The sequence below is a fragment of the Gopherus evgoodei genome, chromosome 3 (genome assembly GCF_007399415.2).
Source record: "Gopherus evgoodei ecotype Sinaloan lineage chromosome 3, rGopEvg1_v1.p, whole genome shotgun sequence".
NCBI classification, from domain to species: domain Eukaryota; kingdom Metazoa; phylum Chordata; order Testudines; family Testudinidae; genus Gopherus; species Gopherus evgoodei.
The window spans coordinates 146,392,140-146,519,742 of NC_044324.1; the positions used below are offsets into that span (position 1 = coordinate 146,392,140).

At 40.6% G+C, this 127,603-nt stretch overlaps 2 protein-coding genes across 9 annotated transcripts; one reads left to right on the forward strand and one right to left on the reverse strand.

Moving 5' to 3' along the window:
- The first annotated feature begins 11,462 nt into the window (after positions 1–11,462).
- Positions 11,463–46,937, forward strand: LGALS8 (galectin 8). Of its 2 annotated transcripts, XM_030556952.1 has the most exons (10): positions 11,463–11,619; positions 14,198–14,338; positions 18,870–18,958; positions 20,266–20,476; positions 21,700–21,819; positions 23,375–23,431; positions 23,513–23,539; positions 25,412–25,500; positions 44,501–44,666; positions 45,162–46,937. In XM_030556952.1, the coding sequence occupies exons 2-10, from the start codon at positions 14,300–14,302 to the stop codon at positions 45,309–45,311; spliced, it is 948 nt and encodes a 315-aa protein (XP_030412812.1). In that variant the 5' UTR covers positions 11,463–11,619; positions 14,198–14,299; the 3' UTR covers positions 45,312–46,937. The 2 variants fall into 2 exon arrangements, with proteins under 2 accessions (XP_030412812.1, XP_030412813.1); XM_030556953.1 differs by lacking the exon at positions 23,375–23,431 and having other exon boundaries at positions 11,466–11,619.
- Positions 46,938–49,244: 2,307 nt separating this feature from the next.
- HEATR1 (HEAT repeat containing 1) lies at positions 49,245–107,928 on the reverse strand. 7 transcript variants are annotated; one of them, XM_030556957.1, is made up of 46 exons: positions 107,623–107,922; positions 106,842–106,994; positions 105,057–105,273; positions 103,930–104,071; positions 103,131–103,232; positions 101,724–101,864; positions 100,507–100,718; positions 98,006–98,139; positions 97,516–97,572; positions 97,238–97,346; positions 96,712–96,822; positions 90,950–91,067; positions 89,543–89,650; positions 89,051–89,146; positions 87,954–88,042; positions 87,409–87,620; positions 86,626–86,747; positions 85,772–85,969; positions 83,857–84,040; positions 82,896–83,044; positions 80,854–81,046; positions 80,089–80,261; positions 78,111–78,278; positions 75,599–75,841; positions 74,691–74,822; positions 74,049–74,155; positions 70,572–70,715; positions 69,464–69,582; positions 69,182–69,303; positions 67,018–67,146; positions 65,290–65,520; positions 63,362–63,488; positions 61,618–61,799; positions 60,486–60,532; positions 59,485–59,608; positions 58,152–58,292; positions 57,620–57,912; positions 56,781–56,931; positions 55,913–56,071; positions 55,113–55,247; positions 54,704–54,808; positions 54,440–54,608; positions 53,281–53,435; positions 52,251–52,409; positions 50,165–50,273; positions 49,245–49,536 (listed from the first exon to the last, which is right to left on the reverse strand). In XM_030556957.1, exons 2-46 carry the CDS (start codon positions 106,981–106,983, stop codon positions 49,448–49,450), a joined length of 6,549 nt encoding a protein of 2,182 aa, XP_030412817.1. In that variant the 5' UTR covers positions 106,984–106,994; positions 107,623–107,922; the 3' UTR covers positions 49,245–49,447. The 7 variants fall into 7 exon arrangements, with proteins under 7 accessions (XP_030412817.1, XP_030412816.1, XP_030412815.1 ...); XM_030556956.1 differs by having other exon boundaries at positions 106,842–107,007; positions 107,532–107,922; XM_030556955.1 differs by having other exon boundaries at positions 107,505–107,922.
- Between the last annotated feature and the right edge of the window lie 19,675 nt (positions 107,929–127,603).

Consider the following 127,603-nt stretch of genomic DNA (forward strand, 5'->3'; position numbering starts at 1 on the left):
TCAGTCAGTGAAAAGGAATGCTACGCCATTGTGTACGCCCTGGAAAAGCTACGCCCATATGTTTGGGGACGGCGGTTCCAACTACAAACTGACCATGCTGCGCTAAAGTGGCTTCATACTGCCAAGGGAAACAACAAAAAACTGCTTCAATAAAGTTTAGCTCTCCAAGATTTTGATTTTGAAATTCAACACATTTCAGGAGCTTCTAACAAAGTAGCTGATGCACTCTCTCGTGAAAGTTTCCCAGAATCCACTGGTTAAAATAGGTTCTTCAAATGTAAAAAGTCTTGCAGTTTACATACTTAGTAGTATATGTAAAGGTGCATGTGTTATATTAATCTGTTTATTCTAAAGTTCTAGGAAAAAATCACCGCCAATGAGGTTCCCCACTGTCTGCGATTTGGGGGGCGTGTCATAAACAGATAGTTAAGGGTTAGTGTCTCTTTTACCTGTAAAGGGTTAACAAACAGGGAACCAAACACATGACCAGGGGACCAATCAGGAGACAAGATACTTTCAAATCTGGGTGGAGGGAAGCCTTTGTTTGTGTTTTTTGGGTTTTGCTTTGTTCTCTCTGGGTCCTGGAAGGGACTAGACAGGCAACCAGTTTTCTTGCCAATCTCCCTGCTACAGTCTTTTATAGTGAGTAATTTAGTAAGAAAGGCAGTTATAGTCTTTTGATTGTTTCTGTATTTGCAAATGTGTAGTTTGCTGGAAGTATTTTAAATTGTATTTCTGTTGGAGGGGGCTTTTTCTCCAGTCTCTAGAAGCTGACAGACCCTGTAATATTCCTTCTTGAATTTACAGTGATTTTCTTTATTCTTTTTTTTCTTTTATTAAAAGTTTTGCTTTTAAGACCTGTCTGATTTTTCCCCTTGTTGAGGCTCAAGGGAATTGAGTCTGTACTTAACAGGGAAGGAGAAGGGAGGAGGAGAGAAATGGGGGGGAACCCACCTGATTTCTCTGTGTTGTGATTTAAGAAGTTTGAATCATGGTGATCTCCTAGTATACCGAGGGCGGGAAAGATCTGGGAGGAAGGAAGGAGAAGGGGGAATCCCTTTGTTTAGATTCACGGAGCTTGAATCTGTATATTTCTCCAGGAGCCCAGGGAGGGAACACCTGGAGGGGAAGGCTGGGAAAAGCAACGGTGAGGAAAGGGCTTTACTTTCCTTGTGTTAAGATCCAGGGTGTCTGGGTCTTGGGGGTCCCCAGGGAAGGTTTTGGGGGGACCAGAGTGTATCAGGCATGGGAATTCCTGATTGGTGGCAGCTTATCAGATCTAAGCTGGTAATTAAGCTTAGGGGAATTCATGCTAGTACCCATATTTTGGACGCTAAGGTTCAGAATTGGGAATTATATTATGACACTGTCATTGAGTAAAATATATCACTACTTCTTCTTGCCTACCTTCAGATGGTGCAAAAGACTAGTTGGTGGAGATTTGTCAAATGGGTTTGGGGAAGGGTGGATAAAAATCAATGATTTTTTTTAAATATAAAAAAATTGGATTTTTAACATTTAAATCCAATTCTTTTGATAAAATGCTTTTTGAGGAAAAAACCTATCTAAAGATAGTTTTAATTAAGGTACATTATAGCTCAAAGATGTCTCATACTATAGAATTAGAATTTATAATCCCTATTCCCTGATGAGATAATATATTCATTTAATGTTTAAGAAAAATTTTGTAAATGAGTTTCAATAGTTCATGGATTAGGAACCCCATCTTATGGGGTTCCAGAGGCTTCTGTATAGATTATTTAGGTTAATCTTTCTATTGACCCAGTGGGGCTCAGTCTAGAAGATACCATCAGAGATGCCTAGTTTTGTAGTTCTCAAACTGTGGATTTGTGTCCCCAGAGATAACATGCAAAAATGTTTTTAAATAAATAAATAAATAATATATAGAGGTGAGAAATAACAGACCTCAACCCTATTGTCTCTCTGCAAATTTGTGTACACAGAGTCAATCACTTACCTCTCTCTAAAAATGAAAAGTTTCAAAAAGTTCAATGAACAGAAGATTGTTGGGGACAGACTAGATCTGGACAAGGGGAAGAAGTCTGGAGATAAATGTGAGAAGGGAGGGACAGGCAGTAGAAACAAAAGTGTAACTGTTTGAGCAGCAAAAACAACAAGGCTGCCCCTCTGCCTAGGAGCCGGAGGGACATGCCGGCCGCTTCCCAGGAGTTTTGTGGATCTGGTCATGGAGCCTGCGTGCACTGCTGCGACAGCAACCAGACTTTTAACAGTCTGGTCAGCAGTACTGACTGGAGCTACCAGGGTCCCTTTTTGACTGAGTGTTCTGGTTGAAAACTGGACACCTAGCTTCAAGATGCAATGTTCAGCTCAGGTAGACACACATGCACTTGCTCTAATTATGAAAACAGCAACCCTGTCTGAGATTCTAGTTACAAGCCTGAGCCGCTGCCCATGCTGCCGTGGCCACAATGGTAATTTAGTGCACTATCTTGTGCAGAGCTAGCACATGATGTATATCTACCCAAACTGGAAATTACACCTACCACCGGCAGTGCAGAAAGACCCACGGTGGCCATGGCAATGCAGTGGAAACAGACCATCAATTCCAGTCATCAGTTGCAGACCCAGGCTGCAGAAGGGAGTAGAGTCGCAGGTTAACAGCAGATTCTGAGAGCAGGCAGAGACAATCTGGAACAGGATGGGGTGATCCTGCTGCATTACTCGCACAATGTAGTAGATGTCTGAAACTTGAGTCTGTCTGGCTTTCCATGGCTAATCTGCAAGTGGGAAATGGGGGAAACTCCACCTTGTGCCAGGAGCTGCGAGCCCTGACCAGGCTTCCCATAGGGTCAGGTTTTCTCTCTGAGACTCAGCGTTTTCACTTGTCTCCATGTATATTAAAAGGAGTACTAGGGAGGAAACTAAGCACCAACCAGCACCCCGTAATCGTACAGTAGTGTGTAAGTGTTGTTATGCCTCTGAAATGGTGCCAACAGTATGCAGGTGTGTAGGCAATCATCATAGGCATGGCTAGCTGGAGAGACAAGTGTGAAAGAAGTTTCCAAAAGGGTACCAGCTGCATGGTGGCACCCAACAAACCCCAATTCTACATATATAAACCAATCACAAAGATAAGCAGGCACTTGGAGTGTATGTAGTGGGGCAAGGAAGTAAGGAGAACAAGAACAATAATGAAAAAGCTAGGGCAACTTAAGGAAAAAAGCTGTCATATGCTGTTTGCTTTGTGAGGCTGTGCTGGGACTTGGGAGGGGATTGGATGCCTGGGTTACCAGGATGCGGTTTGTGATAGAGAGGAACCTAGAGGGTAGAGAGTCTAGGCTCTAGGGCCAATACTGGGGCCTCTTTACCTTGTCCTGCTGAAACTGAGGCCTCCTCATTCTCCAGCTGAAGAGAGGTCACCTGGCTGCCTGTGCAGCAGACTCCATGGGGGTCCCATGTGATATGGGGGAGCATCTGCAGACAATTGTCTGTTACCTGTAAACAGTTCAGTGGTGTCAGGGACTCTAACCCCGACGGCAAAGTTCGTTGTCTGACCGCGAGAGAGACAGGCAACACCAGCAAGGTCCGATCAAAAGCTCTTTATTGACAAGTGCACGCATCAATAGAGAGCAGCTCGTCTCCAGAGAGAACCAGCCCCCTCTTACATCTTAGTATAAGCCTATATAGACAGTTTCATTGCGTCATAAATTATTCACTGGAGCAACCCACCCCCTTCTTTTAACAACTAGAAACTAGACACCTTTAGTATACATGCATGCCTAAAGTTAGAAATGTAGGGGAGTTAAAAACAAACAAAGAACAAAACCAGGGAGTGAAAACAAGGAGGCTGGGAAACTAGGGCTCTTATCACTTCTTCGAAGGAGCTGCCCGAACACAGCACATCTGGTACTATGCCAGGAATGCAGCTTCTCTTTTATCTCACTTTTTCCCAGCGCTTGTGAGACATGCTGCTGCTTTTCAGTGTTTTCCACTCAGGGATTACCCACAAAACTCTGTTAGCCTGACTTTGGTCAGGTTGGCATACCTGGTTTTGTCTGCTATATCTTTATTCAGGCCTAACAATCCCCCCTTTGTCCCTAGAGGACCATAATGGGACTCTTGGGACACATATTTATTTAACAATTGTACGCGGGAGGCTAGTAAACCATGACCCAAGGTCTGAGTGGAGGTCCTTAAAACTAAAAGTGTGATCAAGAGATATAGCATGGAAAACAACAGAACATTCTTAATAGCTTGTAAATCCTTGTTAATTAAGCCAGAGTGATTAACAGAAAAGCAACATTTTTCCCCGATGCGAGCACAAGCTTCTTCCTAATTTAGCATTTATGGCATTTAGCACACATTTATTTTGCAAAGTTACTTTTGCTACTTTATTAGTCTTTTGTTGCAACTTTTGGAAAGCGTCTATTAATGCATTAGCTGTTTTTTTTTTTAAGCTCTGCAGAAATATTTACAACTGCTCTCTTGAGCTTAGCCACCCACAATCCAGGAATGAGTGCACGGACAAAAGAGTGGAATTCTGTTTGTCTGACAACTAAGGGATTGGGGCACTGACTATAAATCAGTTAGGTATACCAAGTGGTCTAATTTTCCAGATGTTTCGGTGAATAATCCAGTTTCATGTGCATCCTCCCCATGGACCAGTCAGGATTCGGTATGTGGAAGCCCACACCCCCCGGTCCAAATGCTTGGAAGGAGCACTGTAAATGTTTACACTTTCACCCAGAAAGTCTTTAGTATATCTTCATGACCACAGATTAGATGGTACTTCTGATGTTTCTGTAAGGGCAGTGGGCCAAGTCTGGTACTCAAGATCACTCCGAATGGCCATTAGCTGGTCATTCAGGAAATTCGGAATCTCCAAACATACTAGATCCCACTGCAATGCCTTTCCAGCCTCAGTGATATTTAATACCATCTTTCCTTGGTGTAGTACTATATTACATTTGTTATTTAACTATTTTAGGTACTTTTAAAAGGCATTGACATTAATAGCATAGGAGGGGGTTACATTATTAGTCACTGGAATGGTTTTAATACAGGTAAAATTTCCAGTGGCAGAACAAACTCTTCGGGTACTTGTTATTTAAAATCCAATACATGCTGAAGAATTTATCCAGAACACAGGGCACAGCCTGTAGAATAAACCCCAAAATCCAATTAATACCACATTCCCAAGCATGGGTCCCACAAATTTTTTCTGCCAGTGTACAATTTTTTGTTTCTTCACCAGGGTCAGTTTTTAATGTTTTTTCTAGTCAGGAATTCCTGGACTTTGGCAATTTCAGTGGAGTGAGTGTTTCTTCTTTTTTCCCAAAACAGTCGTGGTGCAGCATCATATAGGGCAGAGGTTACTAGCACATAACCCTGTAATGGCTTTGCTTTTTGTAGAAAAATTCAAAGGCACAATAGATCTGTCGGTGGACAAGGGAGAGGTTACTAGCACGTTACTTTGTACTTTTTCCCTACTGTCCAGAAGACACAGTGGAGCTAGAAGGAGAAATAGGCTAATCATCAGTAGGAGAATTTTCCCGAGTTGGAGGGGTCTTTTTGCAGTGAGAATTATGAGTCCAAACAGTCAGTCTTTGGCACTTCACAGCGGTGTTGGTAGTCATTAGGACTTAAGGGCCTTTCCAGCATGGAGCCAAGGCAGTCTTTTGTTGGTGGACCTTTACATCAATCTCGTCTCCTGGTTGTAAGGAGTGGCAGGGCTGCTAGGGTCTTTGGGTAGCGCTTCCTTACCTGTGAGAAAAGAAACTTAACACATTTCATTAGTGCCTGGCAGTGTTTTTCAGATTTCATAGCTGCATGGGCAAATTTAAGCTCTCCTTTTCCTGGTTGTTAACCAAGTCTTAACTGTGAGCAGTGTCCTTGAATGGAGTCAGTGTGTTATCTATAGCCTGAGCTTGCTATTTTATTTTATTTTATTTTTTCAGTTAATTTATTTTGTTCTTTGTTCTTCTTTTCTTCTTGGCTTCTTTTAACCTGCAAAGGAAACTTTTACTTTTTACTTATACACATTTTTCCAACAATGAATACCTACACACTGTCATTATACAGTACATTAGTCTTATTATTTAATGTATGCCACATATACCCTTTTACTAAAATAACTTTATTACAGAACTTTGGAGCAACAGGCCAGGACAAGCACACCCACTTTGAGGAGTTCACTTAATACAACCTGTAGTCCAATAGCTTTCCACCATCCCCAGCCCTCTGGCTAGAAATCTGAGGTAGCCAGAAGGATTCCATGTACAATATGGGGAGTGGGTTAACTTTTCATGTCTTTGCTTTCAAAGACTGTTGGTATGCAAATTTTAACAACAATTTTTGCAATTAACAATTTGGCCAATGAAGTTTCTTTTTTTTACTTAAGGAAATGCATTAGACTTTAATATATTACATTGTCCTGATTTATTTAAACACTTTGTATTCCAAGTTGAACAAAACAAGTATGTGCATTTTAATTTAACCTTTTTTGCCTGATTTCAAACCAGACCATCCCATGAAAACACTAAACACAACAATTTCGGCCACAAGACAAACACCACAAGACAGAACATAGAACACAAAACATAATTCCTATTGTGCCAGTAAATGCATGGTACGTTGAATGCTGTTTAGCTGGCATCAGTTTTCTCTGATTATCTGAAAGACAAAAAAAACAGAGGTCTACCCCTTCTGGGCAGTCAATCATTGCTTAAAATAGATAAATACCCTTGTTGATTTCAGGAAAAACAGAGGATTTATCCCATATTTTATGTGTTTCATAGGCAGCCCAGGTTTCAGTGGCTCCTACCTTATCAGTTAGATAATTTGCATTAATACAGATGCTTTCTGGCTTGCTTTTTACTTTTAACTGTTGCTTTCAAACACTGAAAGAAAACATCACTACTTATAGTGCCCTTACAGCCTAATAAAATTTCAATTACATAGCACTATATACATTCTTCAGCTAATTTAACTAAATTCTAAATGATTGCAATTAACAATTTCTTTGCCTCAATTTATTTACAAACATTTCAAAGACACCAAGAACTTTCCTCTTTAGCATTTTTACAAAGTTCAACTGCTGTTTTCTTCAGCAACTACAGAGTTAACTTCTCACTCTCCCTTAAATCACTTGCTTGTCTCCCAACAGCCACTTTTATCAACTCAAATCACCATTCCAAGTAAGTCCTGGGTATTTGAAATCCCCATGCTTACACTTACTTACTCCTTCCTTCCACTACACCCTTAACATTTTCCAACCTGTTTTCCAATCTCTCTGTCTGTTGCCTGCCCGCCTGGGCCCAATCCTGCTTTTCTCACTGAATCGTCCCTTCCATAGGCACCAACTTGTTCCACTACCAGTTTAGCTAGGAGGGTGGGCTTCTCAACTAGCCCCCACCCCTCCTGGTCTCTTCCCTTAAACTTTCTCACTCACAAGACTACCCGAGTTCTCCTTCATGAGGCTTGCCACCTAGACGAAGACACATGGCCCTTGGGCAAAGGCCATTTACTTAACATATAAGTTAAAGGACTATTCTTAGAGGGTTTACCCAGAGACTCATTCATCTGTTTGACTCTTAAACAGCAAAGAGAATTACACAGAGAGCAGAGGGAATTACAGTCTAAGCCAGACTTTCCCACTTCTATACACTGACCGCTACAGGGGACGGGACAGAAGGATCTCAGTTCCACCTCAGAGCTCTCTCGCACACATGGCTTCCACTCCGAGGAATTATGAACGAGAGGTTCAGTTCCGCCCACACTCCTAACACCCAAATGAACAGAGCAAAAAAACCCAACAGTAACTGGTTAAATAGAACAGAACCAGAACCAGATAGTGTTTCCTTATCCTATTAGGACTCACTTTTACTCATGCAGTTCTCAGCATATAACACTAACGGTACCAAGCAAAACAAACACAAAATAACAAGGGTAAAACAAATAGATGGTGTAAATTCTGCAGGGCTCCCCTCTTCTTAATTGCTCACCAAACTGTGACAAATTTCTGTTACCAATCTATCCCTCGTGTCAGGTGATCAGGCTGACACTACAGGATCGTTGGGGGAAGATAAAGAAAACACACCATATAACTGAATTTTAAAGCTTCATTAATAAAATAATAAAACAACAACGGAGAGTGTTGGGAACGCTCCCACATCACTCAGGAAAATATTAATGCCCCAAGCCCGAAGCTCCTTTCATACTTACACACGTACGTTCAGACTGGCCACTTCTGTGTATAATGTTCAGAGGAGGGGGAGAGGTGGAAGGGAGATTATCCTGTTTACAGCTCGTCCAGAATTTCCAATATGCTTCTTCTCTTGGGAGGGCTGTTCTCTTACACCCTGGAATCTCCTGTGGCGTCTCTTTCAGAGATTCCAGTCCAGGTCGGCTGCCTGTGGCTTCTTTGGTGTCACCAAGCCACACCGACTCCAGGGTCACAAAGGCACACTGTTGGATCTTACTGGACAGTTAAGCTTTGCAAATGTAATTTTAGTTCTGTAACTTGTATTTCCTTTGCTTCGCCTCTGTCTATATTTTTTCCTTCACAGCCAGCTGGGGCCGAAAGCAGCCTCTCCCTTCACCAAGCACAGTCCGTGCCGATTCCTGACCCTGAACGCAGAGCAACCCCCTCCTTCCATCCCGGGACCAAGATGATTTTTAAATTAACCCGTTTCTTATGTCTTTTTTTTTTCTTTTTCTCTTTCCCATTAAACATTCTAGTAGCAATGCTAACTACTTTAGACAAACTTTTTCCTTGCGTACCATCTGGATGCTCTCTAAATCTCTTTGCAATATCCTTTGCACATTGTGACATGAAAACCATTTTAACCATCTCCTTTCCATGATTAGTTTCAGGATTTAAATTCCCATGCTTTTTAACTTCACAAATTAGTCGAGCACAAAAGTCAGAGAGGTGCTTATCTGGATGCTGAACACAAGCAGTCACCTTGCTCCAATTTGGAGTAACCTCCCCTGCATCTCTAATACCATTCAAAACAGCTTTTAAAAATTCATCCAACTTTGTCTTTTGAGCTGGATTATTGGGATTCCAGTTAGGGTCAGTAATTAGCCAAGGTGCATTCAAATGCGCTGCAGATTTTTCTTTTACTTTTTGTCTTTCATCTTTTTTCATGAGAGTATCTAATAACTGATTTACATTTGCCCAAGTGGGCACATGAGTGAAAAAGATTGTGCAGAACATTCTTTCCACTGCCTCAGGATTGTCTCATAAGTGAGGCATAGTGCACTGCCAGTTAAACAAATTTGAAGTTGCAAACAGGATATGGGTAAAACCATCTCATGTTCCCCAGCAACCAGTAGAACCAGATAAGTTCTCAACGAGGCTTATCATATCAGGGGTGTCTCAGAAACATTCTCCCTTATGGAGTTAAGTAACCTAGTGGGGGTCCACAAGGGCAAGGACGAGGGCTGCTGTAATATTGGGGGTGTTTGAAAAGCAGTCCCTGACCAAGTTTGCAAAAGGCTGGCTGGAGGCTGCACAGAGGGGGTGAGGCTGCCTGATTCTTCTGAAGATGAGGGACCATCATTCTGAGCTCCCCCTTGATTCTCCTCTGTCCCTGAACTGTCCCTAACCTGCTTTTGAATCTTTGCACTCCATTAGGTGGGGAAAAACAGGAACAAAATTGTCCTCCTTCCGGTGCAGCTCTGGGGCATATGGTGGGGGATTTTTTTTACAAGAGCTCTCCATACAAACAGCTTCAAAAGCTATCCATCCCTCCATGGGTTCATAATTATACCATACAAACAAGTAATCCATTTGTCCCGGCCTAAGATCAACCAAAATATTCCTTAAGGAGTTCATCCTATCTGTGGAAAAGGTTTCACCCTCCGGCCAGTCTCTAGTCGGGGACAAATGAAAGGTAAATGATGGCCATTGGATCCAACACAGATTTCTCATCTTAAATTTAATTAGGCCAGCTGTCTCAGAAATCTCTTTCCAATCTCTAAGTATCAGAGACAACGGGGCATCCCCCGGGCACTTATTGCCAACTTGTCCCATTTTAATGAAGGGACTCTAACCCCTCTTTCCCAGGTCGAGGTAAAGGGACTCTAACCCCCACCTCCCCGCGTCGAGCGCTCGCTTACCTCTCCAGGGACTTGAACACCTGGACTGGGACTCAAACCCAGACAACTTGGATCCTGCGCAAACCTGGACTGGGACTCTAACCCAGACCTAAGTAGTCAGGGACTCTAACCCCGACAACCTGGACCCTACTCAATGGGTAGGTGGACATTGCTGGATTTCTACGAGCTTCAGCTGGTTCACAGAACACGCCTTATCGCCAACGCAGAGATCAGATCACCAGGCAAGGCTCCTCTAAACTGGAGGATGCGCGCTGCGTTGCCTCAGGGTCCGATCCCCCGCCGGAGAGTCAGACGGGTCCCGGCGGAGTCGCCAAAGATGTCAGGGACTCTAACCCCGACGGCAAAGTTCGTTGTCTGACCGCGAGAGAGACAGGCAACACCAGCAAGGTCCGATCAAAAGCTCTTTATTGACAAGTGCACGCATCAATAGAGAGCAGCTCGTCTCCAGAGAGAACCAGCCCCCTCTTACATCTTAGTATAAGCCTATATAGACAGTTTCATTGCGTCATAAATTATTCACTGGAGCAACCCACCCCCTTCTTTTAACAACTAGAAACTAGACACCTTTAGTATACATGCATGCCTAAAGTTAGAAATGTAGGGGAGTTAAAAACAAACAAAGAACAAAACCAGGGAGTGAAAACAAGGAGGCTGGGAAACTAGGGCTCTTATCACTTCTTCGAAGGAGCTGCCCGAACACAGCACATCTGGTACTATGCCAGGAATGCAGCTTCTCTTTTATCTCACTTTTTCCCAGCGCTTGTGAGACATGCTGCTGCTTTTCAGTGTTTTCCACTCAGGGATTACCCACAAACCTCTGTTAGCCTGACTTTGGTCAGGTTGGCATACCTGGTTTTGTCTGTTATATCTTTATTCAGGCCTAACAGTGGTGAGCTGGAAAGACAAGACTGCTAGTGTCATGCAAAATCTGTGTCCTCCTGATATGCCTCCTGATAATTTTTTGGAAGCAATGGCGCAGAAGACAGTTGTGAAGCTGATTTTAAGTTCCCCCACCCTATACCAACCAGCTGCCGTGGTCGGGCACCATGATGCTAGCACTGAGAGTTAGTATCCAGCTTAAGGAAGAATTTCATTCTCTAGGGCAGCATCTTTTACCATGATGAAATTCAAACAACTATTTTAAAGTGCATGAAAAGAAAATGATGTATAAAAAGAATAAAGAAATTTGTTTCAAAAAGACAGTTTTAAACAGTAATCCACATGTGGTGGAAACAGAACAGCCAAAAACAAAGCTACGTTATCAGCAAGCGACCTGTGACACACACTGGCTCTTTAAGGAATGCCTGGGGAGGAGGCTTTCAGAGCAGAGTACATGTGGTGATGTCATGGTGTTGGTGCATGGGAACCAGGAAGTAGGAGTGGAGGAACCATTTGTACTGTGCAAGCAGAGTAACCAACTAAATGAATTCACAGCTGATCGTAATGGAAACATATATTTGATTTACAGTCTGATTTCGGTTTGTAGCTCTGAAGAGGTTATTCGTTACAAAGGTAAGCGTAAATTAAATATGATTTAAACAGATTGACAGTATCCCTTCAGGAAAAAAACTGTTGAAATCTAAGAAACGCAGATGTTTGAATACAGAAAAAAGGGTTGACTCCATTGAAGGGAGCATACAAAAGAAATAAGAACTAGACAATTAAAAGGACCCTGCAGAGTTAAAATCATATTTTAAAAATATTCCTTCGTGTTATTAAAAACTTCTGATTATTCAAATTTAAACCTTTAAAAACTAATTTATTTTACACTGGTCTTATTTTGTTTACTTTTTAGGTTTTTCTTAAATGAGTCAATTTCACTTTATACAGTCTGTCTTTAGTTCTGATGTACTAGCACAATCTTGGAAAGTTTGGGGAACAGACATTATAGGGGGGACCTTTATATCCAAAATAACAAATTAATTTTACTGCACTGATTTCTTTTAAAAAAGGGGATGTTTCTCTTACTATTGTTTTTATATAAAACTTTAAAAAACAAAAACACCCCCCCCCCCACAATATCTGTGGTTTGGGTTTAAATTGACCTGGCCACATCTCTTAAAGTAATTCTTATAGCTCATGGAGAATGATAATTTGACTGACTATAGTGAATGGCAGGATTATCTGCCTGTTTGGTGTTTATTATCAGGAATATTTTGGAGTTAGTGAGATATTATTACATCAAAGTGACATTTAAAGGTATTACAATTTTTTTTTTCATTTTGGAGCAGAAAAACTGCCTGTGTTTACCAGTTTTAGAAAACCTTAACTTCAGTCCTGCTCCATGTTTAGAAATAAAAATAATGCAGCTCACCAGTTTCAGTATTGTCTGGAGACTTGAGCTTAATGAATATTGCAAGTAATTTTCTCTCTGTTGAAAACTTGGGCATCTGCTGTGCATTTCTATCACTGAATCCCTGCCCACAAGTAAAGCCCAGCAATTGTATACCATTCCCTCATTCCAAAAATACAGAAATATTCCAAGTTTCTCTCCATGTTATTCCCCACTTTCATGGTATGAAATTGCCACACCATCCGAGGCATCCCGCAACACTGCCAAGATTTCAAATGCACCACAGGCTTTTACACTTAATATCTTTTAGCTATGCCAGTTTGTACATGTGCCACAGAATTTTCAAGTTTGTTCATTTTCTGTAGTCCCAGAGTCCTCTTTTTTTTAATGAAGTCTAGTTTGCTGTCGCAGGTCATAGGAAGGAGCAGCATGGTCCAGTGAATAGGCTACCAACTTAAGAGTCATAAGATCTGGTTCAATTTCTGGCTCTTCTACTAGCTTTCTCTGTACTGGGAATATCATCTCTCTTCTGTGCCTGTTTCCCCATCTCTAAGATGAGGCTGATGATATTTGACTTTGTAAATTGCTTTGGTGGGTGAACAACCCTATAGAAGAATTAAGGATTTTGTTGCCACATAATAAAATATAGAAAAAATTCAAATATAATAAAGTTACAGTAGGCCACACCTCTACTGAGAGACTGAAGTAAATAAATCATGATGCAGGAGTACAATAGTTAACTTTGTTCTGATTGCTTAAATATATTGTAACAAATATCAGGCAGTAACACAGCAAACATGGGCCCCACTAAGTCTGCTTAAATGAAATATTCTATTATGCAAACAAAGGCTAGTATAAATAATATTATTGTTTGTAGGTTTACATTTGGGTATTACATTCTGGTCACTGTGGGATGTCCTTCTGAAGAAGGGAGGGTTGCTGAGTACGGGATACACTAAGGAGCTGTAGTTTCATTGCTGTTCATTGCTATCTGTTCAGTGACTCTGTCAGTACTGTCCTTGAGCTATTCATTGATATCTGGGATTGTATATGCTGAAGGGCATAGAAAACAGAAACTTGGCATCTCAGTTGTGGTATTTGCTAGTCTTTTCACCACATTACCAAAGGTAAGAGAACCCATGGCCTTTTGATTGGTCAGGAGAAAGCAAAGATCAGCCTACAGACTCTCCCTCAGGAGAGTTAGGAATTAGCAAAAGAAGAAAATAAAATTGCTCTCTTGCTTTTTTCAGACCAAATTTTGCTTGGCTCTTGTGTAGGAAGTAGGAATGTACAAAGAGCCTTCCCCACTTGCACCCACATAATGATCAGGAACAACTGCAGTCCCTGAGTGCAGGGACCACTCCTTCTCAGCTTTTCTGTGGGACTGTGACTTCGTTCTTCTCTCACAATTTCCACGCTAACATGAAGATCTAGGCAGCTGTGTAGACAGGAGAATGGTGAACCATACTTAAGGGCTGTGCATTGTCCACACTTCCTAGGCACCGTGGGAAGTTGTGGGAGAGATTTTATCTATTGAGAACCAATTATTCCCAAAGCTCTCAAGCAAAATTTGTAGCTATGTCCACACTGCCGTATGGTAAGGGGTATGTCTTACTGAGACAACTAAGCACTTAATTTTCATATCTTGTAGAAACTGTAACATTAAGCCAGCAAATTCCTGTTAAAACATTTTCATTAGTGTGTCAAAAAGCATGAAGAAGATTTAATATTGTGAAGGCTGAATAAGGATTACTTCATTCAGGTTTTTAATTAAAACTTAATTTTGGTTTTCCAAAGGGATCCTTTCTTCAGTGCCAACAAAACTGAGAAATTTAACTATATTCAAAATCCATCGCGGGTCACACACAGCCGACAGACTTGGCTGAAGGAGGGAAGACGATGCCGTTGGACCAACTGCAGAAGATAATCCATAACCCGGTAATTCCCCATCATGTAAACAGCTTCTCCCTGAAAACACTGGGCAGCTTTATCCCAAGGGACTTTGCTCTTACATGTCAACTAGTCAGAACTGTGTGCTGTTTGTGTGGTGATAGGAATATTGAGAAATCTCCAAACGTCTCATGCACATGAGAGTAACACCTGCTGCTTTCAGTACAGTTCCTGTTAATAGGGGGTAAGGGACTTGGAGCTGTGTGTATCTTCAAAGTTAAAGTACAGTATTTCCAAAAAGGAGAGAGCAATCATAAATTTGGAGTATCACAAGTCTTACCATCATGCTGTGTCAGCATTTCCCCATCTCAATGGAAATGTGAGACTTAATCAGGTGGAGCACTTAGCCATACCTTTTGGACAGGAGACAGAGTTGGGCTTTTTGGCATGCAGAACAACTACATACATCTTCCCCATTCTTCTTCATAATTTCCATATTCTTTTTTGGGGCTGAACCCAGCATTGTGTTATTCTTTATTATTTTGTAGTTCTAGGTTTGTGTGGGTTTCATGACCTTGTTCTTGCAGAAGCTATATTAGTGTATTGGTTTGATTTTGGTTATGTAAAGAAGGAAGTTGAATGGGAAGCTATTTTTAAACTTAACTATGAAGGGAATAGCACCCTCCAATAAAAATACATACGAGTCTATATTACAGGCGAAGCTGATAGCACTGCCTATTATGAAGGTTGCCTGACACTTCTCAGTAGAAGACACTGTCTTCGGTTGAAACAACAAGGAGTCCTTGTGGCACCTTAGAGACTAACACATTTATTTGTGCATAAGCTTTTGTGGGCTAAAACACACAAAAGCTTATGCTCAAATAAATGTGTTAGTCTCTAAGGTGCCACAAGGACTCCTCATTGTTTTTGCTGATACAGACTAACACATATACCACTCTGAAACCTGTCTTCAGTTGCTTATAGCTTTGTCATACATTGACTGGGGTAAAATTTTCCTTGCTAAGTGTCTAACTCAGCTTGAAGTTTTCTAGAAAATTTCAGCCAAAATGGTTCAGTTGTTTCCATGAATGAGGCTAGTGAAAAGGTGTTATTTTGCCCATGTTAAAAGATTCTGGTGACCTTTTCTCTCAGGCAGGCAATTCATCCGCTTTTAAGCCAGACAGTCCTGATTTTGGAAAAGTTTGTCCCTGTCCTGTACCGGACATATTTTTGTCCAGTATCATCATGCATGCAAGGGCATACAGGCAGAAGCAGGCCCATGCTGTTGCAGAAGTACTGGAATGTTTGGTATTCGAGGATGTGTCAGTGGCTGTTCTGTTTTCTTTGGAAGTCCATGCTTTGGAGCACGAACTTGAAATTTGGCGGGGAGTGGAGGGATAGCTTTTGTGTAATGGATGTGCCTTTTGCCTTCCCCATGAAAATTTGCTCAATTTTGGCCAAGTTATGAGTCTTTGAAAAATCTCAGATTGAACGTGCTCAATAGCCTTCTTACATATTAACAGCTACATTTCCAGAAATTTCTGCCCATACGGTGCATGCTCCAGTCCAGGGCTGAGCTGGACTTCACTTGCAGTTGTGGCTATGGGCTATGAAAGGATGGGTACAGGAACTGAGAGCAAGAAGCCTGTCTCTCCTGTGCTCTCAATGATCCCCCTGCTGGCCCCAGGCAGAACAGAGGAGGAAGCTGCATAATTCAAGACAAGGACAAGATCTGGACCTGTGGAGGGGCAGGGAGAATAGACTGAGACAAGAAACCAGAAGGAGTCAGGACAGAAATTGGGACTGGAAGTTGATGAAGAGGAGCAGAAAACTGGGAATGGGGGGGGGAGAGGGGTGACCTGGGACTGTTTGAGTAGAGATAATGGGACTTGGGAGGGGACTGGGAGCCAGTAGGTATGGGAGGGGGAGACTCAGATCAGATAAGAAGCTGGGGTAGGAACTGGAAGTGGGAATCATTGGGAAGCAGGGAAAGATGCAGAGGAGGGACAGATCTGATGAAGCGACAATGTGGTGGAGAATTGGGATAGTTTACACAAGATTGGGACAGGGAGCCGTGTGTGTGACTCTGAGATGTACTTGTGCCTGGCCAACCAAGCGATCCAGATAGCTGTATATCTGTGACTTGTCCTCTTTGTTATTACCACTTCTCCAATTAATGTCATCTACCAACTTTATCAGTGATTCTATGTTTTCTTCCAGATCATTGATAAAAATGTTAAATAGCAAAGGGCCAAGAACCAATTCTTTCGGAACCCCACTAGAAACACACCCACTTGATAATTCCCCATTTACAGCTACATTTTGAATCCTGTCTCTTAGCCAATTTTTAATTTTTAGTGTATACCATATTAATTGTATATTGTTCTATTTTTTTTAATCATGTCATGCAATACCAAGTCAAATGGTATTACAGAAGTCTAATTATATTACATCAACACTATTACCTTTTATCAACCAAACTTGTAATCCAATAATAAAAAATAAATAAATTAGTTGACAGGATCTACTTTCCATAAACCCATGTTTGTCATTAATTATATAACCTTCCTTTAATTCCATATTAACTGCCCCTTTATCATGCCCAGGATCGATGTCAGGCTGAGAGGCCTATAATTATCTGCGTTATCCTGTTTACCCTTTTAAAAAATTGGCACAGCATTAGCTTTTTATCCAATCTTCTGGAACTTTCATAGTGTGCTAAGACTAGCAGTCCAGTGAGCTCCTCATCTGGCTCTTTTAAAATTCTTGTGTCAAATTATCTGGACCTGCTGTTTTAAAAATGTCTGACTTTTAGTAAAAAGAACAGGAGTACTTGTGGCACCTTAGAGACTAACAATTTTATTTGAGCATAAGCTTTCGTGGGCTACAGCCCACTTCTTCGGATGCATGGAATGGAACATATATTGAGGAGTTATATATACATGAACAGAGAGCATGAAAAGGTGGGAGTTGCCCTACCAACTCTAAGAGGCCAATTAAGTAAGGGGGGGGTGAAAAAAACTTTTGAAGTGATAATCAAGATAGTCCAGTACAGACAGTTTGATAGGAAGTGTGAGAATACTTACAAGGCGAGATAGATTCAATGTTTGTAATGGCTCAGCCATTCCCAGTCCCTATTTAAACCTAAGGTGATTGTATCTAGTTTGCATATCAATTCCAGCTCAGCAGTTTCTCCTTGGAGTCTGTTTTTGAAGTTTTTCTGTTGCAAAATTGCCACCTGCAGGTCTGTCATTGAATGACCAGAAAGGTTAAAGTGTTCTCCTACTGGTTTTTGAGTGTTATGATTCCTGATGTCAGACTTGTGTCCATTAATTCATTTGCATACAGACTGTCCGGTTTGCTCAAATAAATTTGTTAGTCTCTAAGGTGCCACAAGTACTCCTGGTCTTTTTGCTGATACAGACTAACACGGCTGCTACTCTGAAACCTGACTTTTAGTAGCTACTATTTAACATCCTCCTGAGATACTAATAGAATGGAAAGTGTTAGCATATGAGATGACTACATCATAAAAATGGCCCTACTGAATCAGTTCAAAGGTCCATGTAGCCCAGTATCCTGTCTTCTGACAGTGGCCAATGCCAGGTGCCCCAGAGGGAATGAACAGAACAGGTAATCATCAAGTGATCTATTCCCATCGCTCATTTCCAGCTTCTGGCAAACAGAGGCTAGGGACACCATTCCTGCCCATCCTGGCTAATAGCCATTGATGGACCTATCCTCCATAAATGTATCTAGTTCTTTTTTGAACCCTGTTATGGTCTTGGCCTTCACCACATCCTCTGACAAGGAGTTCCACAGGTTGACTATGTGCTGCATGAAGAAATACTTCCTTTTATTTGTTTTAAACCTGCTGCCTATTAATTTCATTTGGTGACTGCTAGTTCTTGTTATGAGTAGTAGACAACACTTCCTCATCTACTTTCTCTACACCAGTCCTGATTTTATAGACCTCAATCATATCTCCCCTTAGCCGTCTCTTTTCCAAGCTGAAAAATCCCAGTCTTTTTAATCTCTCTTCATTCGGAAGCTGTTCCATACCCCTAATCATTTTTGTTGCATCATTTTTTTTCCCAAATACAGAACAAAAATGTTTATTTAACCCTTCTTCCATTTTTGCATTATTATTGATAATTCTACCATTTAGTAATGGACTAATACGATCATCATAATTCTTTTTGTTCTTAATGTACTTAAAAAAACCTTTTTTTAAAAAATTGTCCTTAACTCTGCAGGCCATATATTTTTTCGTGTCTCTTTGCTTCCCGTATCAATTTCTAGATCGTTTTATATCCATTACTATCAACTTTCCCTTTCTTACATTTCTTACTTTTTTATTGTATTTTTTATAGTTGCCTTCACTCCCCCTTTAAACCACAGTGTTTTTTTAGCCAGTTTGGCCATCTTTATTGTTATGTTATTTAGAAAATCTTGCTCTCCAAATCATTAGATAAAACTAGAAATTTTGCTATATTGGTTTTGTTTTCTTTGTTCTTTTTTACCTAAACATCCCCAAATGTTGTTTTGAATATATTATATTTTCCCCTCCTTCTCGTAGGTTATTCCATACACTGGGACAATCCTTAGTGGTCTTCTTCCTGGAGAACTAGTTGTAATACAGGGAAGTGTTCCCGATGATTCCGACAGGTAATGTCTAAAGCCATCTGACCTTTAAGAGGTTATATTGTGAATGAGCCTTTGAGGAGGCAAGCTGATCAAAACCAAACTAAATGGCTTTTCATAGCTTGCGGGATACACATCCATTGGAAATGTTTTAATTTTTCTATCATAAACTTGGGACATTATAAACCTGATCCTGCTTCTGTCAGTGGAGAGGCTCATTACTGTAATGGACATTGGATCAGATCCCAAGTTGTGTGACTAAAAATGACTGAAATCTTTGAAAACAAACCCACAGCCTCAGTAACAAACATTTTTCAGTTTTGAAAAAGTAATTAATATGATATTTCAAAGTGACAATACTTAAATCTTTACTTTTATATTTAAAAACTGAGAACTGCCACCATAGACTAGGGTGACCAGACAGCACACATGAAAAACTGGGTTGGGGTGGGGGTTAATAGGAGCCTATATAAGAAAAAGACCCCAAAATCGGGACATCTGGTCACCCTACCATAGATACTTATAAAATATGTTGATTTATAAAATGCTCTGAATATGTACAGTAGTGTCACACAATGCTGAATTTGTGTGTGTTAATAGGAAGCTAAGGAGTAGCTTCCTACTCTGCCCACTTTTTTTGTCTTGCCGGTTGGCTCCCTTTGTTTCCTCTTCCTTTTGATCATATTCAGCTTCTTATTATCCAGAAACCTTTTTTCTCTAAGGGCAGTATCTGAAATAATAAAAGTGTTGTCACTTGGAAAAATCAGACTTCAAATAGGGGTAGGATGCATGATCTAGTGGCTAAGGTGTAGGATAGGGAATTGAGATCTAGGTTCTATTACCTGTTCTTCCACAAGTTTCCGATGTGAATTTGGTCATTTAACTTATTTTCCCATCTTTAAAATGGAAGTGGGGATTATTTAGGGGGGTAATGAGGATTAATTTATTAAAGTGTATGAAGTGTTCAGATGTTATGGTGATTAGCACCTGACAAATGCTTATAAATTGTTCTAGTTCTCAGTAATAGATTAAGGGGAAGATTTTTGAGAACACATGAGAGTAAGGCACCCATCTCCTGTTGATTTTCAGTGGGAGCTAGGAGCATAACCGCCCATTGTGCCTTTAAAAATCTTCCCAATTTTGGTTAGTCATAAATTAGTATTATGTATGTGTCACTTCAGTTTTTTACTTCTGGTTGTTTTGTAATCACCATAACTGGGTTTAATGCAAAGTTTTTGTATTAACAACCAAAATGTAATTAGATATTTGAAACTGTAGAGAGAATACTTGTGGATGAGCTGAACTGAATGTGTGTTTTAATTTGTGGCCAGGTTCCAGGTAGACTTCCAATGTGGCAGTAGCACAAAACCTCGTGCTGATGTGGCCTTTCACTTCAATCCCCGCTTCAAAAGATCAGGCTCCATAATCTGTAACACTCTGGAAAAAGAAAGATGGGGTTGGGAGGAGATCACTTATCAGATGCCTTTTCAAAAAGGGAAGCCATTTAAGATTGTCTTTATGGTTTTGAAGGATAAATTCCAGGTGAGTTCCTAAAGAAGGTGAATATTTAGCCACTTGTCATGCCATAAATGCAAACTAATTTGGAAGCTTCAGTGTCAGTATTGCTTACTGCTATGTAAACTTTGCTTACAAACAGAAAATATAGGCTTTCCCTGAAAGAGGGGCACTGTTGAGTAATGCAGGCCTTTACTTTTTTATATACTTGTACCTGGAAAGCTGTGTGTTAAGGGAGCAAATATCTTCCTGATTATACTAGCTGTTACACAACCCCTCCCTTTCCCATGTGTAAAAGGGCTTCTCCTGAACACAGCAGCCTTCCTTCACACAGAAGAGTGCTGGACAATGCTCTCTGGATCAGAGGAAGCATTAAAGAGAAACAAATATTTGTTCAGCTCTGTCCGATTGAGATAAGATGGGTGTGGCTCTAAATAAATTTATAGTCCATATGGCATCAAATGGTGATGTGCTGAGAGAATCAAAATATGATGAGAGGTTTTGATATTGCATCTAAGTACAAATGTGCAGTAAATCTATCTTTATAGAATGCCATTAAATATTCCACACTATTGTAAAGAAACACAACTAGGCAAGTATTTCTGTTTCTCTACCAAACCCCATGAACCATGATGTACTTTAACCTTGTTCTGGAGGAGGAAGAAAACAATCTCTCTGTCTCTAGCTGTTTAATTCCTGGTTAGTCCATCTAGTCTTCTCTTGGATTATATCTCCAGGGCTTTTCAGAGTGGCTGGAGTACAGCTCTCTCCACAGTACTCGAGGACTGTGTTGTAGTTCTTGAGTTAAGGAAACAGATGACCATATTCATTTCAAGTAACACTAGTGAGGTTGTGTGGTAGGGTCATTTTGGTGTGGAGCTAATGGAAAAGGGGAAGCGTTTGTATGTGGGTGGGGAGAAGGGACTTAAACATAACATATTAAGAAAAAGAAATGAACTCAAGGTAAACCAACAAAATCAACCCCCAAAACAGTCAATAGACTTCATGCAAGTTAACCATGATTATCATATTACCCACAATGTTCACTATTTGAATTTCAAAATGTGAAAGAAAAGAAAATGAATTTAAATCTAAATTCTTTGTCAAAGGCATGTTCCAAAGCAAGAAGCTAAAACAAAACACGACTGAGTAAAATTGAGAGGAAACATAAAGGTTTAGTAGTGATCTTATGTTGAGTATATAAATACTATAAGATATCAGTACATTTCTGCCTTTTTCTGCCTCTCCAGGTGTCTGTAAATGAAAAACATTTGCTGCTGTACAACCACAGAATTAAGCTGGAAAGAATAGATACACTCGGGATATATGGGAAAATACAGATTCAGACTATACAGTTTATTTCTAATAATGTAAGTGGCTGAATTGGATAGCTAATTGTGGATTGCTTTTCCTTATGTCTTTCTACTTCACATTATGCTGTACTGAAGTAAGATATCAACAGTGAAAATGAAGTAACACAGAAGTAAAATCTATATGAACTTCAATATAGATGTGCAGTAATGTCTCTTGACATATCCAGTATAATAATTTCTTCCCCTATTCATCCCCCCAAAATATTATCTGAATGTCTTGTTCCTTAAATGTCCGATAACCAGGGTTATACTGTACAACTCTGAGTCTTAACTAGAGCTACAGCTAGTCATTCCTCTGCTCAGTGTCAGAATGTCTATTTTTCTATTTTGGATTTGAACGTTCTGTGTTGGGGAGGGAAGCCCAGCCTACACACTTACATCACAGTTAATATGAAAACCAGATTGTATTAGGGTGATCAGATGTCCCGATTTTATAGGAACAGTCCTGATACTTGGGACTTTACCTTTATATAGTTGCCTATTACCTTCCACCCCCCTGTCCTGATTTTTCACACTTGCTGTCTGGTCATTCTAGATTGTATGCAGCAATAGGCATGTGTAATTTACCCCTCTTAGAGATTAAGACCAGAACTTTCAGCTGCTTGTACTTCAGAATGATCCCTGGAGCATCTTTCCCAAAATAATCCAAACACTTGCACTAAGACAGAGCTAGAACTCTTTACAGAGTGTTTACTTACATATGTGACCTTACTTTATCGACCAAAACAACTCTAACTTGGCTGATTAGATAGTGAATGTACCTTTTTGAGTTTTGAGTCACCCTTTGGCTAGGCTGCAATGCTTTGAGATAATATGGAGCAGCACAGTGCTTTCTCCTAATTGATTCAGACAAACTGCCAAATCTGTTGAAGGTGAACCAATGGGAGGGAAAAGCTCAGTCTGTCTCTCTCCTGCACAACCCAGTATAGAAGACAAGATCTGTGTTTTACACAGGGGAGACATGCAAAGCCCCACAGACTCTCCAGATACGAAGGGGCAGGTGAGGGTCTCCCCGTCCCTCCCTTGCTATTCTGGAGGTGAAGCTCAGCCCCACCTTGCTCCCTGTCCCCTTGCCACGCACCCTGGCGCACCAGTGGCTGGCGGTGGTATAGCCGCGCTGCCCAGAGCGCCAGGAAAGGCAGCCGCGCCGCCTGGCTGGAGCCTGCTATGCCACCGCGCAGCACCGGGACAGGCAGGGCTCTGCAGCTGTGCTGCCCCAGGAACGCACTGCCCCAGGAACTCGCAGCCCCGCTGCCCAGAGCATTGCGCTGGTGGCGGAGTGAGCTGAGGCTGCGGGGGAGGGGGAACTGCAGGGGAGGGGCCGGGGGCCAGCCTCCTGGCAGGAGCTCAGAGGCCAGGTAGGAAGGTCCCACGGGCCATAATTTGCCCACCTCTGCACTAGACAGTCTTTTGAATAACTTTTAACCATAGTCACGGGATTTCCATAGTAGTCTAAAGCCACACATTTTTGTGTACAGTTCTAACAAATTTAGTTTAGAATCAGAATTCTAGTATATGAGAGCAATGATCTCTAAATATCTTTTCTCTGCAGTCTTTACAAGGCTCTCAGCCATCATCTTTAGGAATAACAAAGATAAAGTCCGAAAATGTACGTATGCATATACTGTGGTTATGTGATCTTCCCATTCTTTGATGTTCTAGTTAACTTAATTTTTTTTTTTTTTGGTAGGGAGAAATGCCTGATGGTTCACAACTTGTAAGTATTGCTTTGTATATGTAAATTGCAAATATTAAAACATCTGAATTGGTTTAGCTTCAACTTCCAGCCATTTGAATCATGTTACATCTTTCTCTACTAGATTGAAGGTCCATCATTCAATATTGTTCCTCATGTAGGTGCTTATAGTTTGTAATCAAGTCCTGACCTGAAACTATTTGCAAATTTGATACATAGTTCTGGCCATTTTATGAATGGCCAGAGGAGTAGGTGTCTCCCATTCCCCCCTTTTTAACATTTAGCCCAGTGGATAAGGGCACTCACCTGGGATGGGGTAGACCCAGGTTTAAACCCCTGCTGTGGAACAGATCCAGAATGGACTTTTTCAAATCACTGAAAATTCTGAAAAATTTGGTTTGACCCAAACTAACTGACTGTTTTTTATTGAACTGCCACTGAACCAAAAAATTCAGTTTTGGTGGCATAAGTGGCAGTGTGCACAGCGCTATGTTGGCAGGAGAGCTTCCCCCACTGACATAGCTACTGCCATTCGCAGAGGTGATTTTAATATGTCGATGGGAGAGTTCTCTCTGTCAGCATAGAGTGGCTACATGAGCGATCTTAATGTGGCACAGCTGTATCGGTACAGCTGTGCTGCTGGAAGCTCGCTAGTGTGGGCATGGCCTGAATTAATGAGTGACATTTTAATCCTGTGCACAAAAATTTATCTAAAAGGCAGATAAGCTTGCTCAAGTGCAGATTCCCACCACAGCTCCAGCCCTTAAAAGCAAGGAAATATGATTTAAAGGGAATACCCTGCTACGCACTCCTGAAATCAATCATTGTCAATGGGCTGGTGCCCATCCCAGAGAAGTACCTTCTACTGAAAGAACTGTACACACTACACTTTGTACATTCATCTTAGTTGCACAAATCCTTAATTCTGATATCAGCAACAATGGCCTGTGCCTGGAACATGTCCAGAGCCCAGACTGCTGGAGGAATAATAGTATATTAAGGAGTTTCTGTACGTCACGAGGGCTGTAGGCCTAAGGGCTCTGCATGGATAGGAGTTGCAAGATTCTCACCTAATCACGTGCTTCCAGAAGCTGGGGTTTTAATAGTCATGTAAAATATCATGAGACTCGTGATAAAATCATGAGAGTTGGCAACACTGCTGGCATTAAAGTCTCTTTCAGTTGAGCCAGAGAAGCCTTTGAAACACTGATTGCAGCTTAGACAAGTTTTTAGCCTGTGAATTTAATACCACTCCTTTGACATGCACACCCTGTACCTGCAGGCTCATCATCTCAGGCAGATGATGATGCCCATGTGAAGCCTCAGGGCAGGGGGCTGATTGGAGAATCAGAGGCCTATTGGTACATTTTTCACAACTCCAGGGCTGTAATGTTAACAATAGGCTTGTTCCAGCTCAGTAAACAGCATAAGTCAGTTCCAGGAAGGGAAACACCCAGTTGCTGCTGCAGGCAGGACATATTTCTGAGCTCAGGAAAATGAAACTTACTCTGTTGCACTGTCCAGTGGTACTCATGACTGCAGAAAACCCCAGGGAAAGTCTCCTGGATGAAGCTGCGTGTACCATCTGTCTGGAGTATTTTAAAGACCCATTTGTTATCCAAAAGATTTTAAAAATTAAGTATAAATACTAAATAAAAGATCATGGAATGAACATGCCTATTTGCCTTCCCCCCATAACTAGATCATCCCAGTGATGGGTGAAGATAATTTATTAAAAGACATGAAAAATTTGAAGAAGACACAAGTAGACATGTTCAGATTACTTAAAAAATACAAAAGCAGAGACTGTCAGCAGGGAGGTGTCTGATGGGGGTCATCAGAATGTATGTTTAAAGCCACAGGCTAGAACTCTGAGCATGTTTGCCTTCTCAGGTGGTTCCTTACATTGCCAGACTTAATTCTGCACTTCGTCCTGGACGGACAGTTGCCATCAAAGGAGAAGTGAATAAAAACTCAAACAGGTCAGTAAACTGCAGTGCTCTTACATCCTAGTAGCAGATCAAATTGTAACATGTAATATTGTCATTCATTACTATTGTTTTTAATATCTGAGTTACTCTCTCATAAAGGCTGATTCTTCCCTACTTGCTGCACCTGCCCAGAGGACACAGATCCTCAATCCTACCTCAGGCTGACCATCTGAAGAGATCTGGATGTAGTTGTCTCAAGAGTCTATCAGCACTGCTCCTGAGTCAGCTTAAAGTTCTACTCTGACAAGTGACTGTTTTTAAAAAAAAATTTTTTTTTACTTAGGAGATCTGCACCCTGTGTCTATTCAGGGCCATAGCTGTTCAGTTTAAAACATATGTTGTGTAACATGTTGACAAAACTTATCAACCAACCAAATACAAATGATGGAAAGTACAGTCTTCATGCAGCCCTATTCGACACATGTTCATGATGCTTCAGTTGTGAAAACCTCACCTTCCATGGCAGATTACTTCAGACAGATCCAGGAGCTGATGAAATGCATCACTGATTCAGTGCATCCAATCACCTTAGAAGAGGTCCAGGATTCCCATAATAAATTCCTGGACATTTTCCATACTTATTCCACATGTGTAGCCCTTCTGATCAATGAAGCTTTATTGTATCCTTCTAAGACCATCTGGCAGACTCCATTGACAGCACCACCCACTTGTAAAGCATGCTTATTTAAAAAAACAAAAACAAAAACCCTACATCCCAGCCAGAGATTGAGTTTCTATTCTCTCATCGTTCACCAAACTTGGATAGTGGAAGCAGTTAATAAGTGTGATAGCCAACACTAAGCTAAATCTGTTTACAGTAAGGACCAGAAGAAGCTCGACCTCTTCGGTTGTAAGAATTGCTCCTCAGCAAACAATCAGGCACTTATGTCAAGCTATGACTATTTGAACTACAATAAATTTAACACCTTTACTGAATATCTATGAGAGGCGCATTGTGAGCAATTCAAGACCATCAGCCAGGAAAATCGGCTCTTAGTGAGAACATCATTGCAAGCCTCTGTAGATGGAGGCTTGCAATGATGTTGCATTTCCACTGTGATCATGATGCAGCGAGCAACATAGCTCCAGTTGTCAGGCTTCCCTATGGAGGTACTGTAGATAATACTCTTGAGGACCTTCTTTTGGATCAGTGTTTCTCAAACTGGGGTCGCTGCTTGTGTAGGGAAAGCCCCTGGTGAGCTGGGCCGGTTTGTTTACCTGCCTTGTCCACAGGTCCAGCCGATTGCGGCTCCTGCTGGCCACTGCTTTGGATGGTCACATTGTTTTTTTGGAGTCTACCAACTACTTCCTTCACACCTTGAAAGACTTGAAGTCTACTCTTAGAACCACTGGAATCTATACGCCTGCAAACAAAAAGTTTAGCTAGTCTCAGACATCAGAGATCTCACCCAGCTCATTTTTCTAGCTTCTGTAATTCACCTAAACTCTCGGCCAAGAGCCCTGGATACTCAAAAAAGACGACTGCTGCTGCCATAGCTACTTCATTCCAGCTACCCTGTCATCCAAGCATCAGTTTTGATGGCTTGGTCAAGAGTCTGAACCACTCACTCCACATAGATTTACTGCAGCATTATTCCATCCTTCTCGCCCCTTTTGGATACCACCTCTCCCAATTTCAATCTGCATGGGAGAACATAACATCTGACGTATGAGTTCTGGAGGTCTTAACGTTGAGGTTATTCCATCAGTGTCATGTCCATCCCTCCCTCCCGCCCTCCTTCCCCATCCCTCTTCAGGGACTCATGTCATGATCAGTTCCTGAGTCAAGTAGTTGCTGCTTTCCTATGCATAGAAGCCATAGAACCAGTTCCACTTCAGCACAGGGGGGAAAGGGTTTTATTTCAAGTACTTTATTGTCCCCAAAAAGAATGGGGGATGAAGGCCAGTATTAGCAGAAAAAGATGGTTACTCACCTTTGTAACTGTTGTTCTTCGAGATGTGTTGCTCACATCCATTCCAGTTAGGTGTGCGCGCCGTGCGTGCACGCTCGTCGGAAACTTTTTACCCTAGCAACTCCAGTGGGCCGTCAGGTCGCCCCCTAGAGTGGCGCCGCCATGGCGCTTGATATATACCCCTGCCGACCCACCCGCTCCTCAGTTCCTTCTTGCCGGCTACTCCGACATTGGGGAAGGAGGGCGGGTGTGGAATGGATATGAGCAACACATCTCGAAGAACAACAGTTACAAAGGTGAGTAACCATCTTTTCTTCTTCAAGTGATTGCTGATATCCATTCCAGTTAGGTGAATCCCAAGCCTTACCTAGGCGGTGGGGTCGGAGTGAGAAGTTGTGGCATGGAGCACTGCAGATCCAAAGGCTGCGTCCTCACTGGACTGCTGGACCAGGGCGTAATGGGAAGCAAAGGTGTGGACCGATGACCAGGTCGCTGCCCGACAGATCTGCTGGATGGGCACACGGGCGAGGAAAGCCAGTGACGACGCCTGCGCCCTGGTAGAGTGCGCAGTCACACGGCCCGTAGGGACGTGGGCCAATTCATAACAGGTCCTGATACAGGACGTTACCCACGAGGATAACCTCTGCGAGGAAATGGGAAGCCCCTTCATGCGGTCCGCTACTGCCACAAAAAGCTGGGGGGATTTGCGGAATGGTTTGGTTCTGTCCACATAAAACGCGAGAGCCTGACGGACGTCAAGCGAGTGGAGTTGTTGCTCCCTGCGTGAGGAATGAGGCTTTGGGAAAAAACAGGGAGGAAGATCTCCTGATTGACGTGAAAGGCTGAGACCACTTTGGGGAGAAAGGCAGGGTGCGGTCTCAGCTGTACCTTATCTTTATGGAAGACCGTATACAGGGGGTCTACCGTGAGGGCCCGGAGTTCCGACACCTGTCTAGCTGAGGTGATGGCTACTAAAAAGGCAGTCTTCCAAGAAAGATAGAGCAGGGAGCAAGTCGCTAATGGCTCAAAGGGGGGCCCCATCAGCCGAGCCAGAACCAGGTTGAGATCCCAGGCAGGGGCAGGGGGTCGAACCTGGGGGTAGAGACGTTCTAGTCCCTTCAGGAATCTAGTCACCGTTGGGTGAGAGAAAACCGGGCGGCCATCCCCACCCGGGTGAAAGGTGGAGATAGCCGCCAGGTGAACCCGAAGGGACGATATCGCCAGGCCCTGTTGCTTGAGGGACCAAATGTAGTCCAAAATATTGGCGACCGAAACTTCCATAGGGAGGAAACCCCTCTCCATGCACCAACCGGAGAAATGCTTCCACTTGGCCGAGTACGTTGCTCTGGTAGAAGGCTTCCTGCTGCTCAGGAGCACCTCCCGTACCGGGGTAGAGCAGCGTAATTCGGATCTGGTCAGCCACGCAGGAGCCACGCCGTGAGGTGCAGCGACTGGAGGTCCAGGTGACAGAGACTGCCATGGTCCTGGGTGATCAGGTCCGGGTGAAGGGGCAGGGGGACTGGGTTGGCTATGGCTAGATCCAGTAACATGGGGTACCAATGTTGCCTGGGCCACGCTGGAGCTATCATAATCACGCGGGCCCTGTCCCTGCACACCTTCAGAAGGACCTTGTGGACCAGAGGGAACGCGTAGAACAAATGGGTCGTCCACAGAATAAGGAAGGCGTCCGCTATAGACCCGGGTTCCCGGCCCTGAAAGTAGCAGAACGGCTGGCATTTCCTGTTCCCCCTGGACGCGAAGAGGTCCACACGGGGACAACCCCACCTCTGGAAGATCGAGAGGGCGACGTCCGGGCGAAGGGACCACTCGTGCGAGAGGAAGGATCTGCTCAGGCGGTCCGCCAGCGTGTTCCGTACTCCGGGGAGGAAGGAAGCCCTGAGGTGAATGGAGTGGGCTATACAAAAGTCCCAGAGTCGCATCGCCTCGTGACATAGGGGAAAGGATCTGGTGCCGCCCTGCTTGTTGATAATAGTACATGGTCGTCATGTTGTCGGTGAATACCGCGACACAACGACCTCTAAGCTGATGACAGAACGTTTGACAAGCAAGGCGGACCGCTCTCAACTCCCGCATGTTGATGTGTAAATCCACCTCCTGCGGGGACCACAGGCCCTGTGTCCTCAGGGCTCCCAGGTGGGCCCCCCAGCCGAGATCTGAGGCATCCGTTGTTAGGGACACCGAGGGTTGGGGTGGGTGAAATGGGAGCCCCGCACACACGACGGACTGGTCTAGCCACCAGCTGAGGGAATCCAACACCCCCTGGGGGATTGTGACCAGCATGTCTAGCGACTGTCTGGCCGGCCGGTATTGCGCGATGAGCCAAGATTGGAGGGGCCTCATGCGGAGCCGTGCATAACCTGTTACAAATGTGCAGGCTGCCATGTGGCCTAACAGGGTTAGGCATGTCCTTATAGAGGTCAGAGGGGCTGCCAGCAAGCGCTGAATGATGGCCGACAGCGACTGGAACCTGGGCAATGGCAGAAGGGCCCTGGCCAAGGTGGAGTCCAGGACGGCCCCAATGAACTCTACCCTCTGCGAGGGGAGCAGAATGGACTTGTCCACGTTGATCATGAGGCCCAAGGTAGTAAAAAGGCCGGTGATCCTGCGGACGTGGCTGTGGACCTGCAGCTCTGACGTGCCCCGAATCATCCAATCGTCGAGGTAAGGGAACACGTGAATGCGACTGCGCCGAAGATGTGCGACGACGACAGCCATGCATTTGGTGAACACCCTCGGGGCCGTAGAGAGGCCAAATGGGAGGACCGCGAATTGGTAATGATGGTGGTCGACCACGAACCGAAGGAAACGTCTGTGGTGTGGCCATATGGTGATATGAAAGTAAGCGTCCTGCATGTCGAGGGCGGTGTACCAGTCTCCAGGATCCAGAGATGGGATAATGGTCCCCAGGGATACCATGCGGAACTTCAACTTCACCAGATGTTTGTTGAGTTCCCGCAGGTCGAGGATAGGTCTGAGGCCTCCCTTGGCCTTGGGGATGAGGAAGTAGCGGGAATAAAACCCCTTGCCCTTCTCGTTCTCCGGAACCGCCTCTATGGCTCCTTTGTCGAGGAGCGTTTGCACCTCCTGGCGGAGGAATTGCTCGTGAGAGGGGTCCCTGAAGAGGTACGAGGGTGGGGGGTGGGAGAGAGGGAAAGACAAACTGCAGATAGTATCCCGTCTGCACAGTGCGTAAGACCCAGCGGTCGGATGTTATTTGGTTCCATGCCTGGAGGAAAAACGAAAGGCGGTTGGAAAACGGGGGGGAAGGATCCGTGGGGGAAACTGGTACTACGCCCTCGGGCGCACCTTCAAAACGAAGGTTTGGGTCCAGGTGGGGCTTTGGAGGAGCTTTGGTTCTGCCCCCTCTTGATTCCCCGACTGCCTGCGCCTGCCATTTCTGCCGCGGCGCCTATTGAGGTCCTGCTGCTGGCGGAACTGGGGGTACGGCCGGCGCTGCTGCTGTTGTTGCGGCCGGAAGGGTCTGCGTTGTGTCCCGGGCGTGTGCATCCCAAGGGAGTGCATAATGACCCGATTGTCCTTCAGACTTTTTAGTCTGGGGTCTGTCTTCTCCGAGAACAGGCCCTGGCCTTCGAACGGGAGGTCCTGGATTGTGTATTGGAGCTCCGGTGGAAGGCCAGAAACCTGAAGCCAGGAGATGCGGCGCATTGTAACCCCTGAGGCGAGGGTACGAGCGGCCGAGTCCGCTGCGTCCAAGGAGGCCTGCAACGAGGTTCTCACGACCTTCTTGCCCTCGTCAAGAATTGCCGCAAATTCTTGACGCTCCTCCTGTGGCAACAGCTCTTTAAACTTATCCGCTGCCACCCAAGAGTTAAAGGCGTAGCGGCTAAGGAGGGCTTGCTGGTTGGAAACCCTGAGCTGAAGGGCCCACGCCGAATAGACCTTGCGGCCGAGGAGGTCCATACGCCTGGCCTCCTTGGATTTGGGAGCTGGGGCCTCTTGTCCATGACGCTCCCTCTCGTTCACCGACTGCACCACGAGGGAGCACGGTGTCGAGTGAACATGGAGGTACTCATAGCCCTTGGAGGGGGCCATGTACTTCCGCTCCACGCCACGTGCAGTAGGGGGGATGGAGGCCGGCGATTGCCAGATCGTATTGGCGTTGGCCTGGATCGTCCGAATAAAGGGCAGGGCGACCCTGGTGGGAGCATCTGAGGAGAGGATGCTCATGATGGGATCCTCGATCTCGGAGACCTCCTCAGCTTGCAGGCTCAAGTTCTGCGCTATGCACCTGAGGAGGTCCTGGTGTGCCCTGAGATTGAGTGGGGGAGGGCTGGTGGAAGAAGTGCCCGCCACAGCCTCATCAGGAGAAGATGATGAGGAGATCCCTGGCAAGAGAGTGTCCAGCGGGGGGTCTGTCTGAGCCCGCGCCTCTGACTCCGGAGGGAGCTCAGGGTCCTGCTGTTTTGACCTGTCCTCCCCGTCCGGGGGGTTGGGGTGGGGCGAGACAGCGATGCCTCCGGCGCCCTGTGCTCAGTCGTCGCAGGCCTAGGAGGAAGCTGTTGGGGGCCCTGGGCTTGGTGATACGCCCAGGGTGTCCAGAACCCCCACTGCTGCGGTCCCTGGTCCTGTTGAGGAGGGTCTTGAAAAAGGGCCACATGCCTGTCTGTGCCCAGTGCATAAACACTCTCCGCCTGCGATGACACAGACGGCTGTCTGGAAGGCCATGGAGGGGCCGAACGTGGCTGGTAGGAATCCCCTTGTCCTGGCGCCGAAGGCGTTCTCGGTGCTGGGGACCGGTATTGGGAGTCATACCGGTGCCGGGATCGGGACCGGGGTCTGTCTTGGACTCGGTGCCGGGATCGGGACCTGCCACCGACGCGGTGCTGGGATCGGGACCGGGACCTGCCACCAGCTCGGTGCCGGGAGGTCGACCGGGGAGTTGATCGACGGCGGGAACGGCTCCTAGAGTCCCGGTGCCAGTATCGGTGACTGGAACCAGACCGGGACTGCCTGGAGGATGACTGATGCCGCGAGTGCGACTGGTACCGCCGAGGGGAGCGGTGCCGGGACTGCGAGCGGCGCCGGGATCTGGAGCGACCATGGTGACGGGACCTCGACAGCGAGCGTGAGTCCTGAGACGGCGCTCTCATCGTCGGCTTGCCTCTGGACACAACCCGCACCAGAGGTACCGGGGGTGGAGGCTGAGTTGGCTCAGTTAGAGCAATTAGGTCCCGTGCCGAGGCAAAAGTCTCCGGCATTGACGGGACCAATAGCTCAACCCCAGATCTTATGGGGGAGCTAGGCGGGACCGGACTCGACGGACCCTCCGGGCCCGGAGTCGACGGGATCCCTGTCGGTAGTGCCGCGGCCGAGGCAGGTGCCTGGCGCTCCACTCGAGTCTGCCTGGATGGAGTTGCAGACTTCGAGGGCCTTGCTTCGGGACCCGGTGTCGGGGAAGGTCGGTGCCGGAGAGTCTTTCCGGTGCCGGTGCGGTCCGGTGACGGTGTAGAGGTGACGGTCTGTGACGCTGCCGGGTTGAGTGCCGCTTCCATAAGGAGAGTCCTCAGTCTCTGGTCTCTCTCCTTCTTTGTCCTAGGCTTAAAAGCCTTGCAAATGCGGCACTTGTCCGAGATGTGCGATTCCCCCAGGCACTTTAGGCACGCGTCGTGGGGATCGCTGGTAGGCATCGGCTTCTTACAAGCCATGCATTGCTTGAAGCCCGGCGAACCAGGCATGGGCCCGGTGCCGGGTACCGGGAAGGGCTACGGCCCAAACTGGCTAACAAATATTTACAACTATTATTTACAACTATTTACAATATACTACGTAACCGACTATACTTAACAACTATTTACTACTAACTACGACTGTGAACTATACAACGAAGGAGAGCTAGGGACGTGGAAGACGGCAAAGCTGTGCTCCACAGTACCAACGACCGACACGGCGGTAAGAAGGAACTGAGGAGTGGGTGATGGGGGATGAAGGCCAGTATTAGCAGAAACAACAGAAATTCAAGATGGTGATCATTGCAGGAATAACTCCCTCTCTAGATTCCAGGGATGGGTTTGCATATCTCAGCCTTCAGGACACATTGTGATTCACCTCTCTCGCAATAGGTTCCTTTGATTTACAGCGTGCTCCCTTCTAGCCTCTCCTGTGCACCCAGGGTATTCTCAAAGGCCCCAGCAGTTGTGGCTGTTCTTCTGTCTTTTAGGCATAACTGTCTTCTCTTATCTCGATGATAGGAATCAGCCCGAGTAGCCAGTCAGGAGGTTCTATTGGCCATACAAATGACAAAGTCCTTGCTTCACATTTATGGCCTCCAGGTTGGTCTCAAAAAGATAATTTTGATCCAGGTTCAACAGATTTCATAGGAGCATCTCTAAAGGTTGTTACAGCTGTGGACAGGTTTGTGAATCTACAGAATTTTATTGCTAAAATTTCGTCAAGGAACTGTCGTCTTCAGCTGTCGGATCATATGGCAGCATATGTCTTCATGACCCAGCATGCCAAATTACCTCTCTAGTGTTTCCAGGGATGGCTCAGGACAGTCTACAGACCAATAAGCAGTCTCAACAGACAGGTCTCCATTCCTTGTTGGGTTCTGGACTTGCTCAGTTGGTGGAATAACACCTTCAAAGTCTATGCAGAATTTTCTTCTTTCAAACTCCTCCAACTGCTATCATCATTTCACGCACATCCCTTTTGTGATGGGGAGAGCATATTGGCACTCACATCATCCAGGGCAAATGGTCTTCACAAGAGTGTGTTCTGCCTATTAACATTCTGGAGTTGAGGGAAGTCAGCTTGCTTCCACTTCTGCCACTAATCCAAGCCAAATCCATCAAGGCAGAAGTAATTATCACCAAGAAAGCTATTTTCATTGATTGTTCAAGCAACGAACATATACTTAATGGTTCAAGCAGTGTTTCATAAGGCATAAGCACAAGGTTCAAGTCCCATATATGAATATGTTTTCTAATTTGTGGAAAAAGATCAATCAGAACTCAGCAAGCAATCTTGACACAGAGTGAGCAAAAATCAAAAAGCCTTCTACCAGTAAATGAAAGGCTGTCATAGCCACCAAGTGTACCTTGAAAGAACTTTCTTCCAGTAGGAAGCTGACCCACCAGGAAATATCTGTACCTACTGTGGTCGGATCTGTGGTTCCAGAATCAGACTCCTGAGTCATCTCAGGGCCCATATGTAAATCTGAGGTAGAGATCATCCTTTAATCGAGGGATCGCCAATGAATGAATGACAGAACTCCTAGTAAGAGCTGATTTTTTTAAAATTCCAACAGGTAGTCTAGGACAGTGGAAAGAAGAGCAGGTACACCAGAGGTAATATCTCTTTCCCTTCTGAAGTTAAGTATGTCGCATGGACTCCTTTCTACTGTTTAACAGCACATGTTGTACAGGAAGTGTCTAACCCCAAGAACCATCAAGGAGCCATGCCTAGAGCCGAAGAACTTCCAGCTTGGGATGAAGTGTCTGACCAGCATCCTGCAACAACAGATGGGAACTGATTGGAAGTTGCCACTGTGGGCGAGAAGTAAATCAAATGAGACAAGGATAACAAACTTGTCTTGGCCAAGTTGGTGCAGTCAAAATGACCTTGTGCTTGTCCTGCTTGATCTTGTTGAGAAAACTTTCAAGAACAACAACACTGGTGGATAAGCATAAAGAAAGCCTTTTGTCCATGAAATAAGGAAGGCGTCTGGAGAATGAGGATTAAGACCCACTCTTGAGCAAAACTTCTTTCACTTTGCTTTGGTTGCATTGGCAAGAAGTTCCACTTCTGGAAATCCCCAGGTTAAAAATATGCTGTTGATTTACATATGTGTCAGACAAGGAAAGAGGCTGCCTTCCACACCCTGGATGTCAGAAGGGTATTAGCCTTCTACTTGGACAGAACTAAACCATTCAGAAAGTGTCCCACACTCTTTTTGTTTCAATTGGCTCAGCATTCAGTTTCCTTGTAGGATTTTAGCCCATTCTAATAAGGTTGCAAACTACTTCCATGGCATTACTCAAGAATGTTCCAGTTACTGAAATTAGCAGAGCTGCAGCCTGGACCTCAGTTCGTACTTTCTCAAGCTACTGTGCTTTGGTTCATGCCTCTGGAGTTGATGTTGCAGTTGGCAATTCAGTTTTGTCTTCAGTATTAGACTTTATTCCAAAGATCACTTCTCCCTTCAGGAATACTCCTCTGGAGTCACCTTCAGAGGAGCACCCATAGGGACACTACTCAAAGGAGGAGAGGTTACTCACATTGTATAGCAACTGGTGTTTGACACATGTCCCTCTATGGGTGCTCCACTTCAGGTGCACATGAGCCCTCCTTTCCCCATTGCTTTAGAGTTTCCTCTGCTGGACTTTGTGGTAGAGAAGGAACTAAGGGGGTTCACCCATGCAGCCCTGTGTATCCTTAGTATAGGGCATGAGGCTGCATGGAGGGCGCATGCATGGGCCTAATGGTACCGACGATCTCCGATCAAAAGTGCAGGAGGTGCATGCACACCTTAAGTGGACCACCCATAGGGATATATACCTTGAAGAACTCCAGTTACTGCACAAGGTGAATAATCTCACCTTGTGTGTTAGGATTAGGCATGGAATATTTCAACTAAACTGAATATTTCAGAATGGAGAATGAAAACAGAGAGCTATACTGGGAGTGTCTCAGTTTAGCCTTAATTTATAACACATGATATGAAACCAATGCCACACATCATGTTACTAACAGTGTAAGACTCACATATGCATCTGCTGGATTTAGCATTGAACAATTCTTCCTGTCAGAGGAAACAAATTTTCAGTATGATGCTATGGACATTATGACAGAAGACACATATACATGCTCTTTTAAAAATGATCCACAACAAAAGATGAGCAACAGGAAAAAGGAACACCGAACTAAGAGAAACATGTAAGGGTCCAATCCAGCAAACAATTACGTACTTGAGTAGTGACTCTTGCAGGATCGAGGCACTAGATTTGCAATCTTTCCAACTAGGACTTATGTCAAGGTAGGTATTTTTTGATTTAACAACTTTGATGCTTGCTAAATTCCTAATGAGCATAACAATTGTAGCCTATAGGATTAACTTTTTAATCCTGTTTGCTTGCATTTACATATATCTTATAGTTTAAGTATTTGGTTTATTGTAATAGGTTTGTAAATTTATATTAAAGTAAGTTCAGCTGTAATGCAAGGGACCTGCAAGAGACCTACAGGGCTGTATGTTGAGCTAAGGCAAAGTTAGCATATCTATGTCTGGGACCTTTCACCTTGATAGCAAAGTCAACACACACACATATGTGTGGGACCTTTCACATAAATAGATAGATAATGGTAAAATGGCATAGGGAATTTCCAAGTCTGTACACTCTAATTTAACAGGTACTCCATAAGGAAAGAACCAAAATAATCGGGAGAACAAAAATAACGTGTATATAATCTAAGGTCATTAATATGTCTGTACATGTCATCAATATGTACAAACATACTAGCCTATGGAGTAAGCATACCGTTACATTTTTGTGGGTAAAAAAATAAAGTTGGGGCATAAAAGGAGAGTTCAGACACCTGTGACCTATACAAAAGGGCCTTGCTAAAAGGCCTGTACTTAGTTTTTTTTAAACTTTCTAAGTTCCAAGCGGACTAGGCTAAGCTTGGTTTCCCTAACCTTTTCTTCTTAGTTTTGTTTATTAGGTTTTAATTTTAAGTTTAAGTTAGGTAAATAAACTCTAAATTAGCTTCGATAGCTCTTAGCTCTAGTTTCTTCTAAGCTTTGCACCTCTAACTCAAGAATTATGGAACCTGAACCGCCAAAGGCGAGGCTAGTCCTGTGTCTCTCACCACAAGGTTATCAACAAATGGTGTAAGGATATTAATCAAAGCTTTGTAGCATATAATAGCATAATATCATATGTATCTTTTTAAAGAGCAGTAATACAATTGTAATTTTGTAACTCTATAATTATTTTACCATTTAATTAAAACTTCATTTATCTTAATAACAAGTCTTTAAGGCTATATCTGTCTCAGTGTGAGCTTTCTGTCATACCCCCAAGGGTCCTCTGTAAATTATGTAAAGCCTAATTCAGAACAAAAACCTTAATATCTTCTAATTAAACAAATTGATGAGCCTAAAACCCCTTACTATCCAAATTAATAATATTAACCTCCTAAATCAGGCAACAGACTGATAAGCCAGCCAGGAGACTCGAGGTATGTGTGATGGGGATTTTCAGGGATTCCAGGCATCTTTAGACCCCTGAGAATCTCACCTGAGGCATAAGTAAAGAGGTAGAGTTAGAGAAGAAGATTGTGTGTCTTACTCACTCTTAAGAACACAGAAATCTGATTTCCTGTGACTGCTTCTTGGCAGCGATCCCAGTATTTCCTGTTATGTACTGTGGTTTGACTTAGTTTTAGCTTAGGGGTTTTGAATTTAATCTTGCAAGATAAAGAGTAACAGTGTTATTATTTAAAGTGATGTGTGCGTCTAAGGGGCTTTGCTGAAGGTTGAAGTTGTAAGAAATAGTACCAATAAGATCTTAGCAGTAGCATCGGGTCCGATGACCCACACTAGTCATGGCGGGGAAGTTGATAAATCTATGTATTAATTGCTGCCAAAAGGCCACAGTAACTCAGAACTTGTACAGTTTGAGCTACTTTATTTCATTCCCCTCAGCTTTCCCGGGCTGCACCTCTGATCCATCTGCCTCAGTTTCCCCCAGCTGTTTGGAAGGTCCAGACAGAGGAAAAAGACCTCTTGATCAGTTACAAGCCAGCGAGGGAAGAGGGAAGCGAGGGGAATGCGCCCCAACCCCTCTATTTACTTGGGACTTATTGAACTAAGTGTAAAAACTGGCTTGGGGTGTTTCCTGTTGTTTCTGTGAAGGGACGTCTTCAGTTTCAGAGTAGAGAATAGCAAAGTGTTCATTATATAGTTTATTACATAGGCTGATCAATAGTGAAGTGAAATTCTGTGTTTTAGAATTGAAGTGAGTTCTATGTGACGCGTTAGGATGAGTGGAGCAAGGGCAAAAGTAGAGTCTGTTGGAGTTACCCACAGTATGGCTTTAAAAAGAACATTGCCAAAAATACATTCAGGAACATGAAGGAGGTTTAGTACAACTAAGAAATAGCAAAATGATCTCTGAGCATTGTAACCCATGGAGTTTTGTAAGTAAGGTGTTTAATGTAGAAATAGAGCAACAACAACAAAAAGGTAAACTGGTGAAGGGAATAGCTGTTAAATGTCTGGGTGTGGCTTGAAGTTTGCTGAGAAAGAAATTAAATAAAAAATGAAAGTTACTCAGAAAAGCCCAGCAAACTTTGAATAAGAGAAAAAAAGGTTATTCAAAATTTAACAAGTTGGCTACATGTAGTGACAGAGAAATGGTCAGTACTTTTCCAAAAGAAGCAGGAGTTAAAGAAAAAGTTAAAACAGTGTAGGTACCAGGTACAGGAAGCAGGAAAGAAAGCACGTTGTTGGCAGGAGCAAGTGGATGCCAGCCTAAAATCGCTGGACAGCTATAAATCAGACAATGGTTGGCTGTTGAAAAGAATCGAATCGAAGAGATAGGAGATGTGTTAGAGAAGAACAAAAACTCAGTTCCCATCCCTTTTGGCATGGTGGAACCAACGAAAATAAAAAACCTGCAGCGCCAATTACTAAAAGTGGAGCAAGAGAGTTAGTTCAGGCTAATACAGTACCTCTAGAAGCGGAGGTGGAAATTGAGTCTCAGGAGCCATAGGAAGTCAAGAAGAAGTTAGCAGTGCAGAAGCTACTGGCAGTCTGCAGATAGAAAAAGGAAATCCCAGGATGGCATCACAAAAGGTAAAGTTGAGTGTCGTCATAAAAAAAAAAGCAACTAGTAATGTAAATAGAGTGACCAGATGCTCAGTGGCAAATATCGGGACCACCGCGAGGAGTGGGTGGGAGGGCACCTTTTTAATTGTTACACTCACCCATCCGGGTCCTCGGTGGCAATTCGGCAGAGGGTCCTTCAGTTGCTGACGGTCTTCGGCAGCATTTCGGCGGCGGATAATAAACCTTGCCACCAAAGACAGAAGCACCCGCCGCTGAAGACCCGGATGGGTGAGTGTTAAAAACAAACAAACAAACACCAAAACAAAGTATCGGGACAAATGGCATCCCGACCATACTTCAGTTGGGTCGTGGGACATACTCCTCAAAATCAGGATGTCTGGTTACCCTAAATGTAAAGGATGAGATGAGCAGAGAAAAGGAGGAAATATCCTCTCTTCTGTTAATGTCCGCTCCTGAAAGTGAAGAGAGAGTGCCTTTAGAGACTGTAATTGTTCAGGGACTAACAGACTGAGACAAGTAGCTAGTGTCTGTGATGTAGTACTCTGTGAGCTAAGATCAAGCGTGAATAGTCTTTTGGCTTATCCAAGGCCGTGATCAAGTGTCTTGATGTTTTTGATCTTTTAGTCTCAAGATGAAAACCTTCTCTGTGTCTCTGGGACCTTGAAGTCAAAACATTATCTAAGTTATATCTCTAGGTTACAATAAAGAGAGATACAACAACCAAGGAATGCAATTCCTGCTCCTCCACACAGTGTTACATTGTGACCATATAAATCAGAAGACCCAGTCCCTTTGGGTGAACACTTACTGGCATTTGGGCGATCATCAGCATTGCTTAGGTCCCTAAAATTTTGTGCACTCTCTACACCCTATGCTAGTATCACCTGGTGTGCCAGTAAAACACCCTACTACACCAGATCTTAATGGACTAAAAAATGTCCTGCGTCAGTGTGGAGATGCCTTAAGTGTAGAACATAGAGATTTTATGGAAAGTTACCCTGCTTATCAAGGATTATTCCCAAAGAAAAGTTCTAATAGCTTTGATTTAAAAAAAAAAATATGTAAATTGGGTAGAAAAAGTCAAAACATAAAAATTATAGATTCAAACTCAAAAAAAAGCTCAAATCCCAATGCAGATAAAACCCTCTCAGATTCTAATTCTGATTTCCCTGTAGCAGTTACAAATATTAAAACCCTAAATCTGGTACCTAAGCAAGTAGGAATAATAAAAAAAAAAATTTTGCTTGCAAGGTATGCACAATGTGTACAAAAAACAGCAGAAGTGTTTGGTTTACCAAGGGAAGATTGAATTAAAATCTTACAACTCTCAGTGAATCGAGCATTATGGAGTACTTTGCCACTTGAGTTTAGGGTAGAAAAAAAAAGTCTTCATTTACTATACCCTTATCATAGCTGTAAGGGTAAAACTAAGCCAGAATCACAAATTTTAAAGTCAGATGTTACAACCCCATAAAACCAAGCGACAGGGTCGTGCTCAATTGCCTAAGCATGTAAAACAAAACATACCAGTACAAAAAATCCCAAACCATTATATTCAACGCAAAACTTATCCACAGTCCTATACACCAGGTTAAAAAATTAAAAAAAAAGTCACCTATAAATGTCATTTAGTTAAATTGTTGCCATTCAGTGGCCAATAAAAATTGGCTCCTAAATAATAACTCAAAGGGGAGAGGATGTAAACTCTGTACCTCCTCATCAACAAATTCAACTTCCCTAAAACACAAAATAGCTTATAAAACTTTATTACAAATGGCTTTTTTTTTAATCTGATAATGGAGGGGGGGGTTTATATTTTTTATTTTTATATTTAAGTTTATATAAGGTTAAAATGCTCATTATAGCTAATTTTCAAATCAAAAAAGTAAAAACTATGTACTAAATGTAACATTTAAACTTAAGGTTCAAAGTCCAATTATTAACTATAATTAAAACAATCCAATACCAAATAATGTAACTTGTCCAATAATAAACCCAAAACCTGCTAGTGGTCTCACCACAATGCCCATAATAAAAAAAAATAAAAAATCAGGTTTGGTTTATGCATATTCCTGTAATGTTAAATTTGTCTAGGTGGTATCTAAAAATTTTTTGCTATTGTCAACATACCAAAGTGGCTTCCTTTTTCTCAGTATATCCTGTAAATAAAATTGCAGCCTATCAACAAGTGCAAAATATTGTTCTGCTGGGGATGAATAATAAGATCCATAAACCACACACTTCCAGAAAAAAGTGTAGCTTAAATCTTCTTCAAATGTTTAGAATCCCTAACAGAACTATTTGGTTCAAAAGTGTCAATTTAAAACCAAGTGAATATTTAAAAAATTTGCAAACATATAAATTGTGTTACCAAAAAAAACCAACCAAGTGGTCAATCCAATGTTACAAAAGATAAAAAAAAATTGTCACAAAAAAAGCAATTTGCTCTTTATATTATGCATAACAACTATTTAATAAAACCCAACGTAAAATTAATCAGCTAATCCCTTTAAACAATAATCAGCACAAAAATGAATATTTAAAAAATATGATATGCTCTGCATATAAAAAATACGTTGTAAATGCAATCACTAATACATTACAATCCTTAAATTTAAAAGAAGTTCCTAACTTAATAAAAATAAGCAACTGTTATGGTGGTATTGTCACAGATGTTTTCAAAGGCTAAAAAAAAATAAAAAAATCCACGTTTAAATTCATGCCAGCATTTGAGTGTGCTTTAAAAAAAAAAAAAATCTGTAATACCTCACCCCAACCAAAATGGTGGTTCTCTTTCTAAAAATTGTGTAATGGCACAATCCATGTATGTCTCGTTACCAGTATTTAACCCAAACAAAAATGTGTACAGGTAATTGGTAGCTGTCCATTCTATAGGTCACCTCAAAGGCAACATCTATAGGGAACGTGTAATTGCATGTCCCTTGGTGGTCTATCACACTCCAACTGAAACCTAAAAAGTACCACAAGTAACCTGTTGCTCTGAAAAAAGGGGTCTCAGTATATTTGTAGGTGTAACGTGTTTAAAATAAACATTGTTCTGTGTAAACTGCAAAAAAAAAAAAATTACAAAATTCATCGTCATGGCTAGTAAGGCTAACTAAGTAAAAAACTCCAATAAAAAGGGTAACCTATGCTAAAAATAGCCAATTTTGCTTGGTTACCAATCAGGAGGTACCAATATGGTCCCTTAAAGTGTCCTGTCACAAAACCAAATTTTTGTTTTACTCCAAAGCAACCCACTTTAATTAAAAAAAAAAAAAATTCAAGCTGTTTCCCCCATTCCAACTTTTAAAAACATCACCATTATCCAGTCCAACCCAGCCTATCAAAAGTTGACTATCCAAAGTACATCCACCTTTCTTGTCTACATTCCCCCAGTAGGGGGACAGTTAAAGTCATTATTGGCCCTAAAAAAACCCCACCTCATACAAATTACTAACAATATAAACAAAGCCAAACAAGCTATTATCCAGTTAATAAATAAGGATAATAAGCCTGCAACAACTCCAGGGGAAAAACGTTTAAATTAAAAAAAGTTATTATCCAAAAAACTGCAATTGGAATTAATTTCCTTATTTTAAAATGCCTGCAGTGTAAATCCAACAGTCCCAAGCAAAAACCTCAATCGCCACCAAATGTTAAAAATAATAAATATGTATACATGATGCCCACTCCAAAAACGTGCCAGAGTCCAAAATACCATTTTTATAAAAATGGTGTTAAAACTGTCCCCACAAATACTTAACGACCTACATCTATACCTGTGTAACGGGGTTCATTTCAAACCACCCTGTCAAAGGGGGGCATGTAGCCTATAGGATTAACCTGCTTGCTTGTGTGTGTGTGTGTATATATAGTTTAAGTATTTGGTTTATTGTAATAGGCTTATAAATTTATATTAAAGTAAGTTCGACTGTAATGCAAGGGACCTACAGGCCATATCCTGTATGTTGAGCTAAGGCAGGGGTTCTCAGATGGGCTCGGGACCCTTCAGTGGGTGGCGAGGTTATTACATGGGGGCTTGTGAGCTGTCAGCCTCCATCCCAAACCCTTCTGCATTTATAACGGTGTTAAATATATTTTAAAGTGTTTTTAATTTATAAAGGGGGTTGCACTCAGAGGCTCGCTATATGAAAGGGGTCACTAGTACAATAGTTTGAGAACCACTGAGGTAAGGCAAAGTTAGCATATCTATGTCTGGGACCTTTCACCTAGATAGGAAACTACACACACACACATATGTATACATACACGTCTGGGACCTTTCATCAAGATAGCAAAGTCAGCACACATATGCGGGACCCTTCACCTGATAGATAGATAGATAGATAATGGTAAAATGGCACAGAGGGTTTCCAAGTCTGTACGCTCAAACTTAACAGGTGCACCACAAGGGAAGAACCGAAATAACTGGGAGAACAAAAGTAATGTGTATAATTTAATGTCATTAATATGTATATACATGTCATCAATATGTACAAACATACTAGCCTATGGAGTAAGTGTACCCTTACATTTTTGTGGGTAAAAAATAAAGTTGGGGCGTAAAAGGAGGGTTCAGACACCTGTGCCCTATACAAAAGGGCCTGGCTAAAAGGCCTGTACTTGTTTTTCTTCTTTCTAAGTTCCAAGGGGACTAGACGAAGCTTGATTTCCCTAAACTTTTGTTCTTAGTTTTGTTTATTGGGTTTTAATTTTAAGTTTGAGCTAAGAGCTATCGAAGCTAGCTTTTTCTAAGCTCTGCATCCCTCTTAAAAATTAAGGAACCTGAACTGCCAAAGGTGAGGCTAGTCCTGTGTGTCTCACCACCAGGTTATCAAAAAAAGGGTGTAATACCGTAATACCATATGTATCTTTTAAAGAGCAGTAATACAATTGTAACTTTGTAACTCTAATTATTTTACCATTTAATTAAAATTTCATTTATCTTAGTAAGTCTTTAAGGCTATATCTGTCTCAGTGAGCTTCCTCTCATACCCCCAATAGTCCTTTGTAAATTCTGTAAAGCTTAATTTGGAACAAAAACCTTATTATCCTCTAATCAAACAAATTGGTAAGCCTAAAACTCATTAATTTGGATAGTATATTATTAACCTAAATCAGGCAACAGGACTCAGTGTATCTCGATAATTATTGTATATTTGCTGAATTTTTCATTAAATATGCTGCACTCTGGGATGTATGTGCTGTCTCTTGCTGTGCGTAATCTTAAAATGTTTTTCAGCTTTGCTGTTAATCTAAAATCAAGTGACTCAAAGGATATCGCACTGCATTTGAATCCCCGAATGAAAACAAATGTTTTCGTGAGAAATTCTTATCTTTCTGATAGCTGGGGAGAAGAAGAAAAAGATGTCACTAATTTCCCTTTCAGCCCAGGAATGTACTTTGAGGTAAGGTCGCATTAATTAGGATGAAAAAACTGAACAACGCCTGTGTATTAATGAATGGAAACAGTTAAATAGCCTATTTATCTCATGTAGTTAGTGTGAGTTAGGGACAATAACTTTCTTAAATGTGAGAGTAACTATCTGGGATTGAATCTAAAAAAGCAGCTATTGAAGTTAAATTTGATTCAAAGTGTGTTATTGCTGTGAAAAAACACTTCTATTCAACCCCCTTTTTTCCTTTGAACAAGTGAAAGTGCCTGAATTAGCCTTTAATGTTGCAAGGGATATTTTCAGTAAACTATGCTCTGTATGTCCAAGCTGGGTTGGTTCCCTTGCAGTTTTAATATTAAAGTAAAAAAAAATAAATTTTTTTAGTAAGCTCCTACACTAAAAAGCAGAAGCTAGGTTTGTCTGATTCTAAATTAGACCACTAGAGTCTTTGTTAATCAAATTAAAACTTCGACTGAAAACCTGTTGTGTTCCTGTTTTTGCTTTCAGTTGTTAATTTTCTGTGATGTTCATCAGTACAAGGTTGCTGTAAATGGTGTGCACATCCTGGAGTACAAGCATCGATTTAAACAGCTTGAAAAGATCAACATATTGGAGATTACTGGCGACATTCAGTTACTGGATGTGAGGAGCTCATAGCATCCTATTCTGCCACCCTATGTTAACCCTCTGCTGCCGTCTACTCAAGTACAAACTGGTATTGAATAGCCCAGATCTTTGTCCCATTTATCCAAGTTTCCGTATTGGTGCTTATCACGAAGTTGAGCCCTAGGAGTCAAAATCTTATTAGACTAGATCTTTCCCAGTTTTCAGTATCTTGGCAAACTAAAGTCACATTATCTACTTCAGTAGGCATAGAGCTCCTGTTATATGAAGAATTCAATTACTGTACCTAGCAATATAAAGATTTGCTTTATAGTATTAGAATAACTGCAAAATATTTTGTAAATTAGAACACAATGCTGTACTATGGAATACTAATAACTATACATTGTCTGTTAAGAGCTGGTCTGAAATATGATCTGTGTCTGAAAATGGACTGTCAACCTCTTAATGGATCTAATCAAGTTCTAAGTGTATTTTAACCCTTATTGTTTATATGCAAAGTTAAATGGGAATTACATAAGGAAAATGTACTCTAATTATACAGAGAGCACATCTGCAGTCTCATTGCTTTACTCTGGTTTTTATGTTAATATAACTTGAAATTAGTAATATTAGACCAGGGTAAACCTGGAATAATGCCATGATGAATCAGAACCCTGCTATATTAAACTAGCAAATGTTAGTGTTAGCTCTATATCTTGAAAAGCCCCAAAAGCCCCTATTTCAGCCCCAAACCTAAAACATCTAAACAAAGTTCCCTCACAGCACGTCAGCTGTAATTTTTTGAAAACAAAACAAAAACCAAAACAACCTCCCTGGGGGCCTAGTGATTTTATTTTCTTATCTATTGCACTGCAGCACAGATGCTATAAGCCACTTCCTTGACTTTCGTAGTCATGTCAGCTCCGAAGTGGCATAAGTCAAGCCCACGGAACCCCCCCTGACCATTATGGTGGAATTCTGTAATTTTAGCCGAGATCAAAGTGAAGTAACGCTATACTCTATTTGACTGATTTTGCTAGCTCTTATCTTGTCAATTTTTGGAGCTGCGGTATTATAAGAGTCTAAAAAAAAGAGCTCTTATCTTGCTCAGGAATAGAAGTAGTTATATCTGTGTTTATTTAAAGGGTGTGGGACCCATGGATGCTATGCATTAAATCTGAGCTCAGAGGAAATATTCATGTTGATAGTCAAGAATGTTCACCTACAACCCCATTGACTAAGTTGCACTATAATATGCTATCTGAAAAACATTTTGTAAAAAATACTGATTAGCATATACATGGACCCCCTGATGCCAACATGATTAACATGTCCCTGAGGAAGTCTTTTATATGATGCATTTATAATAGTTTACAAGGAAAAGTCAGTATTGTCTGTGATACCATTTCCCTAGAATATATGTAGGCCCTTAGGTTAAAAATGGAAGTGTTCTGATCCAGTATTTCTATAACTTCATGTCCTATCTAGTTACTTGCTAATGGTTTTCAGATGGGGAAGCTTGGTGTGGGGAATAAAATGTGAAACAAGTCTTTAAAAAGTCAGTTATTGCAGTTCAAATGTATAATAGATGCCTTAGGAATAAATGAGTTGGCTGCTGTGAAATTGTATAAAGCAAAGACGACTTTCCAAAAATTAAATCTCAACTGTGAGCTTTGACTAAGTATTTAATATTTGTCTTTAAAGTGAATGAGTTCTAGGTTACCTTTTGATAACTAGCCCAATCACTTGCCCCATTATGCATAAGCTTCAAGCAGCATATGAAACTCTTACTAGTTAAATGTATTAATTTAGAGTATATCTTTGACTACGCTTATAGACCATTATTAATTTATCTATTTACTGTCCAAGTACGTCATTTAGAAGCAAGGACGATGAGGAAGAAAAGGTGTGCGAAAATTTTATTTAAAAGGTGTGGGCTGATATTTCATGATTAAGTTTTTCTACAGGCTTAGGGTTAGAAGCACCAGGAAGTAGTAAAGTAAGCTTTTAGTAATAGTACCTTACTAAAAAATATCAATCACAATGGCCAAAATTCCAGGTAATTTTATGAAATACACTGAAGGAGAGAGGTATAAGATACACCTCTACCTAGATATAACGCTGTCCTCGGGAGCCAAATCTTACTGTTTTGTAGATGAAACTGCATTATAATCGAACTTGCTTTGATCCACCGGAGTGCGCAGCCCCCTGCAAAGCACTGCTTTACCATGTTATATCCAGTCGTGTTATATCGGGGTAGAGGTGTATTTCATATTTGATTACTGGAGTGGTTTCTAAGTGGTAAATATTAAAGGGAATGATCTAAGAACAGATAACCTACACTTTGTTTTCTGCTGCTTAGTGTACTTTAACTACGAACACTCCTATAACCAGGCCCATTTAAAAGTGCCCCATACTAGACAGTGTTACACTGGTATGTAATTTAGATTTACTTTTCATTGTTAGTCTTAAATGAAAAGTACATTCCAGCTAACACATGCTTCTGTAAACAGCCTCCTCACTAACCATTTAATCTCAGCTTAAGAAAAGTTGGTTTTTACAGCACTGACATTGCCTGGCTATCTACAGAGCACTATGTAAAGATTATTTTCAGTTAACTTCACTTTTCTCCTACAGTCCCTGTGTAAGTTTTGACTTCCCCTCTGTAGTGTAAATCCTGCAATGGGAACAAAGTTTTTATTTTCTAAACTCCTTTAAAGTTGGATTCTTGTATAGTTATCCGTCTCAAGTATGGTCAAGAGCCTTAAATGAGTATTGCTGGCTTCTTCATTTATTTTCTTCCACAGTTAAAAAGAACAGACAGAAATAGAACAGATAACATCTGCCTCTTCATCATTCATGGAATATTCTGAAACCAAGGTACACCTACCTCTACCTCCATATAACACTGTCCTTGGGAGCCAAAAAAATCTTACTGCCTTATAAGTGAAGCCGTGTTATATTGAACTTGCTTTGATCGCCAGAGTGCGCACCCCTACCCCCCAGAGTGCTGCTTTACATCAGGGTAGAGGTGTAGTTAAACTAGTAGATGTAGACAGAATGCCTGCCTGATTTTTACACATGGGTACACACAGGTGTAAGAACCTAATAAATTCACATAACTAGTAATGTGCACATCCCTGTGGTGCATCAGACTTAATAGCATAATTGTGATTATAGTATTTGCTTTGAAAAGTGATATTAGTCTTTTTTGTAGCTGTTAACTACTGTTTGAGGTTATAAGCTGGTATAACTGAGAATCAAATCCGACTGACTGTTTTAAACTACTGAGCTAGCTATTGTGAAGAAGACATCTCACAAAAATGTAGCTTCTGAAGTCAGGGATTCTGCTACTAGGAAATGCTTACTGTCACCATGACTGACTAAAAAGCTGCAGCAAACTTAACAGGATAGAAACGCAGGCCAGGTCCACACTACAGCATTAAATCGATTTAAACAGCGTTAAATTGATTTAACGCTGTAACCGTCCACACTACAAGGCACTTAAAATCGATTTTAAGGGGTCTTAAAATCGATTTCTGTAATCCAGCTAAACAAAAAGGAGTAACCCTAAAATCGATATTACTAAATCGATTTAGGGTTAGTGTGGACGGATATCGAAGTTATTGGTCCTATTCTTTTACTGAGCTACCCAGAGTGCACCGCTCCGGAAATCGATGGTATCCTGGGACCATGGACGCACACCACCGAAGTAATGTACCTTAGTGTGGACGCGTAAAATCGATTTTATAAAACCTGTTTTATAAAATCGATTTTACTAATATCAATTTAAAGCTGTAGTGTGGACGTAGGCTAAGTTAAGAAAAACAAACAAACAAAAAAAACCAAAACAGAAGTCTGTCCCTTCTACAACCTTGCAGCACATTTTAGTTTATGAAAATTCATCCCCATTGTCTTCCCTGAACTTAATTCATATAACTGTTTCTACAATTCACAGTATACAGAAGTCAAAGAGCCATCCTGTAATATTTTCAATTTATTAATAATTGTGGAAATTGTCATGATCCTGAACAGTGTAGAGGCAAGATCTTAGCTTTCGACTATAAAAAAGGGTGTTACTCTTAATTGGCATGACATAACAACTTTGGGACAATATTAGCTCTTATGTGAGACAGACATTCACATCTCATGATTTAGACTTTACAACAAAGAGGTAATGGTGCTTCTTAGAAGTAGCTGTGGAGTGGTTCTCCTAAAATAACTTCCAGTTGTTGAATTGTCTTCTGGCATTGGTGTTCTACTTCTTCACATTCATCTAAAAAGCAAACATTAAAAAAGATGTAACTAACCTATATGCCTATCTCCACCCTCACCACTTATGTTGTATCTTCTCCCCATGCCCCATTTCATGGGTGTGTCTTTTTACATTGAATGCTCCTTGGGGCAAGGTGTGTGGGAAGCACTTACTATTTGAGTATTACTGCAGCTGAAAAGGTAATGCAATAAAAATATTTTTGAAATAAAGTGGTTTTTCCACTCACAAGAGTGTAGTAAGTGTAGTAATGCTTCATAAAACCCTGTCCTAAAAGCAGTGCCACAGTCTGATTGTTTGGGACTTAAGTGGTGCACAGACCCAGTGCACAGAGGTGAATTCCCATCAGCTAGTCTATGGCTCATAAACAATGCATCCGCTTGTTAACTGAAATTAAAAGTTCTATTAGCAGCTCAGGTGTCAAGTCCCAGTATACTAATTGGTGTACTGAGTCAACGTAATAGTCACTGCTTTTTTTTTTTTTTAATAAAAAAGTTAACACTCAGGACAGTGGATTTTTAATATTTGTCAGTGATCGATCACCGTCGAAGTTTGTTTTGTATTATACTAGTATTCCAAAATGGACAACCCAAATATCCTGGTTATCAACGGAAGCATTGGAGGACATTACCTTCCATTAACTCAGCTAAGAAAGGGATGGATTCTGGCAACAGCACCATGTAGTTCTCCTTTAGTTTCCCTGCAAGTTCTTCTAAAGTAAGCAGAGTAGCAAATCGGACCTACAATTAAAAAAAAACACACCCCACTATATAGGGAAACAAGCAGTACAGCATATTCTCTGAAACAGAGCTTTTAATAGTCCATGTCTTCGCTCAATTCAGTCCCCTTTCCATTCTCCTCCCAGTGCCTTTATTTGGGGAGAGGGGTAATAAAGTGAATTCTGGGAAATGAAGTTGGCTAAACTACTTGGCATTGGAGAGCCTGCATCTCTACAGGAGGGGCTAATGTAGTTCAGTCTCCCATATACATAAAAATGTAGAGCCAGTCACATCTTGCAGGGGAAAAGGACAGAAAAGTAGTCAAGAATTAAGCCTGGCTGAGGGATTAGAGACAGGAAGGAAGATTGGGTTTGTTAGGAGGAGGAAATTTTCAAAGTGAGCTGATAGACTGGACTCCCTTTTTAAAGTCTTTATCAAATTTCCACCTCCGATGGGTTCTGATGTACACTCAAATGGTTGTTAATTCGGACTAAGCGAACGGCAGAGTGAAAGGACCCCCATGTAAAACACTGCCACTACCTCCCTCTATATTATATCAGCGGAACTCCAGCACTTTTGCTAATTGCAACTTGTGACAGTATCATCGGAGCAATGAGACAGTCTTTTAAGAGGAAGATCCCAAACCATTTGGGACTTCAAGTGCAATGTAAGTACTGTCTATAGACCTGTTTTTAGAGCACTAATGTGAGCCCCGCTGGCCTGAGTGTCCACGCAGGGTGGGAGGCTCACTTCCGTGGTCTGTGTAGATATACCTTAACCATCAAGACGAACAGCTTGAATCCCATCAGGGAGCCTATAACCATCCAGCAAAGCTTATGGAGCCCGGGTGTGTGTGCTCTTGAAAGACTAGCCCTCTTGATAAAATGACTGCTGCATTCCATGTCGGTTCTAGGCTCCAGCTGGCCTCAAGGTATAGCCCCAAATGGAATGCATTATTGAAGTCTAGTCTCTTCATAACAAAAAGTACAAATAAGTACATCATAAGTATAGCATGGTTCATACACAAAATAAAAAGGTCTCTCTTTGTACCAAGAGCTGAAAGCTGCATTCCTAACTAGTCCGGGGTCCAATAAGACCCATAGATTACACACCAGCTCTGGGTTGTGTTTGAAGTTGTGATTAACACTTACTAATTTGTCCAGTTGCTCCCCACAACCTATCAAAATTAGCTGAGGCTTAGCCAGTTTGCCCTGATCACAATCCCACTCATAAAACAATTAGTCATCTGTCCTGCTGCATCAGCAAGTCTAGCAGAAATAGGACTGAGTGTTATCAATTTACTGAAGACATCACAACTTGTCATTCCTTATTAGCCATCCTAAGGAGCTAATATACTTTGGCATGGGAGGATTAGATTTTTATCCATAAGTGTAGATGTCACCATACACACACACAAACTCATGAAAAAATATTTCCTTTGATAATCAAAATGTACAGATAGCCTAAGAAAGAAAAATGCTGCTTGAGAACTTAAGAGTTTAGTTTGTATATTTTGACATGTGGCATTGACCATTTGCATTTTAATGGTTATAAGGCTTTAACTTTTTGAATCTCAACATTTATTGTCATTAGATAAATTGACTCCCCCCATCCAACTGGGAAAATTTAAATAGATCAAAACTGAAAAAATGCTTAAATGAACATGGTATCTTAAAATGATCAAATATAAACATTGAATTCTGCCACACTTAGATATACTATAAATGTAGAACAAAAGACAGTGCAACCCTGCTAAAACACAGATTAGTCATTGGAAGCTGATGAACAATTGCCCATAATTATCTTCTGGCACCCAATCTGAAGCTATTTTATTCACACTGTAATAAAGGACCATCTGCAATAATAATACCACCAGTGTGTTACCATAAAGAGCAAATTTCATGTCAAGCACTGACCCGGCCAACTGCAATCTGCTTTATGTGCCCAGCAGTGTAAACACACACACACATTCAACCAAGAGATAATCCAGCTTTGTACCTTAGGTGATGTGTGCCTTGTCTTCAGCAGAATCTGGTAGTTTAGTGGTTTCCATAGAGAATCATCTGCCACTGCAACTGAAAACTGAGCTATACATGGAATCAGGTGCGTGGTCACTCTTTCCTGGAAGTTCTCTTCTCCTCCAAGCATGTTTTCTAGCTGCAGGAGTAAAATGATCACAAAGCAAGTCAAACAGAAAGGCCCAACTGTTTAACTGAGGCTTAAAAACATCCTGCTGCCCCCTCACCGCCCAACATCAGGTTAACATTTTCTCAAAACACGAGTTCAAAGCCTAATGGACTGAGATTCCAAAGGCCAAAGTATTAAGAAAGATAAACACCAGTAAGATGAAAAATCTAAAAAGTTAAAATTTAAAAATGTTGATACCCGTAAAATCTTTTCAGTTATGAACTCCCTCTTCTGGGCTTAGGATTTAATGGTATCATTGTTTACTGGCGCATGAAAAATTCAGGTTTAATTCTTGGGGCGTCATCTCTTTGGCTGATAAATGTTAAGAGCCTGCAGAGGGAGTGCACTTGGCCTGCAGGAGTTGGGGGAAAAGACAGAAAAAGCCTTTTCATGAAGCAGTGACCCATCCAACTTGGATGTGGTGTTGGATGGCACCACAGAATATCTAATTGTGTGACGGGGCAGATTAAAAGGTCTGAGCAAAGGAGAAGGAGCTGGAAACTCCTGAACTTTGGGCAAGTCACTTAATCCTTCCAATACTCCAGTGAGGTAGGCAAGTATTAATTTATCTATTTTGTAGATGAGAAAACTGAGGTGCAGGGGTTATTTAGGTAACGTGCTGAAGTGCTTTGAAGACAAATACTACTACTACTACTACTAATAATAATAATACAATTACTGAAAATAACATGGGAACAGGGAGAGATTAATCCAAAGAAGGTCAAATCCATGACCAATCACAAGGAATACAATCTGAATATTTAACAGTCAGCAATAAACCTTTTAAATGAAATGGGAATACAATACTTGGATAATCTCTTTTCCATGTACGTGTCAGTACCTGGTCAACTAGGGGCACCATCAAGGTTTCTGCTCTCTCTTTGCTTACAAAACGCTGGGTATCAAAGAGGAAGATTTTGTGCAAACAGTCAAGTATGAACTGCAGCAATAAGCAGCTTTTTTCAGTGCTGTTCTCAGAGTCAAAGAAAGCTTCATCTGCACATGGGGAAAAGAAGGTGAGGAAAAACCATGATGAAGCCACTTGCTCCACAGCTGGCTAGAATGAAAGGAGAGATTACTTAACAGCCAATGTTACCATCACTCTCTAAGAAATAAGCAGTAAATGGCCTATAGCCTGGATATCATGTGATTAAATCTAGTCCACACATCCCTATGAAATGCAAGGTGCGATATGGCCTTGCAGCTCTTTGCAGTTCAGAATATTGTTGTTTAAAGACTAATGCTGCTGGATGTGGCATACAGCTGGGGAAGAAGGGGAGCACACAGCTTGTGGGAAATTAATTGAAGAACCTGACAATCAGTGCTACTGATGTACAAGCTGCCTAGGTATGGAAACGTCCAGTTACCAATGCATTTGCTGGTTGCCCGAGTTCTGAAATGAGGAAGGGAAAATGAAACAAAACAGCAGCAGATATTTTATTAAGTAAGTTGAGGAGCCCAAGCCTGGCTGGTGTGTTGTATATGGCCATGTCAGGGGAGGCAATGAGTGAAACGCAAGAGAGGAGGGTCTTGAAATTGACTTCACTCATCCCACAACTGCAACTTTGGCTCACTCCAAGAGAAATTTCACAAGTGGAATGACTTCCCCTAGTTGAAGATATTCCTCTCTTTGGACTTCTGGCCCACCCCCACCAACTAAAGACATCCTTTTCCATCCTCCCCAATGAGTAAGCCACCTTGCTGTAAGATGCAAGAGAAGGCAGGAAGAAAAAGTGTGAGGGGACATACAGCAAGCTTACAGTGATATAATATTTCAACAGTTCCTTCTTTGGTAACTATCAAAGCAGCAAAAGAGTCCTGTGGCACCTTATAGACTAACAGATGTATTGAAGCATGAGCTTTCGTATTCACCCACGAAAGCTCATGCTCCAATACGTCTGTTAGTCTATAAGGTGCCACAGGACTCTGCTGCTTTTACAGATCCAGACTAACACAGCTACCCCTCTGATACTTGATAACTATAGTAACTGGAGACCTACCAGTTTTGGAGATGTTAATCTGATTCAGGGTGTCAGCAAAAGGCTTCACTAAATTACCAGCAAACAGGCTGAAAAGACCTTTGAGCTTGTCTGCAATGCAATCGGCTAACCGGTAGAATGTCAACAGTCTGTCCTTTGAGGTGTCCTCTGATTTGGACCAATCATATAACTGAAAGAGAAAAAGGAAGAGGTAAGTTTTTGCTACATTAATGCAGTTGTAAATTCAGATGTGCTAACACCAAAGGACTATATTCAAATTCCTACCTTGAAGAAGAGGGGTCTGAAAGAAACCTCAGAAAGCTTCATGACCATGCTAATTAAACAGCTAATAATATGAGTCTCTGTTCTACCAACTTCCTCCAGATCATCCTAGAACAAGTGGAAGGTATAATTCAAAATCGATACAGTAAGATTCACAGCCTGATGAGCATCTTTTAACAAAGTCTGACTTAATCTCTATGTTTAGGTCCAAGATACATTTGCGTAGCTAAAATTTTCTATTCACAAGGAGCAATCTCACTTGCACGCCTCTCATAGCTGAATACACAATTTTCAAAGATACAGAAAATGCATTTAGCAGGAACCAACCTGACGCATTCTTATAAAGAACTACAATTAACATTGGTAGAAAACCACATCCATTCTTGCTCTTTAAGAATTGCCAGTACTCCACCTGTGAATGCTCTGTTCTGAAGTCCAGGGCTTTCATGAAAAATGCTGTCAACTCAGACTGATGGGAGAGGAGCTGGTCTCTCTCCATAACAGCAATGTGCTCTTTAAGAATGTCCATAAGGGGACCCACGCAGTTCTGTAAAAGATCAAACAGAGACAGTTGTGTTAAAGAAGACACATCCACAGATCAGATCAACTGAACTCCTTCCACATTTTTTTTAATTAAACAAACAGGTGACCATCATTGTCTTTAAATAAACAAACATTCCCATTCACAATGTTGGAAACCCAAAATCTGCACCATTAAGAACTCAAAAGGTGTATCTGACTAAACAAAGTAAATTTGATTTAAATGATTTTCATTACCCAAGCCAAGAGAAATAAAAAAGTTGATAAGGTGTAAATAACCCGGATTTTATAAAATTATTTCATTTCTGGTAATCTAAGGCACTATCAATAAAAAGTGAAGACATGTTTGTTTACAGTTTATGACTTAAATAGGCAGTGTCCCTTTAAAGAGTCTTCTTTCCCTCCCCATCCTGGCAGCAAATCTTAAATGCCCAAGCATGAGGTAGTAGCGAGGCCCAGAGGAAAGCTGTAATTCCTAATGTACATCCCTAGCAAATAAATGAAAGCCTTTATCAACAGAATTGTCTCCCATGCTTGCCATGTAGCACGTGAATACTCTAGTCTGGTGGATCCCTCCCTGTTCTAACTTTTTTAGTTTAATATAAAAACGCATATTTAAACCATAATTACATTTCCATTCACTTTACTAATGAATGAAAAAAAAATCATAACCTTCCAAGCATTTGCGAGTTCATTGTAACACTTGGTAATGGCTGGCAAGAGAACTCTGGGACTAAGCTGTGTAGCTAACATAGTTTTCAGTGATGAGAGACGGAGATTAAGCTGGGATGAAGGGCCCATTTCCACTGCAATCCTTTCCAAGCGAACAACCTATCAGAAAATCCAAGAACAGAAAAAACAGTGAAACGAATCTTTCAAGAGCTGATTTCAGAATAATCTCCTCCAGAAAAGTAAAGTACTGTAGTCTAGGAACCAACAAAGGAATCACCTACTTAATTTTATAAGGTTTATATTCAGTTTAAATAGCACTTGCAAAGCATTTTGGAAATGAGAAGCACAACATCAGTGTTAAGAACAACTATTAAAAACAAAGAGCCATTGTAGTTGACTCATATTGGATTCTTGTCCAGTTCAGCTGTCTGTTACTATTTTAAACACTTCAATTTATAAAGTTTGTATACAAGACTTTCTCCTTCAATACATGAAAACTGAAAAAGGGGATTCATCAGTGGAATAAGCAGAGGGTCATCACATCCATTCTATTTATAAAAACTGGAGTTTTTTTTTAATATATACATTTGATCAACTTACTGGTGCAGGAGAAAAACCCTCAAAATTCACATCCCACCTCCTAAAGTAGCAAGATAAGTATCTGAAAGGCTGCAGGAGGGGAACACCAGCGGCATCATTCCATGACAATTTACTCAGGGAGGCTGAGTAAAAGCAATCATGAGATTTCCCCCAACCACCCAGATGGCAAAATTCTCATTTTAATTCACTGCAAAATCCTGCATGACCTCCATAATTTGAGCTTCCTCATTCTTGCCCCCTCACCCATATTAAGACAGTGATGGCTCACCTGCAGCAAAGCATCCAACAGATAGGGACTAAGGAAGTGTGCTAGTGTTGCCACAACTTTCAGCAGTGCAGTCACCGCGCTGAGCAAATAAATCTCATTGGAGACTAGCTCCTTTTTGCGTTTTAGTGTCTTCAGCAACGCTGGCATCAGCCTGCAAATAATCAAATAAAAACATACAGAAAGGTAAATCCACTGTCAGTTGCAAATTTGGAGGCAAATTTCCAAACAGGCCTCAATCCAGCCTATAAAACTAAAAGCACAACTTTCATGTCTAAAATTTCTACATGCACAATTTCAGAGCCTGTTTTTGAAAACCTGGCCTTCTAGGATTCACTTCTCTCTTCTATTTCTCAAAAAGTTCTGAAGAATATTAGATTTTAAGGCCCCACTACACTATGAAACTGATCATTCTTATCAAGGCCAAGGCATTCTTAAAAAGCTGTTTATTAAATGCCTGAGTCCCATATGAACAGGCAGGACTAAACAGAGTTGTATCATAGCTATTTTCCAACTGTGCTAAACAAGGTTTCTATGTTTTAAATACAGCCAGGCTTACAGTGGTAATACAGGCCATTTAATGGATTTTGCAAAAACTTCTGTGATTATTAAATGATTTACAATTCTTATACAATTAGTGCATCATTTGCTTCAGAGTTCTCTCACTATAAGTACTCAGGAGGACTCTCGGGCATTAGGAAGCCTTCATCCATTTCTACAAAGCACACTGTGCATGTACAGACTGCCAATTAGTTTAACAAGCGTTTAAGACAGTCTTTCATAATACACATCATCTGATGTAGTTCCTGCGGCAGTGAATCCTTTTATGAAAATGATGATACCTTGGAAGCAGAGGTACTGCTAGTGCTTTCAGTGTATAGGTGACCTCAGCTATGCATAGCAAAGCACTTCCCATCACATTCCTTTCTTCCTTCCTCTCTGAAGAAATCAGGTCAATGGTGGCTTTCAGAACAGGCACAAAAGGCTCTGGATGGTCTGTGCCAAAACATTTGCACAGTAATTTGAGGCTGAACAAAGCAGTCTGCCTGTTGATGGCTTGCTCCTCTTCCTCTTCATTTATTTTGCGCTGTACAATAGCGATTAGCTCTGGAATTAGTTCTAAGAGCTGCCAAACCTAAGAGAACAAAAGAACACACACACATGAAATTCAAAACCTAGCTAAGTCCAGATCCTGCAAGTTACTGTGGGAGGGTGGATCACATTTTGGAACTCAAAAGGTACACTGGTAATGCAAAACTCACATTTCCATCTGAAAATTCTACACTTGCCTTTAAGCATAACACCTCATTTCTACATTAGCAGAAAGGTGCAAACAGTTTAAACAAAAAGAATGGGCTTAACCCTTTGCCTTACTTGGGCCTTCTGCCAACGTGTGCGCTGCTGCAATTTATTGTTCAAGAGATCCATTGCTTTACGTCTCACAGAAGGCAGCTGGTTGGTCATCAGTCCCCTAATGACAGGGATAAATGTCTGTGTCGGCAATAAGGCATTGACCTGTAAAAAAAACAACAGCAACAGAAATGTTCTCTCTCATACGGCACCATCCAACCCCCCCAAAAAGTAAAGAAGTGTGGACTTTCTGAGAGCAAAGAAGGGATCAGAAAAGAAGGGAAAGCATGTCCTGCCAGTGCTTTGTTTGGGAAAGGAAAAGGAAAAAATAAGTTCCTGCTACAATATTTAACTCTCATATCTTAACTGCTAGCCACCAATTAGGAAATAAATAAACTACCTACTACTTGCTTTGCCTCATTTAACCCACGGATTCCTACACAGTTTTCTTCCACTCCAGGCCGCAGTTGGCTAGATATCGCTCGCCACCAAAATAATCCTTCTGACACTGCTTCATGCACATTGGCTAGGAGTTGTGGGACAACTAAGTTTCTAGAGGAAAAACATTCAGCACCAGTCACCCTGAGAACTGAGGAGACCTCTAATCCACAGCTCCACTATTGCTGTTAGGGCACCAAGCCAATTTAGTAACTGTACTTCTGATTTAAAAAAAAAAAAAAAAGACTTGAAAAACAGAGTAAGGCTTGTCACTCCATTTAAATTCTTCTGGAGAAATATTAACTAACTAAAAGTCCACATTAAAAATTGTAACTATAAAAAAGCCACAAGAAGGCTATTTTCTTTCTGACAATATCTAGATGGCTGTTTCCAACCACCAGGATACTTAACAGAAAAATGACCATCGCCGAGTTTACTTCACTGTGTTTGCTCTGCCTAATACCACCACTGCCACTAGAAAATTAAAGTAACAATGCATCAGGTCCCAAATTGGTTGGTAAAGATTACTAATGAATTATGTAACATTAAACCACCAACAAAAAAACCTTATACAAATCCAAAAATAAAATATATGCAGTGTACTGTTGTAGCCATGATGGTCCCAGGATATCTGCAAGACAAGGTGGATGAGGTATTATCTTTTATTGGGCCAACTTCTGTTGGTGAGAGAGACAAGCTTTCAAGCGTACAGACCTGAAGAAGAGCTCTGTGTAAGCTCGAAAGCTTGTCTCTCTCACCAACAGAAGTTGGTCCAACAAAGATATTACCTCACCCACCTTCTCCCACAAAAAATAAAAGGTAACAAATGTTATAATCCTGATTTTAAAAAAAAGAAAGAAAAAAAAGAAAAAGGAAGGAAGGAAAAGCAAAGCCAGCAAGTGGAGTAATGAAAACTTACTTTATCTAGCATATCGTAAGACTTATTGAGCAGAGCCCTCCAAAACTTTGCAGTTGGTTTGTCTGCATTTTCTTCCACTGAGTGTGCCACAACATTTATGTAGCAAAGAACTTCTTCTAATAATCTAGATGGAGAAACATCTTTTAATGAGTAACATTTACGAAGTGATTTTATTCCTGGAGGGCAGGAAATTTCACAGATAATAATGAGGGTTAACAAAATGCCCAGTAGAGAAAACTATTTACGTTAGAGCTAGATATTAAAATACAAAAAATGGTGAGGAAATGGTTCAAGTTGAGCACACATATTAAAAGGAGTCCATCTAGTCCTCCACCCATTTATCATCATTTCCAAAAAATAATAATTCTGCCTAAAACCTCAGGAAATGTATGAAAGCCTGGAACCAGGTAAGAGGTGCAGCACTTCACTTGTGCCATACATCCCTTCTTTACTTACTGTCCTCCCATGCAAGTTACACCTCCCTCAAAAAACCTAAATTTTGCTGCACTGAAACATCTACTACATTCGGCTGTTTAATTACATTACTGATGACGGTAATACTCTTATTCTAACAACCGGGCTTTCATCGATAAGAGATTTTTTTCTGGGAGTGAAGGAGCAACAAGTATTTTGGATAGAAGAATTTCAGATATAATTTCAAATTTTTAGAGACCCTTTTATCATGGCAGCTACATGCTCATGTAAACACATGAAGTCAATACAATAAAGTAAATACATGGAGTCACGCAAATCAGACAGAAATAATTTTTCAAAAAAGCACTTCACTTGTCAAGAATAAACAAAACCAAAAATCAGACAGTTAAACCAACTGAAAAACAACCTGCTTGGTGTTTCACTAGAGAGAAACATTAAAGAAAATCCTTTTTGTATTTATTCTCCCCAAATATTTTTTCAAACACTATGAAGAGATCCCACTTAGCAACATCCTTAACTTGTAACTAACATAAGATGTTTAGAGGGTTTTTTCTTTTTTGGTGTACCTCTGCTCCAGCTCCTGTAGCTCTTCAGCTCCATCACATTTGACTATCTGATTAACGACAAAAACAAAAAAAAACCAAACAGCTATTAGAACTGTATTACAGTAACACACTGGAGTTGCTTCCATGAAGGATATGTTAACATTTCAAGTACAATTTTTCCACAGCTGTAATTTAGCCAGAAAAAAAAATTAATGACAGGATGAACTCCAAGAAACTCAGCTAAAGATTGTTGTAACATTTTTATAGTACATTTATTGCTGATGAATGACACTGGATAACCGCCTCAGTTAACTGAAGTCCTCATGGAAAGCACAGGATTGGCATCTGCAGTGCAAGCTTGCCTCATACTATTCTATCAATATGTTTCAAACCTGAGATGGAGGGATCACCTCTAAAAAAGAGGAGTTGAGTTTCCATGGCCTTTCAGGCCTTGGCCTCTCTGCTGAGACTACCCGTCAAAGTGCCCAGCCTACTAATACCAATTGCAAAGGCGGATTTGTGATCGGACACTTATCCACTAGAAAGAGACAGACCACTGACACATTTCACGTAAGCCACCAAACTGTACTCAGATCGATTGAAAAATGCTACAAACTAGGGCTGAATTTGAATCAGTGACATATAAGTGAAAAATGTCTTAACTCCTCAGTTCTCTGCTGAGCCACCCAGTATAATTTTTCACCCGATTTAGAGTTTTACCAAATTCCAACACTATATGAATTCACAAAATTCCAACACTATAACTCAAAAGATACCTTACAATATATAATTCCAAACCAAAAAACAAAAGGTACTTTGGAGTTATAATGCTGGAATCTGGTGAATCCAGATAATGTGATATCAATCAGTTATTTAGGCTATTTGCCACTGACTTCACTGTGGCCAGGATTTACCCTGTCTTTTACCTAATGTTCAATCATGCAGGCTAAGTCTCTTTGTAAGAGAACTGGAAAGGAAAAAGAGAAACCCCCCAAAAGTCCCCCCCCAACTTTTACTAACAACAAATTGCAAAAAGGCTTCAGAACTGTGTAAAAGCCAGTCAGCTGCCAAATATACTTCAGAAAGCTAAAAGAACAGATGTGCTCAGAATGAAAAGAAAACCAAACAACTTGACAAAAAAAATCTACATTACCTTTTCCACAAAACTTTGAGAAGCCAAAAGCTGTGCCATGAAGGAGACAGATAAAAATTTAAAATGTCGCAGTTGTTTGCCTGAGTGAGACTCCACATTAAAAAGCTGCACTTCTTCATCTTGTGTTTTCGTCTTGCGTGTTAATTTTTTCGGTCCAGGATCATCTGATAAAACATTCCCCACTCCAAAAAATTATTTTTTCAGCCATAACTAAGAAAAAAGCTTTTGATTGCCAATTACTAAAACTGAAATAAAATGTTGTAACAATTAAAGGGCAAATAAGTGCTGCATTGTTTAGTAGTTGAGGTAAACTTGGGTAACTGAGATTTAGGGTCCAATCCTACAGTCCTCACAATGGCAAAATCCCCACTAACTTCAATAGGAATTTTGCTTGTGCAAGAATGGAAGGATCAGGCTCAAAAGAGTCTTCTATAGTTTTCAATATATTCTCCTACAAAATGCCATCTGAAAGTCATGAGTTTCCTCTCTCCATTATGTTAATTCTTTCATCATCACAGTGATTCTAAACAATAGGTAAGCCAAGAGCTCAAGCAGACTAGCAGGAGCACTGTTCTGAACTCCAGTCAGCTAGCCCTGTTCATTTTGCAAAAGTCCCAGAATCATCTCTGTATTAAGTCAGAAGCAAGACACTAAAATACAGGAGAGGTAAACATGTCTCCATTTCATTAACTTCTAATACAAATATTAAGATTTTGTCTGATTCTTTCTGTATTGTAAATTGTATATATCTTCTCTTTTCTTTTGTGTCTTCTGAAAAAGCTATATGGGAAATGGGCCACAAACAGGCAGAGGGGGCTGGGTCACAAAATTCTAGACTGAGCATATTTGGAGATGTTGCTATCAGGCCTGTCCAGTCTCCCTTTGCTGAAGAGAGTCACGTAAACATCAACATCAAGGAAGGGAAACTCCTTATAACACTTAAAAAATGGATTTTTTTTTCCTTTAAGTATCAAAACATACTGTACAATGGGTGCCTCCACCAGAAACCTGCATTTTAAAAAAAATCCATTAAAATTTTGAGTTAAGTCCCTGTATTTTTTATTTTTTGCTTTAAAGAACAGCATTATAAAACAAGCATATGCTATATTATACCTCAGGGGTTGGCAACCTTTCAGAAGTGGTGTGCCGAGTCTTCATTTATTCACTCTAATTTAAGGTTTCGCGTGCCAGTAATACATTTTAATGTTTTCAGAAGGTCTCTTTCTATAAGTCTATAATATATAACTAAACTATTGTTGTATGTAAAGTAAATAAAGGTTTTAAAAACGTTTAAGAAGCTTCATTTAAAATTAAATTAATATGCAAAGCCCCCCCCCAAGACCGGTGGCCAGGACCCGGGCAGTGTGAGTGCCACTGAAAATCAGCTCGCGTGTCGCCTTTGGCACGCATGCCAGAGGTTGCCCACCCGTTATACATGCTATGTTCTATACACTAATTATTATGGGTGGTCCCTTTTTATTTTAAACTAAACTACTTTGGAGAATTTTACTGTATTCTATTAATGAAAAGTTCTATTTGGCCCTGAATGCTAATTCAAAGTATTCTGAAATGAATTTTTTTGGCACAAAAAAGGTACATACTTCTCAACTGTAGTTCTAACTGAATAAAAGGGAGAGAGATGCAATTAAGGTAATCCTGCAGCCCAAAACCTTGAACAACAGAAGTAACATTAAGGTTCACAAGCATCTGTTGGTTCTGCAGAGCAAGTCTGTTTTGTGGTTACCTTCTTTGTTCTCTGGCAATTTTGTTAAGTACTGGATTATTTTCATCAAGCTCTGGAATTGATGTTGAACACTAAACGCACAACAAACAGAAATCCAAAATTCAATGTCTGTTTCCAAAACAGCATCCTGTTTAGGGATTAAAGAGAAAATATTTATTTCAAGAACTAAAAATCAGAGAAAAAACATTTGTTGCTGAATGTGTATGAATGCACGTTGCTAGGGAATGTTGCTTGATATGATAGCAGCAGCAAGATGTGTTGGTGGACTCATGTCCCCTGTAAATGGACAGAGATCAACAGCTCATTCCACATACTAAAGACTATTGAAACGCCGTACTGTGGTAATGACTATGGCTTACCACTAACTTCACTATTTCAAATCCAGCTGATCAACAGTGAAACGCTCCACAATATTCCACTAAAAATCCTCTAACCTAGTTAGCGTTCACCTGAAAAAATTATTTGAGGTAGAAAAAACAAATTTTTTGCTACTGCATCAGTCACTTTGGTAGGGTGTTTGTTGTCATCTGTCTTTAAACCCAAAGAGAAAACTACTATATTTCTAGAGCCAAAGATTAAAAGGGGACATTATTAGATTTGATTTTTCCTTCCCACAGAGATGGCCAAAACTGGCACATGAGCACAGAACCTCAAAAAATATCAGCTAAACAAGAGCAAAAATAAGATGATTTTTACAGCACAGACTAAACCTTTTCCGATTTTTGACAGGTACCATGTACTGAATATCAGAATTAACGTCTAAATGCATCAGACAAGTAGTCACTAGGAACTTTATTGTATTTGCTAATTTTTGCGCAAAAGAAAAAAAAAAAAACTCCTCAAAAGCCTAACTTGGTCTTTAAAACAAACAAAGCAAAAAATATGGGCCCAAGTGAGCCAAAGACTGGAGTACCACAGGCACAGCAACCTAGGCAGAGCTGAATTTGGCCCAATAGGTTATGAAATATTACAACAGCTGTGCTATTAACGTTGTATGAGATAATTAAAACTGAAAGTTGTAATCTATCTAACTTTTCCCCATGAATGCTGTTTGAATAATTTCAGTATGTCACTCAGCCTGGACAAAGAAACTGGACTGATCTATTTCACTTTCTAGATACCCTGCAATAGCAAAGTGCTGTTGCGTTTGGGTTCACAACATGGTTGGCGACTGTGAATTGAAAAACCTCCATTTATAAAAAAATGTAATCACCTCCTTTGAAAAAATAAAAATAAACACATCCTGAATTTTGAGCCTAAACTATTCTAACAGTCTCCCTTTAACAATTTCCATGAAGATCCTGGCTACACTACAAAAACACATAAATTTCTGTGATATAATATGGTTTATTCCTGCCTATGTGGAAGAATAAAATCCACACCAGAGAATCTCATTTCAGTAAGACACACAGGCAAGGAAAAAATGTTTTAACACATAATTACTTAGACTGTAAGCAATTTGGGGCAGGGACTGCCTTTTTGTTACGTCTGTACGACACCTAGCACAATGGGTTGGTCTATGATTGGGGTTCCTCAGTTTTACTACAATACACATAATAAACATTATCCTCATGTTTTGGCAGTAACAGTGCTTTCACAGATGGTAATTTTTGTAGAGTAGTCAAGAGCCTCATCTCACAACTGAATGGAATACATACTAGAGACACAAGGTGGGTGACGTAATATCTTTTATTGGACCAATTTCTGTTGGTGAAAGAGACAAACTTTCAAGTTTACTGTAAACTCGAAAGGTTATCTGTCTCTCACCAACAGAAGATGGTCCAATAAAAGATATTATCTCACCCACCTTGTCTCTATAATACCCTGGGACCGACGCGGCTACACTACCACTTACATCGAAAACATGCTGTAGTTTTCAGTTTGGACATTTTTACAGTTAAAAAGAGTTCACCTCTCATGGTTCTAACCTTTTCTCCATTGGTTGCTGCAGTCACTGTTTTGGTCACATGCTGTTCAAACAGGAGCACCAAAAGAACCCAGAGGAATCGTTCCCCTCCCAGCGTATCAATCAGCTGAGCCAGGATGGGCAGGCGTCTGTGCTCCGGCACATGAGGCAAGGCATCCACGAACACGTGTATGATTTTAATAACTACCTCCTCCACACTCTGTGCAGCCTCTGGAGAGCCACATCCTTCAGCCTACAAACAAAAAGTTAGGGAGTTCAACAAATTATCCTAAACAGGCACAATCTAATGAGGATTTTATATGCACAGAGAAAGAGGTAGGAACTGTTCTTGCGAGGCACATAAATCAAAGCAAGACCACTGCCAAACATTACAATCACAAGATAAACATCTAAAGGCTTCCTCCTGCAAAAATGTAAGGCTTGTTGATATTACAAAAGTCTGCACTGCCATAACTGTGAGCCCCCTTAAAGTAGATGTGCTGCACCAGTGCAAAGTGGGGCTAACAAAAGATTGGATGTTTTTCTAAACAATTTTCAGTCATCGAATTCTCTTTGAGTTTTAGGAAAAGATTTTATTAAAACGCTCTCAAATTGACTGGGACTTTGAAAGTTACTCAGCAACAGTCTAAATTTACTCCCATGAAGTCAAAAGGAGATTTTCAAGGGAGACCAATGCTGAGCCTTTTGAAAATTTCACCCTCAATGTGCATTTCAATTCTTTCCTCAAATTTTACACTTTAATAAAAACAATTTTGGTAAGACCTGAGAATATCAGCTCACTAACACACCACTATCTATATGTAATAATTATATATACACATATATGCTTACATAAATTTGTTTTCACATTTGGTAATGGCTCCATTATTCAGTAATTAAAACTTACTTTTCAAAACGTACTGGAGAACAGCTTCATCTCTCTAAAAGTGACATGCAGAGAAAGTAAAATGGGGTTTTTCTCTTTTTTGTTTCTTTATGGTGTATAAAGGGGGTCTGAAAGGTTTTCCAACCAGAGATTTTCTTCCTACTTGTGTTTACATTAGAAATTCAGATCTCACCCACCATGTTTTTCTTGAAAACCCATGGATGATTGGAGTGTGATAGGGACACTGCTAAGTGAAAGCAGATTCAGGGAAAGTGTTTTTATTAAGTCTTTTTCAAACTGTGTGTGTGTTAGTTTTGGGTTATATTCATTTAGCTCAAACGGCTAGAAATAGAGTTAGAAGAAAAGAAATGACATTCCCATTCCCATAAATAAGTACTATAGTACATCTGTGATCTCCAATGAGTCCAACAAAACCAGTGAAGGCCAGATTTGATACTCCTAATATTTCTTTGATAAGTTAGAAAAAAATTTTTTTAAACATTTCAAGCCCCATTCAGTCACACAATCTGATAACATATGGTGTTTTAATCAAATCATTACTAGGCTTTTAAGTATGTCACTAAGACCTGTACACCAAAAACATGCTCCAGACTAACTATGTAAGTCATCACTTTTGTTCCACCTTCTGTAAAATCCATTTCCACTCCCCTGGATAAGGAGGATACTTTTTCCATAGTAGTTTTCATTGGACCTTAGGGCTGGTCATGTCTGTCATACCCAGTAGAAATCTCAAGGAACATGCTATAAATTATTTACTAGTGCCCTAGAAACAAAACAACAAAAAAAACTCACACCCAAAATACTGTTCAGAGCCTTCTTCTAATGAAAGAAAACAAATCTCACCTGTATAAGAGCAGGAATAACCATCTTCACCGTCTTATTAATTATTTGGAAACTATAAGTATCATCTAGACGCATGACGTTTGCCCCCATGAACGTAAAAATGGGCATGATGTTATGGAGAACTTTGTCCTGAAAAACAAAGCCCCCAAAAAACTCAAGGTTAGTGTTTTCAGTTTTAGATACTAAAGCTACTAATTTCTGTTAAGGGTCTGTAGGTGTTTCTGGTTTTGTTCTTCTACATTCTCCCTCCCTGCCTCTCAATAAACTTTAAGGCTTTTTGACCCTTTCTTTATCTGGAATATGAATATATCTATCTCTCTCTATATACAGAGATAGACAGATATAGGTATCTATATATAGATATAGTACTTAAGTTTACTATAACTGAAAGAAATTAGAGAAAATCCTTTATTCACAGATTTTTTTTTTAACTGACTAGATTTCAAGTTGACGGTGTCCCTTGAAGTTACAGAGAGCAACTATGCTGAAAGGCATATAATATTGAAACATCAAAACAAAAATCTAAGTAAATTGGTAAAGAAAGAATTTAAGAGTTAAGGCTAAGTCTGTTGTGCTCTTATATCCAGATAATGCAGTACTGCTGTATACAAAATCACCTATGAGTAGATTTTCAAAGACACAAATGCCAATTAGGTACACAACTCCCATTGACTCTCAATGGAAGTTGGACACCTAACTGCCCTTTTATCTTTCAAATACCTGCAATATGAAAGATGACACAATGTGAGGTAACAATAAATGGGGGGGGAGGTATAGCTCAGTGATCTGAGCATTGGCCTGCTAAACCCAGGGTTGTGAGTTCAATCCTTGAGGGGGCCATTTAGGGATCTGGGGCAAAAATCTGTCTGGGGATTGGTCCTGCTTTGAGCAGGGAGTTGGACTAGATGACCTCCTGACGTCCCTTCCAACCCTGATATTCTATGATAAAGCAGCTGCTTTAAATTTTAGTTTTCCGACTTCTTTAGGCTACCTCACAACCACAATGTGAACACACACAAGTTCAATTTGAAACTTTTCAGTTTAACATAGCCTCGTGCTATGAAAGCTCTAAAGGTAACTTCTGACAATTCTTTGAGTACTGCTGGTGGCACCATCTTGCTAAAAACCTGTGTGTCATAGGTTTTATAAGAGCACAATGAAAGCAGCTGTGAACAGATTTCCCATCCAGGCTTAGCAAGCAGAAAAAATAGGCCATGTTTAGAAAGATATTTAATATTCCAGGCAAATATTTACTTTATTTAAAAAACAAAAACCAGTCAGTGACCCAGTATTAAAGAAGGATTGAAAATTATTTTCATGTCATATACTGGGTTCCCATAAAGCAATTAAAAACTACCTGTCTAATACATTTCAGTTTAATCATGGAGAGGAGCACTTTCTTTTTCAACTTCTCAACTGAAAGACTGAACAAATATATACCTTTATATAGTGATACACTTTAACACCACTTGTGAACTTATTTTAACAATGGTTACATATGCAAATTTCAGCTCACAGAAGAACTAATTCAGAAGCAGTTTCAAAGACTTAAAACATTATTAAATAAAATCATTGCACTGTTGCATGAGATAAAAACCATTAAAAATACCTTTCACTGTCATATCTGGGCCAGAAGCCCCCCTATGCTGCATAGCATGGAGAGGAGAAAGAACAAAAGGAGGTGCAAAAGGCCATGAACACAACAGAATGGAGGGTGAGTCATTTAACCTGAGGGGGATAATGTCTTGATGAACCATATTGCCCTTTTGTAATAAGTTTTCCATTCCCCATGGGGTTTTCTGTGGGAGGGATAAGACGACCTTGATAATTAGTGATTAACACCACCAAGACAAAGTATCTTTCTGTTTTTAAATAAAAATGGGAGTGGGAATCTCTTCAGAAGAATTTAAGGGACATCTACTTTTGTCCCATTTCTTTCAGGAGTAGTTTTCTCTCCTGAAGTCCTCTGTATCTTTAAGCTTTCTGTCTTCCCCTCTTAAAATCAGAGACAAAAGAGAAGAGTTAAGTATCAGAGGGGTAGCCATGTTAGTCTGGATCTGTAAAAGCAACAAAGAATCCTGTGGCACCTTACAGACTAACAGACATTTTGGAGCATGAGCTATCGTGGGAGAAGAGTTGTTAGTAAACTTCTCACACAACTTACAGGGAACAAACCAGCAGCAGTACCAAGCAGTAGCAGCGCGTGGTGATGTGTCTGAGGCATTTCTGATACCCTGACACACTGAACTACCAGCTCCACATTGAATTTCTCTTTATCAAGGATATCTGCAGAGGGGGGGGAAAAATAGTGCTTAGTACTTTTTTAAAAAGATCACCAATGTTAAGAATAAACAAACAGACATACTATTTCAATCCTAAAAAGCAGATAATGTACAAAAGCTAGGGAAAAGTTTTCATGCTCAGAACTGGAAGCTGTAATTTTTACCTGACTGGATCCTGCTGCCATCTGGGGACAGTTTCTGACAGATGTTTAGCAAACAGCTTAGGATTAGCTGCTTTGTGTATTCCATATTTTCTTGTTCTGTTGTTGAAGTTTCCAGGCATCTGAAGATTCAGGAGGCAGTCAGGGGAAGGAAGTGGAAGAATGAAAAATAAATTTCAGATAAATTAGTGGACTAGTCACATCTTAAAAATTCAAACCAGAGATATGTTACAACAAAGAGACTTCCATAAAAACAATCACTAATCTTACATAGTATGCGGAGAATTTTCTTATTTTATCTCAGATTATTTTACCTCAGAAAATAATCACTGTTGTGCACTGAAATGTCATTTGAACACTTAGTGTCACTGAATCACCCACTTCCTTTTGAAACATCCATCTTCCCTTGACTGTAAAAGGTAAATCTGAAGGTTTGAAAACTAATCACCAAATCTGTTAAAAGTTTATATTACAAAATAAAGGGAAATTTAGGGCTTTAATTTTCACAGACTAGGTCCCAAGGAGGCAGACAGGCAATTCAGCAAGGCTCTTCCTGCCACGATATCACGTCTGAGTAACATCTAGCTTTGAGTGCTTCTTAGGGGGATTGGGAGAGGTATATGTAAAAAACAGTAAACATCCAGAAATGGAGCGAGAGAGGAATAGCAGTAATTTAATTAGGCTGCTTTAAAAAGGGCAATATTACTACTTTCTGTAAATCATCCTTTAGCAGCCCTGAATTAGGAACCACAAGGGCAGTGTTATCATCACCACTACCAGCAGAGGTCTGCATGACCATACAGAAAATCAGAATTTAGGGAAACTGCTGCAGTCCCAAGCTTCTTAATATAGAAATAAAGCACATGTCTGGTAAGCTGTGTATGTTGTACCACTCTCAAAGGCCCACCGTACCATTCAGTGTAAAATATTGACAGCAGCCCTGTGTCCTGCTCTCCTGACTAAAGGAGTTAAAACAAAGGGTGCACCGATATGTTGCTCCCACAATGTTTAGGTATTTAGCCCACACTCTAATGTTTTACCTCCTCTATTAGTGAGGAGAGAACAGGAAATGACTGATGTTTCTTATTAATTTTTAATGATGCGTCATTACCTGGCCAGCAGATTAAAAAGTGCAGGTACTAGCACCTGAGGACGCTTGACCTTCTTCTTGTGCTGCAGTAATTCCAGGATGAGTGTAACTCTCTGCCAGTTCACACTGCTTATTTCAGGTACTGACTCTGGAACTTGGGGTTTTCTAAAAAGATTAGAACTCAAGAAAATCAAGATATATTCATTCAAAGAAAATGAATTGAGCACAGTTCGCTGTTGGAAAACAAACCACCACAACTTGGGTTCAGATTGCAAAGGTTGTGTGTGGCCTTTCCAATGGAAATAGAATCTCAGGATATATCAAAAGAAAAACAGATCCAATTGTGTAAAAAAAAAAAAAAAAAAAAGTTAAAATACAGTGTGCCTACTGCACAGACACATTCCCAAACACAACCCTATAATTCGAGATGGGTTCCTGTGGCTGAAATCATTTTTCTGTTATTAGTCAGTCAGTTGTCTCAATGCTGACCTGCTCAGCATCCAGCTAATAGACAATAGTCTCATTTTAACTACTGGCTGGCTAGGCACTGACTGAACTTGGTCCACCTGAACAAGAAGGGGAAGGGCATCTTCATGCACTGACTCCCCAACTTAGTAAGGAAGGCTTTAAACCAAGTTCAAAGGGGGTAGATGAAAAAAGCCCACAGATAAATATAAAAGAAGGTAACTTTAGCAGCAAACTAGATATTTGGGGGCAGGGGAAGGAGATAGACAATTACAGCAAGGTTACAGAAGTGACGAGAGGAAAATCGGTGGGAGAATCTGCTCAGCATTTTAGATGTCTATTCACAAATGCAAGAGGTATGGAGAACAAACAGGAAGAACTGGAAGCCTTCATGCACAACCTAAATTATGACTTAACTGGCATCACTGAGACACGCTGGGATAACTCTCATGACTGGAATACTAGTACAGAGAGGTGTAGCCCGTTCAGGAAGGACAGTCAGGGTAAAAAGGGAGGTGTTGCATAATACATCAAGAATATATACACTTGCTCTAAGGTTCAAAAGGAGGTGGGAGGTAAACCAGTTGAAAGTCTCTGGGTAAAGATAAAAGAGGTTAAAAAAAAATAGGAATGACACCATGGTAGGGGCCTACTATAGACCATAAATCTGGAGGATGTGGGGATGAGTCACTTCTAGAGTATCCAAAACACAAGATCTGGTAGCAATGGGGCTTTTCACTCAGACAGCTCTTGAAAAAGTAATATGGCAAAACACAAAATTTCCAATAAGTTCTTGGAATGTACTGGGGACAACTTTTTGTTCCAGAAAGCGGAAACAGTAACCAGAGGGACATCCATTTTAGACTTGATTCTGATGAACAGGGAGGAATTGCTAGCAAATTTGAAGACAGCAGGCAGTTTGGGTGAAAGTGATCATTAAATGATGATTTCATGATTCCAAGGAAAAAGAGAGAGAGCAATAAAATGAAAAAAAGACAATGGACTTCAAAACAGAAGACTTAAACAAATTCAGAACTGGCAGATAAAGTTCCATGGGAAGAAAATCTAAGGGAAAAAAAAAAGTTCAGGAGAGCTGGCAGTTTCTCAAGGAGACAGTATTAAAGACAACAACCGCAAACTACCCAATGCAAAGAAGAGATAGGAAGAATAGTAAGAGGCCAATATGGCTCCATCAAGCATTCTTTAATGACCTGAAAATCAGAGGAATCCTACAAAAAGTAGAAACATGGACAAATTGCAAAGGAAGAGGACAAAGAATAGCACAAGCAAGTAGGTACAAAATTAGGAAGATTAAGGCACGTAGTGAGTTAGACCTAGTAAAGGACACAGAAAGCAATAATAGGATTTTTAAAACATTACAAACAAGAGAGAGATGAAGGAAAGTGTAGGTTCTCTACTTGGAAGGGAAGGAGAGCTAATAACAGCTGACATCAAGAAAGCTGAGATGTTCAATGCCTATTTTCTTTCAGTCTTTCACTAAAAAGTTTACGGGTAACCAGATATGCAACACAATTAATATTAACAAGGGAGAAGGAACATAAGACAAAATAGGGGAAGAACAGGTGAAATAATATTTAGATAAAATTAGAAGTATTCAATTTGACAGGGTCAGATGAAATTCATCTAGGGTACTTTAGGAATTACATGATGCAATTTTAGGACTGTTAGCCATTATCTTTGAAAAATCTTGGGGGACAGATGGAGGTCCCAGAAGACTGGAGAAATGCAAACACAGTACCTATCTTTAAAAGGGGGAGCAAAGAGGACCCAAGGGAATTATAGACCTGTCGGCCTAACTTAGCTACCTGGAAAGATACTGGAACAAATTATTGAACAATCTATTAAAAGACTGAGGAGGGACTTGATAACAATCTTCAAACATGTTAAGGACTGTTATAAAGAGGATGGTGATCAACTGTTCTCCATATCCACTTAAGGTAGGACATGTAGTAATGGACAATCTGCAGTAGGGGAGATTCAGGTTAGCTATTAGGAAGAACTTTCCAACTATAAAGTAATCAATCTCTGGAATAGGTTTTTAAGGGAGGTTGTGGAATCTCCGTCACTGGAGGTTTTTAAGAACACTTTTGACAAACACTGGTCATTGATGGTCTAGGTTTACTTGATCATGCACAGCACAGGAGGATGGAATTGACTTCTTGAGGTCCCTTCCAGAATATATTTCTGTAAGTTTTTCTCTGATAAACAGTAGTAATTTAAAAGAAGTAATTTAATGAGCAAGAACTTCTGTAAATCAAGTGGGTGAAGGGGTTGCATACAGATGAACAGAGATAGAAAGATCATCAGAGGGGTAGCTGTGTTCGTCTGGATCTGTAAAAAGCAACCAAAAAAAGGAGTCCTGAGGCACCTTATATACTAACAGAAGCATTGGAGCATAAGTTTTTGTGGATGAATATCCACTTCGTCAGATGCATGACATGCATCTGACAAAGTGGATATTCACCCATGAAAGCTTATGCTCCAATACTTCTGTCAGTCTATAAGGTTCCACACGACTCTGTCGCTTTTTAGAGCTAGAAAGAGAAGGACTGACTAACTGAACGAAAGTTCTCTCTGCTGAACTTACTTAGTGAGGGTATAAAAATAATATGACTAAAGCTTTTACTTAAAAAAACATTGCTTTTAAGTTGAACAGCAAGATGTTGTCAATATTCATTAAAAACCTCACCCATGCACTCTCTTTACATATATGTTAATAGTAAACACACACAAAAATAAGCTCTGGCCTGACTCTGCGCATCAAGTTCAATATATGATTTTAAGGTTGTTGGGTAGGGATAGCTGTCTTCTGTATCAAGCACTCTGCCACCTCTTTTAAATAATATGGGGAGGCTTTAAACTCTGAAGTCCTTGGCATTTTTTCCTTCTTTACAGATGCAGTCAAAGAAGTTCCCATGCCTTCTATATATTTTTTGACATTCTCTCAACAAGTGATGTTTTCTAAATGTATATAGATAAAGGCTGTAGCTTCTACATCTCTATGCCCATTACCTCTGCTGCTGTATTTTCTGTCTTCTAGTTTGCTGAACGGTAGCCAGAGCTTTCTCTCTCTCAGGAGGGTCAAGCTCTACACTAATCTGCTTAGCATCAACTGAAATCTAGAGCAAAAAAATAAAATAAAATAAAATAAAATATTAAGTACACATGAGCAACAAACATCTATCCACACACCCAAGTATTTATCTGGCCTCGGTCACCATAATAGCTCTGAATGCCTGTCCTAACTGCATTTCTTATGTCAATCAGAATGCAAGTATTACAACAAACAAATTACTATTAAAGCATTTAACTCATTTATTCTCAATGTATTTGGAGAAACACTTTTTGATTTTAGATAAAATGACAAAATGACTTTTTTCATACAGAAAATAAAAATAAAGCAGAGTGAAATGTTCCTCCTTCCTCCGAAGTCTATTATTACAACATAATGAATACATACAGATGTGATACTTATCTTTTAGGAATACTATTTTAATGCATATTAAATTGCATTTTAATGTGGTTTATATGGCTTCTGATGACTTCATGTTAAGAATTCCATAAGCAATAAATATAATTATTGACTGCAATTTAACCTGAAATATCTTAAACAATTCTGAATAGATTCCTAAGTCTTAACAGTCTACAACTTACCCCTTTAAAAACACTGCTAATTGCCTGGGCACAAAGTGGGTTTTTGCAATTTAACAGTAAATCAAACATAACTCTCAGTAGCTTCTGTTGCACCTTCCCATCTGGCACTGCAGCAAAGAATGGTTTAGTGATCTGCAAAGTTAAAAAATAAATATTTAATGAAGCCAAAAACAGGTACACTTTTTAATGGCAAAATGTGAAACATGGGAAAATCTAAATTATTTTTATATCTGTATATATAATGATTTACATACATACACACAAATGTCAGTCAGATTTATGTACACATTGTCCCACTTTTGTGACTGTAATACAATATTTCAAGCAGAGATATTTCTCACTTATCTTACTATTATTTCTTGACATTACGTATTTTCTTTTTGTTTCTTGAAAAAAAACAAGAATTTGAGGTAAAGCTGCTGCAGTAGCTGGTGAAAAGTATATAAAATGGAGTAGCAGCAGCAGCAGCCAGGAGCAACCCTGGATACTTACCTTATTAAAAATAAAAGGGAAAACACACATTTACCTTTCAACATTTTAAAGACAAAGAGCTTTGCGGTATCAGTTTGGAAAACACTTCAAAGAGCTACATGGATTTGGGAAACTGGTATGTAAAAGAGTTTCATTCAGAATTTAGGGTTTTCTAACTTTCATAGAATAGCAGGGTTGAAAGGGACCTCAGGAGGTCATCTAGTCCAACCCCCTGCTCAAAGCAGGACCAATCCCTCAACTATATCCCCAAATGGCCCCCCCTCAAGGATTGAACTCACAATCATGGGTTTAACAGGCCAATGCTCGAACCACTGAGCTAGCCCTTTGAAAGAGTCCTTTCGAATTCACCTCACCAACACTCCCATCTGCTATCTGAATTAAAAAAAATATGAAAAACTTTGTTCAGAAACACCTACCTGCCCAAGCGCTGTGATCTGGAAAGTTGGAATTCCTCTGTAAAGCTCCTTTGCAATGTGCAGACTTCTGATGAACAAATCCAGACTCTGCTGATCCTTGCATAAGAGGGCAGCTGAATGTTCATTGTATTTCCCAAGGATGAGATGCAGAAGAACAACTTCATCTTTCAATACTGTCTCAGGTTCCTTTAGCACTTTCTCTAGCAATCTATCTATTGCAGGCAACAGGTGAGACAGTATCATCTACAAGTGAAGAACATTTATAAGAGGTTGGGGTTTTTTTGTTTTTTTTTAAATCAACTGTTGCTTTAACAAATTTTCAGAAGAGCAGTTTCATTTTTAGTGCAATATCAATCACTGAGATCACACTGTGCATTATGTAAAAGTGTCATAAACAGATGGTTAAGGGTTAATGTCTCTTTTAACTGTAAAGGGTTAAGAAGCTCAGTGAACCTGGCTGACATCTGACCAGAGGACCAATGGGGGGACAAGATACTTGCAAATCTTGGTGGAGGGAAGTCTTTGTTTGTGCTGTTTGTTTTGTTCGTTGTTCGCTATTGGGGCTAAGAGTGACCAGACATACACCCAGGTTTTCGCCAATCTTTCTGAATCAGTCTCTCATGTTTTAAAAAAGTAAGTACTAGCCAGAAAAGGCAGATTAGTCTTGTTTGTTTTCTTAACCTGTAAATGTGCCTTTTGCTGGAAGGATTTTTACCTCTGTTTGCTGTAACTTTAAATCTCAGGCTAAGGGGGGTGGGGGGAGAGTCCCTCTAGGCTATATGACTCTGAATACCCTGTAAAGCATTTTACATCCTGATTTTACAGAGATAATTTTTACTTTTTTGTTCTTTTATTAAAAGCTTTCTTTTTTAAGAACCTGAGTAATTTTTTCCCTTGTTTTAAGACCCAAAGGGATTGGGTCTGAACTCACCAGGGATTGGTAGGGTGAAAAGGAGGAAGGGAATGGTTAATTCCTCTTTGTTTTAAGATCCAAGGAGTTTGGATCTGTATAGCTTCCCACGGCAACCCAGGTAGGGGAAAGTCTGGGGGGGGGGGGGAAGGAGGAGGGATGGTTTATTTCTCCTTGTTTTAAGACCCAAGGGGTTTGGGTCTTGGGTTCCCTAGGGAAGGTTTTGGGGGAACAGGAAGTGTGCCAAACACTATATTTTTGGCTGGTGGCAGTGCTATCAGATCTAAGCTAGGAATTAAGCTTAGAAGGGTCCATGCAGGTCCCCATTTTTTGGACGCTAAAGTTCAAAGTGGGGAAAAAACGTTGACAGTAAGTATACATAAAAAAAAGTATCAGGGAATGTCCTTACCTCTAGGATGCACTTTCCAATGTGAACTTGGCATTGCAGGGGACTTTGCCCATTAATACCCCTCCAGTAACAGGGGGAAAAGGAAGGGAGGTAAAGACAGCTGGAAGACGGGGCTGTTAAAGGGTTACAGATTGTTGTAATAAGCCATATATCCAGTCTCTCTGTTCAGTCCATGATTTTTAGTGTCTTGCAAAGTTATGAGTGAGTTATGCTAGACACTAAAAATCTTGAACTGAACAGAAAGACTGGATTTATGTAATGTTGTGGTAGCTGTGTTGGTTCGAGGATATTAAAGAGACAAGGTAGGTGACATAATAGCTTCTGTTGGTGCAAGAGGGAAGCTTTTGAGTTTATACAGAGCTCTTCTTCCAGACCTGAAGAAAAGCTCTGTGTAAACTCAAAAAACAAAACAAACAAAAAAAAAAACAAAACAAAAAATTACCTCACTCACCTTGTCTAATATCCTGGGAGCGACATGGATACAATGCCACAGCATAAATCTATGCTCCGTTTTTCAGAGTAGTTATGATTACTACAGCTCCGACAAACCCTAAGTTTCTGGTAACAATGGCAATCACTCAGTATGCCATTCACAATTCTTTTAAACATGATAACCTGTTATAATGTATTAAAGCTCACATCATATCTATCGCTTCCATGGTTTTAATGCAATGAACTAATGCATTCTGCAGCAGTACAGAGAAGGGAATTCTGAATACACTGCTTAAAAGAGAGTTAATTACATACAAAATAAATTAATTTTAAAATATTGAACATGCACAGAGCATTTGTTATTACATTATAGTTTTTGGTTAAATCTTTCTAGAAAAAACATTCTTGAGATTTTGTTCTAGAGCCAGTAGGACTTTAAATTTGCCTAAGGACTCTAGTGTAGTGTCCTACAATAGAAAAAGTTCATGGCTGGAGCATGCAAATCTCTGTGATAATCTTTGAGTTATATTTTGCAGATGTGTAACCTTTGCATAGCATCTTACTTTAAGTATCATCCAAATGTCTACCAAAAGTACTGTAAAATTAATCAGCAGTAACTCAAAGTTACTCTTGCTAAATAAAGCTGCATCTTTTGACTTCTCTACATTTCAAGACACTTCCATCATTAAAACAAAAAATCCTCAACAAACCTTACATCCTATCCATAAAATAAATGTAGAAACCAGAAAGCCCACACGTACCTCACCATTGACCTGCTGAAGAATCTTCATCAAACTTCTTGCAACATATGATGGACAACCAGGGGCTCGTATACAATCGAGTACATGTTCTAAAGCTTCTAACAGTTTCTTTTGCTGGGATTTCTGTTTACTTTGGGTCTGCAGCTCCTCAAACAAGCTTCCCAAACTCTAGTTGATTTAAAAAAACAACAACACAGGGTGAAAAACAAGTCCTTGCCACAGAAGTTAAGGGCCCCACAAAGCTGTAATATTTTAAAGTGAATGCAATGTGAGGCAGACGTGAGTAAATTTAATATACTATTCATTTTTAAGTTCTTCTTAAGTTAGTTTGATTTTTCTCCTTTAGTCAGAAATAAACACCATCTTACATGACAAATGTATGAACACTCTACATACAAATAATTTGTGTACTGTACAAATAGAAGCTTTTATGAATCTATTGCTCTATACAAAATCTGGCTGGTTCAGGGGATATTAGCAAAACAGCCCATTCACTGCTTAAAAGAATAACGTAGAATCAATATGCGTTTTTTAAATTGTTGGGATTTCTTTTCTCTGCAATCCTCCTCATCCGCGGAGCGAACTGTGGGAAGAGGCTTCAATGTCTACTTTTCCCTTTACAAGTGTCTCTCTGGGGGAAAAAAACAGACAAGTTCCTGGGCCTTATTCCTCCAAGTAAGAGCAACCTCTGGAGAACGGGAACAGTCTTTGATGAAGGTTGGTGGCTTGCGGCCTGTCTTTCCCCCTCAATGGGCCAGCAAAATTGCCTGGGATTCCGGTGGAAAATGACACAGGGATAGAACACCCAACTTTTTTAATAATGAAGACTTTCTCAATAGCCTCACCGCCCTCCCTTCCACATCTAGTTTTATTAGTACTGTATATACTTGTTCATTAGCCCATTCATTTATAAGCCAACCTCCAAAATCGATAGGTAAAAACAGCAAAAACTGTATGACTCTTTCATAAGCCGACCCTATATTTCAGGGGTTGGAAAACTTTGGCTCCTGGCCCATCAGGGTAAGCCACTGGCAGGTCAGGACGTTTTGTTTACTTGGAGCGTCTGCAGGTATGGACCCCTCAGCTCCCTGTGGCCGCGGTTCGCCATTCCCAGCCAATGGGAGCTGCAGGAAGTGGCAGGAACAGCGAACTCCGGCCACAGGGAGCTGAAGGGCTCCATGCCCGCAGACGCTGCAGGTAAACAAAACTATAATGTATTAGCTCAGGGATCGGCAAACGTTGGCAACCTTTGGCTCCAACCTCATGATCAGCCAAACCGGCAGATGTGGCAAGTAAACAAACCGGCCCGCCAGGATGCTCACCCTGGTGGGCCACAGGCCAAAGGTTGCCAATCCCTGTACTGGCTATTAAATTGAGTGATTCCATAGAGTTTAAAACCATCAAATTTTGGTGTAGACCTGTTTATAAGTCGACTCCCACTCTTTGATGCGTCACTTTTTTACCAAAAAGTATTCTGCTTATGAACGCGTATATATGATAATTATTGTCCATGAAAACGTGGCTATTTATTCAGAGAATCTCTTAAAAAATCTTAAAAGTTAATTTGTATTTCAAAACATCCTATCGGCAAATAATATAGTTCTGTTATAGACACATGCCGATTTTCAAGTCTCACTTTATTTTTCACTATATGAACAGTGGTGTAAACAAATTTATTCAGTCTTCAAGTATTTAAGTGAGCTCCACTGCAATTTCTTTTGCGTTCTGGTTTGCCTGGCAAATATTCTGATACTTACTTCTTCACCCCCAGATTTTCTACTTTCTCAAATGCCATTATGGCTCTTTCCCTCACACTCAAGAAAGCAGAATGAGTGGTCTCCTAAACCAATAGGGGTGGGAGAGCATAGACAAGGACTTTATCTGTAAAATGATCTCTGCTAACCAATAGAGAAGTTGGAATTCCAAATGGGTCCCTGAAAATTAATTTCATTCACATGCACCTCAACAAAAATCTTACCTGGGTCACGTAAACGGGATCAGTTATGATCTCCTCTGCTTTTTGTATCAGATTATGAAGGATGGGATGAAATGGAGACTCCTTTATCCCACTCAGGGAATGAAGACAATTAAGAGCAGCCCTTCGCACTTCACTCACAGGACTCCCCAAGTTCATCAGCAAAGATGTTACCACTAAAAAATGAAATGGAAAAAAATTTGTTAAAAGTGAGCAGTTAGAATTCTTACATTATTATTTACAGTAGCACCAACCGATTCCTTTGTATTTAAAGGGTCTGCTCTTTTCCTTAAAAATCTTGAGGGATATACAGTAACTATTTTTAATATTAGCCACGTGGAAATCTGGCCATAAATTTCATCAAATTTCCAGATGCTTATTTTTTATATTTGTTTAAAAATGACGGACTTAAATTTTACTACTAAAGCCTATATAGCATCTTTTTCTTGTTTAAAATTTGTGTTATGCTCTACTTAAAAAAATGGTGTGATTTCTCGGACACAAATTTCAAAAGCATGTGATTATTCGACAATTGCATGCACAACTATTACCTATGAAAACAATTCTGTAATGGTTATGATTTGACAAAAACAACATTAGGAAATTCAAATGTATGGTTTCAACAAGAAATGTAGCATTCATAATGCAGACAGAAAAAACATATGACAAGAAAATGAATGTTTAACATTTGATGTAGAGCACAGATATTACTTTTTATTAACATGTGAAAAAGACTTAGCAAGCCAGAAGTATACGGTTTCCCAGTACCTGGGGAGGAGGCTGATACCAGCTGTTTCATCTTTTTGGCAGCCTGTGATGTAAGCATTGCACACCCTATATACAAAGCTTGAGTCTGCAGCATCGCATTCACTGTGTAGTTGAGCTGATTTGAGAGGTTATAGTTATAGGTCCATAAAACTGAAAGGAATTTGAACAGATCCTCTGAATCTTCTAAATGTACCTTTAAAATAAAGAAGTTAAATATATTTGTTACTCGTTCGTCCTGTGCACCTTTACGTTCTTTTATGCAAAGTACCTTTTCTCTTGCTATTATAGCTTGAAAGGGTATTTACAGAAACATCCATTTCATTTAGATTGAGACTAAAAGTGTTGGGCATAACATAAAGCTAATGTCTTGTTTGAGTACTCCATCCCTTTTTTTTGGCAGCTGTTAACTCCTTGCTGCATGCAGCATTCTTTATGCCATCCTGAGAGCTTTCTATAATTTTACTTCAACTGAAGACTTCAAGGGTCATGTCTTCCCCCTGCTTTTTCTTACAGAGACTATGGAATTCATTTGACACAAAGATTTCTGAAGCTCTTGTACTTTTAATACAAACTGGAACCTTATCTTTTCAGTTTGATCTGTGGTTGTCATTTAATCATAGAATAATCAGAGTTGGAAGGGACCTCAGGAGGTCATCTAGTCCAACCCCCTGCTCAAAGCAGGGCCAATCTCCAGACAGATTTTTGCCCCAAATCCCTAAATGGCCCCCTCAAGGATTCAACTCACAACCCTCGGTTTAACAGGCCAATGCTCAAACCACTGACCTATCCCTCCCCCAATGATCTGTTCTAACTTATAATTATTTAATACTAGTATTGTGGTGCCCAAGGCCCCAATTAGGTTTGAGGCCCCAGTGTGCTAAGTGTTGTACAAACACAGCCTCTACCCCAAACAGCTTTTTTGAGAGTAAAATACTGAAAGACACTTTGATACCATCCTCAGGGGCACAACCAGAATTCTACTAAGTAGCAGAGGTCACTACAAAAGATGTATGTGGAGGTAGGGGGCCCTGGGGAAGCTAAGTCCCAGTGGAAAAGAGGAGCTGGGCAGGGGGAAGCCCTGGTTGGGAGCAGAAGGGAGCTGAGCAGAAGATAGGGACAACTGAGGAAATGGGGGAGGCCAGGGGATCAGGCAGTGACCCCTCACAGAGCCTGTCTCATCTCCACCACCTGTGCCTGGCTCCTGCTCCTCATGGGGGGCTCCACTGTTTGGGCGGCCCCATACCTGGTTCCACCAAGTCCTGGCTATAATGTCCTGGACTCCTTCCATGCGGACTGGCCACTGACCACCCCCTGTCTGGGCCTAGCACCTGCTGGCTCATAGGACGCTCTGCAGCCAGGGAGGAATAGGGGCTGCCCGGCCCAGGAGATTTGCTCCCTACAGCCAGGTCCCAGCACCCCACTCACACCCTGTAGACAGGGCTCCAGGTCATTTCCCCCTTGAATACACTACATGCATTCTTACCATGTTGTATAATAAACCAAACACCTAATATAACCCATGAAATCTGGTTAGCTAGCTAGTTATACAACTGGACATAGTTAAGCACATCTACTTTCTCTGACTGCTTGAAGCAAGTCTGCCTTGCAGCATTAAACATTTCTCCATTCAGGCAATAATAATCGCTATAAAAACACTGTCCATATAATGAAATTGTCTGTAAAAAGACCTTGAGACCAAATTTTAAACCATTATAGATGTTTATTAAATGCTTTCTGCTCTATATCAGTGAAGACTAGTGCACAAAAAGCTACGTTAAATTACCTGAATAATATTTACTCTTAGATTATATTTAGAAATAGTAATGGACTTCTGGCAACCCACAACCAAACCTTTTTCAGAAATGCAGTGTTTAGTGCTTAAACGGTCTTCATTTTACCATGAAGCAAAAAAATATTTAAGTAGGATCCCTTGGAACTGTTCTCAGCTTTCTTTAAAAATTATGTAGTGGTTCAGAACAAGTTAAGAAAGAAACAATTCACAATATTCATTAAGAACAAACACACACACACACACACAATACCTTGAATAAAAGACTCAGCAGTGCTCTGAACTGAAGAGCATCAGCTCCCTCACTGGCTCCACTGACAATGAGGTCAAACAGCCACAACAACAGGTGTAAATACTCTCTGCTCTTTTCATTCAGACTTTCAGGATTCCACCAGGTTTCATCTATGGGCATGAGCAGAGTGGAGAAAGACAAAATCCCCATCATTAGTTGCATAAAGTACCTTCAGAGTATGTCCATCCTGTGAAAAAGGACCCAAGGCATTGCCATGGCCATGGCCATCCCAGGTCAGCTGACTCAGGCTTGCAGAGCAGTAAAATTGCAGTGTTAACATTTGGGCTTAGGTTGGAGCCTGGGCTTCCAGAGCCTCCCCCTTTGCAGGGTCTCAAAGCCCGGGCTCCCGCTGAAAGCCCAATTGAGAACCACTGGTGTAGACAAACTAGGGCTGCCGCTTGTTCAGGGCAATCCCCTGGCAAGCCAGGCCAGTTTGTTTACCTGCCACATCTGCAGGTTCAGCAGATCGCGGCTTCCACAGGCTGTGGTTCGCTGCTCCAGGCCAATGGGGCTGTAGGAAGTGGCGGCCAGCACGTCCCTCGGCCCGCGCCGAACAGCCAACCTGCGGAGGCGGCAGGAAAACGAAACTGGTCCAGCCCGCCAGTGGATTTCAAGCTGCAGCCTTAGTTTGAGAACCACTGCAATTTTACAGCTCTGCAGCCCAAGCCAGCAGCATAGCCATACCCCTGAAACAGTCCCCCAAACAACTTTGCAGCTCAAGAATCTAAGAAATGTGGCTGTTTTCAAGTCTAGAGAAAGGAAATTTCTAGAAATCTGTTTAGTGTAACAAAAGAGTATAACTAGAAAGCAAAGTCTACGTTTCTGAGAACAACTTTTAACAGGAAAAAACCCTACAACATAATTTTTTCTTCCTTACTTCACATGGTCTGTGAAGATTCGCGGGTTGAGTTCTGAAGCTCACCTTTCAGAAAGGATACAGGAGGCTTCAGGCCACTAACAAAGCTTTTCAACAGAAGCATGAGCATGGCTGAATCTTCTACATCAACAGCCTGACCAGCGTTGAGCTTTTCTACATATTTATTCAACAACTCGACTGACACCAACTCCCCAGGCATTGACTCGATAGGCCATTTTGCAGGAACCATCTGAGAATGAAAACATAACTTATAAGCACACCCACACAACTCTATAGGTTAGTACAAAATCCCTTCCTACCTGTGTGCACCTGTCCTTATTTTCATCATCATACTTACTGTAGCACTCATGCATAGCACTTGATATTATCAGATCACTACAGAAATTAACTACTTAGAGTAGGGAAAGAGCAAGCAGGCTTTTGCATTAGGAGCCACAATTACCTGTTCCATACTACCAAATCAGCCAGAAGTTACATTAAAATAGCAGCAAGTGTCATCAAAATGAATTCTAGTGATAACAAAGTCTCTTCTGCTATTCTAATACCATTTCCAAGAACATACAAATAAAATTTGGGATCCCATCTTAAGCAGTTGCCTGTAACTAAATGTCTTCAGGGAAATAAAATAATGTACCAAAAGGTACAACACTTTACAAAAAAAAAGGGGGAAAAAATTCCTTCCTAACCCCAAACAGGTAATCAGCTAACGGTTGCCAGTGAGGAATGCCGAAAGCCTGCACTGACCCAATCAATTGGCTATCCAAACAAGGGACTGCTGCTGACTGCAAAGTTAAAATGCCAGCAAATTACAAAAAGAACAAAAAAGTCCCAAGATTATTTTCTCTATGTGAAGTTTACTAGTACTTTGTTTTCCAATGGCAGAGTTCGTGTCTGTTAAGAGGAGTAGCGCCACAAAAAATATCTGGCTGAAAATCTGTACCTTATATTGTACTATAACTACTATTACTACCATTACAAGCCGGACACAAAATTATACTAATAAAAAGAACAAATTCCTCTTTTTTTTTAGAAGTTTGTTATGTGCAATTAATAGTATTTTGTGTACAGTTTCACTATACACTCGGGCAATTTCCTCCGAATACTCATACACACAACAAACTTCATGTACTTGAGTAGACACATTGAGTTCAATGGGACTTACTCATGTGTGGAATGTAACATACACACACAAGCGTTTGCGAGATCAGGGCCAATTGTCCCAACTTGCGTGGGTCTTTCACAAAGCAAGGGGAGAGAGGAATAAAACACTTTAAAAGAATAGGAAAATGTGATTTAGAAAACCAAAAAACATTGACACAGGAGACTCAGAACCAGGTGAGAGATTAAAACTACTTTTATTTCTTCTTTTTGGAACTGACTAGATTTCAAGTTGACAGTATCCCTTGAAGGCTGTTAATTGCCTTGCTCTCTTCTCAAGGCATAGGGCTCTTATTTGTTAAAAAAAGTGACCAGCCTAACTTTACAAACAGATTTTATGGCTTCTTTTCCTCATTGCGTTTATTTTCAGGAAAAACTTTTTATATACTGTTTTGGATGCTTATTTTGGATTACAGTTAAATCAGACCCTACAGGTACGTCTGTACTCAATTATTTAAACTTTTCTTCCTTCCACAAGATGACAGACAACTAATATTAGTAATTCAAACTTTGAATTTCTGACTTTTATAAAGAGTTTATAAACATAGTAACAATCATTGCAGAACACAATTCCTTTATTCTATCTGTGCATTCACTTCAATAACTAAAAAATACAAACATAAACAAACCCATAGAAGTCTTAATACTAGCTTTAAGAAAATGCTGACAAGTGTCTTTTTTTGAAAGGAACAGAGACAAGATTTTTCTGTCCATCCCAACGTTGCTGATCTTGCTACTCCACTTATGAAAAAGACCTTACCCTCACAGAAGAGTATCATCTACGAAATTACTTAATTCTTACTTCTGCATAATGACTGCCTTCGAGTTTTCTTATTTTTCCCTCCAGAAGACTGAAGATTCTGAGTGCCAATGACCAATAACTTTCTTCCATTTGTGATTTACAGCAGCACTGGACAAGCACAAAGCTGATTACGTGAGCAGTTACTTTCTGCCTCACGCTGTCAGATTCATTTTCAGCTACACGTATCAGACCTTCCACCTATTAAAAAAACACCCACAACAGCATAAGAGACGTCACAATATGCTCTTTTTATGTCCTTGCTCCAGCAATGTCACAGCATAGGCAGCAGAAGTTCTAAGCTTTCCTACAGTTCCTTATCAACATACCTTAATTATGACCTGATATTAACACCTTTATTGGTGAGAGGATAGAGTTCAGTCTCTATGGCCAATTCAGTCATTGGCCTCCCCTCCTCCAATACAGAAAATACCATTGCAATAGGCAATGTGACCATTTGTCCATGGGCATTTGTCTGTCCAAACTGGGCAGAGACCTCCAAACTCATTACCTATTTGTTCTCTGACTGGCCAATTGTTTGGGGGAACATAATGCTCACAAAATAGTTTTGCTATGGTTACACTAATAAGGCACTTAAATGATGTACTCTTGTGTGTTGTATACAAGGTTTTCCTTATTATGAGAGAGTTAATGGGCATTAAATTTATTCTGATCATTACATTTGAGACTATGCCATAAACATATTGTATCAGCAGCCGGATAATGCTGTAAAATGTAACAAACAGCATATTTCAAGCTCCCACAAATCTCATTCCATCTAGTATAGCAATCATCTGTAAGTAAGTACAGAAGTTTGGACTACCATTAAAAAGAATATATTTTAATTGTGCACATACCATCTGTAACATTAAGGAAGGATCCCCTGAAGTTATGTTATCAGAAAACAGCAGGATCATATTCTGGTTGGCCACACCAACAAAATCCATCAAGTCTGCAGATTTGATCACTTTTTCAAAAACTATTTCCATAAAACAGAAAAGGTGGATACATGAATCACAAGTGAAAATACTGACAGCTTGATAATATTTAGAAATAGTTAAACACTTTAAGCAATTAATTTTCTTATCACCAACATTCTTGCTTTTCTTTACTAAGCTCTCAAAATGTCGATGCTTTCATGTGCACTGCTTCTTGACCTCCCTTGCTTATTCTCTCTCCTCTGTTTGCATCAGAAGAAGAGTTTTATCTAAGATATTATTCTTTCAAAAATAAAAAGAAATCCCATTACTCAACATGTCAGCCATCCTGTTCCAGAGTTTACTCTATTGTTGAAAGGTCCTTTTAAACTTGAATTCAACTGGAATTTTGCCTCATTAAAGTCCAGATGACTGTCTCAAAACGGCAAATCAAAGTCCCCCCAAAAACACTCCTCATATCAGTTACAATTATAAATGTTAAACAAAACAAAACTCACTTCATGTAAAAATATTTCTTTAAATTTGAGTAAATAAATAAATCACAAGAGTTCGATGTATGAATAGATAACCCACTTTCCAAGACTTTCAGTCACACTTTAGAGGTGATAACTTCTTCATGGTGGCCCAGCTCTCTACTACCTATATGAGCATCAAGTTCTAATGTCCAATATTTTTTTCAAAACATTTGTTTTAATAGCTTACCTTCTGGCCAGCCTTTCAACAAAGGATGTAGGGAGCAGAGGCCAGATTCTGATAGACAAACTGCCATTTTCCATTCTGCAGATTTTGAATTATTATTAGTGATTACCATAAATGGTACCAACTGCATTACTACTTGATTTAATAGCTCTTCTTTCTCATTCAGAATCTCTTCTTTGAATAAAATGTGTATTGCTCCCTCAAGAACCTTATACCTAAAACAGAAAAAAAAAAAAAAAAAAAGTTGAAGGAGCACAACTTGATTATATCACCAATAACATTTCTCCAAACTGCTGTCAACTTCCTATTGATTCAAATTAGAATTTGAATAGCAAGCGAGAGAGAGTAAATGAAATTCACAAAAAATATCAAGTAATTTCAAATCTCTCTCAAGACTCAATACAAAATTACCACAACTAAAGGAATTCAAAAAGTTAAGGTATGACACAAACCACCCACAACAACCACCTCATAACTCAAGCTCCACCCACTAATATTAAAAGCTTGGGGGGGAGAAAGGGGAAGACAAAAGAAACACAGGCACATACCACTTCCTGTCCTTTGAAAGATCTAGTCTTTGAAATAGAGTCAACAGACTTGAAACAGTTATTTCTGGATTGATTTGTCCCTTGAAAATCTACAAACAAATCAACAGATGCAAATCAACAGACCAATATACAAGATCAGATAATCTACAGAACTGTGATAGCAAGTGCATCACTGATCATATTAAGTAGAAAAATTAAACACAGATGAGTGAACTTATGTTGGTCAGATAGTATGTTTATTAGAAGGAAAACAAAAAGTATAGTAACGTGTAGTATGCTCTGGTTTGCTAGATCCATGAAGAAGATGCTCTGAATGCATAACTGGATGGAAAATGCACTGATTTTAAAACAACCAGAATGTTTCATAATGAAGTAAGGATTATTCTTCCTCTATGTAGTATTTGTTAGATGCAAAAAAAAAAAAAAAAAAAAAGAAAACCCAACACATGCTAACAAAACATTTTATTTCTGATCATTCATGTGCTCTGTTCATATATCTCTGTGTGGTTACTGGTATACCATTTCTTAAAATCAACAACTCTACAAGTAGTGTCACAAGGAAAAATCCTACCAGAAATACTAATAGATGTAATAATTAAAAGTAGTTCATATAATGATCTCTTCCCCCAAAACACATAGTATTGCCTGAGGTAGAAATACTAGGCAGGACTTTAGTAAGTATGGCTGCAATCAACTGGATTTAAAAAAAAAAAAGAATGCATGCTTATCCCTACACCAAAACTGAAAAACTTTGACACAGATGTCTTTTCCTAGCACCTAGAGCTTTTCTGGGGACAGGACTGAAGGCTCCTCTTATTTATTTGTATAAAATGGACAGAGTAGTTTATAGGATAGGCAAAACTCAATTAAAATATGTTCTAGTGACCAGATCAACAAAGTACACTGCGTTTAGTATAGTCTCCGAAATTTTTGCTTTTCTCTCTTAATAGGAGAGAGCTACACACAAATTCTCGTCAATACCAGAGAGGTCAGTGGAGGCAAAGGCACAATTAATATAAAGCATTAATTCCAGATCGCTTCTGAATATAGAGAAATAGCTAAAATCTCACTTGACCTATCAAGAAATACTGACTTACCTCCAAGGCACTGAGAGCAGTCATAACAACCTCCACGTTGTCATCCATTAGTCGTGCAAAAATGGCTTCTTCTATGAAGGACTTGTCAAAGCCCTCCTGAACAACGAGGGAAAAGCGGTTAAGGACCATTAGTTTCCAAAGCCTTCTTGGCAGTATAACTTTCATGACATACGAACTCAAGTACAGGAGAACAGCAACCTCAGTTAGGGAGAAACTAACTGCTAATACCAATGGAAGAAACAAACCTAAGTATCAGACTCCATTGTGGGACTACAACCAGCTTCATAAAACAGGAATTAAACCCAGACTCTGGATGACAGGATCCAAGTTTAAAGAAACAATAACAACTGAGCTGACTGAAAACAACATTAAGGATAATGTGTGCGTCATATTTTAGTGTGATGTTTGTCTTTTCTTCAGTAAAAGTTTCTATAACTTCTGAAGATAACATATCAATTAAGTTCTTTAAATGAGAGACTCAGAGGTACAAACCTTTGATGCTTCAATGATCTCCTTCAAATGCTGAACAGCCAAGACCCTGACTGCTGGCTGTGGATGATTCAGGCTAAGTACCAGAGAGGTATCAGAGTCTGCCAGAAACTGAAATGTACATTGCACAGTTACTCAATGTATGTTGAAAATTAATGAATTAAACTTTGCCATTAATACATATACTAAGAAAAAAAACCAGTAACTACTGATCCAGAATAGAAATGGTATATTCTGATTGTAAAAATGTCAATTTCAGAATAAACACAGTACAATTGCCCTGTATATGGACTTACTGTATTTTTAAAATTATACCCTGAGGGCATTTCTACATGAGAAAGTTAATTCGGATTAAGGTATGGTGTGAGTTTAAATTGAAATACCTATGGTTGAATAACTCCACGTGTAAACAAGCCCTAAATTCTCACTCTGCCAAGGTAAGGAAGCATCCGCACTTTTTTATCCTAGAAACACTGCACTTATCTAAGGGTTCTGAGAAAACGCCAGTGACTGGACACCAGACTGCCAGAACCCTGACAGAGACAGCTAAGAAGGTAACAAATAGACCAGATGCCTGCAGCTTATCTCAGCAAACCTGAAGTTGCTTGGACAGAGTTTTACATATCAGGATTTTATCAGTTGGGCACCCATTTGTAGCATCTGTGCTATTTATGCAGCCACATTTTTCTTGAATAGGCCTAAAGTGTCTGAAACACTGCTTTTAATGCCCCATAATCTTTGCCAGTTTGCATGTTTGATTTGGAGGTAATCAGCTTTAAATATGAAGAAATGTAGCTACAAAAATGTTTAAAAAAAAAAAAAAAAGAAAAAAACCCCACACACACACATTAAGCTTTTTTTGTCAAGAAAAGCGTGGAGTACAAATTATTTTGCTGTGCACTAGTATGTGATATGCCCAGACTCTGTTACCCTTTGGAGACAGCATGCTAAGAAACTTGGGATTTCTAAATTCCTCTGGTCACAGAATATCAGCCTTTGAAAAGAGTAAAAAGCAACACAATAATACTACGAAGAATGTCTTCACAATCTTCCTTGATTAGAATGGTGGTTGCTGTGCTGCCACCTTTTCTAGATTTGACAGTTCTGTCCAGCTTGTAAGACATTGACAATGTACCAAAGTAACACTGGGGCACGTGACCTTGTCACAACATAACAGAACTAACAGAGCAGCACAATATAAGCTAATAATCATTTATTCAAGTTGCTTTTTACATTTGGTAATTGTAGACATCATCAGTTTTGTTCAAGCACAATGACACTTAAATCAATCACAATACAAGAAAAAAAAATTAAAGACAAGGAAGGTCAGATACACCCCAGTATAATACTGCTGACTTTAAGGCAGCATACAAGAGTTGATTTAGATCCAGAAATTGGGCCTTTACCTACCTGATATTTACTGCCACTCACAGAGAGAGAGATAAATTGGTGGAAAAGATCTTGCTCATTCTGATTTGTAACATCTTTCAGATGTTCTTCCAGTACCAAGTCTAAGGCTTCAGGATATCTGTCAACAACCAAGAGAAACAGGTTCTGCACAGAGAATTACTATAGAAGTTATGCACCAATTACAACAGAACTATATGCAGAGGATAGAGAATGTGAGAGCACTTGTTTGAATCACAGGACTGGAAAGGACCTCAAGAGGTCTTCCAGTCTAGTCTCCTATACTCAAGGCAGGGCTAAGTATTATCGAGACCATCCGTTTGTTTAACCTGCTTTTAAAAATCTCCAATGACGGAGATTCCACAACCTCCCATTGCAATTCACTTCGATGCTTAGCTACCCGACAGTTGGAAGTTTTTCCTAATGCCCAAACTAAACCGCCCTTGCTGCAATTTATAAGCCAATTGCTTCTTGTCCTAGCCTCAGAGGTTATGAACAATTTTTCTCTCTCCTCCTTGCAACAACCTTTTATGTACTTGAAAACTGTTATCATATTCCTTCTCAGTCTCCTCCAGCCAGGGTAGATAAAAATCAATGATTTAAAAAAAAATTGGAATTTTTAAATTTAAATCAGATTTTTTTTTTTAATAAAATGCTTGAGGAAAAAAATCTATCAAAATATCTCCTCATGGAATAAGGATTATAAATTCTAATTCTATAGTATGAGACAATATATTCATGTAATGTTTAAGAAAAGTTTTATAAATGAGTTCCAATAGTTCATGGATTAGGAACCCAATTTTATGAGGTTCCACGGGCTTCTGTATAGATTATTTAGGTTAACCTTTCAATCTGCCCAATGGGACTCAGTGCTAAGTCTAGAAGATACCATCAGAGATGCTTAGTTTTTCAGTTCTCAAACTGTGGATTTGCGTCTCCAGAGATAACATGCTTGTGAACAGCAAAAATGTTTTAAAATAAAATAAATAATATACAGAGGTGAGAAATAACAGACCTTAACTTTATTGTCCCTCTGCAAATTTGTGTACACAGAGTCAATCCCTTACCTCTCTCTAAAAGTGCAAAGTTTCAAAAAGTTCAATGAATAGAAGATTGTTGGGGGTGGAATAAATCTGGACAAGGAGAAGAAGTCTGGAGATAAATGTGAGAAGAGAGGGACAGAATAGAAACAAAAGAGAAACTGTTTGAGCAGCATATTGCAGAAATTTGAGTGTAGCCTTCATTGATTTGAGATCTACCATACCATTCTATCACTAGAAGGGAAAACCTATAATGGCAGCAGGCCGTAAAAGAGGCCCAGTCTGGGAATATTTTAATGAAGTTCCTCTACCTGTGAGTAAGACAGGCATGCATGCAAAATGCAAACAGTGCAACAAAGAAATGCAAGGCCTGGTTGCCCGAATGAAACAACATCATGAGAAGTGTTCCTTCTCAGGAGGAAGCTGCACTGAAGATGATGAACAGAACATGTCTGAACATTAACAGGTGTGTTGTGAGCAAGACACCATAAGTCATTCTTCCGTTCTACTCTGTGCTGGTCAGGCCTCAACTGGAGTATTGTGTCCAGTTCTGGGCACTGCATTTCAAGAAAGATGTGGAGAAATTGGAGAGGGTCCAGAGAAAAGCAACAAGACTGCTTAAAGGTCTAGAGAACATGACCTATGAAGGAAGGTTGAAAGAATTGGGTTTGTTTAGTTTGGAGAAGAGAAGACAGAGAGGACATGATAGCAGTTTTCAGGTATCTAAAAGGGTGTCATAAGGAGGTGGGAGAAAACTTGTTCATCTCAGCCTTTAAGGATAGAACAAGAAGCAATGGGCTTAAACTGCAGGAAGGGAGGTTTAGGCTGAACATTAGGAAAAAGTTCCTAACTGTCAGAGTGGCTAAACATTCAAATAAATTGCCTAGGGAGATTGTGGAATCTCCATCTCTGGAGATATTTAAGAGTAGCTTAGATAAATGTCTATCAGGGATGGTCTAGACAGTATTTGGTCCTGCCATGAGGGCAGGGGACTGGACTCGATGACCTCTCGAGGTCCCTTCCAGTACTAGAGTCTATGAATCTATGCAGGATCTTCAGGTTGGTAAACTTTTTTTATTCCATACTTCTTTCTTAAGGACTGCCTGTCTTCCTTCTGGACTATTCTTGAATTCTCAGGTTTGAGCAAAAAATATAGTTGTTACTCTATGGTACTATCATTTTAGATGCAGTTGTGATAAAAAAATAAAATAGCTGAAATAGGCAGATCTTCCTATTACTATTTCACCTTTAAGTAGCACTGAGTGTCAGTGAATGCAATGAATACTACTAAATGAGCAGTATGGCAATAATAATTAAATAACTGCATTGACTTATTTGGTTTAGGAGAATCCATCCTCAACATACAGGATTCTGAACACTATCCACCTTCAAGATCACCATCATTTTCTATAGTTTCAGAGTTATCTGCCAATTATAGTGTTTCTGTCACATCATGTATGTCACATAAACACAATGTATCACCTGTAGCAAAAAGAGAAAGAAAAAAATCTCCATCATCCAGAAACAACCATAGATAAGTTCGTGATAAGACCCAGCAGACAACAAAAAGAGCTAATTGATGAAAAAATTGCTCAGTTTGTTTATGCAACAAACTCTCCTTTCCGTATGACTGAGAACCCACACTTCGTTAACATGGTTCAGTCACTAAGACCAGGATACAGTCCATCCAACAGAGCAGACGTCGCAGGCAAATAGCTGGATAAAGTTATGAAAGAGAAATTGAGCAGTGTGCAAAAGGTCTAGAGGGTAAAATTGTTAATCTGAGTTTTGATGGGTGAAACAATGTCCAGAATGATCCTGTTGTATGTGCTTGTGTGACAACAGAAGAAGGCAATGTCTTCCTCAAAGAAACGATCAATGCATCAGGAAATGCGCACACAGCAGAATACTTACAAGAAATAGCAGTAAAAGCTATAACAAACTGAAAAAAAAAATTCAAATATCTAGTATGCAGCTTGGTCACAGACAATGCTGCAAATGTATCCAAGATGAGAAGAGAGTCACCATCTAAAAACATATGGTTGCAGTGCTCATTTGATGCATCTCCCATCCAGAGACTTCAATGTTCCAGAAATAAAGGCTAATGTTGTTGAAATTGCAAAATACTTCCATAACAACCACTCTGCAGAAGCTGCTCTGAAAAAAGTGGGAACAACCAAGCTAACTCTCCCACCAGATGTGCAACGGAACTCAGTAGTGGACTGTTTTGAGCACTATATCAAGAACTGGCCTAATCTGATGACAGTTTGTGAACAAAATCATGAAAAAAAATAGATGGCACTGTCACAGCCAACGTTCTCAACACTGGGCTTAAGAGAAATGTTGAACACATGCTGAGTACCCTGAAGCTTATTTCTGTAGCCTTGAACAAAATGCAGAGAAATAGCTGTTTTATTGCTGACGCTCTTGAAATTTGCAAGGAACTGAGTGAGATCTTAAAAAGAGAAATATGCAATATCTCCAGCTCATTTTCTTGCAAATATTCTCAATGCTCGGTATCAGGATCAAACCTTAACTGCTGAAGAAGAGGAGTTGGCTATGACATGGACATCCAGCAATCATCCCTCCATAATGCCAACCATAATAAACTTCAGAGCTAAGAGTGAACCATTCAAGAAATACATGTTTGCTGATGATGTTTTAAAGACAGTCACATCAGTGAAATGGTGGAAGTCACTTAAGCACTTAGATTCAGAGACTGTTGAAGTGATAATCTCACTTTTAACAGCAGTAGCTTTTTCTGCTGGTGTAGAAAGAATATTTTCTTCCTTTGGACTAATTCATTCCAAATTGAGAAATCGTTTGGACCTGGAAAAGCAGGAAAGCTTGTTTTTCTTTTCCAGATTATGAACGAACAGGAAAATGAAGGTGAAGACGACTGAGTTAACTGCAGAACCCAATATTTTAAGTTTCTCATGTTGACCTGGCTGACATAGTCGATTTAATTTTTTTGTTTTAAATATTTCATTTAACTATTTTAGTTGAAAACAATTTAACAAAAACAAACTTGATTTTAAAAAACTTGACTTTAACTAAATTCAAAAATTCATATGGTTTGTTCTGTTAAAATATTATATGTTTGCTGTTGAAGAAAAAAATCCAGAATACATAACATTGTTGTTTTAGCTAAATAAAACAATTTAAATGTCTGTCTGGTGATGTTCTCCTCCTAATACAGCATGACAAAAAAATCCTTCAAATATTAATGACTAACTTGTTGAATTGGAGATAGTTCACTTCCCAGTGACTTCATATATATCTTCTTCAATTACCTTTGGTGAATGAAATAACCAATCATTCATTTTCTGATATAGCTGTAAAACTCACTTGAAAAGTTGTCAAAATAAATCACTTTAAAAATGTATAGTGTGTATCTTCTAAAAATGAAACCTACACCTATCTCTGAGTTGTGAAGAATATGTATTAAGGTTATAACAACCAACAAGAATGCACTTCTATGTAGAAATCCACGATTAAATCAAGTCTTCCTGACCAGTGATTTAAATCAAATCCACCCTGACCCTAACTGAGTAACAGGCCTACCCTGTCCCTGCTCATATGTCTTATGTATTTGTAGAACGTTTTCTTCTTATCCTTAATGTCTACAGCTAGTTTAATCTCGTTTTATGCTTTGGTCTTTGTAATTTTGTCCCTACATATTTATATTATTTGTTTATATTCATCATTTATAATTTGACCTAGTTTCCACTTTTTGCTGGACTCTTCTTTGAGTTTCAGATCATTGCAGATCTCCTAGTTAAGCCAGGGTGGACCCTTGCCATACTTCCTATCTTTCCTATGCAATCAGATAGACTGCTCTTGTGCCCTTAATAATGTCTTTTTGAAAAACTGCCAAGTCTCTTCAACTGTTTTCCCCCTGACTTGCTTCCCATGGGATCTTACCTATCAACTCCCTGTGATTACTGACGTATGCCTACTTGAAATTTATAATCTTTATTATGCTGTTTTCCCTCCTACCATTCCTTAGAATCATGAACTCCACCATTTCATGATCACTTTCACCCGAGTGCCTTCCACTTCCAAATTCTCAACCAGTTCCTTCCTATTTGTCAAAATCAAATCTAGAACAGCCTCCCCCCAGTAGCCTTCTCCACCTTCTAAAATAAAAAATTGTCTCCAAGTCATTCCAAGAACTTCAGATAATTTATGTCCTGCTAAAATCTATGTCCTGTTATTTTTCCAACAGACATCTGGATAGTTGAAGTCCCCCATCACCACCACCTCCTGTGCTTTGGATGATTTTGTTACTGGTTTAAAAAAAGCCTCATCCACTTACAATAAATTATAGTAAATAATTCTTCAGAGGGTATTAATCTGATTGTGTTTTCATAATGCTGGTCAATAATATGCAGACCACTAGTGTAAATGATTAATAGAAAAGGCTCAGTATAACTTAAGAATGCTAGGAGAGGCTAGCAGTTGAGGTGCTCTGATATTAAGGTGATGGGGAATGTACCAGGATAGATCTGGCTTTAATTACATGTACTGTAAAGACCAAAATTATGCTTGCATAAATCACTCAGCATACTAACAAGTATGAAGTCACAATTAGGATAAATTAGGCATTTATCTAGGGTATCCTAGACTGAACACAAATTACTAAGAGAAGCATATATTGATTCACAGGTGACTTACCATACTTTCATATTGCACAAAATGCATAGGAAATAAGAAGTAACTTACTTTCTTTCAAGAAGTCTGATGAGAGGAAGAAGTTGTTTATTGAGCAGAGCCATTTTGGTAGAATCAGATTCATTCTCCACACCATAGGAAATAAACTCTTCAAGAAATTTACTAAAAATGACAAACACACAAATAAAAACAGACATATTGACAAGACAACACTAATCATCAGCATTATTGATTGAGACAAATAGAATAGTTTGTGTGATTCATATTGTATCTCATAAATACAGGTTGTCTTCGGAGTTTAAATTTCATCCCCAAAGTAATTTTTTCTTTGTAAGGCCCCAATCCAGCAAAGACTTATCCATGTATTTAACTCTGCTCAAGCAAGTAGTCCCAGTGAAGTCAAACACTTAGTGTTCAAACACCAATATGTTTGCAGGATCAGGGTGTGTGTCAGGAACCCTTGAAAGCTGGAAAGATAACAGACATTCCCACACAGTGCTAATCACATTGTCACAAATTGGGTGTTATTGTAGCTGAAATTAACATACATTGTAGAAAATAATCAAAATTAGCTCACCAGGCCAATAAACGATCTAAATCCTTTTCCAGTGGTATACTTGTAAGTATGGCTTCTAGATGTCTCCTATAGATATGGTTATCTATCACTTCAGACTCCTCGTGCCCCTCTTCAGAAGAAACAAACAATTAGACATTTTTAAAAGAAAGATGAACAGTTGTTTTAAAATAAACGCTTTACATTTATTACACCAACCGCCGTGAAAAAAAATAGACAGCAGGCTCTAGTGGATTAAGCACATAACAGGGAGACAGGAATGTACCCTGTCTAACACTAATCTGCTGTGCCCCTTTGGTCAAGCCAGGAAACCATATGCTGTACCTTACTTTCCCAACCTGTAAAATGGGGACCATAAAGTTTATCTATTTCCTATAGATGTTGCAATGAATAAATATTATGAGCTGCTCAGTATTATCACTATATTCCCGGAATAAAAATTGTGGCAAATGTTATATATGTTCTATCAAGTGACATTCTATGTGCGGCACTTGGCAAGTCAAGGATCGTCGTAAAATTACACTAGCTCTCATGAGATCATCTGTTCTCACCAAAGCATTGCAAATGAATATCTAGGTGCCCAGCACATCACTAATCTGCTGTGGCATTTAAAAAAACAAAAGCTATTCCACAAGCCCCACAGAAAGAAAGACACAAGCAGTTCCTCACAGTTTGGAGCAGTCTGTCATCAGGAACAATTAAAGCTGATTTATCTACCAAAGCTGCTACAAGGGTTTACCCAGAAAAAACATTGGGCACATGCTAACATACCAGTAGCGGAGTCAATAATGGAGCAAACTAGGTGTGGCAGCAGGTAACGCAGAAGGGGAGTGACGTCATAGGCAGCTGAAATGCCATGCAGGATAATAACCAGGTCTGGAATGCTACACAGGTAGCGAAATGGCCTGCACAGGAGAACACCAAAAGGAAGACTGAATATTGCTCTGGGTTCTAGCTTATCCATCACTTTCTATTATACAGAACTTTCAACTATCCACATATTGTCAAGTGGCTCAGCCTCAATGAAAAAAATAAGAAGTGGTATAGGGATGCATTTCCAAGTTTTCACAGGTTTAAGGATTGGTGCATATCATATTCTGAAAGTGTACAAGGCACTGCCAATCAACCACAACTCCGCCTTGTTTTGAGGCAGTCTATTTCCCTGGTTTCTTAAGAAAGTAGTGGTAGGGAAAAGGGAAAGACTGCGTGTACGTGTGTGTTGGGGAGAGATGAGTGGATCTTTCTTGGAATACCTCACCACCAATCAGCTACTTGCTCCACACTCCTTCAGTGCCCAGCTGGGCTAGGGGATCCAAGGGCAAGAGGGAAGGTGGTAACTTGTGGGCTGCAAAGAGCACATCTACCAGCTAGAGACAGACACACACACAGGGACAGGAGCCCTAGAATTCCTACTCCACTTCAGGGGAAGAAGGAGGAAAAGGGGGCTGGCAGAGGCCACTCTAGCTACATGTGAACTAGGCAGCTGCCTAAGGCAGCAGATTTGGCCGGCTGTCCCTCTATCATGACAGAGGGGCAGTCAGGAAAAATCTGACATCCTAGGGGTTTTGAAGGTGGCACTCACACTGCCAGGTCCTGACCACCAGTCCAGGGGGCTCTGCATTTTAAATTTAATTTTAAATGAAGCTTCTTAAACATTTTAAAAACCTTATATACTTTACATATAACAAGTTTAGTTCTATATTATAGACTTATAGAAAGAGACCTTCTAAAAACGTTAAAATGTATTACTGGCACGTGAAATCTTAAATTAGAGCGAATCAATGAAAATGCGGCACACCACTTCTGAAAGCTTGCCAACCCCTGCCGTAGGCCTATGAGGAGGGGGGTGACAGACTAAAGTTTTGATCAAGGTGGCAGCCTGTCCTGAGTGGCCTCTGGGGCTGATATGAAAGGAAAGGGAGCAGGATGATTGCAGAGGTGTGAAGTGGCATACTCATATCAATGAGATGTCCTCAGATGGAAGGAAGACACCCTTTTGGTGATGAATGAGGCCTGAAACAACAGCTCTGAGCTTTACTAACTGCTCCATTCATTGAGTGGATATTCTCACACCCGCCTCAGTGCCTGGGTGCTGTGCCACACATTAACCATGCCTCTTACCAGCTTTCCATACTGCATGAGCACTGTGTGCCTGTGCCCAGCCCCAAGGATGTCTGTTCCCAGTGCCCAGCAGAAGTTCAGCGAGCCTATCCCACCAGAGATTTGATTAATTTCTGGTTGGAACTCTTGCACTGGCCTCTCTGGTATCATCTGCAATGTGGCAACTAGTTCCTCCGTTGATTCTCTCCCCACACCAGGCTTCATATCCTGGACACAGTCTTGCCCACCAAACTGTCCCAGGGCAGGATTTGGGCAGATGACAGATGCTGAAATTTCTCAGAACTGTGTACACCACTAACACTTCCAAAAGGAGCATTATAATAGCCCCAGACACCAAGGGAAAGGTGGGTTGACAGCACTAATGTTCTCTGAATGCAGAACTCCAGAGAAGAGGACTCTAACTAATGGCCCTGGCATTCAAGTGCTTCTTCCTCTAAGCCACCATGTGAACACATCCTCAGAAACTCCTTAGAGAGTGAAACAGAGTACACAATAACTCTCATGGATGTGTAAGCATTAGCAATAAAGCTTCTAGGGTCAGAAACTTTAGAAATATTTTTGAATTGGTCCTTAGTACTGGTCAACAGCTGTTCCCAGGAGCAGTCCATGCTATACATTTCAAGAAAAATTCTTCCTAACTCTGCATCAAAAAATAACATATTATAAACAGCTCATTTTAGGGTGGCTATAACTCAGGAACCCACTGCCCAAATCCCACCAAAACTGCACTATGGACTCTACCCTAGCCCCTCTTGTGGCATATCAATTTTCAAGCTAACCTCCTCATGCTTTGTGGGTTGACACCTGAATATTACAAACACCTTATTCCTGGGGGTGGGGAGGGGAGTGGGAAGAGGAGAGGAGGAGAAGGAGAGAACTATATCTGAGGAATGCCTGGACAGAACGACCTCAAACTTGTACCACCAACTCTACCCTTGATGAGGCACAGAAATCTTCAAAAAAATCTTGATTACGCAAGTGGATTTCAGAGCACCTTGAAATACTGACTGTTAAACAGTAAGGTAGGTCTCAACCTTAACTATAGTAGTGTGACCACCCTATGGTAATGATAGAATCCTTTTAAATATCATTAGTTTCCATCTTTAGGACTCAGCTATTAAGAGGAAATCTGTCAACTCATGTATACTTACTTTTTCCCAAGACCCTCTCCCTTTTGGTTCTGAAGAAGAACGAGCAGGCAGGCCAGTCCTTCCCTGGCTACAGAAGGTGTTTTTGTCAAATTCTTGCTGATCTGTAACATCAAGGTCTGCACCAAGGAAGTCTCCATTGTCACTTTCATTGCCAACTGGCAGATGATCATGTAGGTTGCAGCTCTGTAATCCACTAGAGAGGATTTCAAACCCTACCAAGAGAGAAAGAATTCAAAGTGCATTTCTGCCAAGTTTAAGTTTAAAAACAGTGTCTCTAAATAACGGTACAGAATACTCTTAGGGCAACATTAATGAATTGCATTACCCACTTTTCATCATGTTAAAGCTTGAGTGAGCTAATTAAACCTCAAATCTAGACAGAGAAAAAGAAGATATATGCTCATTAACACTGAAGTAAAGCAGGTAGACAGAGCTGCCACCAGCAGCAGCGCAGAAGTAAGGATAGCATTGTATGGCCACTTACTTCTGCGCTGCTGCCTTCAGAGCTGGGCCTGCAGTCCGCAGCCACCCAGCTCAGAAGGCAGCAGCGCAGAAGTAAGGGTGGAGAGGTATGGTATTGCCACCCTAACTTCTACGTTGCTGCTGGCAGGGTGCTCCCTTCAGAGTTGGGTGCCTGGCCAGCTGCCACTGCTCTTTGGTCACCCAATTCTGAAGGCAGCACAGAAGTAAGGGTGGCCATACTACACTCCCCCTACAATAACTTTGCGACCTCCTCCCCCACCCCACATACATCTCCCTTTTGGGTTGGGACCCCTAGTTTGAGAAAGCTGATCTAGTCCATCAAATCTACACAGTGAAAGGTAAAAATACAGAAAAGACCAGATTTCACGGTCCATAACGCGTTTTTCGTGGCCGTGAAGTTGGGAGGGCCTTAGCTGTAGTTATCTAGACTCCCTCAGCCTTAAAGTGTCGTATTACAAGAAGTGTATCAGATCAAAGCCAGGCACACACAGCTCCCTATGCAGTCCAACAATAGCAATCCTGAACTGGTCAAGGTTTGCTCCAACATGTATTGCACATCTTTAATAGTCAGCAGAAGCAGCAACAGGAACACAGAAAAGCAAGCTGTGTTTTGTTTACCTAGTCTCTTTTCTAATTTATTCCAGGGTGAAAATCCCTCTTGGAAGTTAATTACAGGATTCTAGTTGACAAAATAAGCCACCTTGTATCATGCAAGAGAATGAAATACTGGGTACCTTTTGTATGTAAGGAAGCAGTTTGGAGACTATAGTGTCTGTAATCTTCTCTACAGCCCCAAGAGCAGACACGATGGTGGAGGCATAAAAAGTAAACAGGACTCTCAACTGAGAGACACTGCCATGATGAACAGAAAAGGTCTAGAACGAAGGAAAAATAGTTACTTAGGCATTAGGATGATACTAAAAACATAACTACAATATTTAAGGTCTCATGTTAAGAGTTCCTGTTACTACAGGATTCTGCTTAATAGCACTTCTGATATTAACAACTTCTGATTAATGGTAACATTTTGCCAGGAACCAATCCTGTCCCATTGACTTTATTGTTAATAGGATTTGGACATGGCAATGGCATGCCGCTGACTGAACTATTTTGGAAGAAAGGCTCTGACTGCAGGCAGGTTTGAAGAGCTGTATCCAGGGAAGGAAGCACTAGGACGTCCCTTTCCCAGCTGCAACTCTGCAAACATGCTTATGGCTGGTGCTCGGCAAGTCCCAGAGCTTCCTTTTCTGGCTGCAGCGGGGTAAACCTGCTTTGCTACTTATTGGTAACTTCCAAACAACAGCAATTCTTTGTCAGGAACTGAGAAGTTGCTAATAAGTGAAATCCACTGTATTTACATTTTGCTTATTTTGGCATATTCCAAAAGTTTAAGAAATTGTGACTGCTACATCTATCATTCTTCTAAGATTTTATTATTACTGTCTGTTTGTTTTTTTGGCCAGTGATTGAAAACTATCATTCTTTCTACCACCCTGAGATCAATGGATCTAACACCCATAATTTAAACTACTGTTAACATTTCAAAGCACACACTTAAAATAGCCATGACAACTATGAAAAGAGATACCCAAGCGCAAAAATTATTTGCAAATAGAGCGGCAGAAATCAGTTGGGTTTGTTTTTTTTTAAACAAACTAAAAGCATCCCAGTTTTCTCCATAAGAATTACGGTAAAAATCTTGTGGAGTCACTCTAGGGCATCAGTCAATTTCCTGTTTCTTGGTTAATACAATCTCCTCTGCCATAGTCTCCTCCAGCTAAAGCTCCTTCTCCCCTTCACCTCTCACTGTATATACAGCACTGCACAGTTTGCTAACTTCATTTTGCCTCAGATATTGGCCACCACCAGAAGCAAAACATCAGAGCAGAAGGACCAATGGTCTGATCCACAGAATTTTCTGTACTGTTCCCAATGACATTACACCAATTTCTACTAGGTTTTCATATCTCGGTAAATCAAAGTGGGCTCAAAGAAAAAGAGATTTCATACATTTCTGTGTACTGAGTGCATTTACTGCTACACAATTCAAAATGTGCAAAGACAGCACACCATGATGCAAATACATCAAAGAGGAGGGGGAAGAGACACACAGACCAAAAGAACTAGAAGAATTTACCAACCTTTACAGATTTTGTCACCAGACTGCAAATGAAATCCATGAAACCCAGATCTTTATAGCAGTGTGTAATCAAAGCACCCCTAGCAAGGGGGACTCCTGGTTTCTGTCCATGATAAAAATCAAGAAAGGGATATAAAAATATAACTAAAATTAGAATATTCTAAAAGTGAAATCAAAACACACACAAACTTCCTTCATTTCTCCAAAGTATACTAAATGATCACTGACATCCAGATTTGGGGAGGGATAGCTCAGTGGTTTGAGCACTGGCCTGCTAAACCCGGGGTTGCGAGTTCAATGTTTGAGGGGGCCATTTAGGGATCTGGGGCAAAAATCTGTCTGGAGATTGGTCCTGCTTTGAGCAGGGGGTTGTACTAGATAACCTCCTGAGGTCCCTTCCAACCCTGATATTGTATGATTGATTCTATGATTTAAATTGAAACAAGTAATGGTTTCCTCTCACTGGACTTTGTTTCTTCACCTTATATTTTTATAAAATTATATGTACTAGTAATTAATATGTTTCTAAGTTGACTGCAAACATACTACTAATAAAAATCAGATTTTTTTTCCTTTATCAAAACAAGGGCTATAATTAATTTCCCTTTAAAGAGAGAGATCAAGAACAACGTGGACATTGGCCCTCAATCCTGCAACAGAATCTTGTAGTCAAGACCCAAATCTATGGGGCTGCACACAGGGTGGCAGGAGCATGTTAATAGACACAGTATCAGGACCAGGACCTTACTAGGTACTATTTCTCCTACATCCTCTGAACTGTAACTTTTAAGCTACTTTACCTTAATTGGATGCAACCAATTCCATTTATGAGTTGGGTCTTCAATTTTTAACAGCTGGATAACTCTCACAAACAATTTGGTCTCATGGTACGGCAAAACACAACCAACCAAACTGTCCTGGTTGTAAAGATGGATATGAAACCTAAGAAAAAAGCAAACAAACAATCAGAAATTTCATAGCATGAGGTCCATATATCCTATTCTTGCAACACAGGTTTAAAATAAAAACCTTAAACATAGAATGCCAGGCTGAATCAGGACTGAAGTCCATCTTGTTCTGTATCCTGTCTCCAACAGCATGCAGGACCAGATGCTCAGATGAAACAGCAAGAGACCCTGCACCCAGCAGTCATGGAATAACCTGCTCACAGGGAAATTATCTGTCTGCCCTAATTAGTTAAAGGGAAACAAATGTTTCATTTTCAAAGATTTTAAAGCAGGTGAGGATCATTGTGATCATCTAATTTAAGCTTCAGTATAACACAGGCCAGAGCAATTCTGCAACCCAATGGATGCGTGTGCAACAGCCATTCATGCTTTAGCATTAGGAAGTATTTTCTACTTTCTATATCTGCAATCATCTTACATAAATAAGGACAGTAGCATATTACAAAATATCTGGTCCACTTTCTCTCCCACTCTTTTCAGTACCTTGGAATTCAAAAATATTTAGCACATACCAATATATTATACTAGACTATATTGCACAGAGTTCACGTATTATATTGAAAATACACCAATTGTACATAGCCTCTTTCATTCTGAATGTTATCAAATAAATGCCTCATAACCTTCTGCAAAAATGCTCCATCCCAGCCAACTACATAACTGGGAAACTTTGGTGAAGGACATTCAGACAAACTTATACAAAGAATGCCATGGAATCTTCCATGGCCCCAGAGAGAATACAGGCTCTTGTTATTTTCTCCTGTAACAGACCCATATACTAATTTGCAAGGAACTAAACTTATCTTGCCTAGTAAAGATGAACATTTGAGTTGATTGTGCCAGGATTTGACCCGTAGTTCAAGGAAACTAGGACCAAATCACACCCAAACTATTCTAACAAAAAAACCTCAGCTTATCGTAAATGTATCTATTGACATGCATGTGATCTATTTGATTACCTGTGAATTAGCCACTCCAGGCACTTTTGTGCTGGTTTAAGCATGAAGTAAGGAGACAGATGAATCAGGAATGATGAAATATTCTCATCCAGTTGCTTATTTACTGCTTTAGTCTGAACACTGCGCTCCAAACCCTTTGATGTGAGACTGAACAAAGCAGAATGAAACATCTCAAAGGAAGGATCAATGCCCATCAGCTCTTCTAGACCAGTGCAACCTATGAGAAGTGAAAAAGGTTTAAACACAACAATTCTCTACTTCAAAACATTCTTCTCCTTCCCATCCAAAAATCATCAACATTAGTCTGCAATATTTCATACTGCACTTCTGTACATCACCTTCACTGAATGAGTCATGCGAACTAAACTATTATGGTAAAATGTTTTCCCCCTTCCCATAACTGAAAGGTTACACAAAGTATATTTTGCCGTCCTAGAGATAGATACAACAATTCAAGTAGGTAAGCACAGTTTACTAGAGATCTGGGCACAGGAACAGAAACCAATAACTCTGAAATTCTAATCCTGACAGTAAAGCTCCATCTGTGACAGTAAAGCTCTGACAGTAAAGCTCCATCTGTGAATTTGAACAAATCACACCCTCCCTCTGCCTCAGTTTCTCCATCTGTAAAATCAGTACTTACCACTCTTGCTTTATAGGAGCGTTACAAGGAGCAAAATGCTATAACAATGGTAAAAAGTATTAAGTGTCTACTATGTACAGATCATACAGCAGAATAACCAATATGGAATTTTCTACAGACGATTAGTGAACATGTCTAGGAGCAGCGCTTTTGCTGCATTTAGATAGTTTTTAAATTGGTGAGGAAAAAGTACAACACAACTTTTCACCAATAAACAAGCATAAAAAATGAAAAGTACTTTTTAGAACTAAACTAAAATACATAATTTTTGATCTATGAGATACATAATCATGATGCAAAGAACAGTGCATATAGCAAATCAGTTCTGCCTTTTACAGCATAATAAAATAAAAAAACTATTTCATTACAAACTAAGTGCAAAGTGACTCTGGGTGCAAGTAAAGCAAGGAAACCAACCAGAGGGAGACATGAAAAAAAACAAATGTTCAAATACATCAGGGATTCTCAAACTGGGGGTTGGGACCCCTCAGAGGGTCATGAGGTTATTATGAGGGTTTGGGGGGCAGAATTGCAAGCTGCCAGCCTCCACCCCAAGCCCCACTTTGCATCAAGCATTTATAATGGGGTTAAAGTGTTTTTAATTTATATGGCAGGTGGTCATACTCAGAGGCTTGCTATGTGAAAGGGGTCACCAGTACAAAAGTTTGAGAACCACTGAAATACACGGATTCCTTTGGTGCTTAAATACAAAGCTAACAGATACCTTAGAAATACCTGTGCTACATTAGATATAGATTGAGATAAGCTAAAAGGTCATCATCATGTTAAAATTAGGTTAAAAGTAATAATAAAATAATAATAATAAACTAGGTTAAAAGTAGTTTCAGGTACTACACTTGCTCCCCAATCTCTCTAGTAACTTTGACGTTTTACAAACATTCTTCTATTTTAAGAAGTTTTACTTTCCTACATTCCAGTGGGAAAGACCTACACAAACATGGAGAATATAAAAGAGAAAGAGGAAACTAACTAAATCAAAGTGCTTTCAAAAGGGGCACACACACACACACAAAAGACTATTTTTTCCTCTAATCTCTTTCAGTCACAACACCAGAAAATCGTAACATTGTCTGATAGAAATGTGGGGCTTAAGCCGATGATGTCCCTATAGTCACGCTTACCGATTGCAAAGAAGGTGTCTCTGTCAATATTGGCAGCTTCCTTGCAATCAAACAGCAAGGAGGCTGCTTCACTTCGAGACAAAAGGCTGGGGTCATTCTGAGGGAGAGCGAGTCGTTTCAGCTGGTGGGCGAGGGATGTCATGTTTTATATTTCTGTGGAAGAAACCTTAAAATTAAAATAAATAAAATAAAATTCACCACAAACACATAAAACAATCCTGGAACAAACCGCATTTGAGTTCACAGGAGACTCTTTTCTGGCTTTCAGCAAAGCCTGAATTTACCGACAACAAAACACCGGCTAGCTACACAGCGGTTCAGCCCGGGGTACCCCCGCGTTCAGCGGGCACACACGGGGCTACCATGGGGGGTCGGGGGAGGCAAGTTCTTGTACGTTCACACTGCTGCGTTCCCGCTGACCTCCCCCCCACCACTACCCCTACACAGAGCAATTTATCACACGCAGCCCGGGGCCCAGCGCGCTGCAAGATTTCCCAGAGCACAAGCTCTGCCCAAGCGCCCGGGGTGTTTCCATGCACCAGGGGCCAGACACCCCAGCTCTGCCCCGGGGGGCTGGGGGCCGCTGGCTCTGCCCGAGCCTCATGGGGGCTCCCCGCAGCCCAAGCACCCGGGAGCTGGGGGTGCTGGCTCTGCCCAACTCACGGGGTGGGGGACAAGCCTGGTCCCTACCGAGCCGCTGCTGGCTCCTGCCGCACGCGCCCTGCAAGTTAGAGAAGCGAGACGACCTATCCCCGCAGCCACGTGCGTAAAGCAACTTCACCTCTGACCCGGAAACGGTGGTGCTGAAGAGGGGGGAAAAAAACAAAAAAACAAAGCACGGCCTGTTGGGAGACTGGGCATGCGCACCCCCAGTCAAGGGACGAGCTCCGGGCGGGGTTTGGCGCTCGCGAGGGGGCTCGGGGTGCGCGCGCCCCGCTCAGGAGTTCAGAGCCGAGCGTGCGAGCCGCCTGCGTTCGGTCGCTGCGCAGGGTGGGTCTGGCTTGAGCCGCGCTGACGGAGGCTCGCTGTGTGTCAGCGGGCGCCGGTCCGTGCTCCGCCTTTGCTGTGGGGTGGGGCGCCCCTAGCGGCGGGAGGCTTCGCGGCCAGTTCTGGTATTTGGAAAGCAGTCTGGCCTTGCAGGCTCTTTTGAAGCGAGCTTCCAGGTCCGTGCTGGTGCGGGAGCCACTGCAGCTGTGAAGCCCCGCAGGGCCCCAGAGACTAGACAACCAATACGAACAGCCCACAATGTGTCACTTTCCTCAGCTTTAGAGGGGTAGCCGTGCTAGTCCTGTAGCTCTTTGTAGACTAACAGACATATAGGAGCATGAGCTTTCCTGGGTGAATACCCACTTCATCAGCTTGTAAGCTGCAAGGGAGAGAGGCCATTCTTTTGCCCTATGATTGTACAGCACCTAGCAGAGCAGGGCTTCTAAGCTGTACTGAAAATAATTATTAATGTGAAATTTCATTACTTTTAATAATGGCTCCTGATTTTTTTGAGTGCTTGGGGTTGGCAATGCTGAAGAATGACTCCTCTTAATACCAAAGGCTTTAGAAGGTCCTGTGCAGTGTAATATAAAGCCGCTGGCCAGTGTAAAACCCTTATTTGTTACACTCAGGAATAATGTACTCAAAACCAAAATAGGAATGTGTTTTGTAATAAAGTGGGAGAAATGGGGAAATCAAAATTCAGACAATGGAAATGGTTTCCTTTTTTTAATTTTGAAAATCAGAACATTTTTTTTGAAATTATTTTCCTCTACAATGAAGACAGTAACAAATTTATTGCCCACTACCTTAGGCAGCAATAACTTGCCATGCAATGTAAACACAAACAGCCAACACAGGTATAGTCTCATATCTGCGAATGATTTATGCACATGCTTAATTTTAATACTGGGAGTAGTTTCATTGACTTCAGTGGGACTATGCACATGTGTAAAGTCAACCATGTGTGCAAATCTGTATAGGACTCTGGACACAGAGCAACTGAAGGCTGATCTTATTCCTGAGAATAGTATCGGGGTAGCTGTGTTAGTCTGTATCCACAAAAACAAGGAGGAGTCTGGTGGCACCTTAAAGACTAACAGATTTATTTGGGCATAAGCTTTCATGGGTAAAAAACTCACTTCTTCAGATGCATGGGTGGATTTTCTCTCAGAGCAGCAGGACTGACAGCTGTGCTGCCCAGCAGGAGCTCGCAGCCCCGCCACCCAGAGCACTGGCGGCATGGTGAGCTGTGTTTGCGGGGGGCGGAGACAGTGGGGGAGGTGCTGGGGGGAGCTCAAGGGCCGGGCAAGATGTTCGCACACCATAGTTTGCCCACCTCTGTGCTAAAGGGATTGCAACCTCTTTAGTGTCTATCATGTTTCTTCTCAATTTTTGTGGTTACTAAAATATGCAGAAGTTTTTTAGAAAGCAAGAATGCATGTTAACTGTTGTGCGTGTTTGAATTAATTTATGTGTCGTTGGTATGGTAACTGAATTGTAAGCTGATCCACATTCTCGAGTAATGGATTGAACTGGTAAATTTCTTGCAAGATAAGGTAAACATCTGGTTGAAGAATATATTTTGTTTTGCCACTGATTGTGCTATGTATAAGTATCTAAAATGTTGGTGATTTTTTTTTGTATCCTCTTGCATATAGATTAGCTTTGAATGGCAAATTTATTGTTCTTAGTTTGCACACATCTGGTATCTTCTGGACATTAGTCAAGTAGAAGATGCTACTTGCAGTCACTGGAACAATATATAAATTACAGCAATTAAAGGGAAGGAGGTGAAAAATGTAACTTTACTATGTAGTTTAGGTCGTCTATAATATAACATTTCAGGTTTCTAGTTTTTTCTGCCTTCTGTACCCAAAACCATATTTCACCCCACCAGTAATCCAAGCAACCAGTAGGTCACGTGTTCACAACATATGGCTCAGCAGCAGATCTCATATGGTACAGCTGTCCATTCTTAGGCCACAGCTGTTTGAGCTTCTATTTACTACTCAGCCAGCCAGTTGCCAGATATTTTGAAGGGTTAGGATGAACCATAGTTCTTTCCATGAAAGAGAAATAGTGTTCTCCATATCTATAGGTGCTAAATATAAATAATGGTCCTTCTTGTCAGATTGGTTGTTCAAATCATTACTATCTCTCATTCCTTTAACTGCTGTAGTCTCTGTCTGATTCCTCAGACTTTTCCAAAAGTGGTCAGCAGAGAGATTGGGCTAGAAGTGCAGCATAGGCGATACTGCCTGCTCCAACATATTTCATTCTTGAAGGTCCTATGGTTAATTTTGAGTCACTAAGGAGAGAGGCTCTCTACTTTTGAGTCAGGCAGCTTCCTGATTAATGTTTGGGTCTAGAACACAAAAGAGAGAAATTCTTTGCCCAAATTTTAGGTGCCTGGATTCACCACAGCCTGCAGGAGCCCAGAGCTGCAGTTGTAGTGAAAGTCAAGTTCAGTCCTGGGCTGGAACACACTCACTGTAAACAGAATTTAGAGGGAATGTAGAGGTGAAGCTCCAGCAAGTCTCTACTGAGCATATGCAAACTGTCATCCCCTCCCCTTGCAAGACTCATAACTTGGCCAAATTTAGACTGGTTTTCATAGAGGCAGCAAAAGGCACATCCCTGATACAAAGGCCACCCCTGGCCAAATTTCATGTTCCTGCTCCAAAGAATGGAACTCTAGAGCTTTCCAAAGAGAGGCTTACTAGATATTTTTTTAGCATGGGCAAAACAGCATATCTTTCGCTAGCCTCATTCTTGGAAACGGCTAACCTGTTTTAGCTGAAATTTTTTGGAAAAAAACATTGAAACTGAGGGAGACACCCAGCATGTACAATTTCAGCCCATGTGCTTAAAGTTTAGCAAAGTTAGAAGCAACTGAAAACTGGGCCTTTTAATGGTAAATGTCGGGCAACTTTCATAATAGGTGGTGCTATCTTAATCAACGTGTTCATCGAATTTCAAGCAGTGTGCTATGGGGAAAGCAGTAGTTACAGATACCCTCTCTAAATTTGCTGAAGCAATCTTTCCAAAATATTGGCTAGTATCTTCAGCTTTGCCTGACTAATGTGTAAACATGTTGGCAGATAAACTTCATTGAATAAACCAGCTATTCTTCAAGCATGTCCCCCACACATACCCAGCCCCCCCACATCTCATGCCCTGACTCTTGCACCCTCACACATCCCCACCTCCACCCTGAGCACCAAATGGGAGCTCTTGCACTCCCCCCTTGCCACCTGCATCCCCGGTCTGTGGACCCAGACGCCAGCCCGGCTCAGCCCGCTGCCAGTCTGGGGTCCCGGCTGCCGACCGCTTGCCAGCCAGGGTCCTACAGGCCCCACTCAGCCTGCTGCCAAACTAGGTGAACGGAACCCCAGGCCGGCAGCGGGCTGAGTGGGACAGCGGTGTAAGATCAGCATTTTAATTTAATTTTAAATTAAGCTTCTTAAACATTTTGAAAACCTTGTTTACTTTATGTACAACAATAGTTTAGTTATGTAATATAGGCTTATAGAGAGAGACCTTCTAAAAAACATTAAAACGTATTACATACACATGAAACCTTAAGTTAAAGTAAATAAGTGAAGACTCGGCACACCACTTCTGAAAGGTTGCCGGCCCTTGGTTTAAACAAAACAAACAAACAAAACATGGGGAGGCCAACAGAAGACTACTTTTAAAGTTAATACCTTACTTAGGACTAAAATTCTTCTGAGAGCTATGGTATTAATTCCCACTGTGAGATTTGCATTCCTGAATAATCTGTACCTGGCCTTAACCCATGCTTTATTCATGTACACTTTAAACAAATATACTCAATGCTTTGCACTTCCAAAATGTTTTACAAATATTAGCCCTTACAACATTTCTTGATGGGAGCAAAAATGACCCCTTTACTTCAGTGAGTAAGGAGACCATGGTATGATCGCAATTCCCCATCTCAGCTCAGAAATGAGTTGTTCAGTTTGCTCACATATGTGTGAAGAGCCTGAAAGCCCCAGGGATAGGCTCACAATTGTCATGTTAGGTATCAGACTTTGGGTCAACCTGTAGGAACTATTGTCCATCTGGACATTAAAATCACCTAAAACAAAGAGTCTGATCAGCAAAAAATCTCAGGCAGCTCAGATATGAAATCTGAGGAGACCTGCATATTACTGCTATTCCAAATGTAACCCTATGTCATGTCCCACAGATAAGAGACTAGATTCTTGATTGGTGTAACCTCACTGAAATCAGTGCATTTACACTCAGGTTGAATTTGATCCAAATTATATACAAATAATATATTCTCCCCAATAAAGCCAATAAAGGACCAGGACCAAGGACCATTATCAAGCATTTGGAGGCATAAGTTTTATTAGCTACCACACTTACTCTGGACAGCATGAAGAGCAATACGAAGTGTCAGCTGATGCCCACTGAACATGAATAAGACTAGTGGCGTTGATAATTACTGGGCAGACAGCCACCTCCTGACTCATCTTCCCTCAAATTTTGTATCCCACGTTACAGCAGGACTGCTTGGTTCTCTCCATTGACTATTAAAAGGATACAGCTGAGTGTCCAAGTAAAGTTCTCCAAGGCAGAATGTAAGAGCAGCATCTTTGGACAACAGCATCTTGTACTACAGACATGCTCCAAAGAGAAAATAAAACCTCATCCCTCTAAATGCTTGATAATGATTCAAATTCAACCCTCAGTTGACTTTGGTGGCATTTACCCAAGGTGAATTTGACCCACTAACTGATCCTCACATCATCCATGTGGAATATGTAAGAAGTAGTCATACCCATTTTGGATTTACAAGGCAAGTTATCTTCTCATTTACTTCAGTGGGATTGCATTGGTGTATCTGAGAGAATTTGGATCAGAGATGTCACAGCTTGGTTAAGGTCACTGAGGGATTCAGCATGAGAGCTGGGTTTAGAACTCAGCAGTGTCTAATTTCCAGCATCTCCCCCGACACCCAGCTCAAACCTCTAGATCACACTGCAATAATTCCAAGTCCAGCCCTCTGGTACTTATCATCATAGTTAGTTATTGTCTGGGAATTCTGTTTTAGTCAGTGTTTGTTGCTGATTTATTCTAGGTACAGCGAAGTTTATGGAATTGTTCATGTCCTTGTTACCCGATACACATGCCTGTTCTCTTTGTTCAGCAATACCCAAACCATTGCTAAACAATATAGCACATCTTTGAAACTATTCTGGTTAAATCAGGTACAGCCCATAATATAGCTCATAGATGGATTTTTTTTAGCTGCTGACATTCCTGAAATTCATGTTCTATGGGCCTATTACAGGTTTTAGCATTGCACTAGAACTGTAATTTCTTCCTTACTTAATATCTATGTGAGATGGGACTAAGCCAGCATGATACAGGAACACAGCCAAAGTTCTGAGAACACATGTCTGTTCTTCTGAAAGTTTGTAATAGGCTATTCTATATCCCTACTCCTGCCCCATGCATTCTCGTCACTGAATCATTTTTAAAATCCTGGATCTGTCTGACCATTTTTTCCAATCTTATGCCAGCACTATTTGTAGTTTCCCACCTGTCATCATGTGTATTACATTGTAATGTCTGTCTAGTGCTGCTGCAGTTCTAGTACTTTAACAGACTAGATATTCTGTGTATAAATTATCATATACATTTCCCAGCTTTTCCTTTGGTATTATAGTTCCAATATGCACAAAGACCCTTTGACTATCACTTCACTAATTCACATCACTATTATGAGATACCTCTATAGTCACCAAGGTAGGATCCATGGAAACAAGAGGAAGTCTCCTAGTGGAGCTAGGGATGCAGGTGTCATGGCCTCTCTTGAGTGGAATTTTAGAAGGGAGCAGAGAGAAATTTAAGAGCCCAGGTTCCTGTGATTCATGAAAGTAGCAAAATTTGTCTAATCTAGGTTCTAAATTGGCAACACGTCCAGTCACTATTAAGGGGCCTGTCCTGCATTATATTAAATCTTTCAACATTCACAGTGCAGTTTGTTTATTATTATTATTATTATTATTATTATTATTATTATTTATTATGTATTGGAGTAGTGCATAGGCAAGTTACAAACATACAGTGAAAGAAAGTCTCTGCCTCACATTTCTCACAATCTAAATGGACATGACAAAGAGTGGGAGAATAGAAACATAATTTACCCTATTTTACAGTTTGAGGAATGGAGGCACAGAGAGATCACTTATTTCCGTGGAAGCAGTTAGGCCAGTACCGATCTCTTTTGAAAATCTCACTCTACCTGCTCAATGTCACTTAGGGCTTGTCTACATCAGAAAGTTGCAGCGCTGGTGAGGGAGTTACAGCGCTGCAACTTAGGAGGTGTACACATCTGCAGGGCACCACCAGCGCTGCAACTCCCTGTTTGCAGCGCTGGCCGTACTCCCGTTTTGTCTCGGGTGTAGAGGATCCAGCGCTGGTGATCCAGCGCTGGTAATCAAGTATAGACACTTACCAGCGCTTTTCTTGACCTCCGTGGAATAAGCAGGTATCCCAGCATACCTGAGGAAGCCTCTGGTAATCAAGCTGGTCTCCTTCCCCAGCTTGCTCTCGCGTTCCCCGAACCCCCATTGAAGCCGCCCAACAGCGCTGCAGTGTGGCCACATCTAACACCACTTGCAGCGCTGGTTGCTGTAAGTGTGGCCACTCTGCAGCGCTGGCCCTATACAGCTGTACTAATACAGCTGTAACAACCAGCGCTGCAAAATTTTAGATGTAGACATGGCCTTAGTCTCAACCAGAGCCAGATTTCCTGAGTCCCAGTCCAGAGCCTTAACTACACAACCTTCCTTCCTCTCTGTCAAAAAAAAGTTGGCAGAACTTGATGATGGCAGTCTCATCAGCATCTTCTCTGTACTCATAAAACTGCTATGCTTGGTAGTATTTGTATATTCTATAAATGTTTCCTGCTGCATTTCATCCATGGTTGTGTTTCAGTGGCAGAAGTTATTCCTATATATAGATTGTGAAACACTCTGGGATCCTTTGACAAGGTCAGTTGTTATGAAAGCAGACATGTCTTTCAATACTCTACATTTCTTTTTTCTTTTTACTTTGAAACATGTTTTAAGTATTATAACTCTTTTTGATAAGAATAGTATCATTCATATATATCCCTGTTGTGTTGATAAATTACCTACTCTTCCTTCAAATATCATTTTCTTGACTTCAAAAGTTTTTCTATTAGACTCTTTATAATCATGCTCTGTTTATTTTTCACTTTTTAAAGACACACCATCCCTGGTTATAATAATACTTGGCTTTTACATAGCTAATGACACCTAATCTCATTAAAACTGATTTCAGAAATCAAACAGGGCCAGACTGTGCAGTGAGCTTTTTAAAAGAGAGTCCCTGGGCCTGTGTATGCATACAGAAGTGTCCACCTGAATGGAGGTCAGTGCAGGATCTGTGCCTTACTATTCGAAATATATGCTGTTTTTAATTATTATTTTGCTCAACTAAGACAATTAAACTAATTTAACATGTATTTACTGTTGTGTATTCTACTGCGCCTCTTGGTTCTTCTGCACTAGCAAAATGGGGTTGCGTTTGGGTTCACAGAAATGAGGGTATGTCTACACTAGAAATGCTACAGCTGCTGCTGTGCCACTGTAGTGTAGACACTTATTACAGTGACAGATGGGGTTCTTCTGTCGCTGTAGTAAATCCTCCTCTCCAAGAGGTGATAGCAAGATCAATGGAAGAATTCTTCCATTGAGACAGCTGTGCCTACACTGGGACTTAGGTCAGCTTAATTACATCTTATCAGTACATGAAATTTTTCACAATATTGCATAATATAGTTAAGCTGACCTAACTTTATAGTGTAGATCAGCCCTGAAGGAGAGAGCCTAAATATTCCATAAAACTTTGTTCCCCTATTTATTTTTAAATTAAAATTACATATATAATATGCAACTTCTTTCTACTTATATTTGCTTTTGTCAGCCCCTCACCATTTTGAACAGAATCCAGAATTTTGGCCTAAGCTACATTGACAACGTCTGCTTTAAATTCATTTAAAATAATCTTAAATTTTGTAATTTAAACTTTAAAAAAACCAAACAAATATAGAGCTAATATTTTTCACAAGTGAAAGGATACTGGAAACCACACCTATAATCAATGTTGAAAATAAAATAGCTTTTTGTTTTTGGTCACTGGTTCAGGCTTATATTGGCAGTGGACCCAAGACTTGGGGTCATTTAACTTTGAGGATTTCTTTTCTTACTCTTTTGTGAGTGAAATGTGAAGCCAGTGGAATTAGCACTTAAGATTTTACACACGTCATGGATTCTGCCTCTCACTAGGATTTTTAGTATTTCCAAAGTTTTCTGTGGAATTGAGATTTTCAATTATTTTTAAAAAAACCACTTTCCAGCCCTTCTGGTAGCAAAGCTGTCTTTCGTTATGTGACTCATTGCAGGCCTGTCTTGCCGAGTCTGCAAATTCATCTCCATTTCACTGCAAAAGGAATGAAAACAGGGCAAAACTCACAAAAATGCCACTACATTTGTCAGAGAGAGTCATCATCACCTTTCCTTCTGCCTTCATAGAAGCCCCTACACATAAACAGGTACGTCTACACTTAAGGCAGCTTGTAGAGTAGAGAGACACTGGACACCCAGCTAGCATAGATGTAAATAGCAATGTGGACGGTAAGGCACAGCTTAGGTAGAACAGAGTGCCCTACATACCTAAACCTTAGTGTATATTCCCTGCTAATCTCTCCACATGCTCAAGCAGTGCCTCCCTCCTATTTTTAGCAATGTATGCTGCTGGACCTACTCCTACCCCCGCCAGTGAAAGGGTCCAGCAGTGGGGAAAGGCTCTGGCTGAGGGAAGAAAGTGAGGAAAGGCTCCAGCAGCTCCCAGAGCCTTTTCCCTTTGCCTCGTCCTTGCTAGTCTTTCACTGCCATGTGTAGATACACACCTGTGCCTGTGCTTATGGTGTAGTACTCTACACATCATCATAAGTGTAGACCAGGCATACATGGCTCCCTAGGCTTAGTGGTAGCATGGCATGGGGAAACTCCATCTCTGTAGCAGCATCTTCTGGAAAACCATAGAGGAAATACATGAGAATGAATGATAACCCTGTCAGCACTTATTCTCAAGGGTCTTCTATTTGGGAGTTAGTACCCAGACATGAAGGTGAGGGATCCCAGGCGTGGTGTTGAAGTGCTAGCCCTCTATGAAATTGCCCTTTCTCCTTGAGATGATAGTTCATGGGATTGGAAAGCCCAGGTTTTTGTTAGAGAGAGATAAGCCCTGCCCCTGGCTAGAGGATTTCTTCAAAACTCAAGTGCAAATTTAGAGGATTTTTTGTCTTCCTGTAGAATTTGTCTGAAACAGCTCTGACAAATGTGAAGTGCTCCATTCACAATTTGGGGGGTGGACTCTGAAACATAATGAGGGTGATTTAAATGTCAACATTGTTAACTGTTTCACTGCTGATTGATTTAGTAGAAATGTATAATTAATTTCTTTGTCTAGTATATTTTGGTTAATTTGAAAGCATGAGCCTTAGGAATAAGGTTACAAAGTTTACTGTTTTTAAAATTCTAACAAAAGTATAGAATAGGAGAGGATTCTGGGGGTAAGACGATGAGAAAAAGATGAAGTGAATTGAAAGGCCTAGTGAACATTGGAAGTTTTCTGGGGGATGTTGTTGATGGGGGAATGAGAAATCTCAGTGAGGCGTAAGAGGATTTTTAAAATGAGCTAAGTGAAATATGATGTCCATTTCATTAAAAATGATACAATGAGCCAGTTTGTTTAAAGTTGGTGCAGGGAGGTGAAAATTGCATCTATCTCAGCAAGAACAGCCCTTTGACTGTGTGGAGGTGTGACATACTGGGGTTCAATCCAGGCCAGGGAGGAGCTATGTCAGCCCTGCCCTGCAACCCTGGGTGCTTCACAATGTCTTGCTGCAGTAGCTCCCTGCGGCGCTCTCAAACAGCCGTCCAGCATGCAAGCCACACCCTGACTGCCTGCGTGTAACTGCAACCTGCCAGCCACACTTGGGTTATCCTCTGGCTTTTATGAGCCTGGGTTACCTCTGCAGGATGACCCAAACACACTCTGTTCCAGCTTTCCCCCCAAAATGTATGACTTACATGGCCCAGCTCTCTCCTGGACCGTCCACATATATTTAAGTCCATTATTTCTTTAAGGGACTAATATACACCAGTTTATTACTTTAAATAGCATTACCCAGTGTGACGTTCCCCTGATGCTATCTGGACTCCATCTTCCAGTGTCCAGTTATGCCCGCTGGTCGCTGCAAGCTTATATAAGTTTGTCAATTTAACAAAGGGGAGTCTCTGACACACTTCAAACCAAACACACTGCTTCAGGTAGAATAAACAAACAACTTTATTAACCAGAAAAGATAGATTTTAAGTGATTATAAGTCAAAGCACAAGAAGTCAGATTTAGTCAAATGAAATAAAAGCAAAATGGATTCTAAGCTGCTCTTAACACTTTCAGTGCCCTTGCAAACTTAGATGCTTCTCACCACAAGCTGTCTGGTTGCCCTTCAGCCAGGCTCTCCCCTTTGAGCGCTTCAGTCGCTTGGTGTGGTGTCTGTAGATGGAGGTGGAAGAGAGAGGAAGATCATGGCAAACATCTCTCCCTTTTACCTGTCCTTTCTTCCCTCTTGGCTTTGCCTGCCCCGCTTCAGGGTCAAGTGAGCATTACCTCATCATAGTCCCAAACTGACCAAAGGAAGTGGGGTGACTCACTCAAGAGTCCAACAGATCCTTTGTTGCTGCCTGAGCCAGTGTCCTTTATTCCTGTGAGGCTGAGCTGGGTTTATCCCATCCCATCACACCCTAATGAGGTGTGAACTGCCCCTCTGTTCCTGGAGAGTTTTGCCTGGGTTGTTTTAAACCATGAGGACACATTTTCAGCCTCATAAGTATATATGAAATTACAATCTATAACATTACTATAACAACAATGTTCAGTGCATCATGAGCCTCCCGAAGACACCCAGCATGACAAACTTTGCACTGGACTCCACACAATCATATTATAAGGATGAACATGGGGGTGCATGATGTTCCTCCAAGATACAGAGTGTCACACAGAGACACTAAGTTAAACACAATAGATGAGAGAAAACAACAAAACAAGTTTATTAATAACAGAGAGATTTTAGTGAGTACACATAATGAGGGATATGAGTCAGAAATGCTTACAAGAAAAATAAAGATAAAATGCTGTCTAGTGCCTAACTTAACAAACTATATTAGATTAAAGCACAGTTTCTCATCACATACTTCCAACAGCATTACCAAACTTTTTCAGTCAGGACCCCTCCCCAAGAACCCAACAGCTGCTGCTTTTGTCTTTGCAGGTGCAAAGAGTGAGATAGACAGTGAGAGACAGCAGAGGTATCTTTGATTGTTTGCCCCTCCTTTTTATAGTTTCAGTCACCCTCTTGAAAAACTTTTCCTTCTGAGAGCCAGGAGACAAAGCATTTGTGTGGAAGGATGTTCCCTGCTGTTTTTTTTCAACTGTGTATGCTTATATGCAGGTTTCCTCCCTTTCTGCTTGATGACTCTGTTTACTACTTAAATGCCAACTAAGGCAAACACACATTCCTTTGTTTAAGACAGACGTGTTTACCAACTTCTGCCTGGGCAGGGCAGTGGGGTATGGATAGGGTGACCAGATGTCCCGATTTTATAGGGACATTCCTGATTTTTGGGTCTTTTTCTTATATAGGGTCCTATTACCCTCCCACCCCCTGTCTTGATTTTTCACGTGTTGTCTGGTCTGGAACATGTGTTAATAACATCATACAGGGAATCTTATAACTTCCCATACAATGTTGCTATGTCTATTCACTATGATGACATTGACAAGCAAGATATGAATTTTCAAATGATACTTCACAAGACACATTTTGTACAAAGATTATTACAATAGTATGTAGGGTGTGAACACAGGATGCATTCCATCACAGGAGGTTCAATGCAAGCGAGAGCAAGCAGTGTTACCGGTGTCTTCCCTTTGATAACATGAATTTCATAGGTACTCCATGGGTGGGAAGTACTGTGAGGAAATGTTGACTGAGTTTATACCCAGGCTTTACATTTTACTTATTTATTTGGAATATGTTGTTTTCCTATACCCTACTGGAGCAAGTGAGGTGGTAGTCACATTCTACCATTTCATCATCTTCCTGGGAGGGGATTAAGGTTGGAGGGGGAGGGTCTGTCTTCTGGGTAGGCCCTGACAATTTACTGCTACATTCTTCATCTCTGACCTCCCTGACACGCATCTCATTTAATCCAGTTTGTCCAAAACACCACTCTGAAAATCATCTTCTCCTCACATTATGGCTAAAGTATGTCACTTTCACTGTAAGTTTGTCTACTGGCTTTAAGTCCTTTTCCACATCACATTCAAATTCCTCATCCTCCCAGTCAGGGTTCATTGTGACTGAGCCTGCCTCTAGCTGGGTTCTTGTTTCCTGTTCCACACATCTTTCTCTCTGGCTCCACTTGTTCAATGCTCACTCTTGGTGTGACTCTTCCTTCACGGACATGAGCTTTATGGCTCTGTGACTCCCCAACTTTAGTAGAGCCATTGCTGATCTACCCTAGCACAAGTTAAAAGCACAATCAAGCTTATCGTTTCCCACTCATGATCCCACCTTCTTTCATGCCACTTCATTTACCAGCCACAGTTTCCCTTGTCTCATAATACACTGAGAGGGCTCCCTCGTCTCCATCCAATTCTGCCTCAAAACTCACATTTTTGGCTAACGTTCTACTACTAACTTCTCAGGTGCTCCCCATTACCAACTGCACAGTTTATTTCTAAAAGTAAATGAAAGTTTTGTAACATAATATGATGATTTTCTTTATTAAAAATCAAGAAATCTGTGTGCAATACAAAATAAACATCAAATGCTGCCTCCAAGAGCTCTTTCTCCTTCACTATTGATACCCCGCCCAACCTTCCATTCATGTAGGCTTCACTCTGTGTTAGCTGAATATTAGACTGTAAGTTCCTTGGGATAATAGCCTTGTCTTCTTGCTTGTCTCTGGCACTATATATACCAGGGGTTCTCAAACTGGGGGTTGGGACCCCTCAGGGGGTCATGAGGTTATTACATGGGGGGTTGCGAGCTGTCAACCTCCACCCCAAACCGCACTTTGCCTCCAGCATTTATAATGGTGTTATAAATTAAAAACACTTTTTTATATATTTAAGGGAGGGAGTTGCACTCAGAGGCTTGCTGTGTGAAAGGGATCACCAGTAAAAAAGTTTGAGAGTCCCTGATATATAAATTAAATAATAATAGTTCATTTTACGTTACATCATTACATTACATCCTTCCCACGCCAGTGTTAGATCTCAGAGTGGAAACTAGTTGTGACACCCTGACACTCTGATATTCACCACTGTCATGTGATTAGGAAATGTTTTGTGCAAAGTATGCCTTGTGAGGTATCATTCTAAAAGCCTTAATCGGCTAGACATTAATATGTTGTTGGATTGTATGTGCTATCATCATATGTGAAATTATGAAATTTGGCTATGTATGTGTTACTGAAACATGTTGTGAGGTTGTAAACACCCACAAGCAGCCTTTCAGGTAGAACAGTAAAAAGGCCAAACAATGTTAATGGCTCATTAAGGAAATGCACACAAGCACAAGGATTACCCCAGGAACTGTGTATAATAGAAACCTCTCAGAGATAGCACTATACAATGGGAACGGTTTGACCCAGGTCACAGCAAATCTGCTTTCCAGCAAGTGGGAAGAAAATATAAAAGGGAGAAAATGACAGCATGATGTGACCTCAGTCTCCGTACAACAACAACACACCTGGAAACATCTGAGGAATAAACACTGAATAGGGGGTAAGCCTGGGACTCCAGGCTAAAGGGATTTCTAGCCTGTGTATGAAAACCTGGGAAACCCAAGCTGCAAAGCCGAGGTAGCTTGTGCCTTAAGAATCTGCCAGACTCTTTATCACTCAGGTAGGATATGAATTAGCAAATTCTCATCCTATCTAATATGTTAAACTCAGTTTGTGGTTTTGTTTATTCACTAGGTAATCTGCTTTGATTTGTTTGCTGTCACTTATAATCACTTAAAATCTAACCTTTTGTAGTTAATAAACTTATTTTATGTTTTAATCCAAACCAGTGTGCGTTTGACTAAGGTGTCTGGGGAAAATCTCAGCTTGGTTACTACAAGTGTGCATGGTCCTCTTCACACTAAGGGCGAGGTGGACTAGGTGTTAAACCCATATGCTATCCAGATTTGACCAGGGCAGGATGGTACTGCTCTGGGGTCCTAGGCTGGGAGGCTTGTGGTTAGAGAGCCTGCATGTGACTGCAGCGGCGTGAGTTCCTACCTGTGTGAATTCTGGTGAAAGTGCAAGCTTGGAGGGCTTTGCAACTTGTCACGGCAGCACAATGTGAGAAGGGGCTCAGGCTGGTGGGTCAGAGGGCTCAGTGATAGCCTAGTTCCAGGTGGCATCCCAGAGTGAACCCATTAGTCTCTTCCATTCTTCTCTGTCATTTCCTGCTGCTTCCATCTGCTCTATATTGTTGAGATTGACTGACTGTTCTGCCCTCCCCGCTAAGGGTTCTTTGTAAGGTTTCTCTTGGGCCACCTTCATTTCCTCAGACCAGTTGGTTCCCACTTGACAGCTTCATTTGGGAGTCTGTTGTAACATTGCACTCTATATGATTTTATAAAAATATGCTAATGAGTGAATATAATGTAACTGGAATATGCTTCATGCAAAAGGTCTCTTGTAAGGTATCATTACAAAACTTATAATCCACTGAGTGTGTTCATCCTATTTCTATAAATGTATTCCTCTTGTATCTAAAACTAGAAATATGAAATATAACTCTGAGGGCCTATTGTAATTATGCAAAGTGTGGGCAATTAATGGTGGTTTGGAATCTTGATGGCTCCCATCAACCAGGACAATTGACTGTGGATGGCTCTGTTTGCAGACAAGCCTTCCTGTGAATCAGGCTGGGAGGAATGAAGGCTTGGTGTCTTAAAGTGACACGTGATCATGTTACCTGAACTGGAATCCATCTTTAACCTGGTGCTTTTCCAGTGAGGAGGAGTAATAACCCAGAGGAACAAAGGATTCCCGCCTTATGCAAAAGATATATAAGTGGGTGGAAAAAAACAAAGAGGAGCCATCATGAGGAATTCCCTAGCTAGCACCTGAGCTGGAACAAGAGCTGCACCTAGGAAGGTGTTCAGTCTGAGCAAAGAAACTTATTGAAACAGCTCTAAGGGTCAGATTTTACCTGTATTCGGTTGTATTACTGTATTAGGTTTAGAATTGCGTGTTTTATTTTATTTTACTTGGTAATTCACTTTGTTCTTTCTGTCTCTACTTGAAACCACTTAAATCCTACTTTCTGTATTTAATAAAATCACTTTTTACTTATTGATTAACTCAGAGTATGTATTAATACCTGGGGAGGCAAACAGCTGTGCATCTCTCACTATCAGTGTTATAGAGGGCAAACAATTCATGAGTTTACCCTATATAAGCTTTATACAGGGTAAAATGGATTTATTTGGGTTTAGACCCCATTGAGTGTTGAGCATCTGAGTTTTAAAGACAAGAACACTTCTGTTAGCTGTTTTCAGTTAAGTCTGAAGCTTTGGGGCAAATAATTCAGACCCTGGGTCTTTGCTGGAGCAGACAGGCATATCTGGCTCAACAAGACAGAGTGCTGGGGCCCTGAGCTGGCAGGGAAAGCAGGGGCAGGAGTAGTCTTGGCACATCAGGTGGCAGATTCCAAGTGGGGTTCTGTGATCTAACCTGTCACATCTGTATGTTGGCATCCAGAGTACATGCCCCAAATACGTGCTTTCACTGATGCCCAGAATTTCAAGTCTATAATTAATTGTCCATCTCCCTCATGATCTGCAAGATGTTTAAAACATTGTTCTTGCATTCCAATAACTAACTTTAAAGTGTTTCCTTGCTGCCAGCATCAAACTTTTCAGGGTTCTGGCTTCCAGAGACTGGCTTTCACCAGGAACCTTCATGCAGCATGAGGGATCAGTGGTGGTCTCCGCTAAGCAGACATTTTTACCAGAATGGTAGCCTGGTTCCGTTTCTCTAACCAGGAAGGGTTTTTTTGTGTATGCTTTTTTATATCTTCCATTTTTTTTAATGGGGCTAGGTGGTTAGTTGTGTGCCCAACCCTCCCAAATTTATCTGGCCTACACTACATACTACCCATATATTTCTGACCACAAAAATTTATCCTGGACCTAAAGCGTCCAATTCACTACTATTCTGCCCCTAGGCCTCTCTTTAACAGATGCTCCCATTCATGCCAAATTATTACATGGTTCAACGCAGAAGACAAAGTGGGATGATTTGAACCTAAGTCTCCAAAAATTAAAGCCTATTGTACTAAACTATTGCACCACCCAGCTCATCTTATAGTCTTTCATTACACAGACATAATGGCTAAATGTACATCTGCAGGGTAAAACCCACAGAAAAGGGGAACACAACAAGATGAAACTTGTGGAATCTGTCAGGCATGCTCCTTTCAGGGGGTAAAGTACTTAAAGCCTTGTGTAGGAGTCATAAGTCTTGAAACCCCTCATATCCTGGGGGATCTCATCTCAGCTTTCTAAAGCATGAGCTTTCTGTGATTAGAACCAACCCCTCCATGTGCTGCTTCCATAGGTACCTGCACCTTGCCTCCCTGCCATGGAGACAGGGTGGGTTTTTTGCCTGTCTGGCCCTCCAACCTGCAGTCCCCACCATGTGACATTTGTTTGGAGGGCTTCTGCAAATTCAGATACAGCATGGGCACTGGTGTGTTGGTTCCACTCTCTGCCTTCAACGGTACTGTGAACACATTCCATTCTTTCCATTGCTTCCATATCAAGAAGACGGGAATTATGATCTGATGTAACCCTCTTTTTATCAATGAGAAATTGTTTTTAAGATTGTTGTTCAGCACCCTGAGTGCCTTTGCAGAGGGTGCTTTATAAATGATGGATGATTGTTACAAAGATTAAAAAGACAAGGATATGGTAATTCTACTTTTTTGGTTACATCAAACACAAAACAGTTGCCTTATGTCATTAGATATAAAATATAATTCCCAGATCCAGAATATCACATTTTTAGGTCACCTTATTCCAAGTCATGATATTTGTTCGTTCTAGTGGGCAATGATTTTATTAGTGGAGACTAGAGCTGGTCACAACATAGGCTTTTTTAGCTGAAAATTTTAATTTTTGGCAAAAAATCAAAATCAGAGATATTTTGATTAGGAAATGCTGCCATGCTGGCTCACAGAAGTTGTAGTCTGGGTATGTTATGTTCCTGTTCTCCTCTATAGGCTGTTGTCCCTGCTCAGACATCTCCTATTAGGGGGACCAGATGTCCCGATTTTATCGGTACAGTCCCGATATTTGGGGCTTTTTTTATATATGGGCTCCTATTACACCCCACACCCCCTCCCGATTTTTCACACTTTCTATCTGGTCAACCTATCTCCTATGAAGCACCGTAGTCTCCTTTCATATAAGGAGAAGTGGTTGCACTGGGAGTCCCTGGCCATAGTACATCATGGGAGATGTAGGCTGGCTGGGTACCCTGGCCCATAGAGGCGAATGAGGACATGAAGAAATAGATCTGCAACTCCTGTGAAATACCACAGTAGGATATCGGAATAAAAATATTTTGTTTTTTCAGTATTTGCTTTTTCTATAAAAAATCAGAAATGTCCACAGAAAGCAGGTACTTTTTGTGGGGAAAAAATTGTTTTGTCGAAAACTCCAATTTTCTATTGTAAAAGTTTAAAAAGAAAATTTTCCAGCCGCTCCAATTGAGCCTGTAGAACACAGCTGACTATACCACCAACATGCAAGGACCTTCAGAGACCCTAGTTTAGTTCTTGATGGATGACTCCCCATTTCTCTTGTAATGCAGTTTGTCTGTTACTTTTGTATATACAGTATTCTAATGATTTCTGTATACAGTTAAGCAATTGCATATAGTTAATGACTATACCTAATATTCTCAATACAAATACTTTTATTGTATGTCATATAAAGTTATTTACAATATTTAAAAAAATAGTTTAATTGTAGAATTATTATGGGGCACTACTAGACTCACCGTAATGAAGACTGAAGCTAGCTTCCTGATGAAGGTCCTAAGACTGCAAATTATGAAAACAAACACTAAGTACTTTGAGTCAGAGCCGTTAGCCTGATGTTAAAAACTCACCCCTTAACTTCACCAGAAATTTCACTTGCTACATTTTATCCAAGGGAAGACATTTTCTGGAAAGACTGATACAAATTACTGAGAAGTTTTAGAAAAACAGGATGTCAACATTTCCCATAATTTGCTTATTAAAAAGAATTTCCTAATGGAATTTTTGCCTACTTTTCATCTATAAACATCAACCTTCTCCTGTAGTGTTTAATGACTAGAAAAAAGTGCTTTTCATTTGGGTTTTGAAATATTTAAAGTTATCATGTAAATACCAAAACCCAGATGACTGTACAAGTTGTGTGTGTGTGTATATTTATAAATACAATGATCACAAAATATGTCAGCATAGTAATAATGGGCATATTTCTAAACTGTGTTCCTTTGGGATGACTAACTATAGGCTATGGACTTCCTAATGTTACATACACCCTTGTAGTTCACTCATTGCATCTCAGTGGCCCCAAATCTGACCTTGTTTATTTGTGGTCAATTTTGTGGAGCATTCTGTCTTTGATAAAGGGCTTTGACTATTTAGTTGAGATTGGTCCTGCTTTGAGCAAGGGATTGGACTAGATGACCTCCTGAGGTCCCTTCCAACCCTGATATTCTATGATTCTATGATTCATAGATGAGGATAGATTTGTGTCCAATACAAGCACTAGCACAGGGATGACCTTAGCTGGCAATACTTAGGTGAGTGTTTAATAATAGACTAGTTGAAGAACAAAGTAAACCTGCCTGTCAGTTCCCAGGAGAAATATTCCCCCCAGGAAAATTAAAATGATATGACATGGAAAGCATGGGATGTGCCTGTCTGTATTGTGTTTTCATTGTTCACAATGCGCCATGCAGAGAACAAAAAGTTTCCCCACGGAATTTTCCAAAATACTCTTTTCCAGATTATTGCCTTAGCAATCATTAATTTACAATTGTCTCATTCTAACTGGGGGGCCAAATCCTGAAAAGTGCTGAACATCCTCTGCCTCCCGTTGATTTCAGCAGGGCCGCCGAGAGCGGGTTCAGGCCCTGGTGAAAAATTTTTTTTGGGCTCCCCAGCAAGGGCAGACAGGCTAAACAGGGCCGATGAAGCCAGGCCCCAGGCCCCCTTCCAGACCGCCCAGCCCTGGTAATTTGTACCGGCTTCCCCGCCTTCGTCGGCCCTGGATTTCAGAGGGAGTTGAGAGTGCTCAGCACTTTGCTAGATCTGGCTTTTATTCTTTCTGGTTTATATTCCAGTTCTGGTCTATTTAGTAATTTTGTTTTCTCTTGATAAATGCTTTTCTTTAGTGACTCATGAGAATCTTTTCAAAAAGGTAGAGGAGGTGAAGTGAGAAGTGAATCAAGGGTTTTGAAGCTTTGGACCAACAGTAAGTAACATGTTGTGTGTGTGTGTGTAATATATCTTGATTGTTTTTTAATTTATAAATTGTAACCAGCTCTCCAAACTACAGATGCATGCACCAAATA

Coding starts and splice junctions, on each gene's coding strand:
- HEATR1 (XM_030556957.1), bottom strand. CDS start 106,983: ATGACATCCCTCGCCCACCAGCTGAAACGACTCGCTCTCCCTCAGAAT. Junction 85,970..86,625: donor CTTCCTTAATGTTACAGATG/GTATGTGCACAA, acceptor TTTTTTTAATAG/GTGGAAGGTCTGATACGTGT. Junction 50,274..52,250: donor CAAGGCACACATCACCTAAG/GTACAAAGCTGG, acceptor TTTTAATTGTAG/GTCCGATTTGCTACTCTGCT.
- LGALS8 (XM_030556952.1), top strand. CDS start 14,300: ATGCCGTTGGACCAACTGCAGAAGATAATCCATAACCCG. Junction 21,820..23,374: donor TACAGTTTATTTCTAATAAT/GTAAGTGGCTGA, acceptor TTTTCTCTGCAG/TCTTTACAAGGCTCTCAGCC. Junction 23,432..23,512: donor CAAAGATAAAGTCCGAAAAT/GTACGTATGCAT, acceptor TTTTTTTGGTAG/GGAGAAATGCCTGATGGTTC.